General features: G+C 38.3%; 1 protein-coding gene across 1 annotated transcript; it reads right to left on the bottom strand.

Annotated features, from left to right (window-relative positions):
- Positions 1 to 40907: 40907 nt before the first annotated feature.
- Positions 40908 to 143416, bottom strand: COL12A1 (collagen type XII alpha 1 chain). The gene is made up of 66 exons (XM_057418796.1): positions 142989 to 143416; positions 140295 to 140402; positions 132059 to 132175; positions 131163 to 131306; positions 130231 to 130287; positions 129288 to 129551; positions 129010 to 129174; positions 128350 to 128523; positions 127569 to 127859; positions 126766 to 127368; positions 125135 to 125407; positions 122606 to 122878; positions 121390 to 121662; positions 109191 to 109460; positions 107125 to 107391; positions 104901 to 105093; positions 102125 to 102246; positions 99390 to 99539; positions 99184 to 99303; positions 98478 to 98642; positions 98213 to 98359; positions 97438 to 97577; positions 96144 to 96273; positions 94991 to 95136; positions 94584 to 94713; positions 93667 to 93806; positions 92775 to 92904; positions 91216 to 91355; positions 90797 to 90929; positions 90670 to 90696; positions 90237 to 90379; positions 88473 to 88602; positions 87517 to 87656; positions 85740 to 85869; positions 84899 to 85041; positions 83776 to 83905; positions 82690 to 82832; positions 81024 to 81153; positions 80711 to 80830; positions 79919 to 80065; positions 79019 to 79135; positions 78490 to 78636; positions 77934 to 78008; positions 77232 to 77371; positions 76022 to 76145; positions 75689 to 75832; positions 73318 to 73482; positions 72109 to 72147; positions 71877 to 72015; positions 69595 to 69737; positions 69101 to 69210; positions 63864 to 64013; positions 62567 to 62644; positions 61865 to 61951; positions 60966 to 61019; positions 60341 to 60436; positions 58328 to 58381; positions 56780 to 56833; positions 55456 to 55509; positions 54235 to 54306; positions 48664 to 48699; positions 48492 to 48558; positions 46733 to 46921; positions 45544 to 45612; positions 44360 to 44530; positions 40908 to 41995 (listed from the first exon to the last, which is right to left on the bottom strand). Exons 2-66 carry the CDS (start codon positions 140365 to 140367, stop codon positions 41814 to 41816), a joined length of 9369 nt encoding a protein of 3122 aa, XP_057274779.1. The 5' UTR covers positions 140368 to 140402; positions 142989 to 143416; the 3' UTR covers positions 40908 to 41813.
- Positions 143417 to 144179: the final 763 nt, after the last annotated feature.

Raw genomic sequence — 144179 nt, 5'->3', positions numbered from 1 at the left:
CTGGTACTGCTTATCCCATAAAGGGAAGGAAAGTTTCACCCTTGAGGCTTCACTAAGAAGGAGGCCATGCAGATCTTGGGCTAAAAATTGTAACCAGAGCCTCAGCCTATTTGTCACAGTTCCTTAATTGAGACAGAGATCAGACTCTAGTCTCTGCAACATTTGTCTTTATTAGATGTTCTGTAAAAGTCAGGTCATCAGACATTCCTGGATTGGTTTCTGCATACTTTGGTTGATGTAGACAGCCATTTACATCAATCCAGATAGCCATGCTACAAAAGGACCATGATGACCCAATATCTAGTCTGAGCTCTCTCCAAGCAGCTTCTTCTTAACACCTAGGTAAAGGACATTTTTTTCCAAGAGGATTATAAGAGCCTGTATTTTACATAATCATAATCCCTGAAACAGGATTATTTTTTGAACTAGATTTCCTTGAAAAACACCTTATGATTTTCCCAGGTCAAAGGTCTAACATGATGCAGAAGAAAGCAAGCCAAAACACTCCCGCCTTATGTGCATACTTAATTTCATAAGCAAAAATATTCCCACTGATTAAGGGCTCTTCACAAGCAGAATATGCAGGTCATATGTATCCATAAACTGGGGTTCACACACTATCACACATACCCAAACATTTGCTGTTACTATTGGGAAAATGTTGAAGACCTGGGGATTTCAGTATAAAAAGAGAAAGAAATAATTATAATTTACAGTGTGGGAGCCATTTCTAGGCTCCAGAAGAATCACGAAGTAATGGTTTTCTGGCTATCAGAAAACTTTTAATTGACACAGAGGTCTTATGCTTTGCCAGGTCACCTCTTCAACAAGATTGGCTAATGCAAAACATTTTGAAATTTCTGAATCCCTATATTACTCCAATCTAAACATATTAGTGATTAACTTTATACCTGCATTCCAAATGGCGTGGTACTCAAACTTTTTAGTTAAACTTTCTATTTGCAAAGGAACTCTTATTTGCTTCTATTGCAATATGACGTTACTTTTGATTTAGAACCAAATACCATTTCAGCATTTAAAAATTAACCTGGCTGGAAAAAAAAGGACTAAAAGTTTTGCAAACTCTCAGTCCTTTGTCTGACGCCAGTAAACAACATAGACCATCACACTTCAAAAAATTCCAACCATTTGCAGCTTGAAACAGCTGTCAGTTTCCCAGCAAAAACTTCATTAGAATATATTCATTTAATAAAAGTTGTGTAATGAGAACAATTAAAATTCTGCTACTATGTCAGGGTTCTGAGCAGGCAGCCATGCCTTATTTTTGCCTCTGGAGAAATAATACAGTTCATAACTCCAATGCCCATTTTTCATGGCAAAGAATTTAATGTTTAATGTTGTTGACCACACCAGGTTCCCCTCTGACCCTGCAGGTCATGCCACCTGTTCATTCAAAATAAGGAATACCAAGCATGAAGCTTGGTATTGAGCATGAAGCTACTTGTACTGAGCACCAGAACCACGGTTTAAGAGAAAAAATAAAATAAAAGAGAGTCCTTCTTCTCTTACATGCACATTTCTTGCAAACAAGCCCCTAAAGCCAGGAGAATGCATTCATATATAAATGTGACATATAAAAGAATACATCCTTGATCAAGTAATATTTGAGGTGAACGAGCATGTATCTACTGAATATAGGTTAACATAAGTGTATTAACAGCATAACTAAGCTAATATAAATTAAAATCTAGACTGTTTCCCTAATGATACTTCCATCTGCAGTATGAAGAATAAATTAATCAATTCAGCTACATTGCTTGAAACTTCTGTGTTTTCTCACAGTCAGTTGTTGCATTTTACTAAATTGCTAATGAGGTTCATTGGGAAATTGCTTTTAAAGCAAGGTGACCCTGCCTATGGCAAGCGGGTTGGAACTAGATGGTCTTAAGGTCCTTTCCAACCCTACTATTCTGTGATTCTATGACACTTTGGCATCCTTCAGAAGAGATGTCAAATCACCAGGAATCTCAGTCCTCACACTAGTTGCTACTACACCAATAGTGCTCACTATCAACTTCTTAATATTCACCAGCATTTCCAAGAAAATATACTCTCCTGACCGTCTTTCATTTTAGAACACTATCCTCTGTGAAACGTGGTGACAGAGAGTGAACAAATAGTAGCAACAGGGTCTTCAACATTCTTTGAGCAGAATGGTTACTAATCCTCGATCATTTTTATCTACTCTAAGGTAAGTGGTTTCATTTCTAACTAAAAAGAACTATAGAAATAAAACAGGAAGGTCAAAATCAATGTGTAAATCACTACCACCAAGTCCAAATTTTAAAAATAAGAATTCCATTCTTCTTGGCAGTTGTCAGTGGAAAGGGTTGCTCATTCCAGCTGTGCCTCCTTGAGTGTTGAAAAGAAACAATGATTTCTAGTGAGCAGCAGAGTTTATACATCTAAGGGCTTCCTGCCTAGCAGCATCGGATCACAGAAATGTATCTGAAAGGAATCTCTGCAGGTCTCAAAATCCCACTCAGAGAAGAACAATTGCCTGCATTAGATCAGGTCTGACACAGCTTTGACTAGCCAAGTCTTGAAAACCTCCAAGAATGGAGACATCATCAGCTCTCTGGGTGACCTATTCATGTTTTTCTCTGCCCTTCCAGTTCTAATGTCCAAATTCTCAAACTGTACTTAGTGATGTTATCTCATATCATCCACCACTACCTGTAAGGAGTTAAGCTCCTTCTGTAACTGCCATTCAAGTATTTGTAGACTGATGCCAGACTATCTCTTAGCTTCCTCTTTGCCATGCTGGATGAGCCAAGCTTCCCCAGCTCCCTCTGCAAAGGCCATCTGCTCAAAATCCCTGACCACAGAAGTTGGCCTCCATCAGACTCTCACCATTTTTCAACATCCACTTAGAAAGGGGACTTAGAACTGGTTGCAGCATTCCAGATGTGGTCTCACCAGAACCATCCCAAGGGTTACAAGAAATTCCTCCAATCTGCTGACCAGACCTTCCTAATGTATACAGTAGCCCATTATGCACTTTTCCTTGTTCATTTCCTTGTTTTGGCTCCTCTTCAAGCAGCTTTGCAGAAAAGCTCCCAGTGTCTTTGTGAAAAAGATGCAGTAGTGTGCACATGCAGCAAAGACAATCAGCTTTTGTGAGACCACACACTCTGCATCCAGTTTTGGGCTCACTCCAGTGCAAGAAGATAATGACTTCTGGCTCACTGCAGGATGAAAGTCACCAAGATAGTCAGGGACCTGAAGCACAGGATGTTCAAAGAGACTGAGGGAGCTGGCCTTGGTCAGTATGGAAAAAGAAGGTTGTGGGAGATATTATTGCTACCTACTAGAAGGGTGTAGAGAAGACAGAGCCACTCAGAGGTGCAGAAAGGACAATAGATAACAGAAACAAGACAAGTTACCCCACAATCTAAGGGAAAATACTCAACATGAAGGTAGATAAGATAAAGTCTCCATCGCTAGAGATATTCAAAATACAACTGGACAAGGCTCTGAGTAATATGATCTAATGGCAAAGGGCTCAACAAGACAACCTCCAGAGACCTTTCCTACCTATGTGAGCCTGTAACCATTTGTCCTCAGCTATTCCTAAGATCCCTGAGCAAGGCAGTTACTCACCCAGCCTGTTACCAATCTCCCAGCTGCAGGTATGTACTCTTAATGTCAAAACTCATGCTGGCCCAATCCTCAAGTTTCTCAAGATCAGTCTAGATAGAAACTTTTTCCTCTGTTGTATCAGCAGCTCCTCACCTGCAAATTTGCTGGACAGGGCTTTCTATTATACAGCTCACTGAGACAAATGCTGAAGAACATCAGCTCCGTTATCAAACCCGGAGTACTTTGCCTGTACTGCCAATTGGGCACAGAGCCATTAAGCAACTCATTCTGAGCCTGGCAGCCCAGCCAATTTTCTACTCACCCCATCGTCTCATCATCCAGGCCATATATTCTTGGCGTACCAGATGAGCATTCTGGGGTCAGAAACCTTGCTAAAAGCACATCCACCTTCTTCCCCTCTTTCTCATAACCAGTCATTTCACTACAGAAGGCAATCAGGATGACTGTTTCTGATTACCTTCTTGTCCTGTTTGAGTTTAGAAATGTGTTCCAAGAGAAGATCGTGCACCATGATCTTCATAGGGACTGAGGTGAGCCAGCAGCTGACAGTGTTCCAGATTCTCTTTTTTGCCATTCTGGAATGTGAATGTAATGCTCCCTTTTTCTATTCATCACAGTTTTTCACAGACAATACACAGGAACCTTGCAATCACAGCAGCCCCCAAAGCAACTACAGCAGCCAACATTTTCAGCACCTTTAGGTCAGTCCCAGGAACATGACATATGTCCAGATGAAGTAGTTTGTAACTTATTCTCCCAGTGCTGGCTCCTTCCCAAACTGTTCTGATACTTCCAAGGGTCAGGGAGAAGGTTCTGTCTGTGATTAGTAAGATGTAAAAAAGCCCTGAGTACCTCCCTGAGTCTTTTCCAGATAAATAATGCTGTATTATCTTATACATCAGCAGACCCACATCTTCCCTTTATGACTTGTCCATATTGCTCAATTTCATGACACTATTTTTAGATTTATCTGGGTTTTGACTTTCCTGATTTTGCCCCTAGAGTACCCTAGTGATCCTTTTATATTCTTCCTTTGTTGCCTGTTTTTTATTTTACTTCAGATATGTTCACTGGATTTTGGTCCAAGAATCACTCTTTCAGTCTATCTGGCCTTGTGCTGAAATTTCTAGTTTTCCCACACAAAAGGATGGTTTGTTCCTGATCCCTCAGTGAGTTCACTTTGAAAGAGTCATCCAGCTCGGTTGGGCACCCTGCCCCAGCATGGCTGCTTCCCAGAGGATTTTGCTTAGCAATTCCTTAAATAACCAAGTCTGTTCTCTGAAAACGTAGAGCCCTAGCTCTGCAATTTTATTTCCAGCCTTCCTCCAAATCCTGAACTCCATTGCCTTGTACTCCCCACAGTATAAGATGCCACCAGTGACTGCATTTTTCACCAGTCTTCCTCAGTCTGTGGGCAATAAGTTCTACAGTGCAACACACCTGGCCAGCCTAGCATTTGCCTTGGATTGTTTTGTATGAAGCCACATTGCCCCCATCACAGTTGTCTGGACAGTGGAGGACACCCATAATGGTAGGTCCCTACAAGTGTGTGTTTGGAGAAGTCTCTTCCTATGTTTCCTAGAAATCAGGAGGTCTGTAGCAGACTCCTGAATGTCCCCAGTATTATTTCCCCTCTGCAGTTGATACAGAAGCTCCCAGTAGGCATCTATCTAGTTTTTCCTATAGAGCTCTGTGAAGACAAGGAGATGTTTAATATAAAATATGGCCCACTAATCTTTCCTGAATGTTACTCCTCAGTGGCCTGTTTGCTCCATGGATTCTCTTCCCAGTATGTTCTCTGTCTTATAGGAACAGCCCCTAACGGAGACCAGCCACTTAGCAACTTTTGTCTGCACAACTGCTGATTTCCTGGTTCCTCAGAAGGGTCACTAGAGGCAGCAATTCATCAAGCGCAGTAAATCACGCCATCGTTCACTCGTTTGCTCGTTGGCAGCACTGCCCATTGTGTCACTCGGTTGTTCTGGTGAGACATAAAGAAATTGCTTGGATTTTTTTTTCTGAGTTTCTCAGCACTGTATCTCATTGCTTGCAATATCCTATCATGTTATCAGTATTCACTCTAGTTATACACCAGGTAATATGGACTAAGGAGAACACTAAAAATATCACTGGACAAATCAGCCCTTAAAAGATGGCCCATACAGGAACGAACTGGAAGAAGTGATTTTCACAAAATACACATATTTCAATGAAAGCATATGAAAGTAGTAATAGCTAATGCACAAATACCCCCAGGAGCAAATGGGATTTTTAAAGAGTACTAAACCACCTGATATTTGCACATGGTTGCATATAAATGAACCTTTGTATCTCATTCAGCTTGGAATCTTAAAGGTGAATTTGTACCCTTCACCCTTGAATCCATAAAATTATTTCATTGCCTGCATTCTTTATGCCACAGTTTTAAAATTCATGCAAGCAACAGCTGAAGTGCCAAGGCAAGATATTAAGTCTTTGTTCAATTAAATTCTACTAGTTTAGGCTAGAGTAAGTTTCATTTTACTTACATTTTTTCTTTGTTTAAGCTGCTGTGGCTCTTTCAAATGCCAGGTTCTTTACATTTGCATTAAATTTTATACTAATGCTAAGCATTTGTATGCACATCCATGTACTGAGTATCTTACAGACAGTAACTAGGTTTATTTGCCGAAATTAATGTAATGTTGCTTTCAGTTAAATGCAAAGTATTTATCTTCTCCTCCTGTAATTATATTATCTATTACATATGTTGAGAAAACAAGCTCTATAGTAAAAATTGTAAGTCTTATTAAAACCCACTGGCTTCCTAAATGTAATGTAAAATGTTTGGGCTTCATTTTCTTCCAGGCACATTAAGTTTTTATTACTTCATTTTTGAAAGATTGTCCTGTGCTCCATCATTCATGTTTGTTTCTGCTCTGGCACATTATCAGTTTACCAATAAATTTACTATAAGATGGAATTTGGAATCCTTGTATTTTGTGGGGTTTTGTTGGGGTTTTTTTAATTCTTTTCTGAGTTCATCTAGCAACTCAATGTCTCAGTCAAATATAAGCAATTGTCTGGAAGACAACCTAAAGATCAAGTGTTAGCAGAGTGCACTATTTAACACTTTTTTGGTGCTCAAGAGGAGTACAGTAACAGCAGAGCTGTATCAAGACATCCATTTTTCTTTTATTTCATTTCATTTTCAAAATATATTATGACTTCAAAAAAAAAGTAGTTTTCATCAGCCATTGTTTTTAGTAACATAAACTAGGTGCCATTCAAGCCCACACAAAATATTTTTAGATTTACATAAAGTCACTATTTTATGCACAAAAACTTTTGCAGAATACTAAACAATAGTTTCCATCATATGAAGAAAACACCTTTAAATTTCTCTATAAAATAGAAGGCATCCTGCTTTTTAAGAGTGCTTAAAGGCAACTTCTATTAGAAACATTGGAATTTACCGCCACAACACCACAGCTGTAACCCTCAGTATGCTTTGATACTGTTGACCATGTGGCTACAGTTAGCTTCCAGATTCTAGAGTTAAGGTTGCTGTCAGAACAAAGAGGGTCAGAAGGCTTTGTTCTTAAAGACCAAAAAACAGTCTTTGTGTGAGCTGATTCCTGCATCTGCCACCCGCTCTTACTGAGACTCTGAGCAAGTCATGTTCCTCATTTGTTTTTTCTGGATAATAATTCTCCTTTGTCTGCTTGTTTCCAGTGCATCCTCTTTATTGCAGAAACCATCTCTTCCATGGTATAAGAATTGCACCCACTGAATAAAACAGAGCTTGCTGATCTCCAGTCAGGCTTGAATTTGATAAATAAAACTTGCTCTCTCTTTCAGACCCGTGTCAAATACAAGGTCTAAATTGTAAAACATAAAAAAACTGTTATCAATGGGTAAATTTAAGCCATATCAGATTAGATATTTTCCAGCTTCTGACCCTGAACCTTTTCTTAAAACTTGAACTCTGCAAACCAAATTATTTTTAGCATCAAATCCCTTGTCTAATTTATTTGCATTTTGCTTCAGTTCTGTATGCCTTTGTGCTTCTGGTTTCTGGCAACATCTGTGAGTAAAAATGCCAAAGACCTCTATTCAAATTGTATGCTTTGCCAAATCTAAAGGGGAAAACACTCAAAATCATGCAAGGCAGTCTTTTCTCATGAGTCTTCTGTTCTCATGAACTTTGTAGGCCAATCTTGGAAATGCAAAAGTTCATAATTTAAGAGACATCAGATAAGGAACCACGCTTCTGGGATTCACCCATTTGTCACTAATTCCTCTTCCTTCTGGCAACAAAGAAAGACTGAAGAGGAGAGGAAAAAAAAAACAAAGAAGGGCGAAAAGTCCAGAGACTTTAAAAGATGGAATAAGAGGATCCTTGAACAGAATCAAAAAAATGTCCTGGAGAAAAAATATTAAAATACGACAATAGGATGTAGAGCTGCCTTTAGAAGGTGAATTATGTAGAGGTAAAAGGGAGTGAATGACCAAGATGAGCATCTAAACAGACAGGCTTCTGTGCTGTGCCTTAGATGCCTAAGCTACCTTAGACCAAACACCACGGTTCAGAGGGATAAAGCTGAGGTGTATGTTACCTAAAATATTTATTTTCCTATCACCTTCTTTATTTTATTTTTATATCAGTGACTGTTTTGTTCAGCAATATTGGTAGCATTTAGGGGTCCTAAAGTTTATACACAAGTATCTGATTAAATATTTATAAGATTCTGTAAGTGTGATATATGCCCATCAAAACTCTCTAAAAGCCACTATTACAACTCATTGATAAACAATTTCTGTTGAGTACTGTACTTCAACATGTGGGAACTTAATATAATTGCATAAAAATCCTGTGTAGGAAAAAGGTAAAAAAAAATATTCAGGTTAGTTTATTTCACTTGCATTCACACATCTGTACATCTATCTATCCATGCACTGCAGTGTTCTGTGAACTCCCACCATGCTCTCTGTACTTCTCTAAGTATTTAAAGTCTCTTGGTAGAGAGAGCTTTATAAATTTCCATTGTTTGGAACTTGGAATTACATACACTTCAATCACATGGTTCTCATGTCACCTGAACAAATGATCTTAATCTTCTGAATTTTCACATAATTGCACGTCTTTTAGCCGCATGACTTTCATCACATTTGGTGGCATCAGGAGGCTAAAACTTCCTACATTGCTTTGAAAATGTGCACCTTTAAAGTTCTATTGTTAATCATGTTCATGGGTGCCTTCTGGGATTCTTTGCAATGGTTTCTTAGGCTCACAGCTGGTTTTGATTTCTGTGAATGATGCAAAACTCTGTTCTTCTCACCCACCACACACTAACCTTACTTTCTTTGCTGAAGTCACAAGTCTGCAAAATCTGTATTTTTTTCACCAGAGAAAGAAACCCTTTTTATGACTAACCTGTTATTTTAATTAGTTTTTGGCAGAAATCCATTTAATTTTTATTCTTCAGTTCTAAAAGTAACAGAACAATACTGATTACTGGAAGAAACCAATAAATACACTAAATATGCACCTGTATGATATAGGTGTCTGTATAAAGACATACTTGTAAATGCTGTATATGGAAATAAGTAGGCAGAGGTATGAAATATGTATTACTAAAATCTGATGAAAATTAAGCCTAATGTTCTCTTAGATTTGACTCGAGGCAACCACACAAAATGTATCTGCCTGGTTTGCAGCACTGATTGTGATCTTTTACATTTACATCGATTAGTACATGAATGGCTGAGACAATCACAGATCAGAGTGTCCCACAATTACTGGGCAAAAAATAAACGGCACTGCCTGCCTTGTACATCACCCTGTCTAGAAGCAGTCACTTCCAGCTTGAAACTCTCTCTCCACTTCTTTCTTAAAAGACTGACCTCTCTTCGTGTTGCACAGTGGCCCCAAAGTAGCTTTTAATATTAGATAGCAATTTCTTCTTTCAGTGTTATTGTAGTTGCTGCTTAACAAAGAGTAACAGCAAACATTTTCCCAAGACTCATTTATGGTGTTCCATGATACCAATCCATCTTTTTTAACTTTAGGCAGGATATATATAGGAAATTCAGCCTCCCCTAACTGCAGAGAGGAGCCCAGTAGTCCTGCCGTCACATGTAGAGCTCCAGATGTTCACCTCCTTTCTCTTGTTTCTTAGCAATGATTTCCAAACGAACGAAGAGAACTTTGCAACCATCATTTAATACCCAAAATGATTCCACTCCATTGTAAACAGCCTTCTGTCTGCTGTAAAAGAGAACGTAGCTCTCTGCTAGAATTCACCAAAATGGCCCCTTATTAGAGATACCTAATTTATGTTGCAGAAACACAGGATGCTGGATGAAAATCAGTGTCCTGGTTCCAGTAATCCTAACACCTAACCCCTAGAGGTTTTATCTTGTTGCACCAATGCAATACAATTCACAATAATTAAAATCCTATCACCGACCTTCTTTTTCAGCCTGCTATAAACTTGTGCACTTTAGGGAAGGCATTTTAATTTCTGCCGTCTGGGAGACAGATTCACATGCTCAGATGCTAGGAATTTAACTAACGGCACAGAAGGTGATGGGCTGGTCAGAGGGAGTGACAAGCCTGCCCTGCTCTGGTCCTCCAGCCAACCTCTCATGATCCTGGTGAGGCTTTTCTAGAGAGAAGTTTCCACTAAACATACACTTTTTCAGTGAAATGCAGTTAGGAAAAGCTATTCCTTCCTTAAATCACTTCAGCTTTATGCCTAATGCTCAGTGGGACATATCCAGGCCCTGCTGACTCCAAAAGGCTCACAAGCCAGCCACTACTTTGAGGTGCATCTGTCTGCACTTACAGGGAGGGTGCCAAAAATAGCAAAGGTTTAGATCTCTACAGCCAAGATTTCTGAAAACACAGACCAAAAAAGCAGGAATTTTCAACATCAGAATGAGTCAACTCTAACAGATGTGACAGATTAAAACAAGAGGTTAGAAAACAAAACTGCCCTTTGGCATGCAGGTCCTTTTCACCAGTCTTGTCTCAGGCCAACAGCTTTGTCCTGGCACCCTGGGTTGCAACAAACACTAGGCAGCCTGCGTGAGGTCCACTGGGAAGGTCTTCTTCCCATCACCTCCAAGACATGTGCATTTGTTCCTTAAGCCACTCAGAAAATTCCCAGTGTCCAAATGCTGCAAGGTCCTTCCTGCTGGCTCCCTCATGCTCTCACACTGACTGCCCCATTTTCTCCAGATGTGCAAGCCTAGATAGTCCAGTGAAATCTCCTCCTCCCCGGAGCTCCCTCTGACCCAGAGAGCAGCATCCAGGTCAAGGCAAGGAGGGGTGTCCCACTTCCCATCTATCCTTTCTAGCAGAAAACAACATACAGTGCGTCTAGAGCAAGTAGTAAGCATATCACATGAATGTGTTACCTATCACTGCCACTATTGGTTTACGTCTATGAAAGGCCACAATTATTCTCACAGCAGAGGAATGTAAAAATTATAAGTCACCTATCTGCACAAAGACAATAAATTATGTATGAAAACGTTAATTCTCTTCCCTTTTTATTGTGTTTCCTCCCTCAGTTTCTCATATTTATCTTCAAAGATTACAACTCTGCTATCTCTCTCTCCAAACATCACTTTTAAGTAGGGAGTGTGTTCTGTTTACTTGCCTTTGTGATGCATGTTCACAGATACTCCTCTGACTTTTCTAAGCTCAGTCGAAAATCTTGGAGTCTTTTTTACCACAGCCATATATTTCTTCTACAATTAGTCACTTACATGAAATGGTTATTGTTTTATTGCCTCTTGACATCATGTATCCTGACATACATCTGTCATGGTTTAAACAAAGTCAGCCATAAATCACACAGTCGCTCTCTCACTCCCTCCCCCTCTTTTTGGCCTCTCCCTGCTCCTGGAGGGATGGGAAGGAGAATCAAAATAATGCAACTCCCGTGGATTGAGAGAAAAACAGTTTAGTAACTAAGGTATAACACAAATCACTACCGCTACCACCAATAACAGTAATAATAAAGGAAATAACAAGGGAAGAGAATACACCTTACCACCCGCCGACCGATAACTCACCCCCCCCCCCAGCCCGACCAAGCACCAACCGATACCTCCTCCAACCCTGCAGTCCCAGCCCTTCCAGGTAACTCTCAGTTACCTCCTGGACAAGACGTGCTGTGGTATGGAATACCTCTTTGGTCAGTTTAGGTCAGGTGTCCTGTCTCTGCTTCCTCCCCACTTCTCCTCCTCCCTGGCAGAGCATGAGGCTCACAAAGTCCTTGGCCAGACTAAAACATTTGAGCAGTAACTAAAAACATCGGTGTTATCAGCACCGTTCCCAGGCTAAAAGTCAGAAACACAGCACTGCACCACCTACTAAGAAGGAGAAAAAATGACTGCTACTGCTGAACCCAGGACAACATCTTAGTTTTTATCTTTGCTATTTCTGTTAACCAGCTGTTGATTTCCATACAATTATCTGTTTCAATTTACTCTAAATTTCTCATAGGCTGTCTCTGGTCAAAAATCTAAGCTCACTGTGTGCTTACAAGATTGACCTGTTCATATTTGGGGATTCATGAGATTATTTTATTTTAAATTTCAGGAACAATTATATTTAAAATAAATATGCATACAGAACTGGCCAACATCTCTTCAGCCCTATTTTCACAATCCCTCTCCATATTCGACAGCATACTTCAGTTATTAGCAGTCAGTATTGTCTTTCTCCATTCTATTCCATGGTTCTTAATCTCTGAAACTCACTTCTGTACTTGATTTTGGTTTTATGGTTATTAAGTGCAAATACAAAATTTCCATTCAGCTCACCTCTATCATGGAAATGTAAATATTATTCCTTTTACAAATTAAAATAATTATTTTTTATTTGTTCCATAATTTTAATAATATTACATAACTTTAAGATTCTGTATTACAATTCTGCTTTTTTTGTTACATGTTTAAAATTAAAAGAAGCAGACCTCACTGTCTTCTAGTGTCCCTTCCTGGCGAGCGTGAGGTCTTTTTCTGTCCCCTGGTTATAGAGGGAGCTCCAACAACAACTATAGACCCATCTAGATGTTGATTCAACTACGCACACATTGGTGTCAAGTGTCTTTTGAATGCCCAGGAGTACCCATAATGTAGATGTGTCACAAGGCCTATGGAGGACTGATACTCTCCTTAAGCAGTATCCAAAGGACAGGAAAGATTGCCTCCCAGATTGCCTAAACCTAGATGTTGTCATTGTAAAATGAATTCCACTTCTTGGTTTTGTTCAGTGGTACAGGTTTTAGTGCCCATGGATGATTCTGGCATTGTCTGGCCTCTGGCTGCCGCATCCAAAGAATGCCTTACCTAGCATATTTGCCAGCCTTATGTTGCAAAGAAATAGGTGCCCAATGTGATTTGCATCACTCCAAGATATTTAAAACTTCCACATAAGGCTGACACATGTAGCCCAACTTCCCTGAGATGCCTCATTACCAAAAATTCACCATCTTCATAGCTATTTCTCCCACACAGGATTTCTCAAAAATCTTTAAAAAGGAAAAAGGTTTTCCAGTGGAAGCACCAACAGATCAAAGGAGGCTAAAGTAAAAGCTAGTAAGCTTTCTTCTACTTCTCTACAAGGGACTACAGATTCATTTCCCCCAAAAAGGAGCAAGAATCCTTTCACAATTGAATTAATGAACTTTTTTCCTCATTTGTGATTATTCAGATTACTCATTCATCAACATAATACCTCTCTAGCCTCAGTGTTCCCTATTCCTCCTAAAAGTGACCCAATAATAAATTAAAACGAAGTAATAATTTAGTAACACAAGTAAGATATGTCATTACTGCAAGGCTACCACAGAGAGTTCCTCTTCTTAGACATAATCAACAGTTTTTTCCTCTGATTATCTAATCCTGGCCAAGAATTAGAAGGAATTATGTACAATAGCACTTGCACTTTGCAGTGAAATAACTCCTCATTAGGTATGGCACTGTGTATTTATTACTTGTTGCCATAAATAGTCGTAAGCATTAATGAGGGGGTCAGCAAGTGACAGTTTCACATACTCTTTCTCTCTCTTCCCTGGGGTGTCTGCCTATCTACTTTTTGTATCATGCTGTTCTCCTGGTCTGATTATTTTCTTCTTTGACACAGACATGAACCTTCCCCTGATCTGATTTGAGGACCCATGTCCTTTATTTCTTGTGCAAAGAACAGTGTTTCACTTCCCACTGTTGCGCTAGGCTCTTCACTTCTGCAAAAGTTTCCCTATGATCAACTCTGATTATGGGAAAATAGTTTAAATTCCCTGTAAGCATCATGTAGACATGTGACATTATTACTTGCTTAATCATAAGCCACTCACAGCTGAGAATGAACAGGGCAAAGCAGTGTAAATAATACTAGCAGTTGTGCAACAAGAGCAGTGTAGTGCATGACTCTTGTAGTTGAACTGAAAGTCTGTGCCTTCACCCATACTGGTGCTCTTTTGCTGCCTATTTGCTCATAACAGTTTAAAAGAGTTGTCTGGCATACTGCATACAATCAAATAAAACTCCAAAGTCCCTGGCATGTCTTTCTTAAAAACATCCCTCCTCTTTCTATGTCTTGGCTCTGTGAATGGGAGCTGTGTCAGCCATGGCACTATGCACCGACAGATTCAAGAGCTGTTCTGTAGTTCACTCTGAAAGCTGCACTGGAGCACAGTGTGACCGGACTTGACTGATTATACAATCTATTCTGAATCCTTTACTCCCCTGGAGTGATGATCATTTTTGCTATTGCAAACTGTATAACTAATATGTCAATGAAACTTAAGTAGGCTTCAGTTTAGACTGTAATAGTATCATTTATCTTCAGTGTCTCAGGGGCCATTAACCATTTGCAGAGAAGCTCATTTTTCATCTTGGTGAGATTTAATCTTTGGAAGGTCTCTCTGACCTACTGATCAGAAAGACATTGAGGGTGTCTAAACAAGAGCAGCAAAGCTGGTGAAGGGTCTAGAAAGCAAGTCTTATGAGGAATGGCTGAGGGAACTGGAGTTGTTTAGTCTGGAGAAAAGGAGGACCAGAGGGGATCTTACCACTCTCTAAAAATGCCTGAAAGGAGGATCAAGCAAAGGTGTCAGTCTCTTTTCCTGTGTAACAACTGGTAGGACAAGAGGAAAGGGCACAAAAACAACTGCATGAAAACAAGGGAAAAACGGTGCCTCAAAGGCTTTCAAAAGACATTGCCACAGAGCTTAAGTGAGAAGTTACAAAGCTGCCAGGTAAAGGCAGGCGAGAGCCTTGCAAATGGAAGACCCTAAGCATTGCAAAAGCTAAGGGACCGTGCAACACTTGCACACTGGAGGGCTTGTGGTGCTCTACTACTTTTTGAAATATGAAAACCGAATATAACTTTGAAAACTGATTTTGTAAAACTACTGTCTAACCAAGGGAATGATAGTGCATAATAGCAGAGCTGCTTCTCTACAAGACCTTACCTGTGTCCTTTGCTTTTCTGGTACAGGATTTGTCAGCTGAGGACATGTTTTATGTAAAAAGTATCTGTAATTAAAGGAACGGTCCACATTGACGAGTCTTTGGCAGCTCCTCAGTCTAAAGATGTTGAAAGCACATCTGATGTTCCTCTGCTTGCCCTGAATATCCTGTAAGTACCTGAGGCACATACTTGAGAAATGCTGGATTCAGCATCAGCTCTTCAGGAAACAGCTGGAAGTTTTGGTAGTTCCTAAACTGAAAGCATCAACTATGCTCTGTTGTTGAAGAAAACAAACCAATCCCATTCAGATGGAGAAACAGGAACCTTATCTGCAAAAGTAATAAAAAATAAAACCTTTTTGTATGCTTAGGATGACAAGAGTTTAGCTGGAATATTTTGTCCAGTTTAAGGTGTTGCACTTCGAGAAACCTGTGGATCACTAAAGGAGAGTCCAGATGAGAACACTGAGGAAGTCTAGGAAAGGATAACCTGCAGGGAAAAAAAAGATGTGCAGTGCACAAGAGACCAGATAGAAATAAAGCCCTTTCTTCATAATGATTTCTGTTCATCTGCTCTGTCCTACCTATAAAAATCCTAAAGTCGCCCAGGGCAGGCTGCCTATTTTAAAGTGTTTCCACAATGGACTGGGCTACTAAATACCTTAGAACAAATTATAGGATGTAAAAATTCAGCTACTTTCTTACTTTATGCTCTTCCTAGTAAAATCTAGTAATCCCTAGTTACATCTGACTTTTAAAATTACAATATCCTTCAGCTTCTACTCTAGATTAAAGGATGGTGACCTCAAGAATTAGTCTTCCACCGATGCTCTGTTTCTTTGTAGATAGAATAATCCGCCAACTCCTACATTCACACTTGTTGACAAGTGAAGAATATGTCACTGTTCAAATATGTTGTTGCTTATTGCTTGGCTTTGATGGCTTTAGCAATAGCCAGTTAGCATGTGAGTTTTTTCCAGTTTTGTTCTCATCAAAGCAGTAAGAAATAGCCGTAGTGCCAGGATGCTGAGCTTATGGAAGCCGTAATAATGTATTTATGTTTTTTACTCCTGGAATCTTATTTAGGGATGATTTTGGAGACTTTTCCAAGGTCAGTAGTCTGTGTAAATCCAGAGGGAAGAAAGAGGCATTTCTAAACATGTTGTTTTCCAAAAACTCCTCCAAGCTAGTAGGTGCTCCAAAATCTCCAGACTGTTGCAAATATCAAAACGTTTATTCTAGGCTTTAAGTACATTGTCAACCTGATCCTACATAATATATGGGCACTAATTACATAGATTTCAAATCAGGTGATTCATTTGATCATAGGCATTTCTAGGTGAGATTAGCATCTTGCACGACTGAGACTCCGTGTCGCAGATTGTTTTACATTGATCTCTTACTGGAGCAGGCACCCTGTAGAATGAATCCCACCTCACTGCATCTTTGAGAGGCTGTTATCCTGATTAATGAAGTGTTTAACTACATCACATATTCTCATCTCTAATACTATTCCCATGTATGCTATACAGTCTTTCTTCCATTTCCTACGTTTCAATTCTACCTGTATAAGAACATGAGCTACAGATTTAATTTGTGTGAATGGTTTCTATTAGGTCCAGAATAATTATAAAGAAAAATCCTTCCGAGTGGCTATTCAGAACATACAGCAAATCTGAATATAAACCTAAAGGTATGTGAAGTTCAATTTTTGACTGAAATGTCAATGACAATTTATGGGGTTGGGAAAAGGAGGGAAAAGCTAAATGCTACAAAGTATCACAAACTGATCATAATTAAAATGAAAAAAACCTCTAGGATATTTCACTTTGCTTGTGATGTAAGCTGATGATAGAGAAGTTTGTAAGGACAATATCTTTTAACAGTTCAGTTCCTAGGAAAAGTACAGTATCTTACCTGTCTGTAAGCCAAAAATTCAGAGTAGGTTTTACCCTAACCAAGGTATTAATGTAGTTCTGTCTTTGTAGTATTTTTATTTATCGGTGGGAAATAATACTGTAGCAGATAGTAGTAATTTTGGCAATGTAAGCAGCTATTTGGGAAATGGTAAAAATTATCCTGAAAGTTAACCACTGAAAAATTTTTCAATAGCCATTCTGGTCTGATTGCATTTTTTTAATCTCTGAAGTGTGTATTCAGCTTTTCTAGTCTCTGCTAATCACTCCACTAGTCTTCCTTGCTTTACACTCAGACAAACACACCCAAAAAAGTCTCCTGTTAAAAGGGGATCAAACAAATTCAAGGGTAGCAGATCCACAAACATGTATTTTTGGACTACAAATTGTTCTCAAGAGTAGGAAGTAGTTCTTTCTTTACTCTTATGTACGGTATTCAGCATTTTGTAGCTGATTAAAACACATTCAAATAAAATTTTCCTTTAATTGCACAGTTAAATAACTTGAAGACCTCCCTATAATTACATGAGTTCACTTCTATCTTACCTCAAGTCCCACTCTTTCAGAGACCAGGTCTTGACAAAGCTTAAGAAAGGAGAAGCATTGACTCAATATACAGATGGAAAGCCAAAGCCTGGAGATATTATGTGACTTGCTCAAAGTTACTCAGGAAGCAGCAGAGGAGCTAAATTAGTGCTAGATCTCTTGGGTCTGGAACCACAGCCACGGCTTGGCCTTCCCTCATCTCACAACTTCTATTTAAGCCAAAGCTTCCTATATTCATCTTCTACAATTACATTCCTGGGGAAACCCAGGGGAATCTATCTTTTTGAGGCCTTCCTTCTGTGTGTAGGCATGTGGGCAGACGGGTGGGCAGGCTGCAGATGCCGTACATCTGACTGGGTAAGACTGTGCGGTAGCCAGAGAGCAAGGCTGCCAAGCCACTCCCTACAGACAAGGGTCAGAGCCTGCACGTATCCAGTGGATGTCCAAATGAGGATGTTAGCAGACAAACTTCTGTAGCAAGAGGAATGTGTTTTGGCTCTTCCTTACGCCACCACGATGACTCGTCATGGTAAACCAAACTTGGAACAGGAGAGAAACACTGGACACAAGTAAAAATGCAGTTTTATCCAAAAGAGTGTTTTCCAGATTTCCTATGAGGTCAATGCAGTGTTTTCTTGCTTTGAACAATATTGCTCCTAACAATACAGGCATTATTTGAACAATGCAGATGCAGACTGAACAATTGCTCTTAACAATGCAAGCAATTAAGCTTGTCAGCTGGAGAGGTTAGCAGAGTGAATGAAAGTAGAAAACTGCCATCTCCGACTATTTGCTTTGAAGTGAAATGAGGTGCCAAAAGAAGTATTCCCAAAAAGCATAATTTTCAACCAGTAATCCCAAAACCCTTCTGTATAGGAAAGAAGGTGCTGAGTAACCTGAAATGCAATTAATAGGTCACTGGGGAAGAATATCTCCTATCTTTGTTTGTAGAGACAACTATTTGGGGAAAGCAGCTTCCCAACGATCTCAGAACTTCAGGCCTTTGTGAAGGAACTGTACAAACTTCAGAGGGACTCTGAGTCCACACAGAGAAGGGGTTAACTAACCACCCTTGCAGAAGATACAGGGAGCCATCTCTTTCTCTGACACAGGGACTTGAACTTTTTTTCCTTCTCACAGGGTGCTTTCAAGTCTACTATTTTTCCATGCCAGGGCACATCCTGGAAGATATATAAGCTATTATCTAACTGTATGTCATATATTCTTTGTGCCTAATCCTAGATGTTATAGCTAATTGGAAGTCCAGATAATGTGCCATTAGGTGCAAAACCAATACTCATAGTAAATGTAATAACTACAATATACCTTATGGGTTTGCCAAGAAACCTGGAAAATCTGAGCCAGGGCAGGGAGACCCATTTATCCCTTCTTCTCTCATGACTGCCTATCTATTGTGCTTATGGATCTTCATCAGGTAATTCCCAGAACCAGATTACATGTTTCCGAAGGGCACACAGTTTTCACTTAGATTTCAACTGTGACAGCTTACACAGCCTTAGTTACAGCATTTTAATAGTTACCACACAGTCAATAGCATCACCTGGGTTTTTTGGTTTTCATTTCCAACTGCTGAACCTTTTGTTTTCTTTTTTAAGCTGTTTTGGTGTTGGTTTTGGTTTGGTTTTGGTGGTTTGTTTTTTTTTTTAAGTAAATGAAAATTATCTGTCCATGGAGAAGTCTGGGGAAGTATTTCAACAAGTGATAAGATATGAACACATGTTAGTTTCTGGATGATACTGTGATCTGCTTCTAGGTTTCAACCTACATAATTATGTAAAACAGCAGTGCTGGGTAGTGATATCATGGCAGTTTATGTAGATTTATGTTGCTTTTGAGGTGAACATTAGTTCAGAAACTCAGGGAGAAAAGATTACTTTTTAAAAGTAGAATGTAAAGTACTGTGCAGATAGGCAGGTGGAGAACCATAGCTCAGGACAGACAAACCTTATCTTTCACTGCCTTTTGAAAACCACATCCTGTGATAATATTGAACAATAACAGTCAAAACACAAGCATTCCTTAGTGCATCAGCTCAAAGCTTTTGTTAATTATCTGTTGTTAGTCATGCGAGGTTATTTCAGTGTCTGTATATGCACATACAGATTTGTATAAAAAAATAGCGTGCATGTGAGTATATGTATGTTTCTGTGTAGAGACAGAACATGATAGCTTTCTTAAGACACAAGAATGTAAGTTTAATTTAAAAGATGTCTATCTAATTCTACAAACCCCCAAACATCTCAGGGAGCCTGTTTCATACTTGTTTTCATTAAACAGAAACACATCTCACCTGCTAGATTTACACATCAGTTTTATCTCATCTTTCCCAAAGAACTTTCACTCTGTCTGCCACATCCTGTTTAAATAGGTGTTAAATCCATGTTAAATTCATCTCCCTTTCCCACAGAAATGATCACTTTTCTGTCCTGCATGGGGCCCAGGATGACTTACACACCTCATGCCCCAGCACTGGAGAACTGTCTTGGGCTCACAGAATAGGCCCAATTGTCACTATTGATCTCTGCTGATTATTTGATTTGCAGTGATGCTTCTTGTGCGTCAGTCATGGTCCAGGACTGCACAATCACAAAATGGAAAATTGATCCAATTTGTATAGAAGAGACAATAGTTCTAGACAGAGGAACATTACTTAATCTGACTGATGGGCAACTCTCTCAACATATCACCAATTAGCGTTGAGTCTCTCGCATACTATCGAAAAGGCATATGCTAAAATGTATTTATTGCATTTATTTATATGTATGAGGAGGTTCCTCCCAATAGAAGAGCAACTTGGAAAAATGCATGAAGATGCTTCTCAGAAATTTGTAACAGGAGGACTTTGGTAACTTTTACTGTATTTTTTAGAACTGACTCTGGCTATAAATGGAATGGATGATAGAATGATTGTCGTGGTTTAAACACAGCCGGCAACCCAGAACCACGCAGTCTCTGTCTAACTCCCCCCCTTCCTCCCTCCACTCCTGGAGGGGTGCGGAGGAGAATCAGAAGAATGTAACTCCCATGGGTTGAGATAGGAACAGTCCAGCAACTAAGGTATAACACAAATCACTACTGCTACCATCAATAATAACAATGATAAGGGAAATAACAAAGGAGGAGAATACAAACCCTCACTACCCGCCGACCGATACCCAGCCTGACCTGAGCAGTGATCTAGCCCTTCCGGGTAACTGCCCTCAGTTTATATAGTGGGCATGACATGCTGTGGTATGGAATACCTCTTTGGCTAGTTTGGGTCAGGCGTCCTGTCTCTGCTTCCTCCTGGCTTCCCCTCCTCCCGGGCAGAGCATGAGACTCAGAAAGTTCTTGGTCAGACTAAACATTACTGAGCTACAACTTAAAACATCAGTGTTATCAGGCTGAAAGTCAAAACCACAGCACTGCACCCGCTACTAAGAAGGAAAAAAATGACTGCTATTGCTGAACCCAGAGCAACGATACAACTGCATCTTAGTGCAATTGGAGAGGAAAAGGTAAATAACACTTGAAGAAGCATTCCAAACCAAGACCCAGGGTATTTGGCATGCCATTTTTAGGTCAGGTGTTAAAATACTGTGGTGTGCTTATATGAAGGCAAGCTGAAATCATACAGGAAGAAATCTAACCCTTTATTCCATGAACTATCCTGAATAATGGCTCTGTATATCTTAAATTTCTGTTAAGAAAAATGCATAGTCAGTGGATCCCTTCTTCCAACTTTCATGGCTTCCCAGCTACACATTCTCCCCCTAAGGGCTGACGGGCTTTGCCTATGGGCAGTTTAGAGATGAGAGGTAGCAGAAGCTGAGAAGGAGCGACCGCTGCGTCTTTCTAGTCAGAAGGACACCAGGACATTGCTTAGTTGCACCTGGGGGAGCAATTCCTCTAAAATGTTTACCCCACCTGAAGAGTTGGAGGATGTATGTAGCTGACTGGACTGCCAAAAATACAGCAGGGAAAACAGGAGTGAATGGAGCCCAGGATGACAGCTGAACCCTGTCTCACCCCCTGCAGAGGGGCAGCCTTGTTGCAAGCAAAGGAGGACCTATGATGAGGTCTTACAAACCAGTGCAACAAACTTCAAAGTAGCCCCATGGAAGTCAGCAGAATTAACCAATCTTTAAAAAGTACTAATATGCTACCCAGAGCAGAATTTTGAATACACAAAAAAGTAAGCCCCAGGGTCCTTACTCGCTGCTCTCAATTGAGGCTTTTATTTAAAAAAGGGGAGTAAAAAACCCAGAACCCTTCACTATGCTTTGTCTTGACTCTTAAAATCTAAAAGTAGCCATAAGGTTGTGTTTGATATGACCCAGAATTGGCAAGAATAGCAGCCCTATCCCTTCATTTTTAAGTAGCAAAAAAAGAGGCACCACAGGAAACTATCAAATAATAAGCACCTGCTCTGCATGCGTTAGTGTTCTGGCATATACAATAAAATGATACCAAAATAGAGGTGTGCTAACCTTAGAATTGCTGGTTTTGGTACACACATCCTACAACTCATTATGGCTGTGTGGTCCTGACAGTGCTTCCAGTTACTGGCAGGAACAAAGGGCAGTGGAAATCCTTAAATTGCCTACATGACAGATTAAACAGTCTGGTTTTGCAGTAGCATTGAAAAATGTTCTTTGCTTGAGATCACAAGGCTGAGCAAGTAAGCAGGATTTTGCTTGCATCATATCATCATTAAATATGTACTGTGGTATTGACAAAAGCCAGACGTTCAAAGATTGCCTCCATTTCCTTCAGGCAATCCACTCCAGATGCTGTCAAGTGACTTCTAGCAGTGCCCTGCTTGGAAAGAAGGATTAGCTAGATGATCCCTGCAAGGGCCCCAACTCATTCCAACGTAAAAAATGTCACAAGGACAATATACAATAATTATCTCCTTTTTAAACATATTTTAAGGTACATGATTTCAGGAATTAAAAAACATAGCTGGGAAAGCCCTGGCAGTGATGACATGATTTAATCAGAATAATATGTTGTATAGCAGGAAGGAATTACTGAAAATGCTGCCATCCATAAAAACCTTTGCTTCTACTGACTAATTGCATCTTTCTTGTTGGTGTATCTCCAGAAAGCTTCCAAAAATATTCAGTTAGGTTTAAAAAATATACCCTTTGAATTATACTTCTGAATTAGTATGTCTAGAATAGCAAATTCAAAATCTGACTATTGTTTAATAATCCTGTTTAGGACAGATTTTTGCAAGGAATTTATAGTCCAGATTTACTTAAATGTAGATTTAGGAGCTAAATGCCCTTTATTTCAAAATGTCATTGTGATTTTAGGAAATTCCAATTGCAAAAAAAAATGAACAATTGCATGCCTGGTCATAGTAAAAGAAAAGCCTCCCCAAGGCTTGGGGGAGGTTTAAACTAATGCTCTAGACCTCCTTGTCTTCATTCTGTTCTGGTACCCCCACAATTAGTAGCTATGGGGCATGAATGTATTAAGGATTGGATTATGTTGCACATAATAAGAAAAATGGTTTTTTTCCCCAAATGGACAGCTATTTGTCTGTGTCTTCTGCCTATGAAGAAGTGGAGGGGCAGCTCATATGGCAAGAGGAGGTGCTGGAACCTATAGAGAAACCAAATGAAGTGAGATAACTACTGGCAGGAATAAGTCAGTGTGTACCTTTTCTCTGTCCCATACCTAATGCCTCATGCATCAGCTGCACTGTTCTCCTTTCTCCCCACACTCAACTCTGGCTAAAACAAACACTTCTTTCACAAAAGCTAGAAAACAGGAGTGCAGTGATCAGATAAATTAGGAACTTCCTTCAGTATTTAAAGCTGTGGAGAAATTCAGATTAGATCCACACAGAAAAGGAAAAGAAAAGGGGGGGAGGCAATAGCCCCAACAAGAAAATCTGTTGTGGGGAATGGAATCGAGCCAGGAGGTGTACAAGAAATGTAAAATAGGACAGCCTTATCATGAAGCAGTTTTTTTTCTGTAGAACCAGTGGCAGAGTACACAGAGCACAGGACCAGGAAAACCACAGGGGGGGATATCAGCAAGTCAGATATTTTCTCCCAGGAATACCAACACGTGCCAGGCCTAGGTCCACCATCTGCTTAACCAAAGTCACATATACAAGGCTGCATCCTTAGCATCCATGTCAGAAGGCTCCTCTGTCTCTACAGGTTTGATATCTGCCCTGGACAGTGGAAGCAAAGCCCACTTTAATCTGGTGATTCTGTACAAAGGGAGTCACCCTCCAGCAATAAACTCTTCTCAGTGAGAAGGTAAAGGAGCCCTGCTGAGGAACTTAGCATGAGTTTGAGGGAACACCATGATGGGCTGCAGAATGAGTTGGGTTAGAACCTAGCTTACCTCTGCATAGTGGTTTTGGCACATCCTGACTCCCAGGAAAAGCTCTAAGTTGCACATACTGCTCCAGTTAGTCAGTGTCCAATGGAGATCTTCTATCGCTTTGTATGACACGTGGGAAAAAAAATCCAGACCCCAGGGGATTGCTTTGACTAGAAGTCAAAGTCCAAGGCTGAGAACACAAGACTGGATTTGACTCCAAAATATTGAAAACTATGCCTGTTATGTAGGAAGACTCAAATTACTTCCATTTCTCCAAACATTGATTTGTACAGACTCCATCTACCTGGACTGTGCTGTTGTGCCATCTGGGCTGGAGTATACAGGCACAACCTGATCATGGGCAACAGCCTTTCTGATTAAGGGAGAAGAGTAGTTTTTCTACTTCTATTCTCACAGGACTTATGGCGTCCTAAAGTGACTCTGAAAAGGGCACAAACTCCTATTTCCTGCTCTTTCTGCACACTAAAAAGGTCTCCTACAGCTCAGCCCAGTGAAACTGGGCTTGTTTTGAACTATGGCTTTAGAGCCGATTTAAGATTTATGTGGTTAGTGTTTTATGTGGGAAAAAAGTTGTTTCTCACCCCCACATTCATTCTATGCTCACATATACTCCAAATCATCCATAAAAGGTCTGCAATATAATCACTACACTGGTCAAATATGAAAGGCAGTCTTGCAAAATTTTACTCACCCACACTGCCGATGTGAGTCACCTTTTATTTTAACCAGAAAGTAAAGCACTGTTTGTCTGTTGTTGTCACTACTGATGGAAGAAGGTTTAAATAGATTTTCTGTGACAAGGATCATATTCTCCTTCAGTGCTACTTTTCTGATGGCATTTTTGCAAGTCTGAAGTCAAAGTGTTTCATTCTGATCCTATTTCATTGGGTTTTGTCAAAATCAGGGTGCTTGCTAGACATGAAGAACACCCAGAGCAAAGTATGAAACCTCATAATTTATCTTCAAGTCTACTTTTCAGGATTTAATGAGATAGCTGGCTACCTTTCTGGAGAATTCTCCATTACTTCCCTAAATAATGAATAATTACCAAATGATATCAATGAATAATTATCAAAGAGTTTGTGGTGTGTCCAACTGCTGATACATGATGTCTAGCACGTTCCTCAGCAGCAATGGACACACTGGTTAACAATCTGAGTGTAAAACTCTTCTGTCATGACATGGAAAGTGCAGTAAAGCTGAAGATTGTTTCTGTATTCCTGAAGCTGAGATTGATAAACCAGGTCAGATTATAGGACTCCCATTGCAGAAAGTAATTGTTAATCATTTTCAGGGCATTTATAAGCAAGGCACAACAGGTTTTGCATCTTCTCACTCCTCTTCATTACAGACATTAAACCTCTTGGCAGTAAGTTACAGATGCTGAATGCAGTTTACACTGTGCCATTGATTATGCTCACCTGGAGTTGCAAAGGAACCCCAGGACTACTCATAGAGAACTATTTTCAAGTATAGCAAACAGATATCCTCTAGACCACCATTTCTCAAGAAAAGATCAACAAATTCTTAATTCTTTTGGTTGTTTTTCATTCAGTGATTTCTGCAGGCCTTTTCTATTTGTGCATGTAAAGTTTCCCTGCGGATATTTTACCAATAGTCTAGTTTGCTCCAGTGACTGGAATTCTTCAGTTTGTTTTTTTGTTTGCTTGGTTGGTTGGTTTGGTTTTAGGTTGGTTTGGTTCTGGATTTTTTCTTAAGGGGAAGATAGGGTAATTCAAGTTCAAAGCACTCATTATCTCTCAAATATTGTACATACAATCATCACAGAGTCATAGAATCATAGAATAGTTAGGGCTGGAAATGACCATCTAGTTTGATCCCATGCTAACCTTTTAGTGTAGTATGACATTATGTTGCATTCAAACTAATTGTTTCAATAGCTCACGCAGTGTACATAGAAATCTATCCTGTGTGCTTTTGCTCTTACCTCAGTACCTGCACACTTTGCAGTCTTCACTATATTTATCATAGTATATACATTTATTAAGCCTAATCCCTACAGTGGCAGACACTGCACCCTTCCTAAATCACTCTTTGGCTACCAGCTTTGCCAGGATCCGAATGCTCCCATAAGTTTCCCCTACCTACACTTACCTATCTTCATCTCAAAAGTCAATGCTTCTGTAGGTTTATTTAAATCAGAGGTCTGGTTCAGGAAGCCACTATATACTTAATTTGCAGCCCAACTATATTTATGATCATTTTCAGAATGACTCTTTCCCTTTGATGAGATTTACCAGTTCGTGCCTAATACACTTCTAACCAGAAAAGTTTTTGTTACTTTTTAATAGCTGAGGAGTTGGATCACAGGGAAACTCAGCACTCTGGAGGAATGAAGCAGGTTGGGTAATGGCATCTTTATTTTTGTCTGTGTGACTTGGATTTGGAAAAGCTGAAGCTTCGAACTATGGCCTGTTCTCTGCATTTCCTGGTAACTACAACAGACATGGACCATTTGTGAACAGCTCAGACCTTTGGACGCCACTTACATACACAAGACTCGATCCAAAATCCAGTGCACTAAATGGAAAGACTTCTGGTTGACTTCCATTCTCTGTGGACCACAATTACTTCATGGGTCTAGAACATACATGCTGTCTTTTACTGCTTTTTCTCCACGTAGTAGCACATACATACTGTCTCTGCAAATCTTTTCCAATTAATGGTCCAAAATAAAGACCCAAGTGCTTTAGCACAGTTTCCTTCTTCACAGCAAACTTCCAAAGAAGCATAGACAGCCACTGTGAGTCACCACACCCCAAACTACAAATGAGTAAGCAGCAAATGTTCAGTAAATATAACACAGTATCTATAATGGGCAGCAAAACAAACAGAAAAGCTTTGAAGCACGATTCCCATTATGAAGATAGTTGTATAAATGCTGAGCATTTTATGAAACTTTGCAGCAATCACAATACCCAGGGAAATAATCATGACAATTATGTGGGACTTAAACCCCCAGGTTTTTTGGTTTTATATATATATATATGGATATAATTACTTATGCCAATCTGCAGTGGGAGTCATTGATTGTTTTCACTGACAAAAATTCTTGTTAAATTGCCAAAATCGCAAAATAATCATGGGATGTTTCATTAAATGTAGTAATTGAATTGAGCTGCTATAAGAATGGGAAAACTTGGCAGACTGCAAACTTTTGGCTCTTTGCACAGCCTGTGAGCAAAAAGAGATTTTCCCTGAGAGTTGTTAGGAAAGGATCTCAATGTGTTTGAGAGCAAAGAGAGCACAGAAACTTCTGTCCCTGGAGGAGCTCAACTAGCCCCTTTTGGAGAGTGGCAGTCCTGGGGCCGCCTGGCCACACATGGGCTAATTTGCATTAGCACAGTGTTAGTGCTGTGAACACATAAGTGGCACAAGCTAAAATTAGGGGGTTTAATAGTAATAGAACAGCTTGTCCAGACACAGTGTCCACATAGTAGTCCAGGACACCAGGATCACAGGAGATGAGACCCCTTCCTTAAGTGCCTATCCATGTGGACATTCGGTAACCCTGGAAGCCAGGCGCTGGACAGGCAGCTGCTTGTACCATTTCACCCCATTATTGCTCCCCACTGAGAAAGACCTGGCTGTCACTGCAGGAATAAGGCATGAGACTCAAGCTATGCCAGCAGTTACTCAGAGCCAGGATGAGTCCCTCAGTTAGTCAGCCTAGGTAAAACACAAACTGATCAGATTCTACTGTGAAACAACCATCTTCTGTGTGTGCATGCTAGTTCTTTAGGTTTGTGATGTGCTGTTCCCACCAGCCTGGCATTGCTTTGGTTATGCTTGACTTGGTCAAGCTCCGGCTAACCTTACCATGCTTCACAAGCTGTTCGCATTCCACATTTATTTCCACAGTGTTAATGTGTATGTCTTTCAGCAACACAGGTCACAACACAGATGTGATTTACGACAGTGCCTTTGTGCAAATAAGGCCAAGGCATTCTTCAAGCAGGCTCAGAGACACAAATCCACCTCGCCTAACCAGATTAGGGAAAAGATACAGTGAGACGTAACAGCTGAGCTGCTAATCGATATCCACACATGTCAAAATTCTCCCTTTGTAGGAATAGTCTAAGTCCTCCTCCAGCCCAAGGTGGTGCCACGAAAAAAATCTATTCACTGTGTCCTTGCTCTTATGAGGCTGCTGCTCGGTCTGAAGGTAGGGCAACGTCTTTCAGTTCATGAATTTCCAAAACCTGTGATCTGAAGTAATACTGCAAAATAACATTTTTTAAACGATACAAATTTGTGATCAAAGTGTTCATCATAAATCTGAACACATCCAAAACAAAATTTTTGAGCTCTTCAAGGATGCAAAAATAAGAACAAGATAGGAAAATGTAAGAATCAACCTGGTTTCCAAGTTGCAGTTACAACATTGAGCAATCCAGGCCATTGACCAATCCAGAGCAATACTGGATTAGTGCCAAGAAGTATTATGATATCACAACAGAAAGGTTAAGATGACAAATAAAAGATCAAAACAGAAGATGTCTATAGATGTAAAAGATAATGATTGTTTTTCTTTCAGAAGTATTCCTTGGGAACCAAACATTGCAAGAACAGACTGTACTGGGGAAACAAAAGCAATGGGAAAACCCAGTAAGTTCACTTTCAATCACATCAACAAACTTGTCTCTAGGTGTGACATCACAGCCCATAAAAGCCTTCAGTGCTAGGCTTTCATTCTGCTTTAAGAGCATTATGAGCATTAATTTTAGACTTGGCGTGTTGAATAACCCCAGGGCGAAAAATGGAAACAAGTGATCAAGACTTTCCTCTATTCATCAAAGGTCTGAAGGCGGTGTTTCCCACCAGCTGACACAACATATTTCAGCCTTGTTCCTGAAGAGCAGCGTAGCTAGAAAGAGCTATGGGGCACGGATAGTCCTCCTGGCAGTGATGGGAACTGCTAGCTTTTCTTCTAAACGATCAGATGCTTTTTTTGTTGACAGTACATTGAATGCAGCAGAACCAAAGGGGTCCATCTAGATGAAGACATGTAATTCATCCCTCTCTGAAGCTTTGTGGCTGTGTTTCTGATAAATCCTGGCAATAAATCAGGCTCTGATTGAAAGGCCTGAATCTACTTCTCCAAAAAGAACAATTCAGAGATAATGTCAAAATAGTATGTTGCATCTGAACAATAACTGCTACAGTGACAAACCACTGAAAGATAGCTGTCCGTGATCTTCCCTGGATCATTGCCATTAGGAGGATACTACTCTAACAAACACCTCTTCTAATGCCTGAGAAGTTGCCCCCTTAGGTCAGTCACTGGTGTTCCAGTTAGCACTGGGGTCCATGACGAAGGCTTTCACTGGGTGGCAGCTAATGATTAATTTAAAGGCAGAGCATTTCAACCACAGAGGGGGTTGATCCTCCATTGCTTTTAGTCCCTTATAATGAGGGAGGAGAACACAATGGGACAGAAAGAACTGAATTCATTATTGCCTCACTTTTTTAATCTAAAAAAAAAGGAAGTCTTGCAGAAATCTTGCTCCCCATGCTGACTATAGTTTCTTATTTTGCAAGGTGCCATGAAAAGGTTAAGAGCAGGAACTGAATGAGCATAGTCAAAATCAGATGCTTTATGACCTCCCCATTCCATTGCCCTTCAGCTATTCTAGGATGGCTCTTTCCCTAAAAGCTTTTCAGTAGGATTAATTGCCTTAATTTTCAATTCTATACACGAACCAAATGTTCTGGTCCAAATTCAGGGCAGCTCAAAACCAGTTTTTCAAACCATGGCAGAAGCTGTCCCCTGAGACAAAGCACATAGTTCTGCTGTGTGTGGGATCAGAGCTAGGAAGTGCCATATGACCTGGGATGGGGAATTATGCTGGCCCTGGAACACCACAATGTCATAGAGGACCCAGCGGAGATGCTCAGAAGCCACCTCTGCACACATCAGGTTCCCTTTCTCTTCCAAAACTGCAGTCACTACTTAGTGTTTTGTCATTTGTTTACACTAAAATGTTGACCTCTCTAAGGGTTCACTTCTGAAAATAAGCCTCTGTTTTAAATGCTTTGACAGTGACTGCATGAATTTACATGACTCATGTCACAATACTTGGAAACTTGCTATGTTAATGATGGATACTCAACATTTCTTTGAGATAAGTTTGCAGTGGGAGCTGCGGGGGAAGGCTAGACTGGGAAGACCTCAAAATCTGAGGAGATCATAAAACACTGTTAAGAACATGTGCATGCTTTATCTCAACAAATATTTTTACAGCATGAGAAATTGTGCCAGAAATTCAAATTACATTTGTTTGATTATACTTGCCCAAGTGTTTTGCATGCAGGTATGATCCTCTTTGCATTGCAGGAATTAAGAGTCAATTAAGAGTCAACAGAATCACAGAGCTGTTGAGGCTGGAAGACGACATCTGGAGGTCATCTTGTTCAATCTTCCTGTTCAGTCAGGGCCACTTAGAGCTGGTTGGCCAAGCTTATATCCAGATAGTTTTTTAATGCATTTCCAAGGATGTGTCTCCAAGGATGGAGACTGCACAGCCTCTCAGGACAACCTGTACCAGCGCTCAGTCACTCTCACGGTGAAAAAGATTTTTCCTGATGCTCAGAAAAAGCCTCCTGTGTTTCAGTTTGTGCCCAGTGCCTCTGGTCCTGATACTGGTACTGGATACCACTGAGAAGAATCTGGCTCTGTGGTCTTTTCTCTCCCCATCAGGCATATATACACATTGATGAGATCTGCCCTGAGCCTTCTCTTCCCCAGGCTAACAGTCCCAAATCTCTCAGCCTCCTCTCACAGGAGAGATGCTCCTGTAATATCTTAGTCACTTAGTGGCCCTCCACTGGACTTTCCCCAGTCTGTGCATATCTGTCTTATAGTGGAGAGCCAAGAACTGGACACAGTATTCCAAGCGCAGCCTCACCATTACTAAATAGAGGATCACTTCCCTCAACCTACTGACAACACTCTTTCCAATGCAGCCCAGGATACCATTAGCCTTTGCTGCTGGCTCGTGTTCAACTGATGACCACCAGGATACCCAGCTCCGTTTCTGCAGAGCTTCTTTCTATTAGAGTGGCCCCAGCATGTCCTGGTGCATGAGGTTGTTCCTCCCCAGGACTTCGCACTTCTTCTTGAACTTTGTAAGTTTCCTGTCAGCCCATTTCTTCAGCCTCTTGCAGTCCCTGTGAACGGCAGCACAGCCCTCTGGTGTTATCAGCCACTTCTCTCAGTTTTGCATCAGCAGTAAACTTACAGGGAGTACACAGCCCCATCGTCCAGATCATTAATGAAGGTGTTGAATAGGATTGACCCACTATTGACCCTTGGGGTACACCACTGGTACCTCCAGCTAGACTTTGCATCACTCACTGATCAATTCTTTGGACTCAGATATTCAGCCAGTTTTCAGTCCACCTCACTGTCTCCTTATCTGTACATCATCAACTTCTCCATATCAAAAGCCTCCCTGAAGTCCAGATAGACAGCAGCTATCACTTTCCCTTAACCTTAGCCAATACACTTGTTCACAGTTTTTTCTCTGAGTTTTCTCTGACACTAACCTCTATATTCATGTTCATTGAAGCAAGACAATGAGTTCTTACATGCTAGGCATTCTTGAAAAGATAACCATTTCATTTAGATTAAGGCTACATAATCACTTCAAGGCACGCACACATAAACCATCCCTGCATTTGAGAATGGGTTTTTACAAGCCACCTCCAACTCAGAACCTAAGTAGATATGCTAGTTTGGTTTTGAACGTTGGGAAAAATTGCATCCTTTCAGCAGACCTAGCTAGCCATAACTGCAGGGCTAACCAGCCTACTTTAAAAAGCTGTTTAAAATCTGGACCCAGAGTATAACTAGACTCAGTGCCGAAACAGAAGCTGAGTATTCTGGGAAGAAAAACTAAACATAACTCAGGTTATGGAGACCTATTGGAAATCACAGAATGGTTAGGGTTGGAAAGAACCTTAAGATCATCTATTTCCAATTCCCCTGCCAGGGCCAGGGACTCCTCACACTAGAAAATGTTGTTACCCAAGGCTCTGTCCAACCTGGCCTTGAACACTGCCATAATTCATGGAATACCATACTGATTCATTTCCAAAGAGTTTATTAAAGGCAAAACCCAATTGGTTTGGAAGGAACTAGTTCTTCATCTAATGGAATTTCCACCAGACTGGGATGTGGCTTTTCCCACAGTACAATGCACAATTCTGCTAATGTTACAGGGTAACCATAGTCTAATGTGATGTGCCAAAACCTACATACTAAGAAAGTGAGAAAAGTTGGTTATAAGTTTTGACTGCCAAAGCTGAATTTAGACATATATGTAATTTTGCAGCATTTTGTGTAGCTGGTGATCCCGTGGAAAGAATAACAACAAAATCAGATGTGGCAGATAAAGCTGGGTGAACTTTAAACTGGAACAAAATGTCATACATTGCTGGTATTTCAGTAAGAACTTCCCAGCTGTGGTATCTGGAGCCATTCTTGAAGCTGCAAAAGACTAAGTGTATGAAATATGTATCACATCAAATGATGAGAGTGAATATACATCTTATGAATCACAAGACATTTTTTCATCATGTGTCTTGTATTCACTCTGTTTACATAGAATTCGAAAAGAAAGAAAGGGAAAAAGACACTCAACATGGGAAATACAAGCTGTTTTGATCTTTTTGGGGTTCTGAAAGCACAGGTGACCATATAGTATAGTATTTAAGTATCCCAAAAGCATTATTTCATATTGAAAAATATTTTCATGCAATTTTTGGTGTTGTAAGTTTTATGTTCTCACATACATTTGTGAGGCATTACAACACTTACAGGAAGACTGATAAAGACTGTTAGCAGCTAATAAAAATTAGGGAGATTTGAATTTCCTGAGCACCTATGGGTAAGATCTGTACCTTGATCTGAAATGAAACTGTTCCTGCACATGCCCATACAGATATTTTTTCCTCTCTGTTGTCTCTAACTTCAGATTGAAATTTACCACATTTTATGAGACTATTTTAGAAGTACTTCTAAGAAGGGATACATCATATGTTTTCCCTTGAGAGATCATGAATTCTTTATTTACTTTAATATGCAAAGTGGATTTATTTAAATGTACAATATTACCATGCAGAAAATAGAAAATGTTCTTTTGATACCTAGCCATGTATGGATGTAACTTTGCCCATTCAACTTTGAATAAGAGACAGAATGATTCATAATGTGAAAAGATAATTTTTAAGTTAAGGTAGGAATTTATAAGTTTAAGTACGGGTACTGCAGTTAGACTGAAGCTGAGACATGTTGCAAATGGACTGAGTCAGTCACACACCTGAATCAATTCTGTCATGAAGGATTGTTGAAGAAAACCTTTCTTTCAGGAAATCTATAATATTGATTCTGAAATAGCCAGAACTCGGCTGAAAAATTATTGTCTATGTCTTCTTTTAATGTCTTTCCATCTAGAGCTAAATTCTGAGGAGAGCTGCCTAAAATATCTATTTATAATAACTGGCTGTAGCTCTTATTCATTCTACATTTCTAGTTACTATTTCTATATCCTGGTGCATAAAGCAGGATACAGCAATCATTATTCACGTTTCTGAAAGTATGCATTTTTGAAGAAACACACCAGTCACCTCCTGTTTCAAATTACTGTATTTTTAGAATATGTAGAAATTTTATCTGTGCATCTTCTGCCAGAAAGGGATCATGAGTATATTTATTTAAAAGTGCAGGTCTCTTATTTTCTGGTTTTATATTCCTGTAGATCATCAGCTACGATATTCATCATTTTTCCCCCAGTTGACCTCAATGAATCACAGTAAATAGCATTGCCTTAAAGATGACCATGAAGGTTTGTGCACAAAACTGTGTTTTTTCTTAAATTTTACATCTTTTCCAGTGTCTGTAGTCCAGGTATTATATGCATAATATCTTAATGCATCATATCTTAATTTATTCCACTTCTCTGTTTTCAGCAGAGGCCTCATTGTCTTTATTTAGTGACAACACTCACTTTATTCCGTCCCTCCAGTAAGGCCATGCTGCATTGAGTCATCTTTCAGTGTCAACAGCCATTGCTCCTCACAGCACACCTCCAGCCTTAAGAGGAACAGCCCAGATATTCCTAGTAAGGGACACTTTTGTACAATTTTACCATCCAGCCTGGTGAAGGAGGTAGCCCTGATGATAACCATTAAAACATTCTTTTCGTCAAGAGCAGTGGTGATCCTCATGAAAATGAGCAAATTACCTTGATTTCTGGAATTGCTACAAGTAAGTGGAGTCTGAATGAGGACACTTACCATGCAAGAGCTCCTTACAACATTCTCTACCAAAGGTAGAACAGCAAGTTGTACTTCTCCATTCTCTTTCCCTCTTCAATAAAGAGTAAGCTTTCTTCCATCCTTGAAAACTAGCTTTTCCTCCCAGCCTATTCTAGGAGAAAATGCAGCCAGCCACCAAACTACACCAGTTGGTGACTGCAATTGAGTGTTCCCCTGTGCACTCTCCCCTTTGTTCCATCACGTTTGATCTTCACATTAGTTCCTTATTCTGAACCTTTTGGGTTCGCAAATGTGCCAATATAGCACAGCAAGAGAATAGTTAGGAAATTGTTGGACCCGCTGTTGAGAATCACAGCTTGATATCCTCTCCATGATATCATTTATCTGAGCAAAATGTTAGGAACTTTCTCCTACCTCAGCTGGAGGAAGAGGTTGTGTTTTGAAGGAATTAAAGAAAATGCCCAGGCAAGATGGATATGGCCTTTACAGAATCCCTTTTTTTCTCGCCTTATCATTGTGGCTCGCTGATAAAGCTCCCTCTGTTCAGCAGTAGCAGTCATGTTTCTCCTTCTTGGTAGCTGGTGCAGTGCAGTGCTTTGACTTTCGGCCTGGGAACAGAGCTGATAACAATGATGTTTTGGTTTAGCCAAGGACTTTGTGAGCCTCATGCTCTGCCAGGGAGGAGAGGAAGCCAGGAGGAAGCAGAGACAGGACACCTGACCCAAACTGACCAAAGAGGTATTCCATACCACAGCATGTCATGGCCAGGAGGTAACTGGGAGTGAGCCGGAAGGGGTGGGAGACTGCAGGGTTGGAGGAGGTATGGGCTGGTGCTTGGTCGGGCTGGGGGGGGGTGAGTTATCGGTTGGCTGGTGGTGAGGTGATGTATTCTCTTCCCTTGTTACTTCCTTTATCATTATTATTATTGGTGGTAGCAGTAGTGATCTGTGTTATACCTTAGTTACTAAACTGTTCTTATCTCAACCCGTGGGAGTTGCATTCTTTTCAACTCTCCTCTCCATCCCTCCGGGAGTAGGGGGAGGGAAAGAAGGGGGGGAGCGAGTGAACAAGTTACCTGACTGAGTTTAAACCACGACATCTGGTCATAGCTCAGTGTTTGGGCCCATGCTAATTAATCTATTACATTGAAGAAACTGTTAGGAATCTCAATGATGCTGTTTTCCCCTTCCTGATTTTCTAATCACCTCTAATATCCCAGATTCAGGAAGAAATGGGAACAACCTGTGACCCTGTGGTAGTACATATTTCTTGTGCAAGATGGTGTCTCTACCCAGTTTTCTTGACCTATGGATGGGAACTTACTTTAGGCCATCACTGTTCTGTATCATGAAACACTTCAGTTTCACACTGTTGTCTAAAGTAAAGCTTTTCATCTCTACTCTATATTCAAAACTTTTTCTCTTCAAATTTCTAAAAGCTTCACCAATCTCACCAGCAAATTTCTTGTGTCATTTTTGGGGAAGCGAGTGCTGTAGAGGGAAAACATGTTTTTGAGACATGCCTTTGAGAAACGGGACAGACAGCTTAAATGTTTGGCTCTGTTTTGACTTTTGTTGCTACTGAAAAGATTTCTGCTAGCGAGACTGAGAAATGCAACCTCAGGATACCACCTTGGAGGATGCACTCACTGAGATTTTACAGCCTACAGGAGTTTTCTGTCAGATGTACTGTACGCAAGGACATTGCTAAATAACAGCAGAGAGTGTTCATGGTATTCTGAAGAACTGCCAAAAAACCCAAGTCTGCAGATTACCCTTTATCTGATATTATGCCGACTTTTACCACATCAACAGAGTTTTTAGAATTAAAAACTTAAAACGTGTACAAAAAAGCACTTGTTTTGTTTCTTGCAATTAGATAGAAGACAGATTTGAGTTAAAAACATGTCTTGAACCATCTCCCTTGATAATTGATACAGTAGCTACATATAAGAATCATAGGATGGTTTGTGTTGGAAGGGACCTTAAAATCATCTAATTCCAATCCCCTTGCCATGGCCAGGGATACCTTCCAGAAGACCAGGTTGCTCAAAACCCTGCCCAACCTGGCCTTGATCACTTCCAGGATGAAGAAGAAAATAACAAAATCTACACAAAAGACTTCCTTCTTGTTAATCTATTACAACAGTAAGATAAAAGCAGGAAGAGAGGTAACAGTTAAGAAAGATACAGGGAGACTTGAAAAGACCGATACTTCTACAAGTGTAAATAATAGGAACCCTAAAATTCTGTTGCTATACCACTGCATCCAAAACTACAGTTTCAGATGCAAGACAGGCAGTAGCAAAATGCAAGTCACATGGATTGCATGATCTAGGAATCCTGGGAACTTTATTAACCTTTAATTTGTATTTTGCCATCAATATAAAAAAGAAAACAAGCTTTTGGAATAGCAGGAGGGCAAAGGAGGTTGAAGACAGCAGAGAGACCCCTCCTTGTCAGACTTTTCTTTGCCAGGCTAAAGAACCCCAACTCTTGCAGTTGCCAGGCGATCCAGCCCCCGGACCACCTTGGTGTTCTTCAGTTGGACTTGCTTAAACGTATCTTAGTTCTTATCTCCTGGGAGCCCAGAGCTGCACAGGCAGGAGGGCTGAATAGAGGGGAAGAGCGCATAAGCTTCAGGCAGGAAAGGAGGTATAGAAGAAGGGAAAGAAGATTGTGCAGGGCATGACACAATGGCGTAACATAAAGAGAAAACTGCTACTGTACAGTGTACAGTGATTTTAATTATTTTTTTCTGTTCATTATCATGAACAGAGCCTGAAGCTGTAAACATTAAATAATGTGTTGCAATTTTCCAGTGGTGGTTGCTATGAAACATAAACACCATGCCATTATAACTGATAAACATCTCACATCTGCTTCAGTTTGGCAGCTGTAAAACCAGTATTGCTCAAGGTATTTATCAGTCTTATATATTTCTGCTTATCCCAGAAAGGAATACCTTTTCCATGATCAATACTGGAGTTCTGGCAACTTTATTTTGCTCAGAGACCTATAATTCTGGTGAAGTTTATGACAGAAATCTCTGGATAGGTGCCCTGTAATGGAAAAAGACACAGCTTTTGTTTTCTCCTTTCTGGTATTTCCTGAGTATCTGAAGCTTTTCTACTTTAATTATAGTTAGAGGCAGAAAATCCATCTCCTTCAATATTTTTAACTGAAGAACTTTGCAGGGATAACATGCTATGAAAGTGAGAGACAGAAATTATCTTATTTCTTTTATTTTTATTGTTTTGTTCAATATTTAATATTGTACAAATAACCTTGATAGTGACTTGAACGATAACTCAAGGATGGCTACAGTGGTTGCCATTAGAGGCATACTGTGTTCTGAGACTAAGAGGTCAATGGGTGTCTCAAAGTGAGCACCCAGAAACGTCATGATCCCAAAACTTGTAGCAGCTCTTGAAAATCCAGTGATTAGCTAGCATCACTCCAGTGAGGGATAAATATGGGTTGCACAAAGAAAAGGTACAGTAGTCATGAACTAAACATTCAAGACATTCTGGACTGTTTATACAGGAATAAAAGACAGCGGAGTCAGACTGGGCTTTAAACCATTCTGAAAGAACAGTTCAGAAACAAACAGTGGTTTTCAAGGATGAAGAAATTCAGAAAAATTCTGGCCCAGAAATGAAACTTAGAGCAGCATCCAGGTGACAGCTTCAAATGGTCTTGCTGCATTTCCTCATCCAAAACCAAATATCTTGTTGTTAAGGGCTTTCTGCATCTTTAAGCTTACAGAACAGATTTGCCGAATGAAATCAACACTATAAATTGAGCCTTGCTAAATTCAGTGGCAAAACAGCTGATCCTATAGAGGCAGGATTTTGGTTTGTATTTTAGAATCACTCTCTGAGGTGCAATTTGTCACAATTAGCTCAATGATCTCATGCATGACAAAAGAACACAATTAGATGGAAACATTAAACAAACAGCACAGAAAAATAACTCAGTGAAAATATAACTGAGCAGTTCTTTTCAGAGGCTAATAGTGTATCAGCACTAAAATCACTGTTGGAGTCTATTCTTTTTAGCTGAATGTCATCTAAGAAATGTTCAGATGTGGAGAAGCCTTTGAGAATATTTCCTTTCATTCACACCTCTTTTTCCAGAGCATGACAGTGATGGCTGTGCATCTTTTAACTAGCTGGTCAAGGCAAAAGTTTGAGGTCTTCTGCAAAATACTGAAAGAAGTAAAGCCTTTGTTAGAAGCTGTGTTTTCTTGATGGCTCTAAGGTGGTCTGATCTTTTTGGCTTTGAAGAGCAGAGATACTACCTTCATGTCAGTATGTTCAATGGGGCAGCTAAAGTAAAATCATACAGAAGGTATTCATTCTTATATTTAAAAGCTGACATGGAAATAATTAGTGTTTTCACAATGCAGTATCTTCCAAAAATGTTTTCCCATTTGTAACTTTAGCCTGAGTTGCAGTTAAAAATATTGACACGTTATTTCACTTCTTAAGGGCAGTGGACAACCTCAAGGTCTATGTGACTCCTTTAATGTGTTTTGCAGGGTGGAATTTATTTTGGAAACTTGCTATTATGAATTATTGCCTTCAAGATATATAGATTGATCAAGTTACCACTAATACAACTTTTTTATTTTTCTTTTTATACAGAAAGGGACCTTCATGGGAATAAAGATCAACTGCTTGTGCTGTTGGTTGAAACTCTTCATGTCTGGCAAAATCAGTCACTGTGCCTTTGTCTTCTTTTACAAGTATCTCTGTGCAGTCAGTGCTATGGCATTGAAAAGACTGTTGCAAAACCATGCCAGAAATAAAACTGAGACATTCTTACATGCTTTCCTCCACTCTATTTCTGCCTATTATTGCACAAAGATCTCAGCTATGGTGCACTACCACAATATTTAGCCTCCATAAACAGTAACGTTGTCTGGGTGTTTGTGCAGTTTTCCTATCCATACTAACAGGAATGCAAAGAACTTGCTCTCTGAGCAAATATTTGTGGGACGCACAAAGACTGTCTCCATTAAGCTCCTCTCTACAATGCTCCATCCTAATTTTAAACAAGCAGCAGCCGTTTCCCACCTGCTTGTTCATATGCAGAGTTTTTGCCAAAAGGACAGAAAGCGTATACAATTAAAACCGAGCTTTTAAACATTTTCCTTTTTAAAACTGCCAGACTATGTAAACTGATCAGTTGTGCATGAGATATTCAGGAACCCAAACTTGTTTGAATTTGCATTTCTCCAGGATTTGCTCAGCTCAGCTTTGCAATAGCTTTCCCAGAAGTGTCATCAGCACCCACACCTCCTCAAGAGTCATTCCTCTGAGAATTCCTGGAAATGAGTTGCTCTTCCTTGTTGGTCTCCATCAGGAAATACTTGTTTATACGCTGTCCAAACATTTTAAGTATCTATCTACTCAATATTTTGGATGAGCCAGTGAAACTTTTTTTGACTTCTAAATGCACCACCAGAAGAATGTGCAAACATTGCGGCACAGGTGAAGGGAGTGTTAACCAGGCTTCGGGATTATGGGAATACTTTTATGAAACACATTTATCTCATGTTCAGAGATGGTCACGACTCATACAGCAGCATCTCTGTTAAGATTGGTACTAATAAAGAACATACAGAAGGTGAGGCATGGTTGGCAGGCATTGGGTGTATTTGGAGAAGAAGTAGAAAAATAATTTGAAATACACGTTTTAAACAAAATAAAAAGGGAAGCTTTTTTAAGAATATATGGGAATCTGATTAAGCTTGCCTTGGGGACACAATGTCAGAAAAAAACAGGTGGGAGATCAATGCAAAACATCACTTTTATACACAATTCAGAAAAAAACCTTTTTAATCACTTCTCCAAATTTTTAGCAGCATCTTTATTTCTGCCAGACACACACTTTTCTTTCTTGCACATGAAGCTGCAGGACATGTTTTTGATACTTAAGTCTCTGCAATTAGAAGAACACGTAAAGAATAAATGGCTTTGATTCTCTCTTAAATGTTCCTCAGTTTAGAAATTATTCTCTTACAGTCTAAAAGGCATATGGCTATAATCAGAATCACTCTTTGAAATGCCATTTGTTTGGATTTCATTTCACTGATAATCAGTCAGGCAGCATATGGAGTTGTTGTATAATTTCCATTTTTGCACATTAAAATGTGTCATATAGCTTCCAGTACAGGGTAAAATTCAGTGATCAGGAAGCCAGCTTCCCTTCTGTGACAGATGTCTTGCATGATATTAAGAAACGGCATTCCAGCTTTCACAATGAAGTCAAAAGGCTTTGCTCCAGCTTTTGTGGTGAAAGCCATTTCTACTTCTCTGACAGACCTTGGTTAAGATACTATAGTTCCTCAGGTGGAAAGTCTATTTTTCTGCAACAGCCATCTATCCATCAGAAACAAAAAACAAGAAAGCAACTGCAGCTCAGAGCCCCTCTTTCATTTCCTTCACCAAATGACTTACAGACTGAGTTTGCTGTCTTATTCATCCCTCAGACAGAGGAAGCCTTTAGTGCTTTCATCCACCCACCTCTAGACACCAAGCTTAAGTACCTATTTTAAGACTATTCCCATTCTAGTGGCTTTTGCCACCTGACATTTCCAAGTGATTAAGTAATACTGACAGAATACACACACATCGGTCTCATGTGCCTTTCAAAAAAATGAACAGACATATAAATTTTCAGTAGTTTTATTGAAAAATGCCTCTTTCATTTCAGAAATAAATAATATAAGGCAGTGAAATTCACAATTTGCAGTTAAAATATAAAAGCAGCAATTCTATATCCATAGTCTTGCAAACAATTTCCAACTGCTTTTGATAACTAAGAAACATTGTATTCTGAAAAAAAAAAAAAATCCATACTAAATATACAACATAAACATGCAATTCCATCTCTGCAGGATTGACTGCAATTTGGCATAAATGTTACTGTGTCTACAACAAGGAGATTTCAGGCATTATTAAACTGTATCCAGTTGATACAATGATTTCAGCTACTTAATGTTTGTGGTGTTTAAAGGAGATGTATAAGAGCAGTACATGCCCTGAAAAGTATAACTAAGCATAGAAGAAAATGACAATGATATTGGAAGGAGAGAGAATTTTTTGTGTCTTTCTTTTAACTAGATAATGCGGACCTGTGACCTGACTTAACTGCAAACGTGCATTTGAAAAAGAAAAAGAACGTAGAGCTAAAGCAGACAGTCCTTAGAAAATTTGCAGCAGCTCTGTGGTTATTTTTGTTTTGGTTTTTCTGTTTTCTTTTTTTTATTTATTTGTTTTTACATTATTTTAATGAAAAGGCAGCACTGGGATAACTGAATGCATACATTAACCTGTAGGCAGCCACTATAAGCAGAAGTATTTTACAAGCATTTCCAGAGCGATATGAAGTCTCTAGGTACACACGTTGCTATCCCCACATAAGCAAGATACAAAACAGGGGTGCGTCTGATATGAAAGACCAGAAAGCTATATTGCAAGAGAAATTATGCACTCTCCCTGTGTGTATCTGCAAATGCAAGAATAGCAAAACCAAAAACCACCAACCAAAAAAACCAAAACAAGACACATATCTTTTATGGGTTTGTTTGTGCTTTTCTTGACAGTGATCTTTTCCAGCGCATGTGTTCAGGGTATTCTGGTGAGTGCATTTCAACTCCATAGTCCTCATACTCGTCCTCTCTCCTGTCTGACTCCATAGGTACTACAAAGGGTTCACCTTCAGGTTGATAGGGTCCACTTTCAGGCACGTATGGTTCTGGTTGAAAATAGTTGTCCGATTGAACATAATAGTTATCACATGTCTTTGAATCCACAAATACAATGAAGGTTAGTTTGCCTACATAATGTTAGTCCAATCTTATTTCCATATAATAAATATATAAATTAATAGTTCACTGGGGTATTTTTCACTTTTGTTCATTAATAGTTTTTGGCAGTAAAAGGATAAAATTTTAAAAGGTTTTATATTTATAATACACAAAACATTGCAGAAAGAGTCTTAAATTATGCAAGGGACCAATTATTGTAGAACTATGAAAAAAACAAACCACAAAGCAAATCAAATTAAAATATTATTTTACAGCTACTTCAGTAAATACAAGCACTGGACTTTATTTTAAACTGTGTAATTAGTAGAAGACATGAAGCAGGTAAAATGAATAGGTGGGTTTGGCATATACTAATTTTCTCTGAGAATGGGAAAGTGTAGACATAACTATCACCAGCGGCAATATACAGTACATGTCATTTTCTCGTGCTGTTCCTCGTAACAAACCGAGTTACAGCTGGTGCTTCAGGAACACCAAAAACTACAGCAAAACAGAAGAAAAATAATTATAAAACGTTGGTATTTATAACTGCAGTTACAGAATCCAACAAGATTACATACGAAAAAAAGGCACATGCCCCGATTCTGACATGTTGGTAACAAGCAACAGACAGGTAGATTTCATAAGTTGTCAAAGATGTTATTCCAGCATATAGCAAGCAGCAGCAGGCTTTTATGCAAAAGCATCATGTAGAGTTGTTAACAGATTTTAGTGGATACAGTCCCATACAAATCATTTACAAGCCACAATTAGTTTACTATTTACATAAGTCATTTCTCATTTCCTAGGTTAAGTCTATCTCTCTTTTAATGGCATTACCTTTGCTGGTTAGTAGTTTTATAAGCCTCCTTCACCACTGAGGCTTTTGATGGTCAGGGTCTTTTTTTAAAAAAGAAAGACTATTTTACTATTGAAATGCAACAGGCTTAATGAATTGACATCACTGTCCTTTATCTCATTCACAAGTTGTGTTAGTAAAAAGTATCTCCCCATTTTATGAGGCCAACATGGTTCAAAAACCATATCCGTGGTGAAATATCCATACGGACTCTTTCTAATAAGCACGTGCGCAAACATCTCAGAAACAGGATTTTCATGTATTCAAACTGTAAGCAGCACTGGCGACTTAGAAAATGTGTTAGCCGAAACCTGAAACAGGTCAAAGATGATGTTAGTCTTTGAAAAAGTCCATCTGATGTGCAAAAACATATTTTCATCCAACTAAATACATAACAGTTAAGTCATAGGCATATATTTATATATGTATACATAGCTGTTTACTAGAAAACACTGATGAATCACAGGTAGGATTTTCTTTCTTTTTTTTATTTAAATAAGAATTTTGTGCGAGATCTGCGCAACCACCTGGCTCTTTAACCAGGAGCACTGAGTCTGCAAGTGTGTACATATATAGATATATTTTTTTTTTACTTTTTTTTCTTTTCATGGGTACATGCACAATATGCTACACCAAAACATATCCAATAGTAGTATTACATACGCAAATTTTGAGATGTTGCAATGCATACGTATTAATTTGTTAACAATACTGTGGTCCTGTAGGATCCGCATGTTAAAATATAGTAGCATCTTACCAGCCAGAAATTGACAGCCACTGTGACCCTTTATTTTGATTCTAGAAGCAGCCTACTGTTTTCAGCTACATCACAAAGGGGAAGGCTGATATTAGTCAGGGCTAATCAGAGACTCCATGGTGCTTAACTTGGTAGAAATTGTAGGACAGTGGTGGTTTTCAGTTGTCTACACTGTATAAATGAATGCATTTTATTTGTGGAAAATTTTTATTTCAGGTATTAATTTTGTATAAATAATCCTGACATTGCTCAGAAAGAGACACATGGAAATTGCCAACCACAGCATTCTTTTTATTTTTCAAGAGAACATGGAGAATTCAACCTTGTTCTGAAGACGATTGGAAGGGGTGGGGATGAAGGGGAAAAAAAGAAGAAGAAAATGGTCACTTAAATCCTACGAGCAACCTTATCAACTACTAACCATCTATGTAAAAAAAAAAAAAAAGACAAAACAACTAAAATATCTAGTTACCACTTCCTAATTAAAGCAAACCACATATAAAATCAAGTAAATCAAAGTCCAAATGACTGCTTATATACCTGCACATTACAATGAGGCAGGCCTGCTCACTGCAACCATTTCCTCCTGATTCAGTTATGTCCACGCTAGCAGGACTGCTCCATGTAAAGCAGCTTAATATGAACAGCCACATCTATGAAGGCTATTTAAGGCAAGCGAAGTTCCTCATAACTTACCTGGGAATCCTTGGCCATTGTAAGGGATGCTAGCACATTGGGATGAATCACAATATCCTGGTGGTCCTGGGGGACCTCGAATACCCGCATTTCCAGGACGACCTGGTGGCCCCGGTGGTCCTCGTGATCCTGTGGAGCCTGGTGGACCAGTTCTAGATTCTCCTTGTGGACCTAATTTTAGAATTGAAAGGTTGGGAGGTTGCTCTCTTTAAGAGCCAGCTTGACAAAACAGCTAACATTACTGCCGTCTAGACTACACAGACTAGGTTGTCTTTGGTGAGAAAACACTTGCACTTTGCTGCTATATGGGGGTCAACAGAAAGAAAAACAAAAGAAAACTAGAAATATGACTCATCATTAGTTGCTTCCCTGTGTGTGGCTTATTTAAGGATTTATTCACAGAAACTGATTTAGTAAGGTTTGAGCCAAGTAAGAAACATCAATGAATGCTCTGGTTTATTTCCGGTCTGTGTAAGATACAGAGATCTCAAGGGAAACTACTAGATTAGACGAGCACACTGGATTTCAATTAAAATATAGGAGTACATTAATCCTGCTGCCCTGTGGCCCCAGGATAGATGAGGTAATGTTTTTTTTGGAACCAATCTTATTATGGTTAGCAGAAAAAGTAAAGTAACTGGAGCTACAATTGGCTGCAAGCGTCTTATGGGTACTGTAATGAAAAACCATTTTAGCCTAGTAAACTGCAAGCAGAAACAAATGATGGAGCCGATTTCTGCCAAGGAATCAGTGAACAATATCGCATGATACAAAGACCAAAAACAGTGTTCAAATCAGCTGAATCTGCCATCTTGTAACTCTGCATGTGGGAATATTTTGTAGTCAGGGGCAATTTGTAGTTCTGTAATCACATATTAACCTATGAAAAATTGAACTAGAGACTTCAAAAGTATCATCTGATAACATTTATGAAAACATCCATCAAATATTTGGACAATGTACTTTCAGGAAATATATTTTCACACAAGGAAGCACGCCAGATGAATAAATTACATGATAAACACCTATTAGCCACATCCAAAAATCCTTCTTTTTTTTTTTCCCAGTAAACTCTAATACATGTCAAAAGCATGTATGTTCACCACGTGTAGTCTGGTTCCCTATGAAGAAATTTTGTCTTTTTCTCCTACTTTTCTGTAATCTGACAAAACAAGAATATTTACCAGGTGGCCCCGGCAAACCTCGCGGTCCTTGAGATCCAGTCCCTCTTTCACCTTTCTCTCCAGGAATTCCTATAGAATAAAAAAAAAAAAACAAAGACAAACAATTAAGAAAAGCACTTAAAAAAAAACCCAAAACAAACCAAAGGAAGGAAGCCACATCAGCAACTACTTCTTCTTGCTCTCTCACTGGTATTAATATTTAGTTCCCATTACTTAATGCAACAAGGCTGGTCAAACCTTATTTTGTACAGATGTCCAAATGTGCATTTGGGAAAATAATTTGGATTTAAATACATTAACTTAAAAATAAAGTAGGATGCAGATGTAATTTAGTGTGAACAAAGTTTCTCAGACCTAGAAAAGTCTTTGAGATACTTAAAAAAACACAGAACATTATTATTTTAAGCTACAAATAGGAAGGTGTTTTCAAGCTTGCATACTTTTGCTACAAAGGATGCTTTATACTTTCTTAGAAACAATTATGATGAAATAAGTTTAAGAAAGCAGAATTCAAAAATTCATTCTTCCTTGATTTTTTTTTCTAGTCTGTTTTAAAGACAATATTAAAATACATGCTAGATAACACAGCACCGATTTCATGCTACAGTAGAGTAGCTGGAATAAGCAAAGGCCACAACATAGCACAGTCCAGACACTGCATGTCATTGCAGTGATCCAAGGTAGCCACAAAATAGGTATACCCATATGCCAAAATTCAGTTCAGAGTTGCTTCCCTCCTTCAGAGTGCTGTAAAGAGCCAAGGATGTAGACCTAATTCTTTCAACTCCTACTTTTTCTTCTTTGTAATGACTCATTTTCTCTCTTTGTAATGAGTTCTGTTCTGAAAAGAGTTGTGTTACTCCAAACAGCCTTTCAAGATGCAGCTGGTTAGTGCCAGAAGAGTTCTTGAGAACATTCACTTTCCTAGGATATCCTGCTGAAGCAGCCAAAATGCTATAGCACCTTGTGTTTTATGAAACACGAGCAAGGGAGAGACAGAGGAAAGTACTGATGTAATTAACCTTGTCCTCCAGAACATCAGTGTCCCTCATGCAATCCAACTGACCTAACAGGCTACTGCTAAGTGTGGGCTTCCACATCTGACATGGTAAATGGATGAGACTGCTCCTCTGGCAGCCTCTGCACTATGTCCACTGTGAAACATACAGCTGCCTTGGAATCTACCCACCTCTTTCACCGGGTGGTCCTTGGACCCCAGGAGGTCCTGGGAATCCTGGTCTTCCTCCAGGTCCAGGCTCTCCTCTAGTCCCAGCAGCTCCTGGGGGACCAGGTGGTCCTGGTGGCCCTGGCTGATTACGGTTTGAATAATAATCGTTCGGGATTTGATTCAGCATTTGATTGAACCTGCTCATTTGACCTTCAAAAGGAAAGCAAAATGGTTCAATAAGCTCTGTGAAATGAGTGAAAGTTTTTTATCATAATGGGAAGAAGTAACAATTTATCTCTCTTCATCAAACTTTATCCTTGTCCCCATTCATTAAATTAGTGGTGAACTAGTAGAGATGAATGAAGTAGACATAATGTGAATGTCTGATAAGAAGTTACAACACAAATGGAGGACAGAGGGAAGAAAGGAAAGGGACGTCTGGAAGCCAGTAACATTAATAAAAAACACTTTTAAAGCAATTAAAGTCACAAAATAAGCATTTGTTTACAATACTCTTGCTCTTAGAGCTCTAATTAAAGGTTCTTTTTACTCTGAAGAACAGAAAGGACTTGTTACACTTGTAAAAGTTAAGTATCACATTTCTATGTACTTTCAGAGCTCTGAAGCTACCACAAACACAGTATAAATTATTCAGGTAAGATACAGCCGCATACAGTCTATAAGGTTGCTTTCTTAAGCATGTAGGATGTATAGGTTTGTACCTATATACCTTATGCATATAGACAAATTTTATTTCCAAAGAAAGGTGTCTGAATAAAAGCAACAGCATTGTGAAATAATGAAGAAAGAAGCCCTTAATGGGTGGCCTTATCTACCCCATTAGTGTAATATGCCATTACACATTAGTATATCCCTGAAAAGATGAGCTGAATATGAAAAAAATAAGGCTGAGATGTTCAAAAAGGAGATGGTAAAAGATCTCAGATACGTCCTTATTCATAAGTCTAAAACATTCATGAATGTATTTTTCTCCCTCTGTGCTGACGTTTTAAATAGCAGCCATAACAGACATATAAAAAGAACATACTGTCCTCCTCCCTGTGCACAAGCACTCTTAATGATCAAAAAAGTATATCTGTTTACCTGAGTCAGAACTTACCCTTATTATAGAAATAATATTAAGAACAATTTATGGCCACATTTGTCTCTGTCCTTTTTGGAAGATGTACTGATAGCAAAAGCACTACCTCAGGGACAGAGAAAGACTGTAAAGAATACTTCCATGGGCTGCAGAGCTGCACTGTGTGGCAGCAGAGGACTGGAAATCAATCTGGAGTGCTTATCCAAATAAATATCATTTTTACTTGCTTAGCACATCTGATACTGTGCACAGTATTTACCCAACACTCATGTGTCTTTTCCTGTTAGGAGTGAGTATCCCTTTTCTCTCCGATTCGTTCCTTCTGAAGATAAGACATGTTTAATGAGAAAATGTATGCTGATTTTATACAAAGATGAAGTAATTTTGGACCAGACTGACAAAAGGAAGGTCACCTTCCTTGTACAGAACATTAGACTTTCATGTATATTTCCAAAGATCACAGATTAGTTCAGGATCACACTAGACATCTCGATCTGGCAAAGATTTAGTGCTACATTTTTTTCCACCAAATCATTGGCATCGGAGAGCTATCAGATCACTCAGGTTCTTGCTATGCTCTGTGCCCAGTATCCCTCACCTTACATTTAAAAAATTGGTTTCTGTTTTACAAAGTAGTAAATTACTAGATCAAGAAACAAAGCAAACAACACTGTTTACCATTTATCAGTTGTTCACAAACTTGTCTTGCAACTGCTCGCATCATGTTCTGAGAAGCGATGTCACCCTAAATAAGCAAAACCAAAGCGTTTTATTAATAAGCATCTATGCTTCTAAAGATACAGTTTTTAAGTAAATAATCTGAAAAAATCGGACTTTAAAGAAGACTTACTCTGTCACCTTTTTCTCCCTTCATTCCAGGTGCACCCTAAAATAAATACAGTAAAAATAAAGCAACTGAAGGATTATATTATTCCACCCCACCTATAAATTTGAGACATGCAACTCTAGAACACATTTTGGCTTCTTCAGGAAAACAGACCTGGTCCTCCTTGAACTTCACATTTCAAAGATGCCAAAGCAGGTGCCAGAAAAGACTGGACAAGCAGTGATCTTTTGTGTATGAACAAATACACTGACAGATGCGGAAGAAAAATATCTGAAGGAAATATTCAAACTGGGGCCAAAGGAACTGATGTATTCTGATACTGGAACCACACTAGCAATTTAAAAGTTGAATTTTTTAGCATTACATTTCTGTAAATGGTGAATGGTCTTGTATGAGTTATATATGACTGTTTAATTTTAAGTCTTAAGCCAACTTATCATTAAAGAAGGTAAGTTAGGAAGAATAACACATGTCTAGGAAGGGTAGCTGTCTCCTTGAGCCCACAGGAAACAGACCCTGTGTTAAGAGATGGCACATAAGATGGAGACGCCATTAAGTACTTATTCTATTTATAACAACAACTTCTCTGCTAGTTTTCAACCATTTCTAGTCTTATAAAAGTCTCATGGAAGTCTTAGCTTAAGCTGCTTTATAATTATTGACAACTGCCCAGCGCTAACTTTTGTCTTACAGCAATTCACATTTGCCCTTGAATGCTCTAGTGGTTGTGAGTTTTGCAGTTTTCAAGAATACTATCTAAGAAATGAAGCAGAAGGACTGATTCTAATTTTTATATATTTATGCATTTATGGATGGAAAAACATCAGGTATAGTGAAAAGATGTTTTTAAATGCTGGAGATAGCTCACACAATCTACTCTGCATAAACAAAACAACCAAACAAAACCAAAATATTATATTTATTGCAAAACTTGCTTAGGAAACCATCACAAATAGCATTTCCAATGCTCTTGAACACTCACTGAGACAAATGCCATGTGTGCTAAATTCCAGGACAGTACAAACAAAACTTTGGCCATAACTATGGCTCCTGAAGTGGCCAGTGTGAGTTTTACAGGTGACCAGTGAACACAGAGTTAGGACACAGCTGAGTCCTAAAAATCTGTTGTAAATTCACCTGCCAGAAATGTGTCTAAAGAGCTTTGCTATTTAACAAAAAGGGGCTAGCATGAGTTCAAAGGGATTTTCACATGTAGCCTAAATTACTATTTGAACTCTAAGGCATATTTCAGAGGTGAAAGACCAGTAGGGTCATCTGCTGTTCTGCATTGCTTTCCACATACTAACACATACATCATAAGTATTACTGCTTTTTTACATGGTGGTATTTCTTTAAGGAGGATTCCTCTTTATCACCATTAACAAAGCAAAGGCTAAGTGTGGGCTGCAGCTGTTTTTCATAACATTCCTACAGTACCCACAATTTATTTCAACAACACAAGACAACAAATCATTCCACTGAGGTCATAAAAGACATAATTTGAATGCAGTTTCATAGACTCCTATCGAGGTCTGGAGCAAACAAATTCCTATGGAGTACGTTAGGGTGTGAACCTATGTTTTTTGAGCTTCTTTCCAGCACTGTTGCATACCCCATGACATGCTACAGAAAATATGAGGCAGCTCATCCATCACTAAGTAGTTGGCATTCAGTACATTTGCCTCACATGTAACAGATCTTTCATGCAAAATTAATTGTACAGAATCAAATGAAAGATTTAGAATGATGATGCTGTAAGTGTGCCACTGGAATAAATTATGCCACCAAACAATTACTAATATATACACAATATATCCATCAAAATTACAAATATTCTTTCCTTTCTGAGTACATATCTATAATACCTGCTCATTGTATTTTCATTTTTTCTAAGGCTTTCATAGTACAACCTCATGTTGTTTTGACAGGAAGCAAATCATACAGTATGTCTTCTTGTTTACACTAGGTAAGTGCTAGTATTAGAAATCAGATTTCTGGTCTACTATCCTGTCAATATTCTAATAATTACTTAAAATGCCATGTTCCAATGAATTCACTTGCTAGCACATCCACACAGCAGAACTACAGAGAAAAGAGAAAAAATAAGCAAACTTAAAATGTTCAAATCCTATACAGTGTTTCTAGAAATGATTTTGCTGACTAGCCAAGTTCTTCAGACTGTCTTCAGCCACAAGTGATGTTGGTAAGACAAGAAGGTGCTCTGGTAACAAAAGTACAACATTGCTCAAAAGTATTGCCAACAAAGGTCCCCAAACTACAAAAATGCTAAGGCCATTTGTTAATTATAATATGAAAATAATAATAATAATAATAATATATGATGTACAATTTTACAATTAATTGAAATCAAATGAGCCTCATTCTTCAATCTATGACCTTGCAAATATGTATTTAGATTTATGACTCGAAATCTACAGGTTATTCCAATCTAATTTTAAAATTTGAAGATTAGAGGCTGATTATTTTAACAACAAAGTTAATTTTCCACCACCTGAGTATTTTAGAAATATGACTTACAAAAAAAAAATTATTACTGCAACTACTGAATTACTATTTGCATCTTCTTCCCACTTGGTTATAATTCTTCTTAAGTTTCAATTGATTTTCTTTTAATAGACAAAAAAGTGTAACTTAGCCAACTGCTTGCCAGCACTTTGAGAAGCAGCAGCTGCTGCTGACATTCTGTTTTGTTGATATCCTGCAATGAGGGAGTCACTTAAGGTCAGTGTGAGGAAAAGCTAGTTTAAGCTGCATGTGGGATTTTTCTGAGCTGTGGGATGAGGGCTGGGGCTGCAGCAAAGTTCTATGGCTGAAGGAGGACAAAACGAAGGAAGTTTTGCTATTTTTACTTTAAAAGATAATGCACTCAATTGTTTTCCCCAAAAGAATGTATGCTCCCCACAAGAACCACCAGTTTGCTGCTCCCAAAGCAGCGTCTTTTTGAAACTTCATCTAGGATATCTGGATGGATGGATGCAAGGTCAGTAAATACATGGTAGCAGAGAATGGAAAATGCTCAAAACCTGAGTTAACTACCAACAAATATCTCCCTTATGTGCTCAGGATTACCCTTTAAAGGTTTTTATGTTGAATTTGGTCCTGGAGACATCAGTCTAATAGCACCTTATACCAAAAACATAAATGCCTTGCACTATGTCCTGGGGATTTTCTCAGTCAACAAAGTCAGACCCTGTTATCACAGAATCTGTTCTAGAAACAAGACAGCTGTACCTTAAGATGACTTAGTCTGTCTACTCATCCATTGCCATTTTCACTCTCACACCTATAAAATAGCAGTACTGGAACTTTTCATCTCCAATAGGTTTGTATTTCCCATTACATTCATTCACAGAAAACATACCCATTTCTTCTTGAGCCAATATCCTCTTCTAGCTTAATGACTTTTTCTTACCCTTGCTGGTTGTTACCCTATGAAATGGGTAAGGACTACTACCAAATTCTCACTCTCTGAACAGACAGAGAGAACAGATATTTTAGCCTCCTCTAGAATAGCCAGTGCTCAATTCTCAATAGATTACTGACTCATTTGTATTCTTACTGTTCCTTTTCCAGTCATTTTGTTATTACACTGAAAAAAAATGACCTAAGTTTCTCTTGGAAGTACTTATAAGCAGATTAAAAAAGTCAAATTTCCTATTTCCATGAAAATTCAGCTAGCAATTCAAGTATCAACTTGTTCTAGTCTAAGTACGCATTGAGGTAGAGGAATGTTTGCAGCCACATTTGTGGTGTGGTTTGCCTCAGTTTAGCACATTAGTGGTATTCAACACATCAGGAAAGAGCTCCAGTTGACTGCAGTCAGTGGGAATGTTTTCACAACACCAAGGCTTGTCATAATTTGCATAACTGTTCATCTTTTGCCTGGGGTGTAACATTCCTTGCTTTGCAGGGGTCCTTTACCTGAAATGTTCTGCAATGTACCAGCAATACAGACTGTTCAGGTAGAGGAAAAAATGATAGGATCTGCTCAAAAATTATTTACTCCTTGTATTTATCAGAGGCAAGCAAAAGCTTATTATCTTTCTCCGGGACAGGAAGTTACAGATTTGGGCAGGCCTGAACCATGACACTGCAAGTTGCATTTGGCTATCAGGCTGCACCTTTGGCAATTCTAATGCTGGACACAAAGGAAAGTGTTGAAATTCCGTCCACTGGGAATCTGATAAAACATCTGTGCAAGGTGCAAGCCAGAATTCCTGCTGGGATCTGTTCTAGAAACATAAGAAATGGTAAGCATGATGCACAGTGTCCCATTACAAGAAAGTGCAACACCGGGGGGGGTGGGTAGGGTGGGGAGAATGTATTTCTAACTGAAAGGAACTCTTAAGATTAGAGCATAGGAGAACTTACAACTTACACATGGTGCTTGGGCAGGAGTTGACTGCTTTTGCTTTGCAAAAGCACTGAAACTGGGCTTGTAGCCAAATTTCCTTCTATGCACATTATTTACCTACAGAAGATCTTCACTGCTGAACTGGGTCAGCTATCCACTGTCCCAAGTGGAGGAAAACTTGGATATACCTGGTAGTTGGAAGTTCACTTGTGAACAAATTGCAGAACCTTGTGCACCGGCTGTCTATCAAGCATCTGACCTGGCACGAATATCACATTAGCAATGTATGTCTAAAGCCAGGAAAGCTTCAGTGCTTTCTTAAGACTCTGTGTCCTCTACTGCAAAGAGAAATGGGATTTATAGGCTGGCAAATGCAGACTGAATTCAATGTGTGTATGAGAAAATGACCCAGCTTCCAGGTGCTCCTGGGAACTTCCACTTTGTAACCATCAAGCTGCACAGCCTACTACATATTCTTCCAAATTATCCAGCTGTTGTATACACAATGACATTGAAACAGGATGGAAAATTCTGACTGATTGCCAGACATTAAGTAGAAGTAATGAATGACTTCTCATTTCAATTGGTGTCTCCACTCCTGAGTCAAACATAATTTCTCAGAGATCCTATAAATGAATCAGTTAAAATTTCTCAAGAAACTGTTGGTGGGAGGCAACACCTCCTGTTCTTTCTCCCTATTCAGGATGTACTTTAAAAGTTTGAATTGATCTCACAGAAACCACCCCCAAATAATTTTGCAATATCATTGTAAAAGGCACAAAAAATTTGCAAACCAGAAATTATTATGTAATATTATCAAAGGTTGTCCGCCTTCAGCAATGTATCCCTCTGTTACTACACATACACATGCACAAGTATAAAGACTTTCCAGTCATTTTGCTGACCTAGTTCTTTGTGCTCATGCAGTGTAGGAATACATGTCTTGGCACATAATAGTCTACGATTTTTTAGTGGAAACCAGAGACCACAATTTCCAGCCCCAACTATTAAACTCAGCAAAATGGCACACTGTGAAAATAAAATTGTTTGAACAAAACATGCTTGCGGTCTTAGGTCAGCTCCACTGTATTAACCACTGTCATAAGTGCAAGACAAGTATTTAAAGCAAGAAGAAGTCTCATATTCATCAAAAAAATGTAATTTTAAATTTGATACTGTTAAGTGCATCATTATCTTACTGGTGTCCCACGATCTCCTGGTTTTCCTGGTTTTCCACTTGGGCCACCAACTCCTGGAACTCCTGGGGCACCCTACAGTGGACAACATGTAAAATGAATTGTGTAAATCCACAACTGCCTAAGTGCTAATAAGAAATATGTTACTGTATTGAGTGTAAAGCAATACTGAAAATGGGTCCTATCAGTCTTGGGTTTTTTTTCTGCTATGTACAAATCAGGCTCAAAAACTTTCCTTCATAAAAAAATGTTTTTTTTAATGGAAATGTGTCCTTTTACATAACACCATAGATTAACAGGTATTTCTGAATCTAAAAATTCAGAGTTTCTACATGTTTTGGGGATCACTATTACTGACAGATTCCTAATGGAGTGCAAAACAGTTTGGCCTTCTAACTTCATCTAGCAGATCTGTGATCCTTGTAAAAGTCCACAACAAGAAGTGTATAAAATTCATTCTAGTGATACTAGATAAATATGAACAAATGAAAGACTAGTGTTAGGTTATGTGATGAAAGCTTATCTGAACACCCACAAAGGAGCACAAGAAAGACAGTTGTGGGAGAGCAGGGGGCACAAATATAATATCCTGTCCGAGAGACTCCTGTCTATTATTTATATACACACTAGGTATACTTAATACCTGGTATAAATGTGTGCTCTGTTCATGTGCTTACAAGGAACACATCTTCCACCTTGCTACTGGCTGGACCTGACAACATGGAGCTGCAGCAACTTGCCTATCTCAGGCTATCTCATCCAGCATGAGTTTTTCTCATAACAACCAGCATGTTTTCTAACATGGTCCCACAAAACACAATGAAGTAGCTTTTTAAGCAAAAACTAATCCTCAAATATTCTTGTCAAGAAAAACTTGCATGGATAGGGCTTGGTTTTGTTTTTCTTATGAGAATACAAGTAATAAGCTGATTAGTTTTAGCAAATCTAGCTATGCATTTAAAAATCATGGCTGAAGTACCAGGTTAACTGGTCCTTCCCTTATTTACAGTGGAAGAAATCAATTTCAAAACCACTCTTACAAATGTTTGTGAATACATACTTTATGCAGCTGTTTGCTCACCTTTTACTAAGAGTTTCCCAGATCTATTTAGGATATTGAAAAAAGGATCCATTTCATATTTGACAGAAACTGAATGTTAATGTGGTTCTCTCTCTGATCAGTTCTCTTATTACATAGTATATCAAAGTCAAAATTATATTTACCGCTGGTCCTGGTGGGCCTCTGGGACCTGTAGGACCATCTTTTCCTGTGAAACCCTGTTCAAAAACAAAACCATGGTTAGCAATTTATTTAAGACTGTAGCTCAATTAAAATGGCCTTTAAGATTATGTAACTGCAACACTCCTGGTTACTACTAGCACATCTTTTCAAACCTATCCAGAATGTAATTTATAAAAATAACAATCACAACTAAGGCTGTAGAAGGCTATGGAAGAGAGCTTCAGCCAACTCACAAGATGTTCAGCATCTGTTGACTAACTGAATATAGAATGAGTCTCTCTCAACATTTTTAAGAAACGGAATCATTGCTCTATCCAGAGAAGATCTCTCATTTTGCTGTTCTCAGATTAGCTGGAAAACCTGAGGTTTCCACTTAAAGGAAGAACAACCTCCCTCTCACATACTTCCCCTGCAAGAAGAGATACTGAGAAATCCAATTTCAATAACCTAACATAGTATACATATATTAACATTGGTGGTCCATGGTCCACTAATGACCCACCAATCCAATGGTATGCTTTTTGGCAAGCAGCTACTACAGGTGGTCTGTTTTCATTCCCAGCTACCAACTGTTACGAGAAGATAACTATAAATGTATATAATCTCGGCTACTAATTTTGACTGTAAAGGTAAGTCATTGCTTCGGTCATCTCAAAGGTGATATGCCATTGTGAAGACAAAAGAGATTTGCATAGCTGACCTGAAATTAGAAGAAAGGGACTGCAACACCTCCACAGTTAAATACCTGTGTGCCTGCCCTTCATTATGAAGGCATTTCAGAATTCCCCATTCAAAAGAAAGTACTTAGCTCCAGACAGCCAAAAGTTAAGAAGCGAAATTCAAATTCACAGTAAGAATGCCACAGCCAGATTCTTCATAGATATGATATCTCTGAGAAAAGCAGAATTTCAAAGGGATCCTGTGCAGCAGCAACAGTATGTGGAAGACAGCAAGGCTAAGTACCTCAGCAGAGCTCTGCTCAGTGGACATAGTGCTCTGTGGGAGCAGGCATCTAAGAACCCACTCAGGAGAGTAAGCATTGCAATTCTTATAGTACATATCTGGCTAGCCTACGGCTATCTGGGAAGGTTTTCACTCCTAGATTTTTCCAGTCCTTCCGCTTTTACCTCTCAAACTAGATATTGATAAAAGGACTCCTTTTGAAAAAGCATCTGAAAATAGATATTGCAAAGAAAGAGGGGTAGGGAAGGGCAATGGACCAAAACAAAGGAAAAAAAAAATACCCAACAAAAAACACCAAAACCATTACTTGGTCTTTTCAGAGTTAAAATGAGGAAATTTTACCCTTTCTCCTGGAGGTCCCATTGGTCCAGGTGGACCAGGTAAACCTGGGGTTCCCTAGAGGGGAAAAGAATGATAAACTGCATCCATGACAGAACAATCACTGTTATGCTAATCATTCCATTATATATGCACATATTTAAATAGTAATTGCCTTTAGTTAAATGCTTTTTTGCATTTACAAGAACAAAACGAACCTTTAGGAGAAACCATTTATTTCATATACATGATACAAGAGTCTTCACCCTCACTATACTTTTTACTTCCATTTCTTTATTAGCCCATAATTCAACTTCAAAAACAATTTTCAGCACTGTTCACATAAAACAGGCATATCTGCTTTACTGCCTTTACAAGCATGACTTACAGATGCCATCTAATACTTTTACACTTGGTGCTAAAGCATAGCTTCAGTCACCTATCAGAATGAATCCAAAGAAACAAAAATTAGACTTTTCCTTTATTATTCTTCCCTCTCCCCCCCTCCCATTGTCCTATTTTTTAACATTCTGCTGCTTTACTGTGCATATTCTAAATTCTATGTTTCTTTTCCTTCTAGCTTCTGGGTAAAGAATAACCCCTAAAATTAAATAGGTAGGGTACACTAGAGAACACCTAGGGATAATTTCATTCAGCACTGTGTAGGATCAGTACCATTACTGTAGGAACTGGATATTGAACAGTCTTGTATCATGTTGTCATATTCTTCCCCCTTTTCTGCTAATTTCACCATACACTAAAATGTAGCACTGCTTTCTACAGGACATTACTACTCAGGATTATAAGGACTAATAAACCAGGTAAAGAATATAAGGCCCTTGGTCCACAACTGACCTTATCTAATATATAAAACTAAATCCACAAGACCATGTAAGTATCTCCCATGCAGTATTTCTATCCCCAGTAAAATCAAGGATAAAAAAGTAACCAAGGAATATTAGTTACATCACCACATGTGCAGATCAATGACCTTAGAGTATCCACATCTGACTGATTATAAAAAAAAAAAAATCCTTTTTTTTCTCCTTAAAACATAATCCTAGTTTACAACATAGAAACCTGCAAGTAAGTGATATTTAATATTGCTTTCTTCTTTCAGAAAGCATATGATTAATATCCCAAGATAATTTGACTTCCTAAAGTGGAAAGCAATTAGACAACATTGCTGAAGAGGGGTTCAGGAAAGGTTCTGCAACCTTTATGTTAGGAAGACATTCAAATGCAGGTGATCAGAATTTGAGGGACCTTCCTGGGGAGTTATCAGTGTACTTTTCCTAATCCAAAGGCTTGTCCCTGTACATTCACTACTGCCCAGGTGGATGTTTGACTTGATTCAGTACAGCTGTTCTTTCACTCTTGCTGTTTTGAACGGTTTACTATTTCTTACATTTCACATTCCTAAGTGTAAGATAATTGTGTTTCCAAAACTATTGCTTAGGAAGGTATGAGAAGAGTCCACAATTTCTAATGATGTCAAAGACAGCTGTCCAGCAGCCAACCTGCATCAGGAATATTGTGAAACAACATTATCTTGTCTAAGCATCTACTTACCGATCGCCCTGGTAGTCCAGGCTGGCCAGCATCACCTTTCATTCCTTGACGACCCTATAATTTTCATAAATTATTGTTAGAGATTCTACAGTAGATCAGCAGAATAATTAATTTGTGTAATGGACACAAAATATTTCTGCAAGATACTTAAATTAAGGAATCCATAAACCAACTCTGTGTTATGGAATAAGTCAAGATACATATACCTCTTAAAAGAAGCAATACTGATCTTCCCGCAAATATTTGCAAATGCATTTGATAAGGAAGTGACATGTCTTCTCAGAAAGAGAAACTGATATCAATGTCTTCACAGGCAGGAAAGCAGGGAAGGGTTACATGTTTTCTCTCAAACTCCTTTACCTTTCTCAGCTGATGAATAGAGCTGTTTACACTCACCGAAGTTAAAGGCTTGGTATTTTTAAAGTATTGCTATTTTCCTCTAGCTCATGGTCTAAAAAGGCATTACACACTTCCAGGAGAGAAGATGAAAGAGCATATAATGAAGCAATGCACTACCTTTCTCAACTAGCTTGTGTTCCACATACCCTAAAGCCCTGTAGTATAAATGTATGGTCTGAAATCACATGAGCTAAATTTCACAATACGATCTTTATTTTTCACAGTGGCTTGCATGTTGGTCCAGAATTAATAATTGTTGACAACACAACAATAATCAAATAATTTGTAAACACAGCCTGCCAATTACAATTGATATGAAAAATGAAATTACATGACTCAAAAGCGGTGCTCTAACTTATTGTAAACTAATGAGAAGTTCCACCAATGTTGCTATTTTCATTCTGTAGAGGTATCAAACTGAATATGACAAACACATGTATTTACTATTGTGTTCTGGCATATATTCTCAGTGCTGTTGTCAGGCTAAAGTCAAAACCACAGCACTCCAGCTACTAAGAAGGAGAAAAATGACTGCTACAGCTGAATCCAGTACAGTTGTGTTCTACATGCAAAAGGAATTTGATTGGCCTTTTTTGCTGTTTGGCACCTCTAGGTCATCTTGAAGTTTCTCCTCACAGTATAAAACAAAAAAATAAAAAGCATCTGCACTGGTTAACAAAATCTGTCTACTTAGTCCTTACAAAACAGAAGGTGTACCTCATCTCTACCTTGAAGCACATTTTGTTTTCCATTTCCCAAATTACTTTACATACTGAGAAGGTAGCCTGGTTTCAAATGCAAAATGAGACAGCATGCAATCAGACACTAATTCTATTTTTTTTCATAAACTTTATATTTTAGCAAAAACTTCATTGAAAAAGTTCCTGATTATATTAAATTCCAAGCTAAACTGGAAACATCAAAATATATTCCTGCTTTTGGGATGATTACTTATCAAAATATGGCAAAAGCAGTCAATACATTCAGAATGTATACAAAGGGTTACCTATGCTATCTGCTATAAAAAGCAGAATCTGGGGAAACTTCATCAGTGTTAATAAAGTTGCTCTGGCTTTGAAGGAACATACATGAAATCGGAAGTAGCCTCTCACTAAAACATGCATGCTGTTGCCAAGAAAGCCCCCCAGGAACGAAGGCCTGTTTTGTATGTCTAGATCTAGGCACTCATTGCCTCTCTGAACTTTCAGCTACTGATTGGAGCATCGAATATAAAAGTTAGACATGTAAACCTCTGAGAAAATCTTCAGAGTAATACTGTGTGCTTAATTTTCCTGCACTACAGTTCTATAGTTTTGAATCCTAGAATTTGAAGGACTAGCAACTCTACAGAAAAGCTGTAAGACTGAAAATGGAGTAGCACAATGTACATTAGAATGCTTAGAGTCTGTCCCTTCACGGGCATACCATAAGCACATGTAACAATCAGGATAGAAAACACAATTGTATTGAAAGAGACCTGCTTCATAATACTACTGCATTGTAGGGAAAAATAAATGTTAGGGCAAAGCTGCCACTGTCTTCCAAGACTGCCATTCCCCATGGACAGCTCTGACTCCACGCACATTTCCAGCCACATTTAGAATGGCCACTCACCGGTTCACCTGGGATAGATAGCCCATTGGGGCCCTGTGGACCTGGGGGACCTTGAGGGCCAGGAGGACCCGTCTCACCACGAGGACCAGGAGGCCCCTGCAAGCAGAAAATTAAAGCAAGATTTTAAATGACAACCCCTGCTTAGATCTGTAAGTGCAAAATCCTTTGGGTTAGACACTTAAGGTAAATCAGAAGCCTGGAGATACATTTAAAACTTCAGAACAACTGTGGAAACACTTATTCAAGTGGCATATCCTTTCATAAGCTATTCCCTGATTCATGTTGGCAGTCTCATGTCAAAACACACCTTCTGGCAGCATTTAATTAGAAGTATAGCTGGCCCCTCTGTACAGAAGAAAGGACAACAATCCTGCAGGGTGTTTATTAACAGCATGATGCATGCACTGTAGTTTCCTGATGTGCAGTCAGTGCTTTCAAGGCTGCATATATGCATAGACTGTGTATATATAGTCTCAACAGGTAGGCTGCACATAAAAAACATATAGACATATTTCCTAATAAATTTTTAATTTCCATTCTTAGCCCAGCATAGAGTTAAACACACAAAGTTTTATGCAGGTAAGCATGTCGCAACATTATAGATGTATTCCAGAAAGATACTTACAGATGATCCAGTCAAACCCCTTTCACCTCTGGGACCTTTAGCACCTGGGCCACCCTAAATTGAATATTTGGAAAGAAAAATTATTCTGTTCAGGGAAAGCAAGGGTACATCATACCAGGGTGCATTTTGAATCTTCTTTATCAAACACTTATATGAAAGCCTAAAGTTTTGAAGTACATAGATCACACTACTAAAAGAGTACTAGGACAGAAAATGCATCAGAAACTCAGTTAAACCACACCGGCTTCAACCTTGCCAATTTAGCCCATGAAAAATTATTGTCATTTTTGTATCTGCAGACATAAACTTCTCCAATTTATATTCATCAAAATATCTGGACACCTCTCTAGCAGACTGGCAGACAACTTAACTGGACTTCAGATTCCCCATGCAGCATTTTTGACAGCTTCAAAGTAGAAGTATTACTGGGCTGGGTATAATTCCTTTATATTCATACTGGTAGGAGGATATCCAACCCACAGATTGCTATCTCTCCACATAAAAAAAAAAAAGAGTAACTGATTTATTTCCCTGACTGAGTAAAGAATCTTTCCTTGGAGTGAAATCCTGATTCTATATTTTAGAAATATTTGCACAGTCCATTATAAATATCTTGTACATGAACTGAAGGACAGCTGACATTGGGCCAGATTCTTTCAACCTATCAAACAATGAGTAGCTATTCACAGGGATTACATTGGAAATATGGGAAAAGGATTATTATACAAATAAGTAGAGGTGGTAGGAGATGTCCAACTGTGGTTTAAACTAAGATGAAAGGTGAACAGATTACCATGATGTTATGGATGCACTGATCTTTCTGACTGACCTTTGTTTCACAAAACAACTTTGATAAATCTAAAAATGAGAAAATCTGTCCATTGCAAATAGTTACTTACAGCTGGTCCAGGGGGTCCTGGAGGTCCCACACTGTCTTGAGTACAGGTACAAGCATTTGGAAGAGCTGGGCATTTTGCTTCATCTCTCTGAAAATATAATCACAACAGTTACTGTCATTTTAAAGAGAAGTACTAGATGGCAGCATACTTTTCTAAAACAGTAAGATTTTCTATTGTGTTTTCAAGTAAAATACACAGCTAAACAGTGGTTTCCAGAAGTTTTTACAGGACCTTCATATTTTTAGCCAATTTTCTTTGTGAGCTATACATGGCACTAACAACATTGACACAGGTAAAATCTAATACATATGCAGATTCCATAGTTCTAATATTTATATCCATTAGACAATCATCTTGCAATGACAAAGAATAAACTAGTTACTTTTGAATGTTACTCTAAGAACAGATTAAACAAAAAAATAATACAACTATTCCATTCATAATACCTAGGATTTTAAATATCATTGGAATACAAAATATAACTGACATTTTTTCATCATTCCTAAGTGATTCAGTTCAAGCACATTATAACATTTCCCTCAGACACAAAACTTTGAAATCTGGTGTTGTTCACTGGCTGCTCCAACAACTGTTGTTTAGATCTGCTGTCTATAGTATGAGATATAATACCAGGGTAATATTAATATTAAATTTGCTATTACTAATGATTTTCTGAATAGCTGCTGGTTCATTTATACTTACCATAGAAGGAAGATCACAACATCTGTCTCTGCTAGTCCAAACCGGACTACATACAATGTCAAAATTCTGGATTTCTAACTGTAAAATAAAGTAGGACTCTTGAAAGATATTAAAGACGTTATTTATGAAATCTAGTGGCATTATCATTAAAAATTACTCCAAAACTAGTTTATTTTTATGCAGTTTACATTATTCAGACATTCACTTCTTTTTTTGACACTGCCAAAAAAAAAAAAAGGTTTAAAATGAAATAATTTTATAAATACATAAAAATTTATAAAATAAACTAAATAAAAAAAATAATAATAACCAAGCTTACATAAGGTTCCAGGAACTTCAAGCACTGATGATTGTTCTTGTTCTGGGCTAAATATGTGACTGAAGAAATATTTTGCAATACTGAATGAATATTACCGATGAACTTACGCATCATCTGAGTTCCCCTGCACTTCAAAATGAAATCTGGCTGAAAAACTTTTGGACTAGCTCTAAGAACTGAAGTGCTTGGGTCATGTATTAATTCAGATTCATTTACGGAACTTTCCATTGAGATTACCAAAGAAAAGTTCCGAAAAAGGCTGAATTTGGGACCTAGGCAGACTGTACAGTAAAAATGTTTGCCTTTCTTTTTTTACCCCAAGAGCTACAACACTGTAGTCTGATACATGCAACCAAACATTTGATGGTGAACACCAAGAGTCTTCTTCTGGTGCTCGGGTTTGCACATATGGGTCAGATTGCAGATTTAAATCTTCGAATATGAAGCTCAGGTGATAGCATTGATAGTATAGTTAATCCATTAAGATAATTGATGTTCCCTTCATAGAAGCAGCCACTTTTTCATTATAGGCTTATAGATCATAAAGCCAGTGTGGATTACTCTGATCACTTAGAGTAAGACACACCACAGGTCTTGACAGAAATGAAACCTGTTCATTGAAGAATATCTTTCAGGAAAACAAAACAATATTCATTTAAAGATTTCAAATGATAGAGATTCCACAGTAAATGGTTCCAATGACTAAATGCTCTCCATACCAGAAGAAAAACATTTCTGCTCTTGTTTGAATTTACCTGACTGCAACTTTCAGCTATCAGATTTTTATTCTTGCAATTCTGCTAGAATGAGAAGGTATCAAACCCACACTCCTCAGCTGAGTAGATTGGGTCTTGAAGTACAGACACTTAAAAGCTGTAAGTACAATACCAGTTTCTTAGCAATCCTAAATCTTTAATAACTTTCCTCAGAAAATTTCAAGGGCTTGCATTAATGAATGGATTAATATTTATTGCTCACTGTTGCTGATCTCCGGTCGCCTTTTAGAAGTTTCCCAAGTATTTCATAACCATCATTTGTGATGTTCCCAGCCTCCTTAATTGGTTTTTCCAGTATTTCACTGCAGTCAATATAAATCTTAACATTTGATGAAGTTACAACAATATGGACCTGAAAAGAATTTTAATGTAATATTTAGAAAAGGCACATTGGCATATTTAATACTTTAATATAATTTCACTCTTTAGGTAATAGTTTTAAATTTTCTTCCTAGCAATCCTGCTATACTTTCAAATGGTGGAAAAAATTGGACACAAGGAAAGGCTATGACATTTGTAACCTCTTTAAAATTTGTTGAAGGTCAATAAGATGTATACAGAAGTACAGCTAAGAAATACTATTTAATCTAATAGTTGAACTACAGTGATCTATTTCCTTGCTTCAAGATGGCATAAAAGTGAAAAATAGAAAGAATTCTTGAGAGGATATGAATATAAGCTCTTCTTGTCCTTTTCTGATGGCTAAGACCACAAAAGAGGTTTATGAGTCTGTGAGTGCCAGTGGGCTAATAGACTGTCTGTAGTTCAGAGGGTAGATTTAGATCCAAGGATCCAGCGTTCAGTTTCCACAGATGACTCAAGCAGAGGCATTAGCTGCATTGAGATACAGAAAGTGAACAGAAAAATCTGCTGAGAAAAAGACAAACTCATGAAAGAAGCAAGAGAGAAATTTCCATGAGAAAATTGGCTACAAAAACTATGACAAAATAAGGAGAAACAGGGAAGAAGAGGAAGAGATTAATTATTGGAAAAAAGGGAAACTTAGAAGGGAGAAAAGAATGACTGTAGTAAAGTGAGAGTATGTTTACCAAGAGAATTAAGTGCTTGGGGAAAACACAGTAAACCTTAAACAGAAGAACAAACAAAACTGAAGAAAAGTTTACTATTCCAAAAATTTATAGCACCGATGGCAAATGTTATGCAAGAATTTCCTACATTTCTATGAAAACAAAACACATTCAGGATTCTCCAAGAAAGAAACAAGGATTGGACATTTTAAAAAGTCTAATATGCAGTTGATGGAATAATATCTTAATATTTTAGTGGCTTTATATACTTTACATACTGCATATACTTTAGGTACAATATGATAATATTGTACATAATAAGATAATATAACATCTATTTAATTGTTAAAATATCAACACAGTAAGATAAGCAGTAAAGAATCCTTGAAGTATGTATTCATGTTTTAAAGCTTCCGTTATCATACTACATAACCCTTCAGAAACATACTATTTGATGACTGCTTAAAAAACTTGGCATGAAATTAGAGATTCCCTTAAATGTCCTGAGTCAACAAGTGCCTCAACAATCTCCTGAGAATCTGTTCTTTTTTCCGTATTAAATATTTTCCCATGCAGAATTGTCTCCAAGGCATCAGCATAGTTTATCTAACACTCTTTAAACATCATGTGCTTTAGGTAATTGGAATTAAGACTTTTGAAAGTGTCCTCACTTTTGTCATCCAAAATCCAGTTGGCATCACAGTTTAATTCTCAGTGCTGTGTATACAAGTGGGTTTTTAATTAGCATTCCCAACAGTGTTTCTAGACCAAATTAAAAAAAAAATGAAAATATAACTGTGTCCAAAGTATAGTTTGGTATTACCTACCAAACTTTCCACAAAATAAAATAAGTACCATGCCAGAACTTTAAATTCATTATCATTTATACATAATATACTCAGTCATTTGATTATATGATTAAATTTTATGGATTAACTAATGCATCAAGCTGTTTAAACTCATCACATACGTAATTTACTAATTCTGCAAGGTATCTAACATGCAAGTCCTTCTACTGGACTGAACTTAAATAAAGTAAATGACATCTGCATAGCAAAGGTATTTTCATTTGCAGACATAGGAGACATGAATTTACATCCAGTGCTGAATTAGAACACAATTTGAAAATGTTCAAACAGCAGTGACTGTTGAGCATTACATATCCATCCAAAGAAGAAGCAATCCCAGCAACCAAAAATAAGCAGAGCTTCCCTAAGTCACTGACTCCGCCAGCTAACTGCTGATTTAGCAGCAGCTCTGAATTCCAGCTTGAATCTCATAGTCCAGGTACAAATCCAATAGAAGTAGGCATTTAGTTTTTACTGTAGATAAAACATCTCTGTATTCAATTCTGCTACATTTTTGTTGAAAACAAAATCTTAACAGAAACATTCTCTTCAATTCTGAACACACCAATATAAAGTATCAATTCTGACCATTTTCAGTGCCAGAAGGCACTGAAAGGAGATTTTAAGAAAGAAAACATACTTTAATCTTTCTTGCTGGACCCCTTCTAAGATAAAGTTTTATGGTGTTCTGGTCTACTGCAAAATTAACTACATCAATAAGCTAAGCAAACTATTATCCCATATGTACATCAGCAGACATACACTCATTATCAAATTTCCTGTAACTACTATAAAACTGCAATCTAAAAGGAAGTCTAGCACGGTAAGAATAAGAATGTATAAGTCGCCTGTCTCTCCAAAACATTCAGTTATAAATTTAATGACTGTCTCAGGCAGTCAGGATTTTTCCTAGGGGACTTGCCAGATTCAACAGCTTTCACCATAGCTATGCTACACAAAGTGTTCAAGTATGCCAAAGTAAATTTCCCTGCACAGTTAGGTGTAGTTAACTGTGCTTCACTGAACGAGCCAGTAAGTCATCAAATGAAAACCACAAAAATGCATGATATTTTGGAAAACATATTCACACATTCTAAAGATTTGTCATTTCTTTGAAACTGGATGGTAGGAGAAATTGCAAAAGTACCTCTTGAAATGTGTTAATCTTACTTTCCTTCCTTCACCCAGCTGAACCTACTGCTATCCTTTATTTTAGGAGCTAATCAACATGGCTGATACATAGGGCTTTCCCAGTTGTGAGTTGTGGAATCCCGTGGTGGTATCATTAACAACCTGACTCATATAGCACTCAGTAATCATCCCAGAGAGAATCCAGAGTCAGCTCAGTTGCATGGTGAAAAATCCCAAATACAGCTCTTTAAATCAAGGCTACTCCTGTTACTTCAGGTGCTATCAACACCTGAACTTTTGATTCCTTCCTGGGAAGAAAAATTAAAAAATAAAGAAGGGGAATGACACACTGCACTAAATACAACATATTTTTGCTTAGGAAATAGTCTCACAAGCAAAAATTCATAGTTCCACAGCTTTAAGATAATTTGCAATTGCTGCTACTGCTGTATATCATTTGCCATTTTAGGACTGCTTTCTGTTCATACGTATTTAACTACTAAAATAATACAAAATTCTGGATTCTATTTCCCAGCTGTTTTCCACCAGCAAGTGTAATTAAACAGTTATACATAACTGGTAGTATCGCTGGGGTTGCAGGTTGTTCCCCATTTGTTTTGATAAATGAGTAGTTGTTCACTGTAAGCACTGTCAGACAATTGTGCTCAGCTCTATCACATTTAGAGGAACTACAAGAAAAAATATAACTTAATGTCTATGAAATTAGCAGCAGATACTTAAACCAGACTGCTGGCAGTACAGCATATAGAAAGCTTCACACCGGTGACTTGAACAAGGGAAGTCTCAACTCACACTGAAATCTAAAATGAGGCATGCTATATGCTGTTCAGTGTCTTCCTTCTTGGTGATGACTCAGCTTTTATACCAAAACAATATCTATGCTAGAGTTTACTGACAGTTTTTCTCATGCAAATAGATTAATACATTTCCTTAAAATTCAGTTTTTCTACTCAGATATAAAAAAAAATAAAGGGGGGGAGGGGCAAAAAGCCAAATGCCATGGACAAAATAGAAGCTGCTTAAAGCAGGTACAATCCAAACCTACTCATAAGTATCAGTTACAAAGTCAATGACATAAACATTTCTTCATATATGCAAAAACAATTAGCCATTAAATAAATTATAAACAAGAATAATTCCATATAACAAAGTAATTTGGGAAATTATCCTCTGTCAAATTCTGAGGAAACCAATAGCTTTTATAGGAGTGTGTGATTTTTGTAGTCATCTGTGTTCTTAACAGATGAAGTCACAATAGCTGGCACCAGCTATCTTTCTCTGCTTTCAGCCTAGCAGAATCAGGTTGACAATGAGGCCTCTAGTTCCAGGAAGTTGACAGCGACAACCTCTTATCAGTATCCTCAAAGGAATGCTCGTAGTGACCAGTCATGAAGGAGAGAGTATCATAAAGAAAACAAATGTTATACTCTAGACATATTTAGTCATCAGAAGAAAAGTGAACTAAATAAAAGGGAGATAAATGAAAAGAATGTGCATAAATGAAAATGAGCATTTCAGCTGACCAAAAATGTTGCAACTGCAACTCACTTTATCTTAAATATACATACTTAACACAGCAAGAAAATCTTTTTAAATTGTGCTTTAGATATATATGTAGCCTGAGTCTAACACTTCCTGATAACTAGAGGTAAGGAAGCCTAGCAGGATCAAATTTCTATAATTAGGTGCACAAAATGAGAAAAGCAAACACAAAACTATCACAATTGAAGGCAGATGCAGTAACGTGAGGATTTTACTAGCCATTTTGACAATTCAAAAAACATGAGTTTCATTCTAAATCACAAAGAGATTATACAATATTTTATGGGCTCTTTCCCATGATGGTTGTTTCCCCAGTTAATGTTACTTTGTAATATTTTAGGCCCAGTGAATTTAAGCCAGAAATATACCAATACACATTCATACATACAAAACATCCATATACATGTGATCTGTTTCTTAACCATATGAATCTTTTTCAATGTGTTATTCATCTCCAAAAATTGGTTCCCTGCCTTCATAAGTCAACAGCTATGTACTTTCTGTGGCTGTATTTTCCTCTTCTCTTAATGATTTCAAACTATTACACTACCCTCCAGCCTTTTCTCACCACAGCTTCCTTTCCTATTCTTTCTAGTTTATCTTTTATCCTTCCTCTTTCATGTCTCAGGATTCAGGCTATGATGTCTTGTTCTGGTATATCCCCCCACTTTCACAATCGTGACAAACCTCTTAATTGTTTCAAAGAAGAGCTGTAACTTCAGAGATCTTGTTTTGCATGATCTGTAAGTCTCTATGTCAATTTACAGTAGTGTATAAAGACCGATCACTGACAGTGCCTTCTGCTTGCTTGTCTTTTAGTTCAAAGAACAGCACTTTAGAAAGCAAAATTCATAATTTCAATCCTTTACCTTATGGAAACTTCCATAAAAGATTTTCTTTACTTCATCATTATCAAAAGTTACAGTTTGAACCTCTCCACTTGTATCCTTGTTAAAGAATGACAGGACTTTGCTGGCAGCTGCAATGAATGAAAATTAAATAAATTTCATTTCATATGTACTATTGAAACCATCATCCTAAGATACACTTATAGATAAAATGTAGCATACCATCCAATTGGGTAAACAAGGGTTACAGATGGTCTTAATGACCCACAAGAACATAGACGTATTTTCTTAGGTTTTAGAGGTAATATCAAAGTTGAAAGGTAGCTTAAGTGAATTATTCTTAGTCAAAAATAAAAAACGTAATTGATGTAGAAAGTAAAAACAAAAATCTCTTAAAAAAAAAAAAAATACTTTTACCATGTAAGAATGCTTTGGGTTTGGAAATATTTTTGAAGAATGAATGCAAAGTAATGTAAAGTATTAATTCTATATGCAATAAACATAATCATCCTTACGATCAAGCACAACTCCAACTTGTGGTTTGTAATCTCTATCTGTAATCTGCCAAATTGCAAAAGGCTCATTAGGGGATTCAGGCAGAAGACGGAATAACAGAATGATAGTGTACGCCGGTGGCAATCCCTCCGGGTGAATCTCCCTGTTAAGACAATATGAAGATATTTTGTCACATGGAAACATAAGGAAAAGAAGATCTTCATAATTTTCTCTTTTTCAAAGAAAAGACATGAGAGTAACAGGGAAACCACAGGGTTTAATGGAACTGAGCATTTTAACTATTCTCTCAAAAGAGAGAGTACTTTGTGATAAAAACCACCACATTATTTCTTAAAATGAACTCACAGGCTGTCTTTAGCTGGTCCAGGCACCATAGTTATGAAGTCAGAATATGACCAAGAACTCTTGGAGATGTATTCTTGTGGCAAGATTCTGTATAAACTACACATATTTAAAATTCCTTGATGATAAGTAAAGAAAAACCTACTGCTGCATTGCTCTGGCCTGTTTTCGACAGGCAACAGAAAACAGCACGTAACTACTGCTGCCCTTGAGGCACAGGCACAGACACTGTGAAGGAGTTATTTACTGTATTCTCTGCAACTGGTGATGTATTTGGATTCTGCATCAGTGGCATACCTTTAGATTTGTGATGTTCAGACTGTTAGACATTAAAAAAGCAGAAAGCCAAAAGTAAATAGAAACATGCATTAAATGGCCTCCAGCATTTTCTGAAGGGGAAGGGAGGGAATGAAGGAAGAGACGGTAAGAAAGGAGGTAGCTTATACTTCTCCTTAACTATTATAATGGAACTAAGAAGGTGATTTGGCCTCATGAACATAAACACAGAAACCTCAAAATGGAGAAAGGAACTTCTCTGTATTTTAGGCAAAGCTTATGTACCCATACAATTATGGACACTGCAGTAATAACCACATTACTAAGTCAACAACACCACACAGCACAGTGCAAGAATGAAAATATTGAAGTAGATATAACAACACTATTTATAAGTTGAATACCAAGTTATTTCAGATATGGAAACAACTATGCCATCAGGATCAGGATGCTTTTATTACTTTGCTGACTCAGTCTAAAGTGAGTTTTACTTTCCAGCATCTGATGAAACATAAGTGCCCAGAATACTCTGGTAAGCCTACTCCACATCTTACAGCAGACAAAAGACTATGTATCACAACATTCTAAAAAAAAAAAAAATAAGATATAAATAGGAAGTCTGACTTTATTGTCATTTTATCATCTTTCTTACCCTGCTAAACACAAGGTTTAGCTTAATGTAAGAGTTGCAAAAATGGGATTATCTTTACTTCTCTAGGTCATAAAAATCCAGGGCATCAGAGGCCTATCACTCTCACAGCTATAATGGCATGTCAGTGAACTCAGAAAGTCCGCAGGTCCTCCACCTTTACAGTTGTGAGCTGAGAAGTCTGGCAAAAAGAATTTATTTCTTCATATACTTCAGCTCCCTTGTCTGTGATCTGATCTTTACCCAGTCTTGCAGAATTGCAGACTTCAAAAGGTTGTATGAAAAGAAGATTAAATTTTCTCAAATTTTATAGGAATAATGAGCTATCTTTAGGCATCTCCTCTGACTCAGATTGACTTTTTTTTAAACTTACTCAAATAGATGGGAAAGGAACATATGTAAAAAGAAAAGGAGAGAATTACTGCTCCCCTCTTAATAAAACTGTGCTTTTTGGGGTTTTGTGAAAAAAAACGTTGGCAAGAATGACCATATATTTATTACCTCTCCATAATCAAGTTCTAAGACCGCGGGCTCTTGAAAACTCCAATTCCTTAGCCAAATATGGCAACTTGAGGACAAACTACCCAAATGACATCAGTGTGCTACCTACTGCAGCATGGTAGTGCTTCTGCAAAAAGTGGTGCTTATGCCTCCATACTGAAACCATTTCCCTCCAGAAGCACTAAGCTCTTTCTTTGTATGATGGAGGCTGGTGTTCAACTGCCTAAGGACAAACCATGGATTATACACGACTCAAATGGTTGAGAAGCATAATATCAAAAGAGAACAACAGACAACTGAATTAATAGTGAACAGATCACAATGGAAGAAATAGGTTTGCATTTAATGAGAACAATGATAGATGTTCTTTGGAGTATTTTTCTTGGAGCTCAGAAAAAAAGAACATCAAATAAATGCAACTTCCATAACATTGTACTAATGATGTCTTCTATAAACTCTGTTAATCCTTCCTCAACTGCTTGCCTTAAATTTGAGTCTTTCAAGTTTACCTACCGTATTGGCTGGCTGATAAAGGCATTTTTGTGAAGTCTATATGCTACATAGCTTGGGAAAGAGCCCGATTCCAGTGATACGCCTTGTACAGAAGCAAAATGCTTCTCTGTTAGATTATATGATTCCAGCATCTTGAAACCTTTAAATCCAGAGAGAAAATGAAAAATATAAACACTGTAGAGCCGGAAAAGACACAAATGAACCTACATCAAAATATTAGACAGTTACTTACCAGGTGAAGTGTATCCCTCCAAGTAAATGAGAGGACAAGCTAAAAGACGTGGAAAAATATATAATTAAAGACTATAAAACCTAACAGGATATGAACGTATATATACTTCATAAAGTTTTATTACCGAAAAGTCTGTGCTATTATGCATTATCAGCCAACTTTTTTTTATATTTCTCATACTGTGTTCTGCTCTATGTACTCTTAAAATCCTTACTCGTTACTTTTAATATGATATTTCTACTGTAACAAATTCTATGGAATAAATATTTTAAGATCTAATTCATAAGAAGAAAGGAGCACAATGACACAGTCTTTCCATGAATATTTAAAGCATGAGTCAGGCTGTATAATAGATGTCAGATTCACAAGGAAAAATTTCAGATTTATATGGCTCTTCAGGAACCAGCACTTGAGGCAGTACACAGTTGCACATGACAGGCCTGAGAATTTCTCATTTTTGCCATAGAAGGATTTGACTTGAGTAAACAACTGAGCTTTATTTAGATCATTTTAAAACAGCATCACAAACTATAGCTGCACCTCTTTAGCACCCATAGACTGTGTGTGGGACCCACACTGGTGCCTTCTGTTCCAGAAGGACTGCATCCTGTGGAAGGGACCCACGCTGTAGCTGCTCATGAAGAACTGCAGCCAGCAAGAAGAACTCACATTGGAGAAGTTCATGGAGAACTGTCTCACATGTGAGGGACCTCACACTGGAGCAGAGGAAGGGTGTGAGGAGTTTTCTCCTGAAGAGGGAGAAGGGACAGAAACAACATGTGATGAACTGACTACAACCCCAGTTCCCCATCCCCATGTGCTGCTCATGGGAGGAGGAAGGGAAATTGGGAGCAAAGATAAGCCCAGGAAAAAAAAGAGAGGTGGAGGAAGTTGTTTTTAAGGTTTGATTTTATTTCTCATTACCCTACTCTGATATGATTAGTAATAAATGAAAAACTAAATTCCCCAAGTCAAGTCTCATTTGTCCATAACAGTAATTGGTGAAAAATCTCTCCCTGTCATTATCCCTACACATGAGCCTTTCGTTATATTTTTCTCCCCTGTCTAATTGAAGGGGTTAGTAACAGGGCGGCTTTGGTGGGCATCTGGCACCCAGCCAGGGTAAGCCCACTGCACAACTGTAGCAGTATATAAGGCTAATAGCAATGTATTAATTTGGGAAAAGGGAAAATAGTGTCTTCTACTCACTTGAGGTAGCTGTCTCACACACAAAGGTGACAAGGTTATCTTGAATCTTTTCAAAGGCATCAAAGTCATCAACAATAAATACATGACGCTCACTGGGCTTGCTGGCAATCTTGGCCAGCTCGTTGTAATCTACATCGGCCACACCAACCACAAAGATACTGAAGCCTGTAAAAATAACACTTGTTACTTGAAATGTAGTAAATATACATTTTCATTTTTCAGATCAGTATTTCACAGCCCATCTGTATCACTGATTACTCTACCTGCTCTTTTATCTGGCCTTCATTATGAGCATACATTCTGAAGATCCTTTCACCCTATCTAAGACCAAGAGAGATTAAACTCATTTTTTAATCTTTCTTTCAAAATTTTCTCCTCCTTCTTTCATTGATTTTTATTAGGCATTATCCGATCTCACACAGCCTTGGCTACATAGTCCCCTCACTCTTTCATACAAAATGTACAGTCTTTCAATTCTACAGTTTCTTAAATCTGTCCTGTGTGCAAAATCTCTGTGCAGACTATTAGTTATCCAGTTGTCGGTCTGTTGCCATCTCCTGGATGCTTCTCAGTTTCTTTTTTACTTTTTTAGGGTGGTATTTATCTCACAATTTTTTACTTTCCAAGTTAACAACAAGTCTAAGCTGGTTGTCTAGTTTTCCTCTACAATCAACAGACAGAAACGGGCAAATTCAGAATGCAATTCATCTCACCTCCCTAAGACAGTAACTTCAGGATAGAAGAAGCCATGGTCTGCATATGCCTATCTGTTGCTCTCTTCACTAGACACAAAAAGACTCTACATTATGACCTTAGATTAGACAGTTATTAGATGGCTTAAGTCAAATGATAAGAACCCAGGCCCTAGAATTTAGTCATATCACTAGGTGTACGAGCATAATCTCCTTTGTCAGGGTGATTTTCCTTAAATTAGCATCTTCTTGCCTTCTGCATCAAGTTTTTGTTTCCTGCTAGTTTGTAGCTTTCACAGAATTCTGTCGCTGACTCATTTCTTCCTTTCCCTTCTCCCACCTAAGTCTCCATGTAATAATTTGACCTTGCTGCCATACCAGAAAGCAAGGAAGAAAAAAAAAAAGAAAACCCTCACTGAACAATTCAGCACTATATAGAACAAAGTCTCCTACAAAATTTCACTGACATTGCACAAACATTGGAAATGCTACTTGGAGGCTGAAAGCAGAATTCACATTTATTGCAAATTAGAAAGCTATCTTTATTTCAATTTTTAATCTTTCAGAAGTATCATAATTATTCCTCTGTATCCAATTCTGGTAAAGCTTTGGCTGAAATACTCTGCCCAGCTTTTGCATTTAAGATGCAAAGAAACCAAAGCGAGTAGAAAGGAGAGCAAAAATGATAAGAGGTTGAGAAAACATGATCAACAGCAGGTTGAAGTAAATGGATTTGTTTAGTCTAGAAAAGAGAAGACAGAAAGAGGAAATTACAACAGGCTTCAAATATAGTGGAAAGCAATCGGTTGTTTTCCTGGTTAACCAGGTAAATTAAAAGAAGACAATAGCTTCATTAGCCTGAAGAAACACTCAAGTAAAATGAGGCAAAGCTTTCCAACTATTAGGCTAGTGAAGTACTGAAGCAGATTATTCAGGGAGACTAGAGATTTTATGGATAGGGTAGCCAAACATCTTTAGAAAACCTCTAGACAGAGCTGATTCTTTCAGATCATAGAGGCAAAGATGATGACCACTAATAGTTTACATGCCTGTAATTTCTGTAAGGAAGTACATAATTTCCTTACTCAGGGAACAGAACTGGATCAGGCACTGTTATGCAGAACTGATGGGTGTAGGGACAGGAATAGATTATTAGACTCGCATAAGCCACATTCAGCAAAACTGAAGAGGAAGTGCAACGTTTCTCAGTTCAAAAGTCAATGAAGGAGTCAGTTCAGACCCAGCTCCACCAAAAACACATACTTTGAATGGAGATGCACTGGTTTATATCAGGTAAAACATAAAGCTCAAAAAGCCAGGCCCATTACATGAAAAGCAGTAAAATGGAGCACAGTTCACAATGATCCTGGGGGTCCACACAGCAAGGAGAGAACAAAATAACCAAAATTCACATACATGAAACAATATGCATGAGGAATTACTTGAACGTTTTGGGAAGCCACACTCTTCCCAGAAAGAAGGCTAGAGAAAGAAAAAGTAAGCCTGGCCCAGAGATTTTAAATCCTTTAAGTAGTTTTGCATTTTTCCCGAATACTCAGAATATGTTTCTGAGTCCATAAATTATGAGTAAAGGATTCCCAGATAACTGAAGCACCACTTATAATTTCATTCCTAAACACATAAGGAACTGAAACAGCCAGGTAGTGTGAATTGCTTACCAGAGTGCTGTATGACCGTTGCTGCTTTCCTCACCTCATCCTGAGACCGACCATCTGTGACAACAACAAGTACCTTGGGAACACCTCTCCTCATGCCACTCTCCCAAGTCAAAACCTTTTCTTTGATAAATGTTAGGGCTTTGCCTGCAAAGCACACAATGAACAAGGAGTCATCCATATTATCCACAAGAAAGAATTATTATGAAAAGGCAAGAGCCACACGACAAAAACAGAACATAAAAACCTGATTGTTCAGCCATGCAATATTAGGATAACGAGGCAGTTTCTGAAAATATTTTATGTTAAAGAAATATGATTACCACTCAGAATTACCTGTCCTTGTGTTTCCTCCTCTGTACTGAATATTTTGAAGAGCTCCCAGGGCCTGGGCCTTGTCATCAAATGTATTCAGTTTAAATTCAGATTTTGCCTCATCACTGTACTGCACAAATGAAACCTGAAATGGAACATATCACAGTGCTGTCACATACCTCCATGTTCAGACCAACAGCCTCAATTTAAATATTTATTGTGGTAGATTAGTAAGCATTAAATAATTGATATTTTTTTTCATATATGTATGATTATGCATACACAGACATATCTACATACACTGATATCATCCCAGCAATATGCACACAACACTTCTTTCTTTCTCTTTCAGAGTATGAAATGTGATGTAATCTTAAATACATACAATTGAATTATTCCTATTATTGTGATGCAGTATATTATTATGATGCCTATTCTCTGCTTCTTAGCAGACATACAATATCTACAAACCCTCTTCCAGGTTTGTTTAGGAGATAAAAAAATAATTCAGCAATAGAATGTCAGTAAAGTTGGATATATACTAAATTGTGTATTCTCTTGCCTTAAATACTGAAATACAATCACTGAATATTTATTCTGAAATTATGTGTTTAGTGGACCCATGTTATCTATCTTTAGGATGGGATGAAGAGACTTCTGCAAATGCCTCTCCTGAACGGCTTCTGCCTACTTAGTGGGGTTCTAGGCAGCTCCGTAAGACAAGGCTTATGGCATGCCAGCTGGACTCTATATATACAAGACTTCTTTCTTGCACTGAGAAATTAAAATGTAACCCTCAACTCAATAGTCAGACTGACCCCAAAAGAGATTTCTATTATGAAACAGAGAAAACCTAGCGTATAACAACTAGACAGTTTTCTAGTTGTTGATGCCCTATAAAAAAAAAAAATACATATATGTATAAAATTAACCATACGTGGGCCATACATCAACCCATTTTCTCTGCTTGGAGGATTCACACACACTACAACTTTTGTCTTTCAGAATAGTAACCTCTCAGGATAGACTGGATTCCCTTTGCATTTACAAAATGACCAATACATTTCAGAAATAATTATACATGCATACACATACATGTGTCATACAACAATCTAATACAAAGAAAAAATGACAGCATTCTGAAAGAAAGGAAAATCACATGCAACTTTAGTAATTCAACTCCATCTTCAGTCTCTCTCAAAAATGTACCCAATGAAAATAACAAACCTACCTGGATTCCAGCAGGATTAATCAAGTCAAAGGCTCCTACTGTATTAAAAACAAATTTCACTACTTTGTTGAAGTTATCGTCACCAATACTCCAGGAAGCATCAGTCAAGAATACTATGTCTGCTTTGGCACCTCTGCATACTGAAAGACCAAGAAAAAGAACATTTAAAACACATCAATCATATCACTGTGAAATACAGCACATTGCTTCAAAATTTGAAAATTCAAGAATGCTAAATATTCAGCAAACTTCTCTTACCATGCAGCCAACATGGCAGATGGTTAATGCTCAATACAAAAACAGTTATTAAAATTTTTCAAAGAAAAATCCAAGAAGTGAGAAAGAGATCAAGAATCAAACTTCAATGTTTTAAATTACTTTTTTATTTTTTTCCTGAGCAGCTAACATAAAACACAAATTGTCTTCTGAGGGCAGACAGACTCACAGACTTGCTGCAGAGCTATAGGTTATTATGTATTTTTTCCCTAAATGTATACACTTTGGTGTTCTAAACCAGAAAATGTTGAAGTCTAGTAAAGCTCAAGAGCAAACAGATGGCATTAGGAAACTGCTGTCAGACTTCATTTTCCTAAAATGCTGTGCTAGTGTTAAATCTATTTGAATTTATGAAAAATAGAATTAAACTCTTAAGCAGTGGAGCAGCTACATAAAAATAATGAGTAATTCTGCAAACAAACATACCATCCCGAGCTGGAGGAATTGTAGGAGGTGGAGGAGGTGTAGGTGGTGGAGTTGGTGCCTCTGTAGGTTTGAGGACTGAAACAAAACAATTTTTTTATTTCACCTAAATTATTTCTTTCAAGGAAAAGCTCTAAATTATGTAAGATATTGCAATACAGAAAGATTCTAATCTTTTCTCACTAATCTAGCCAATGTATCATTTGCAAAGAAAAGGTTTTTCTATTACAAGAATAATGAGTATTGCTATTGTTAAAACAAAGGTACATGATTTCATTGTAACAGGAACACTTTTACATAAGCTGAGTAACACTGTACTATGATAATGCACCTCCATTTTTCATCCAAGTGCTAGGAAACACTTGGTCTGAAGAAGAGGATAGAATTTTTCTTTTCCCCATAAAGTTCAGTTGACATTACATTGACAGAAACAAGAAAGATAACTTAAAAAAAAAGGTATTGAAAGCCATTTAGGAGCTAGACAAGTTCTACAGACGAAACAAATTCTACAGTCAAAACAAGTTCTACAGTCAAAACTGAAGGTTCACAGCATATCTACCTGTATGCTCTCTCATAGAGACTGGAGGCCCCTCGAGGTTAGGGGTCTGAACAAAGATGGTAGCATTGTATTCTGTGTCTGGCAAGAGGCCAGTAAAACAATAGCTCGTTTCTGATCCACGTACTGTGATTTCCTGTCCTCTAGAACCTGTCAAAAAAAGCCCAATGGAAAGAAAGTTAGAAACCACTATTTCCCTTTTAATATGTGCACAAATAAGTGCAAAAATTAGAGACCTCATTAGAGGAGGTGAGAGTGGATGAGACAAGTCTTATTCTTGTCCTGTAATAGCCTTTCTAGACCAACATTGCAGTGTACTTGTGAAACCCAGGTAACCAGCAGATGCCTTGTAATGAAAGATAACTTGACAATATGCAGCACTCCCTCTTTGCAGAGCTTTCACCACTCTAGAAAAACAGGTTAGGTTTAGAGATTTAAACCTCAAGCAGATGAATCATGACTTCTGGTGGGTGCTTGTCACCATCTCAAAAATTTATGTTTCCGTAAAATGCAAAAAATTAAATGCACTTACCATCAGCTGGGTTTAACTTCAGTCTGTAGGAAGTTGCTGAGCGATGTGGTGACCATCGGATACAGAAAGTATCCCAACCCACTTTGTAACTTGTTAGGTCACTGACATTCAAATATACTGTGAACAGAGAAACAGATAAATTGTTTTCTGGAAAACAGTGTGTAATGGATGAAGTACATAGAATGAAATGAAAACTATATTAGCAGTCCTGGTCCAGAACTTGATTTTTTTAAAATACTCACAGAAGGAAAGAGCAGTTCTAGCCAAATCTCTTAATTTTCTGTTATGCCCCAGAGGTCACAGCCTCAAGTCTGATACCTTTCCCATATTGGGTAACAACCCATTTTATGAGTTTTCATATGGAGTAAGTTGAGTTCTTTATAAAATAAGAAACTTCTAAAAATGAGAATCTGACACATATATATGGCAGTATGAAAAGAATGTATCGAGTCAACAAAACTCAGGATGCTTAATTCATCTTAACTGGAGAATTTTTTAGACGTTTCTTAGCTGAGGCCATCAACAAAATCATCTCCTTCTAAAAAGCTGAAGTTTCAGTCACTGGACATTCCTGTGAGATAAAAGCAGAGTGGCAGAAAGCCTAGACCTGCTTAGCATGGTTAGATTTTGCAGTTCCCTGGAGACAGTTAAAGACTGAGTCCAGCTATTGCTGAATAAAATTTTAGAAAGCAGACTAGAAAATTTTATATCATTGAGTCATTACTTAAGATTTTATTTCCGCTGCTATTCCCATGTCTACATCATAGACAAATGACGTATTCTCCACAAGATGATATTCAGGCTTTCTAACAACCAACCTTAAAAATCCTCTCTTAATCAACATTATCTAAGAGCAATATATGTATCTAGCATGACGACAACAAAATTATTTTTACTTACATGTAGTGCCTTGATCTGTCAAAGGTATACTCATTCCAGAATCATACTGGGCATAAACATTCACATCATAAGTAGTACTGGGAGACAGATTATGCAAGGTGTAGGAAGTCACTTCTCCCACAAAAACCTCCATGGGCTCATTTGAACCTTGAATTGAAAGGATGCATTAAGGAAGTACAGAGATAGAGAAAGATTCATGATTAGGTGAACTACAGAACTATCTGCTGTCTTTTACATGTCATTAACTCCTAATTTCATTTTTTTTCTGGAACAAAACATACTCATTTCTTAAATTGTAGCACATTAGACTGTTGCAAACAGAACATACACATAGCTTTACAGGCTATTGTGCAATGTTTGTGTTTGATTTAACTTACAAGAAGGTATGCATATTGTACTGTCACATAAAAAAGATTCTGAAGGACTTCAGTACCTAAATTTGTAAATGTCCAATGCTCATCTCACATACACCAGTTCATACACTCAGAAGGACAGGAGATATTAAAAAGGTAAAAACCAAGTCTGGTCAGGAACTTTATCTAGTCACTGCATTATATGTTAAACATACAATTTAATCTCTGCAACTGAATGTATGAAACACTGTTTGATAGCTTGTGCTTCATATAGAATACTGATAATAAGACTTAAGCTTCCATCAAAATCAGTAAACAGAGAAAAGAAAGAAGTTCTTTAACACAAACATTTCATGATACGTATGATTTCTATTCAGATCACCCATTAGCTACTCACTATTCTGAAAGTGATATGTTTGGAATGAACAGGCTTTCTTACCCACAGGTTTGTATACAATTTTATAGCCAAGAACAGGAGATGGTGAAGGATCCCAGGAAACTCTGAATCGTGTATACCATTCATCAGTTATATACATATTTTGAGGAGGAAGCAGGCCAACTAAAAAGAAAGAAAACCGTTCTACTTAGACTTGTGACTGCTTTTCAACCTCTACAAGCTTACATTGTAACTCTATCAGGTAATAATCACATCAAAGACATAGTTAACATAATGAAACCTTAACAATGTTGAAGTGCTAAAGGAATATGCGTCTCAAATTAGAAAAAAAATGTACAATATTAAAACTAATTACCAGTTCTGCCACTTCCAGTCAGTTGTCCCCCATCTCCATCTTCATACACAGCCACAACAGTAATTTTATATGGTGTATCTGATTGTAGTGGTTGTAGTATCACATTATTTCTTATCCCAGGAACTGTTGTCTAGAACACAAAAGAAACAGAGGCAAACAAACTCACAGTCCTGTAACTGATCAGTAATGACAGCAACTAGAACCAAAAATTTGTTTTGACCCTTGGTTCACTTTTTTTTATGTCTACTGTAGATAATGACATTCAGGATATTTTAAGGGTTATAGCCTATAAACAATTATGTGTATTACTTTAAATTATAAAACATTGTGATTAGCAAAAAAGATAAATCAAATTGACTCTTAAGTCCCGACTGAGATGTTGCAGTCCGCCACCAAGATTTCCGTATGTTCCCTCATAGAAAAGAAAAAGTCATGATGATGTGCTTGGAGACAGAAAAGACAGAAAAAAATCCTAAAATGAGGATGGCAGTCAAAAGTCTCGCATCCTGCTATTCATGAGCTTCATTTCTACCTTTTCATTACCCTCATCTCAGGATATAATTTTCTTGGCAGACGCAAGTCAGTCTGAAAAGGAACCTGTAAATATTTTGATATGTAAAAACACACCTATTTACACTTCCTTCAATCACCCCAGCTTCTTGGTGCAGCCATGCACTAGCGCTCTCTTCTAATAAAAACACAGGCATAAAAGAAAAAGAGATACTGCTCCATAAAGTGGCCATAAACACTGAAACTATGGAAAGTAACTCAAGATATCTATCTGAAAGCATGTCCCAGTCAACATTTTCCGTTATTACTTGATAAAAATTATTGAGACTTGCTGTTTTTATGAAGTGCTGAACATTTTCTGAAAAAAGATGTATGTGTTGAAAAATATGTGCGTCCTGATAAACAGATCCAGCAGGGAGTTTTCAAATGATGATTTTTTAGCATGCCTTATGCAATAATATATAAGCAGTAATAGCATTTTTATAGCACTCCATACTTGTTATATTTTGGCTGGTGGCAGTCAGCAGGAATTCCTCTATTGACCTCTATAGGTTCTGAGTTTGGCTTTGCTATAAACACTCAGAGAATTTTATAAGCTTCAGATTTATTTATGCTATCATTAAGCTGCAGGAAATTAAATACACAATTCATACTGAACCTGACAAAAACAAGTTAGATACTGAATCAACATTGCCAGTGCTTTCTTATCAAGTTCCACCCACTTTCTTCAGTTTATAAAAAGCAGGCTTGTGTTTATTCTATATCTTACCACACTGACTTCATAATTAATAGAGTACGAATAGATGGCTATTCACTGTAGCACAATATTTGAACTAAATGTCAGAAAGTAAGTTCTGCTCAGAATCTACTGATTAATGTGTGACTTTCATTTCACCTTATTTTACACACAAGTTCATACATATTCTGCAACTTTGTGGAAAAACAAATGAACACCCCCCACCCCACCCCCCCCCAAATTGATGAATAAACCAACCAGTGTTTCATACAAAAAGCTTCTCAGCATTGACAACAGTGACCAAATAACCTACAGAGCACACAAAGTGTACCACATGTAGAACGGGTAACATTGTTTTTCTGTAGCCTAAAGAATCAACAGAGAACCTCTCGGTGCTCACTAAAGAATTACAGAACTTACATATTCATCGATAGGGTCTCCCACAGTGGGTGAATAAATGATTCTGTACTGCTGGACTGGCCCATCAGCATGGTCCCATTGAACAGAAAGGCTGTTTGTGGTCTCATCGAACACTCTCACATTCCTTGGACCACTGCGAGGCACTAAAGAAATAAAACATGGAAGGCTGTATGAAGTATGATTCTTCCAGTTCAGTGTCACCCTCAGTGATTCAAATGCTGCCTTGAAACCAAAGCTAAGAGCTCTCCCTGAAACCCCAAATAAACACATACAGGTAAATTTAGTCAATGATAATATAGAAGTGCCTGAGGTTTTGAACAGAAATATGACCTTAACTGGAAGAACTGGAGCAGTATGGAAGGGAGACAATATCCGAGGGATGCACAAACTAAGCATCTACATCATCTACATACATTCTGCTTCTCAGACTCATGCAAACACATATAACTATAGCCTGTCACAAGTTTTAGGTGAATGTGGGGATTTAACAGAAAAAGCACAAAAGTAGCAAAAGAGGGGTGACCTATTATTGCCACAGGCAGCTCATTTACATGTTAGTTCTAGAATGAATTTTAAAGATGCTAAGAGTAAGACAACTAAGATCCAACAAGTTAAATTTTAACAAGGAAGTGCTGGTGTTTAGGCATCTCCAGCAAAAAAACAACATCTGGGGAGGCTGATATATACAATTATCATGTAAGACACAGAAAATGAAGTATATTCTTTTCTGTTGACAGCAAATTCGACCCATCCTAACATGCTTTTTTTTTTTCTTTTTTAGACAAACTGCTATTTGCCTATAATCACATTTCATGTAACAGATTTTACACTCTTAAACATTCAAATTAAGCTTATTTCACAAGTTAAAATTACATTGACAATTATGCAGGTACAATAGCTGCCAGACAACATAGCAGAAGATCACTTCCATGGAGGCTTACAATAGCTTTAGCCATAACTCAAATGCATTGATCTCAGAGTTGCACTGAACAGCTCACACTGTTTGTGATTTTAAGCAATTTTATAAATTCTTCACACGCACATTTCAACATATACTTCACAAAGCAACTACTGACTGCCTCTTACATGTTCTTCCCTGTGCTTGGCTTGGATTTCCTTCTCCATCTGCATATAGAGCTATAACATTTATTGAGTAAGCAGTGTCAGGAGTCAAGCGCTCCAGCATCACATCGCGAGTGTTGCCTGGTACCACAATCTAAAACAGAAACAAAAAGCATCTATATAAAATAGGATTCAGTTTATACAATGTCTTGTTAGAATTAGCAGTTAGAATGAAATATAGAAAAATTGGGAACATGACCATGCTGCACATTTTCCAAGAAAAATAATACAGGCTTAAAATAACAATATTGATAAAAATTCAAGAGCAGGTGCAAAAAACCCCAATAAACAAAAAAAACACGAATCCATAAGGAACTCTCATTCTGCAAATGGAGTTTTTATTTTTTACATTTTACATTAAAATGGTTCAGAAAAAAAAAACATTCAGGAACAGAAAACAAAAAAGTAAATTCTGTCATGATTTACTGACATAAAAATGACATTTTCTAACAGGTACTAATGGATAGGTTCCCACTTATGCGTGAAGTAATATGCAGTTTCACTTTACAGATGCAAATGATACATTAAAAATTCTTAGACATCCTTACATAAAAGCATATATACCCATCTGTACATGTACAATATGGGTGTACATTTGGTGTGACTACATTCAAAAACTTAGCTCCAAAACTGCACCTATTTCTACACAAATCCAAGACCTCTTACTTCACATCTGGAAGCCAAATTTTTACCCATATCCACTGCTCACCAAGATCTACTTAAACACTAATGATTTGGGCTAAATAGATGGTTTAGTTGTAAAATCACATAAAATTGGTCTCTGGAGTCATAATAAACATTTTCTAATAAATATTTGTTGCTTTCTTCTCTCTTCTTAAGGTAAAAAAAGGAAAAAAAAAAGTTTTATTTTAACTCATCTTTACCTGGTAGTCTTATTTCTTATTTCTTTTATTTCACCAAATTAAACATTTACAATGGACTAACTTCCTGTAGACAAAGCGTTTTCAGCAGGGACAGTCCTGGGAACACAGTTGGCCTGAGATTATTACTATTATTCTACAGTCATTGAAGGAAGCAATATCCTCTGCACACTTTTCAGGATTAACATAAAAAACAAATTACTCACAGATTCTGATGGCCTTGGGCCAGACAGTGGAGTGTAATTAATTCTGTACTGCTGTACTGGACCTGGAGCAGGTTCCCATCGGACATTCATGCTGTTTGGTGTGGGATTGTAAACTTGAATGTTTCTTGGTGTTCCTCTCTCCACTAGATCAAGGATAATTTAAATTAAGTTTTAGAGATTTGCTTTCTTTAGTTCGAGTTCCACTTGAATTTACAACAGTGCTCAAAGGAGCAAAAAAAGGGCATCAGCCCAAGATAAACATATTACTTTTGTTACCCCAAAACCTACAGATCTTAGAGTCTTGGTGGTTAGTCTTTACAAACACTCCTGCCAGCCAGTAAAGTACGTATGTTTACAATGCAAATTGAAGGTATGATCATAACGCTTTGTAACCCTATTGCTGATCAGGCAGCTATGAAAAGTAGCCATAGACTACACATTTTATGTCATGCTGACTTTAGGAGCAGAAGCTCCCCGAAAAATTTTAAGCACATGGTATGGACATTACTATGGATTAGCATCAGTGTTTTCCATTTGACCACCAGTATTGCTACTGGCACTACAATTAAAATTTTACTATTTCACTAAAACTGTTAAGTTTGCTGCACAAGGTAAGAGCTGAGCTTGCCCAAGATAAATGGACTGAAAGCCTCCACCCAAATAAAAGCATAGAAAGTGGAGTAAGTTACAGAGCTGCAACCATACCCAAGCAGGTAAACAGTTTCTTGAATTTATGTTTTAGCTTTGAGAAAAGAGAATTGATTCAAAATCAATTTCTAATTCTCTGAGCTCCTCACACAAAAAATCCTTACATTTTCTTGAAAACTATGATTTTACTTACAAGTTCTTCCAGTGTCAGAAACACGTCCACCATCCCCCTCTGGGAAAACTGGAACCACAGTTACAGTGTAAGGTGTGTTGGGTTCAAGAGTCCTCAGAATTACATAGTTTGTGTTTCCTGGTACTGTGGTCTACAGATTTAGAAAGAAAGGTAGAGTCATGATATTACATAAATATGCAAAAAGTTTAGGCTTTTTTGTATCTCACTCTTCCACCACATCTCATTTCTAGACTGAATGTGCTAAAAAATTCACAAACCCTGAAATGTAAAGTGATACGGTTCATGGTATCTTCTGGAATTACCTTTCAAGAAAGTTCTGTCTTGGACTTATGTCCTGGGTTCAGCAGCAGCAGTCATTTTTCTCCTTCTTGGTAGATGGTGCAGTGCAGTGTTTTGACTTTCAGCTCGGGAAAAGAGCTGATAGCAATGTTTTGGTTTGGCCAAGGACTTTGTGAGGCTCATGCTCTGCCAGGGAGGAGGGGAAGCCAGGAGGAAGCAGAGACAGGACACCTGACCCAAGCTAGCCAAAGAGGTATTCCATACCACAGCACGTCATGCCCAGGATGTAACTGGGAGTTAGCCGGAAGGGCTGGGAGACTGCAGGGTTGGAGGAGGTATCGGTCGGAGCTTGGTTGGGCTTGGGGGGCAAGTTATCGGTCAGCGGGTGGTGAGGTGTTGTATTCTGTTCCCTTGTTATTTCCTTTATCATTATTATCATTGGTGGTAGCAGTAGTGATTTGTGTTATACCTTAGTTACTAAACTGTTCTTATCTCAACCCGTGGGAGTTGCATTCTTTTGATTCTCCTCTCCGTCCCTCCGAGAGCAGGGGGAGGGCAAGAAAGGGGGGGAAGTGAGTGAACGAATTACCTGACTGGGTTTAAACCACGACAACTTAACAAAAATGATTGCTAAATTGTATGCTCTCCCATACAATCCCTGAAGAGCTATCTTCACTTTTGGGTCTTGATCCTGTTCTACTAATAACAGAATCTGCAGCGATCTCTTTAGTGACTACTATTCAGCAGCTTAGAAGCATTAAAAGGTCACTTTCTAAATAAAAAAATAAGCATTACATAAACACTAAAACTAATGATGAGAAGTAATGAGCAGCTCATGTTACAAAGTAAAACTCCACAGCATTTAAGAATATCATTGGTAGCTCTCTAGATGTTACCGAAAGACTGGTAATTCATGTACTCCTCATTTCACAGGCACATGCAATTGGGCAGACATGGAAAAAAACCACAAGTAGGAAGGAATAATATTTTTACAGTCTGAAGCATAGTTTCACATGTTCAAGATTGTTTTAGCTCCCTAGCAATTAGATAATTTTAGGAGATTAGAATAAAATACCTATGTGGATTTTTCTGCTGTCACATATATCATCCAGGCTGACTGCCTACAGTCACATGTCATCTGAGCAGTGAAAATAGGTATAAATGAGGTCTGCTAACTTTAAAGCCTTTTGTACACCCTGAAGTCAGCTTTACATTCACATGCATTGCCCTAAGAATAAACAAACAAAGAATTTTGTGTGGTATTAAATCCCTGTGCTAAGAACTAATCACTGAAGGTCTACTATAAAATCAAACATCTGTAATACATATGGGAGTAACTGACTTTCATGAAGGTGCTCTCCCTTTTCTCTGAGGTAGCTATGAATAGAAAAAAAGCCAGTGCCTAATCAACAAGACCCACTTCACCCAGCAGCATTTCTCCACTGACACCATGAGCTGCAAATTATCTGAGACACTGAAATCTACACAAAGTCTTTACCATTTCTTCTGCGCCTCCAGCTGTAGGTCCATAAAACACCTTATACTGGCGAGGACTTCCTTCTGCATGATCCCATCGAATGTTCAGAGTACTAGTGGTTGGGTCATAAATTAGCAAGTTCTTCACAGTAGTGAGAGGTTCTGAAATAGATTAATGAGCTGTCAGAAATGTTGACCCACATGCTTAATAGTTCATGTTAAATATTATTTGTCTTCATTAATCAGAACAAACCACGACACCCGTTCAACAGCATAAGGAATGCTAAATATAATAAGAAAAATTCTTTTTGAACACTATTTCAGAATTACACAATAAGTTCATTAGGAATGTTTGGTTCCTTCCTCACCAAACACATTGCTATGTCTGACTTTGTTTTGCAGGCTCAAAAGTAAACTAAGTACAAATGAACTAATAAATTTATAGTTAATTAATTAATTAATTAAAAATAGTGAATTGGGTTTATGCCTGAAGAGCCTCTGGTAGCAAATCACTCAGTGCTTTCTATAGCATGATCAAAACAACACTATCAATGTAAAATGGTGGAATCTCAAAGTGCATACTGTAAAGCTTCTGAACTGGAGGTGCTGAAAGGAAAATAGTAAACTTATACTTAGCAACACACATATGAGAATTACCTGCCTTCAGATGCTTTAAAGATGCTTCCTAAATTATGGCATAAAACAAACAGATTAAGATGAGAAATAAGTTCCATAGTAGCAGTAGGGTTTCTCTCAGCCCTAAAAGCTCGGTGCCCAGTCTAAGGTGGTTGCCCAGGGTTTCTCTACAGCCAGCAGACTTACAGGTCTTCTTACTTTAGACACTTGAAACCCACCAAAGGACAAATGACAGCTACATATGGGATGAATTTCACCACAATATTTTTTGTCAGCCAATTTGAAAAGTAATAAATCAGTATATTTTCACACCTAATAAGAAAATTCAAAGAAGTTACTTACTGGTTCTGCCCCTTCCTGTCATTCGTCCCCCTTCCCCATCTGCATACATTGATGACACAGTAATAGCATATGGTGTGTCAGGCTGCAGCTTCTGTATCACCACACTGTTCTGCCGCCCTCCAACCACAGTCTGGAGTAAAACAAAATAAAAGAATTATAATCCCTTTTATTCTGCCCCTGTTATGCTTAATATTATAGTGAAGAATGTAAACGATGTGGAGTGGAAAACCCTATAATATATCATATGCTGCATCCTCTTGTGACTGACACTGACAGTAGACATTGAACAATAACAATATTTAGTACTTATTCCTCTTAGCAAGTTTAGACAGTCCAGTGACACAAAGCCAGTATTCTTTAAGACCTCCGACCTTGCATATAACCACAATTATGTATCAACTGCTAGATCTGTGCCAATAAAAGACGTTTCTAAATTCTACCTTAAATACTTCAGTGGGGACATTGCTACTGCCTTCCTAGCAACTGCAGTTTAATCATATATCACAGTAACAAAAAAGGCAGACATGGAATTATTCTCATATGACCAATAATTATTTGCAGACTGACATTAAAATGTCATGAACAAAGCACGAGTGTTCTGTGTGCTCTCCTTAAAAAGAGGTGTCTTCTCAACTTCCACTTCTGGACTCTATCCCATTGTGAATAAAGTCTATTAATTCTATTCTTTGCACAAAGTTCAACAGAATTATCATAATTCTTTTTTTACTCCAGTACCAGTAATTCATTACAGATACTAGTTAACCTTACTACAGCTCCTCATTCTTCTAGTGATTTCTCACTAAACTTACATTTAACTATTCAATTCATTCAACAGTTCAACAACCTCAACTGAAATGCATGTTGCTCAGAAGAGAGTAAAAAGGGATGTGAAACTGATTCTAAGTAAACATTCCTAGATACACTTCTGAACACGTGTGATCTCCAATTACTGGAACAAGCTAAATGAGTGTGGTTCTCATCTGAGACTGCATCTCTGAGTCATTTGGCAGTAACCATAACAGCCTCCCACTGCAGAACGGGGCATTTTTAAGTAGCACACGTTTCTGATAAACAGGCTGACTGAATTACTGTTCCCAGGCTGTGTTGTGTAGGCCGCCAATAGTCAACACAGCTCTTGCTGACGACACAAGAAAGCTGGCTGATCATAAAGTACTGGCTCTCCCTATCATCACAGCTGCTCAATCAAAAGACACTAAAAATACCTCAAACACTTCCCTAACTTATGTTTTGCATGGATTCATTTTTGCAACTGCTGTTCTGGGTGGTTATTCTGTCCCTAGTGTGGTCCACAGTATGTTCCACAGCATGTTCCACAGCAAAATCCCTCTGATAGCACATGAACCACGCTATGAAAACAGAAAATTCTGGATTATGGAAGTAGTCATGGTAGTTCATATTTTTGTGATAACTATATATCTCTGACTTCCAGCCTCACATGCTGTTTGACTTGTTCCTCAACACATTTTAACTTTATTCTAGTCATGTCTATAGATCCTATGATTTTCAGGAAAAAAAGCTGTATCCAAAGTTATTATTCCTCCATAAAAAGCATTCTATATTGGATTTGAAAGTGGAGAAAGAAAAAGATGGGAATATATATCTATTCACTATAAATTTTAATCTTCATCTAAAAGGTGATTAATATGTACACCATTGTACTTTGAAAATAAGTTAATTCTAATGGGTTACTTTGCAGAACTATCTTTCCAGGTTGAGTAACTGAAGCTCTCCAAAATTAGTTACCGACTGTTCAGGGCCATCCCCACTGATAGGCTGGTAAAGGATTCTGTATCTCTGCACTCGACCACTAGCAGGATCCCACTTCACAGTCAAACTGTGTGAAGTTGCATTATACACCTGAAGGTTTCTTGGGCCACTCTTTGGGGCTGAGAAACACAATAAAGAAAAGAACAAATACGTAATTCAACCAAAAAGCAGGGACAAGCCATTCATACTTTTAAGACTGCATGAATGTCTCAGCAAGAGCAAAATGTATAAAGTACAAGACAACATCAACTGTAATGTTTATAAAGTAATAAACATGTTGTAACCTAGTGTTTAGTATTTGTCCAAAACCACAATAACATTTATTAAATGATCTCAGCTTTTCAATGTCAACATCCATCACAGTTTAGAGAAAGGTAGTAAAACCGTACCTGGAAATTCAGATTCTTACCTTGTGTGGTGGTAGGCACCAAAGGTACTAGAAAAAAATAGAAAGTGTTTTCAGAATTCTTGTATGTGTACGCCTTCTGATTTAATAACTATGAATAACAATATGCAGAAACACTTCATTTACTTACATGTTCGTTCACTGCCAATGAGGTCATCACTTTCTGATTCATCAGGATAAATGGCGGTAACTGAGATATCATATAATGTATCAGGATTCAGATTTTCAAAGACCAAACTGTTGTCATCTCCATTTAAAATAGTCTTGTGGAGAAATTAAAATAAATAAATAAATAGATAAATAAATAAATAAAACCAGAACAAACCAAGACAAAAACAGAGAGTGGGATATAACTGGGTAATTTTTTTACACAGTAACATCACTACACATGTCTGTAACTATGTGTTCTGCACTTCCTCACTCAATTTCCATTGAGTTCAACAGGAGGGCTTGCAAGTTATAGGCTATTTATTAAATACATTTCCAATTTTAAAAATACACCTTTTGAGAGACTGTCCACAAAATCTTACAATGACTGACTATTCTTACCTCATGTTTTTCCGATCTTCCATAGGGTCCCCAGGTTATTCTATATAGAGAGACATCTGGAGCTCCATGATCCCAAGTTCCTCTGAAACTATTTGTGGTTATATCTGTGATTCTGAGATTGACAGGTGCTGGCACAGGCTCTATTATGAGAAAAGTATTTCAGAAAATGTAACTACAAAATAAACATAGCTGAACCACAGAAATACTCAGACAAAGAATTTAGAAGATTATGCAGAAGATTTATCTCTCAGTTACCATACTTCTAATGACTACAACAAAATCCTGTAGTATAACTCACCCCATCTACAATAAGCAAATTGTCCTTCATAAATTCATATCACTAGGTCATCACCTGATAAAACATGTAACTCTAGTAACCTCAGTAGAGGATAAATGTTTCATGCCTAGTCACAACAATTGCAGTCCTAGCTCTTACATTTTGGAGTCAGAAGGAGTGATTATAAGCTCACACACACAGAGGTCAAGCTCCTACTTGAGGTTTTTCCAGATCTTAAAATTCTTTATATAAGCCAACTGAGTCACGATTGAATTACATCCCTTATTTAGAAAGAATTCATAGGGGTTAACTGCAGGTTATGGAAGCTAAATTTTATAGTCAACAGGAAGAAATGAGTAAATAGGTTTAACCAGAGAATTAAACAAAAAATTAATTTCTTTTTCCTTACACACACATTCACACAAACCCACAGCTATAAAAGAAAGGCTAGCATAAAGGCAAGCAAATAAACCCTCACAAACATTTTTTAACACACTAGGCTACAAAATTAAAAACTGGGTAAAAACAAAAAAAAAAGAAAGAGAAAGAGGGAGAGCATCTGCATGATTTTTCTCTTTTTTTTCCATACCAGAGTGAGAGGCATTGATAAGGTAACATTGCTCATTTCTGCTCTAGCTCTTCTAGTTAGCTGTCTTCCTAAATCATACTCCTAGATCAGGGTGAGGACTTTCCTGATAACAGCTTTCTCCCTTCAGTCTGTCGCTTCCCTTGTAGGGAGATTGGCTCTTACCATTTATCCAACACCATTTTCTTGCCTGTATTTGTTGAGATTACTCAAATGCTGTCTTTATCATTCCATAAAAGTACAGACTGGTTTAGCATTCCATGGCACAAAAAAATCCTTTCAATCACAAGATCATTTTTCTGTCTAATCCTCCAGCATATGCTCCATCTTCCTACTCACTTTCCTAGATTCCTGCATAGACTTGCTAAACCTTTCCTCTGCCTTCATATTTTCTTACTAATTCTACCCCTACACTCCTCCTTCAGCCTCTAAACAGAAGTAATTTTGCTTCAGTTGCTGGTCTGTCACCTCTTTGCAGACTGCAAGCTCAGTGTTTACTGCAGTAAGATAATGAACTCATTTAAGATTCCCCAGAACTGATATATTGCAAATAATGCTACAGATGCAAGTAAACTATTTGTCAGACAGATTAAATTATAGTTCCACCTAAACTCAGTAATATATTACAAACACACACAACTTAAATAGAATGTAAGGCAAAAAATAACCACAAGAAAAATTAATAGGAAAACTTACGAGTGACAGCTTCTGCGTTTATCGGTAGGGATTCCCCTTCATCATACACAGCAACAACTTTTATATTATACAGTGTTTGGGAGGAAAGGTCAGAGAGAGTAGTGCTGGTTTTCAGTCTGTCAATTTCCACCTAAGAATAAAAACAGCAATTTAAGAATTGTAAATTGCTCTATTTCTTACTCTGCATTTGTCAGAAATTCCTGTACTGAAAACCAGAAAAGTATTCTGCACCAATTTTTGGCATTAACCCCTAAATTTACACCTGAATAATGAGTGCTACCAACCTACTCCCTTGCAAAGCATATTGTCTCAAACACTAGTACAACTTGCTGATCTTTCACGGCTTCATTCTTTTGGAAATGAGGATGCAGACTGCATCTCTAGAAAATTCCCATTCCCTTACAAAAGCACATTTAGTCTTCCAAGAGCTAGCAGTGCAATTATGGAAAGCTTGCAGATACTCAAATACATCTCTAACAATGCTCACACATATTCAGACAGTGGGTGAAAGGGGCTAATATACTTTTATTCCCTAATCCTGTCTTCACACTTGTAAACTGTTCTTGGAGCTCGGCAAGATAACAACTAAGGGTTAAGCAAGTGTTAAGCTCTTGCCAAAGAGTAGTGATGCCCATTTATCAAAGCACAGAAAAATTCTCCAGTTTGAGGACTTTTCCTCTCTGGAGGAAGGAAAAGAGGGGAGTACAAAACAAAATCTCTCTTGTACTTATTCAGTTACCAATTTACCCTTTACCTGACTGCAATCATCATGAACTGATATTCTTTATTTTCGATGGTAGCTTCTAATACTAATTTTGCTATTATCTTAGTAACCTAGTTCCTCAAAATAAAATCATCTTCTAGTACTTTCAAAAATATTCTTGCCATTTACCTCCTTCACATCAGCTTCATCAGCTATTTTGTATCTTAGGATGTACTTTCGAACTTTCCCTGGGGCAGGATCCCAAAGGATATTCATACTGCTGTGAGTAACATCCTGAATTGTTAAGCTTCTGGGTCCAGGTAGAGGTACTGTAAAAATAATTAGCAAGTGAAACTGCTATTCAAGGCAGAGGTATAGGTCTTTCACAGAAGGAAATATATTCTTTTCATGCATTTCACTGAAATGGAGGCAATAACTTTCTGGGAAGTTCAATGCTCTGGTCACTATATGAGCCCACTGTCCCAGCAATAAGCATAATAGCTATAAACTACGGTAGCTTCACCTTTGTAAATTTTAAGCACAATACTTTGAGACGTATCAGTGATTAAGATCATAACTTTTGGTGACAACAGCCACTTTTTATGTATGGGATTCAGGGTTTAACATTTTTTAGAACATACGAATAAACAGACTGCATGCATCTAGCCCAGAACTATGCCTCTTACAGTAGAAAATGTGTAAGGAAAAGTATAAAAATAAACCTTGTTTAAATCAATTTTTCTTGATATGACATGTTTTCTTATAAATTTGTATACTTAAGAGAATGTCTGAATTTGGGAATAAAGCTTTTAAGGTAATGCAAGCAAAATTGAGACCTTTAAAAACACTATAACCTCAAGATTTGAAAGCCAATTCCTTCAATATGAAAGGAGAAAACTCTTTTGTTCCTCTTTTAATAGTTGGTCTCTTTTCATTGAAATTGACATTAAGAACTTTTGGAAATGCATGAGTATTAGAAAAATGCATGAAACACGGAAAAGATGATCTTCTAAACAAAACAGAATATATAAAAACTGTTGTATGAAATAAAATCAAAAGTAAATGTTGCTGAAGCATTAACAAAGCAAAAATCAAGACGCGCATACATGTCACTTCCTGGGTGGTGAGTGGGTCACTGGTCATATCACCAAACAATACATAAGCTGTTAAAGTGTACTCAGTATTGGGGATGAGATCTACCAGCTGCACCTCATTGACTGATGGTCCAACACGCATCTGCACATGAAAAATAACACACCATGTTTAAAAACTGAAGAAAGCAATGTCAGAAATGCAAGCAATGATTTAACTGCATGGAAATTTTGTTTGTGAGATTCACAGTATATTTACAGTTTCCTGACTGATGTCACTGTATACAATGTCCCAGTAAGTTCACAGTGCTTCAAGAAGTACATGCCAGTCTCTCTTGACTACAATGGTAGATCAAGAAAACCTTCAGTTTTTCTTAGTTTATTTTTGGTAGAGTACAGGAAATAATGACAAATTCTCTCACCTCTTTTTCTGTGGTTGGGACTGTGGCATTCGCAGGTTCATATGTTAACAAATAACCAGTAGCCCCATTGAGAGGTTCCCATCTCACTCGCATGGAAGTTGATCCAATATCATAAACATTCAAGTTTCTAACTGAAGAGATTGGCACTGTCAAATAAAACACATATATTAATTTATTTCCTTCAGCTTTTTCACTTTTCATATTTCACATCAAAGATAGCACCACTGAGAATGTTGCACATGGGTATTAGGGTACTTTGTGGGTAATAGAAAGTGATCTGCAAGTAGTGGTATTTTAAGTGGCACTTAGTTTAAGAATGAGGTAACAGTCATCATATTTTGAATGTGACACAGGTTTGCTATATACACAGTTAAAACTATCTCACAAGACTACACTGGAACACTTGAATATTCTAAAAAGCACTATTAACTCATATGAATGCTTTAATACGAAACAACATGGCTGTTTTGGGATCTGTACTTCTAAAAGGGTTTTTGTACTTTTTTCTTGTTTTCTGTATTTCTCAAATTATTACACATAAAAATGCCACAGAATTCATAAAAATCATGTACATACTTTAAGGGTTTATGACAAGCCTAGTACAAAACAATCAAAGAAGTGAAATGAACACCTAACATTCAATATTCTTAGAGGCAGAACAGTCACCCTATGTTGCATTCAGCATAAATATACCTAAATTCAATCATGAAGACAGCTAACAGAAATATGACAAAGGTCTGTCTTGTAGAAAAGATAAAATTCTGTTTAACTGTCTTTTTGTTAATTTTATAAAATTAGAACGATTTTTTTATAGCATTTTGGCTCCTAGTAGCAGGAATTAATTATCTAGCATAAAAATTAAAGAGTACACCTTTGTATATGGTCAGATTTCATGTCTGCTGCTCTAATCATGTACAGTAGTGCTTTATGAGTCTGGAAAGAAGCTGGGACAAATGTGTTTTATTACACTGCAGTTTCACTTTGCTAAAGTTTTCCAGCCAAGATCTGAACAACCAGTGTAACACAACACAATTTGGTCATTCAAATTAGAAATTTTGTTTCCTCTATGAAGAAAGCTCACAGTTCTACTGGACAGTTCCCCAGATGCCAAACTGGCTGTTAACATGTTATACAAGTTCTATTTTTAACTTACAAGTTATTTCACTGCCGATTAGAGGTTCACTGCTTTCATCTTCTACCACAGAAAACACGTTAACCACATATTCTGTTTCAGGTTTCAGATCTTTCAGAACTGTCGTGGTTTCCATCCTACTTACATAAAACTACATCAAAGAGAAGCAATGTTAACTACTGTACAACAAATGAACTTGTAATCTTATCTCTAAGATAAAAAAAAAAAATATTTGTGAAACTCTTCAGAAATCATTGGTATGGAACTAAAAATAAGTATGGTCTTAATCTTCTATGTATTTTGGCAGACAAACACTTGTCTGAACAGAGCTGGATATAGCTAACAGCACTCACTGTGCATCCTGCTTTTACACATGGTTCACACTTTTATATTACCCAGCAACATAAATGAAGTGCCAGGGGTACATGTTACATCTTTGGAAAGAAGTTTTAAACCTCCAGGATAATCTAGATGGTTACAGCACATGGCATTAGCAACACTTTGCAGAACATAAAAGCCAGCAAACAAGCTGTGAAGTCATTGTGCAGTGGAATGGCTGTTCTAGCCTTAATCAAACCCCAAATCCTGAGATCATAATTTACTAAGACTAAATTCTCCCTCCGTCAAATCTGAGTTAAGATTTAAAAGCCACATTCAGAGACTGGAAATTCAGAGTTAGGTACACAGAGGCACCTAACTTCAGTCTTCTAAACACTGTTCTGTCTGGTTAAAGTGAGTAATGAGCAGTTCAGATTGCCTGAACCAGGGCTGCTGATTACTGGCTTTCTGCATGGAGAAGTAATGACCACAGGATGAGTTTGACCCTGTGCATTACGCAGTTTGGAGGATATGCTTAGGCACAGATTCCAAGTGCCATCATATAATATTAATCAAAGCACTAGCTTATTGTATCATTCACTGTTTTGGTTTTTTTTTTTACTAACAGAAAATGTACTAAAAGGATGGTAAGCCTACACATGAGTATGCTCAGAAAATTTCTGCTACAGGCTTATTTAAACCATTATATGACAGTTGAATATGAACAGAAAGGAATTGCTAGAAATACCAGTCAACTATTTTTTAAGAAATACAACTTTCTCCTGCATTCACGATTTTAAAACAATCAAAGTAATTTATATGCTCCTACTTTTTGTAATTTTGAGTATCATTTATGAGTCTCGATATTCTTGATCTTGGGAGCCTTCTTTCATTTACTGTTACACTATACACAGCACAAACTTCAGAATGACATTACTGTATTGCGAAGGTCTGAGGTTCTCATGGGCAATGTCAGAGATGAACATATAGTACTAACCTGCTGAGGGCTACCTCCAGAGGTAGGGTAATATTCAACTCTGTATCTATCAACACTCTCAGGAGGTGGAGTCCATCTCAGTCTGAAAGAACGAGGTGTCACTTCTGAAATAACTAGGTTAGAGGGAGGTGGCAAATCACCTACAAGTGGAAGTAAATTTCAAAATTATTAATTTATCTTAAATCATCAGGAATAAAAACACTAGACAAAAAATGCTTAGGGAAAAACTTCTTTAGGTATTTGCTTATGTTTCTGTTTCCTCAGGAATTCTTAAAACAACTGTGTGAAGATAGCTCACATCACACTCAAGACCAAATAAGCTCCCTGTCATTCCTACTCCATCTTCAACACCAGTGTTTCACTGGACAACCATCAGCTAGCATTACCGTTTTTCTATGCTCAGATTTGATTTTGGGCTGTCAGACATTAATACTGGAAAAGAGCAGGGCTGCTGAAATTTTCCTTACTGGAGAAGTATCAAAGAATCTGCAACAATGAGTAAAAAAGTGACACACTGAGCAACATACTTCCTGACTTTGGGAGAAAAGAAGGCACATCAATCCATGTCATGCTGTGTTAGGTATAATACAGTCATTGTTGAAAAGAAAGAAAGAACCCCTGCAGGGTAGTCCAGGTGGTCTGCCTAACTTCCTCACACCAGCAGCTGAAAAAACAGCCCAAGGCTACACAGTGTTCCCAGTAAGTAATAAAAAGGAATTTGCAGCGCAAGCACATAAATGGAAAAAGGATGAATTAGACTGAAAAAGTGATGTACCTGGACCTTTCACACTATTACACAGATTCGTGGTTACATCATCAACAATGTTAGCCAGGAAGGAGAAATCTGCAACATTGTAAGCATGGATGTCATCTGGATCCGTTGCAATCTGCTTCAGTTCATTTTCATCTGCATTTTTAATACCTTACAGAGAAGACATGAAAACAAAACTTGTTATAAATTGTGGCCATGAAGCATAACGCTACGAATGTATTTAGCAGATGGGCAGGAGGGAGCTGGTGCACACTACCTCTTCACTTACCAATTGCATAAAGTTCCACCCCTTCATCTCTGAGTCTTCTTGAAGGGGTAACTACATCATCTTGTGATTTGCCATCAGTGATGAGAACACCAATTTTGCGAGCTCTGGGCCTTAAACCTGCATCTTGTTTGAAGTTGTTTTTTAAGATGAAATCCAAGGCCATTCCTAGCATGATACAAAGAAGGTAACCATCACTATAAATTATTTCCATATGCTACCCATGGTAAAGGAGAGTATTTCATCCTGGTGATTTCACTCCAACATCATCATTCCACAATTTACTTCCTTCTAGAAGCACTTGGAATCTAATTGCAGCCTATCATCTAGACTTACCAGCAACTGATACTATTTCAGCCATATCAGAGTCTCTAATCTCTGACTTTTTATGTATCACCCTCCTATCTGATCTCCTGTAGCCTCCCTTCTAGGACCTCACCTTGTCTTCATTCCAACCCTGACATGGAACTTAGTTTTCTTGTTCTCATATGCAGAGAGATAACTGGACATCACCCAAGCTGCCCTCCATCACATTTCTCCAGACTTTCACTGAGTTTATATGTCTATGCTATGCCAGTTCTTTTCCAAACATACTGAACTGTAAGGCCATTTCATCATGGACAAATTTGAACTCACTGAACAAAACTGGGGTCATCTATTAGAATTATTTTTATTGGAGCTTAAAGAAAATCCTGGCAGTATGACATACCTGTTAGAGTATTGCCTCCTTTGTACGGTAAGTTGGCTACAGCCTCTAACAAAGCCTGTTTGGTTCGGTAAGCATTGAGATTCCATTCTGTTCTGGGATCTCCGCTATACTGTGCAAGACCTGGTAAAAAAAGCCATCATCGCTCAGTTATTATGCGGCTGTGCAGCAGTTACACCTCATTCTCCCTCCAACATATGAGGACTTACCAATCTGTACTTTGTCAGGACCAATATCAAAAACTTCAACAATACGAGCAATGAAGTTCCTGATAGTTTTAAAATTTGGCCGCCCGATACTCCATGAGCCATCCACCAGCAGCACAATATCAGCTTCTGCTCTGGTTCTACATTCTAAACCTGCCAGGTCAACCAGAAAAATATATGATAAGCTTTCAACCAGAAAAATATATCCTTAGCAAGATAACTTTCTTTTTTCATCCTTTTATATGACGTATGTCATGAGTTAGCTTCCAAAGTAGCTCTAGTTTATTCACTGGCACTCTGTCAAGTATGACCTATTTGTGAACATTATTCACACTAGTCACTGGTTCCATGGCAAAAGCTGTATAAATTTCTTCATGTATGTTTCCTTTTATAAATAAGCCTTTGCAAATGCTAAGACCAGTCTTCTCTTTTGTCCTGTCATTATCTGTTTTGGTCTTTAAAGATGGTTGATAACTTGATTTAAGAAGTTTTGTAAAAGATTACTAAAGTGACTACTGCTATGGCAGTGGCCATTATCAAATTATCAAATTTACAGTACTTCAGTCTGTCATGAATAGCTAAACTTTTAACTATGTAATACAGGATTTAATAGCATATATTACAACCACTTTCGAATAAATAACATTTCTGAATTTTCAGGGGAAAAAGACATGGTCATACAAGTGGTATAGAAGTTTGCACATACCGGAAAGAAAGATACACAAATATAAACACAGGTCAAGAGATAAAGAGGGGAAAAGAACAAACATTTATATAAAGCTGCAATGTTCTGAAAAGGTAGGAAGTTGTTCCAGATACCTTCAGTTTACAACTTACAGAATAAAATACACATCATATTGTTTTCATCACAAGGAAAATCACAAAAAAAAATTATACAAAACAGAAAGACAGAGTAATTTTATCCACAGCCATTTGCAAAAATAAAAAATAAATCCTTGCTCTCTCTCTTTTCCTGTAGATTGTGTTACCAGCTGCAAATTTTCTGGTTTCCTGCCATCAGAGCTTCTGGTCTTTATATGGAAGAAATCCCATTGAGAAAAATCAGCCACACTCATCACAGTTGAAAGATATTGTGATTTCATATATGTTCCACATAATTGATCCAACACTGTAGACTCATGAATATAACTATTCCATGTACCTGGGGGTTAAAAATATGATCCTCTTCTGCATAGAAAATATAGATCTAGTCTTTAGTCAGGACAATAAAATCAGTTGGGAGTACGGTTTAAGTCAAATCATGTTAGTACAAAAACTTGCATGCATAACTTTAATATCACAGTTACACTTAGCTTCATGTACAATATAAAAGTTAAACTATTTTGACTTTTATTTTTCTTCCAACTACCATAGTTCCCCACACGGAAAATTCTAGCAAAGGCACCAGACCTAGGGTGATTTTTTTCCTCTATCAATAAATAATGTGCTATTACATTTACAGACCCAGATATAAAATTCATTTTTCACATTAAACATGACTCAAATCCATGCATTAGTAAACTTAATTAGCTTAAAGACTATATCAGTGAAGACAGATATAACAGTTGTCATAATAAAAACTAACAAACCACTCCAGATATAATTATTTTTCTGCCAGACTTGTTACAACTTTACTCTAATGTCACTGATGGCCTGTTATGTAGTTTTTCTCAATTTTACCCTCTTGTTTTAGACAGAAAGAGACAGTAATTAAATAAAAAGTTTCTAAAAATTTTGCAGATAACATTACATGAGGTATTTTTTACACAGTGGAAAAAAGGCATCAGAGAGGTTAAGCGAAAAGAATAGAGGAAACTATCAGAAACTTTTTTATTTAACTCTGAAAGGCCTTTATAGTTAGGTTATGTCTCCACACCAAATTCTCTCTGATTGTTATGCAAACCTTGAAAGGGCAGAAAAGTCTTTATTTCTGCATGTATACTTGGCTATTAAAAAGCAAAGATCTGATTCTTTATGCTTTTCATGAAGGACAACTGAACCCTGAAATTCTCCTTATCCAGTATCAACTAAGAGTATGGTGAACACAACTATTAGCATGCAGAGGTCCATTAACCACTCCAAGAGAGCTCCTATCAGAGCTATAACTGGAAGGTTTAGCTATGCAGGGAGAAGCTCCCAAACAGATAGAGGAGAACACTCAGCAATTGCATTTCTGACCTAAACCTCCTCCTGCTATAGTAAGAAAAATAAAAAAAACAACCAAAATCACAAACAAATTACTCACTGACAGTTATGTTGAATATAAACTTAAACAATACACAGTAATACCAGGACATTCCCAACTATCACAGATCTTTGTTCATGACACCTTAGTCTTAAAAGGAAGAGTCACCATATAAGGACAAGCAAACACTAAAGATCTTAAAATTCCTTCTTCTACTCCTCTGAAAACCCTGTAGGTGAGCCATGCTCTCTGTTCAAGAATTTGACCTTATGTGATTTAGCACAGTTGTGTATGGCTTGAAAATGCAATGCAGATGGCTTTGAGTAATCAGCAAAGCATTGGTTGTCTGAGTTATCATCCAAAGGGTGCAAAGGACTAGAATCATGAACTGAGACATACTTAATGGTCATTTTAGACCAGGGGTTATGTCATCAGGGTAGCGAGTACACTGAATCCTGTAAATAAATGTTTATGTACATTAGAAATATGATAAGAAAATGCTGGTCTTTTTTTATTCAAAAGCCAAGACTGTGCTTTCTTCAATCATGTTTACCTCTAGATAAAAATGGCTCCGAAGTAGTATCTGAAAGGGTGGTCATCTCTTGTCCAACCAGGGGGCTGCTCTCTCCTCCTTCAAACATTCCAAATACATTTACCTTATAGGTAGTTCCTGCCCTGCAACAGTTAAACAAATGTACTGTAACTAAAATGACTTGGCTAGCTAAACACTGACACTTCATTTCTGAAATTCTCACAGAAAAAAATCCCCCATGGAAAAGAAGGTGCTAAAATGTGAAGCCCAAAGACTAACTTTTCCACAAAACAATGAAGTTTTGACAATATACAAGCTGATTCTAGACTCTACACTTAAATTTATAGCCTTCTTCTTTCAAGTAATTGAGCAATGCATCCCGACATAGGAAAAACCACCTGGAGCATGGATAAACAAGGAACTCCTGAACAAACTCAAATACAAAAAGGATGCCTACAGAGGGTGAAAAGGGTAGCCTGGGAGGAATACAGAGAAATTTTCTGAGTAGCCAAAGATCAGGTTAGGAAAGCTGAAGTTTGGCCAGAGACATCAAAGGCAACAACACAAGCTTCTACAGAAGACAAAAAAGCTAGGGAAAATGTGGGTGCTCTCTGGAAGGAAATGGGAGATCTAGTTACCCAGGATACGGAGAAGGCTGAGGTACTCAACAAAATTTTTGTATCAGTCTTCACCAGAAAGTGCTCCAGCAACACTGCCCAAGTAACAGAAGGCAAAGGCAAGGACTGGGAGAATAAAGAACCATCTGCTGTAGGAGAAAATCAGGTTTGAGACCATCTAAGGAACTTAAAGGTGGACAAGTCCATGGGACCTGATAAGATGTATCTGCAAATCCTGAGGGAATAAGCAGATGAAGTGGCCAAGCCACTATTTATCACACTTAAGAAGTCATGGCAGGCCAGTAAAATTTCCAGTGATTGATAAAGGGGAAAAATAACCCCCATTTTAAAAAAAGTAAGACACAGAGAACTACCGGCCAGTCAGTCTTATCTCAGTGCCCAGCAAGATCACAGAGCAGATCCTCCTGGAAACAATGCTCAGGCACATGGAAAATAAGGGGGTGAATGGTGACAACCAGCATGGTTTCACTAAGGGCAAATCATGCCTGACAAATATGGTGGCCTTCTATTACCGGGTTGCAGCATTGACGGATAAGGGAAAAGCAACTGCCATCATCTACCTGGACTTGTGCAAAGCCTCTGACACTGTCCATACAACACACTTGTCTCTAAACTGGAGAGGAACGGATTTGATGGATAGACCACTCAGTGGATAAGAAATTAGCTGGAAGGTTTCATGCAGAGAGTTGAAGTAAATTGCTCAATATCCAAGTGTAAACCAGTGATGAGTGGTACTCCTCAAAGGTCAGTATGTGGACTGCCACTGTTTAACATCTTTGTCAGCAAAATGAACAGTGGGAGTGAGTGTACCCTCAGTAAGTTTTCTGACAACACCAAGCTGCATGATGCAATTGATACACTGGAGGAAAAGGATGACATCCTGGGGGACCTCGACAGGCTTGAGAGGTGTGCCTGTGTAAGCCTCATAAAGTTCAACCAGGCCAAGTGCAAGGTCCTGCGTCTGGGTCATGGCAATCCCAAGCACACATACAGGCTGGGCAGAGAGGACTGCTAGCAGCCCTGAAGAGAAAGACTTGGTAATGTTGGTTGATCGGTTCAACATGAGCCGGCAGTGTGTGCTCACAGCCCAGAAAGCTGACTATTCTGGGCTGCATCAAAAGAAACATGACCATCAGGTCAAAGGTGATTCTCCCCCTCTACTGTGTTCTCACGAGACCCCATTTGGAGTACTGCGTTCAGCTGTGGGGCTTCTAGCACAAGGAGGACATGGACTTGTAGCAAGTCCATAGGAGGGACACAAAGATAATCAAAGGGCTGGAGCACCTCTCTTTTGAAGACAGGCTTAAAGAGTTGGTGTTGCTCAGCCTGAAGAAGTCTCCAAGGAGACCTTATAGCAGCCTTCCAGTACCTAAATGGGGGTTATAAGAAAGCTGGAGAAGGAGTTTTTACAAGGGCATGTAGTGACAGGACAAGGGGGAATTGCTTTAAACTGAAAGAGGGTAGATTTTGATAAGGAAGAAATTATTCCCTGTGAGGGTGGTGAGGCACTAGCATAGGTTGCCCAGAAAAGCTTTGGCTGCTCCATCCCTGGCAGTGCTCAAGGCCAGGCTGGATGGTGCTTTGAGCAGTCTGGTCTAGTGGAAGGTATCCCTGCCTATGTCAGGTAGCTTGGAACTACGATGACCTTTAAGGTCCCTTCCAACCCAAACCATCCTATAATACTAAGACTTTTAATGAACCAATTTCTAATTTATTTAGTATATTTGCATAACGGATTTGGGCATGGTCTGAAGCCTACCTTATAAATCCAGGCCTGATTTATCTGAGAAAATGGATCAAGAACTAAACTAAGGTGTTTTTTTTAACAAACATGAGGTAAGGAACTTTTGGGAGGAAACTTTAGAAATCCCAACTTTTTCCAGTATCTCATTAGCTTTCTCATATGCAAAATGCAGAATACAGGTTCTGCCCCTTCAGTTCCTGTCAGAACACCACAAGTGATGTGAACGAATAATCTCAGAAAGAGCCCTGCCAGGTGCTTTTCAGACACCTCGTAACAAGATCCTCATAGCTTACTGACAAAATTACTTTCCTTCTTACTTTTGCCAGGTGTTTCAATACCAGATCATGATTAATCAAAACTAAGATAAAGTTATGAACGAAAAAAGAAAAAAAAAGACATTGATTATTATCCATACCTAAGCTCCTCCAATACGACTGTACTGTCATATGGCCCCACTATTAATTCTCCAAGACTCCCATTGTCTTCTGTAGGGTGGAAAGTTACTTTGTACCCCTTCACTCGTCCGGGAGCTGGCTCCCATGTTACTCGGAAGCTTGACATAGTTGAATCAGAAGTTCTCAGATTTCGAGGTGGCTTAAAGGGTGAGGCTGCAAGGATGGGGAATAAAGGTTTAAATCAGGTCTGCTTACAGAAAAAAAAAACAATAAAAAAATCAACAAGTATGCTTTTATGTAAAAATCCATATGAAAATCCAGTATTAATGGCAGTCCTAAACTCTTTGTACCTTTCCTTTGACATAAAGTCAAGCATCAAGATGTAAAAGGTAAGATTTACTTCATTTAATTTTATCTATCTAACCAATAGGTATGCAAGCTAGGTTTGTTATTAAGGCTCCCTCCACAGTCAGCAGACTGAGGGATAGATAGCAATTCATCTCACCTACCTTAAACATCCATCTGATCTTCAGTAAGTGTTGAGAACAGGTGGACTAACCACTGTCAGTCTTTCTCTCTTAATTATGGAGCAACTAGATGAGCAGCTTAACTTAGCCCTCTCTCTTTTATATGGTAGCAAATAGATGAGGCATATAGACCAAAAGAGAGAAATGGAAACAGCTTCCCCTCAAACTAACACTGGAAAAATGAGAATTCACTGCAGGCAAAAATCACACCCAGACAGTACTCAGTTGCCAATATCATTTTTCAAGCTGCTTCTTCTTCAGAGCTCTGGGTCCCAGAGGTCAGAGTATGGAGAGAGTGGAGGCAAGGACTCCTTCATAGAAAAGGTCTTGCCAACAGTCCTCTCCCTTTACAGGCTCAGAGCCTAGCACCTCAAGCAACTTCACCAACCACAGGTATGGCAGTATGTCAAAAAATAATTCTTCAGAGGAGTGCAGCCAAACCACTTGAGTTTTTTAGGTCAAGAGCAGCTTCCTCTGAAGACTAACAGCTATCCAGTGCAGGTCAGTCCTCATAGACAAAGTGGTTAATAAGCCTGCTGCGAGCTTCTGCGTCACTTTTGCTTTGTATAAATCTAAAGTGCAGTTGTAGAAAATGCTGCAGCAGTATAATCTTTATAAGTTGCAAAAATGGGAATTAGAGTAAACAGAAAGTCACCACTACCACTTTGGAGTGAAAAGGTGGAGGGAAAAACAAAAAAAAAACAGGTTTTTGTACCTTTTTGCCAATGTAATTGTCTAGCTATGGCTGAAAGATCATAAATGTCCACAGACTGTGAATTCCCCTGAGAAACCATGGATACACTCCCACTCACAAGGAAAAGTACAGCCTCTCTGTCTCACCTCCCATGATACTCCTCCCTGAATTATCTTGACAGCTTGAACTAACAAGATCACTCAGGCTCCACTTTCTTCCAAAGTGTGATTACCACAACTATTTACACTGAAAGCACAGAGGCATATCCCATATCAAGATGAACAAAAAATCAAAAGCAGCTGGATGATCTGAGATTTATCTGGTTGATTTGATCTGGATACCAAGAGAACATTTCCTTACAAAAATAAAGACCAGCATTAGACACATACTAAAGGCAGAGCAGAAAATTAGTTTTGCTTTTACCGCAAAAAATCCCTCAACAGGACTTAATAAATATTTTAGAGCTTCAGCTTCTGGGAGAAAAGAGCTTGTCCAGTAGACCACAGTCTCTGAGGTCAAGCTTCTAATTACGACTCTTCAAAATCACCTATTCCCCCTTTTTATTAATTCAGCTTTTCCACAAAAAATAAGGTGACCAAAGAAGACAAATCTAAGTAATAAGATGCTGGGTAGCTATTTAATCAATGCCCACAACCAAAAGGCAAATTGTGAAGCAACTAATACTTCATTTAGTCTATATAAGGTCTTCCTCTCAAAACACCTTGCTTTGACTTCTGATGACAGTTTTTCAAAACAAGTCCAGTATTTTCAATGAGATTTTACACCATATTTACATTTTTACCATATTTACCCAGTATCAACATCAAGACCCTGTGCTCAGGCTGTGACATAGTGGAGTTCTGAACAAATCAAACTGTCTTCTTAACATCTAACATTTTTTTTTAATTTGTCCATTCATTCATGATCTTGGCAGACTCCACCATACATTTCTAAGTATCATGATAGTCAATTTTAGGCACAAAACTTTACTTATAAAATCCTGTACACACTTGTGATACATACCTGTTGTTCCTTCTGCTTTTCTTGATTTTCCTTGTCCAAAATCATAAATTGGGACAACACTGAGGTCATACGTAGTCCGTGGCTTAAGTCGCTTTAACACTATGCTTGTAGCAGGAGCATTTACTCTTCCAAACATTTGTCTTCCTCCACTGCGTGGTCGGTAGTACACACGATATGACAAGACTTTCCCAGGTGAAGGCTGCCATCTAACTCTCATTGTGTTTTCTGTTTCGTTGTCTACTGTCACAGTCCTGGCATTTTGTGACACTTTTCAGTGTAAAAATATGGATAAATGTTTACTTTGTCACATAAAGATGTATTTAAATGCATGCCTACAACATTCATTCTGCTGTATTAAAAAAAAAAATAAAATTGCCCTTTTCAAAATTACAGTATTTGACTGTGGGGAATCTCACAGGCCACTGTCAAATTATTTTTTTCAATTGTAATAGACTAAACAAACACAAGTGTACTTTCCACTATGACACAGCATAATTGGAAGTTTTATTTAGTCACACTCTTCAATAATCTATTAAATAATGGATTCAGCACTCTTAAATGAAAGTGATAAACTATAAGCCACTGTTTTTTTATGAATACACTGTCCTGTAGAGTCAAGATTGTCTAACTTTCGCATTTACAGATCTTATAAGGCACTGGTAAATACCTAAACTGCTGGGTGTTGGGCTCCATAAAAATTATCCTCCAAACAGTGGTGAGTGACTTTCCAAACACTTGGAAAATCACTCACCACTATGCACATGGACTAATAAAGCATTTTCTCTACAAATTGCAGCATTCAATTTCTAAGAGATATTTTCCAGACTGTAAAAATGCTACAAATGCTCTGAAATGAAATGACAGGTATGTAATGCTGGCTGCCAGCCGGAATAAGCCACCTAGGTTTTGGCAAAACAGAACCTTCTTGGCATGAAAGAATCAGTCAATATTTTGTCACATGGTAAGGAAGACTTTGCAGGCTACAGTATTGTCTCCCAGTCTTAGGAAGTGACAGTTTCTGTGTTTATACCAGAAAGATGCGCTGTTAGTCTCAGGTATGGGTCTATTGACATGCCTCACAGCAGGTTCCCTGGACACTGAGAGAAGTAACAAATGATCTGGCTAAGCTGCCTACTTAACCAGAAGAAGGCAGGACAGCTAATGCTGCTGTTCATGAAGAAAGAAGGAAGTTCTGCTGGGACAGCAGTCTGCTTTGACTCTGGGGAGTCAGCTCTTACCAGTGGCAGCAAACTCTACTCTTGTGAGAACTTAAGAACAACTGGGCCAGGGACAAAGGTTAAAGTAGTTCAGTAGTCTGTCTCCAACAGTAGTCAAAACAGATGCTTAAGAAAGAGTACAAGAACATGTAAACACACAATGCTTCCCAAGAGCATTTCCTCAGGCTTTATATTCATATGGCCCCTTTAGAAGACTGCTTCAGGGCATCCCTTCAACTGGCTCTTCTGCTTGCCAGTTCTTGCTATAAAGCAACAAGCTATGCCTGGCCTCTCAGTGTTTTTTACTTTGCCTACACTGCAGGAGAGGCTTGAGCCTGCTTTGACTAACACTACATGATGTTTAGCAAATAAGAAAAATTATCTCGGGACAGGTAAATAACAAACATTAAAATCACCCAGTAAGTGATCACTCAGTTTAAGGACTGTGAAGGTTGGAAAGGGCAATAATTTGGAACAGAAATTCACTGATTCTGTGGGATTTACCCATCTTTTCTTTCTCGATCCGTAACATTTCTTCCACCTGACTCCCAGCAGTTATACAAAATCTGTGAAAGTCTGGCTTTAGCGCAATTTGCAGACAAAATCACATCTTAAGGTGGAAGTAACTCTTGTTGAATCCAAATCTACATGACATAGGACAGATTTTTCCTTTTATTTAATGGTCAAACAAAAAAGCCAGAATTGACTGATCTGATGTGGCATTTTGGTTTGTGGGGAAATTTCAGGAAAAACGAAAGGTGAAGAAAAATAAGTTCCATTTGCTTTAAAATATCATAATTTCATCAAAAACAGAATGTTACAATAGTGGCAATGGTGCACTACACTCACCATCAGTAAAAGCCTCTCCTTCTACTGGGTCTCCTTCTCCACTGCTGTAGGTTGCATATACTGAAATCCTGTATTTAGTCTCTGGTTCCAAGCCTTCTAGCACGGCATCCACAGTATTTCCAGGCACTTTTTTCTCTCCCATTGTATCATCATAAAGTGATTTCCACACTATCCTATAATCGTTAACTGCTCCTGGAGCTGGTGTCCATGATAACCCAACTGTAGTGTCAGTTATGTCTGTGGTAACCAAATTACGTGGTGAACCACGCTCTACAAGAAAGAAAACAGCAAATTGTCTCTAAAATACAAACAGCAAAAGTTAGCAAAGTACAAATGGAAAAGTAAAAATCATCATAACAGTAAAAGCAAACATTTTCCATCAATATTAGTTTCAACCATGTTTGTAGTTCCAAGAGAAAATTGGTAGCTTTTCCAGCAAAATGCTTAAAGCTAACTTTAAACTATGAACAATCCTGTCTCTTACCATGCAAGACACTTGGCAGTTATGCTTTAGCATATGCAAAATAAAAATGGCATTAGCCAAATACTTGAAATTAAGCAAGTGCTTAGATGTGCTTATTTAGGTAGGTTTTGACTCTTAAGTAAAGAAAATCATTTCATACATCCCTCTTCATCTTCATGTGCATAACTTTTTTTCGGGGTGGGAAGGTGGTAAATAAAGGAGACTTTTACCTGAGTCAGTCTTTTCTCTGATGACTTTATTTTCTTATTTAATAGTACTAGTCTTATCTTCCAGACTACCACCAGATCTATCAGCTATTTCATTTTATGTTTATAACTTATTTCTAGTGTGTTTACTTCATGCTGCACTTACAGTACTGTCCTGGGATCAGCAATAGCAGTCATTTTTCTCCTTCTTAGTAGCTGGTGCAGTGCTGTGGTTTTGACTTTCAGCCAGGGAACAACACTGACAACACCAATGTTTTAAGTTGTTGCTCAGTAATGTTTACCAAGGACTTTCTGAGTCTCATGCTCTGCCAGGGAGGAGGGGAAGCCAGGAGGAAGCAGAGACAGGATACCTGACCCAAACTAGCCAAAGAGGTATTCCATACCACAGCACATCATGCCCACTATATAAACTGGGGGCAGTTACCCGGAAGGGCTAGATCACTGCTCGGGTCAGGCTGGGTATCGGTCGGCGGGTAGTGAGGGGTTGTATTCTCCTCCCTTGTTCTTTCCCTTATCATTATTATCATTGGCGGTAGCAGCAGTGATTTGTGTTATACCTTAGCTACTGGGCTGTTCTTATCTCAGCCCATGGGAGTTACATTCTTTCCATTCTCCTCCCCATCCCCCCGGGAGCAGGGAGGAGGAAGGGGGTAGTGAGCGAGTGGTTGCGTGGTTCTGGGTTGCCAGCTGGGCTTAAACCCCACAACAAGTACAAAACACTCTCCATCTTTCCACTCATAAGACTTGTACCTCTTTCCTCCCTGTAGTTTGTTCCAGACAGCTTGGAACAAAGGAGACAACTCATTAGTCTGTGAAATCCAGCTGACAGCTGTATGCATGAGTCTCACCTAACACATCAGAGTGATTCCACTGCTTAAAAATGGATCTCATTGGTCTGAAGAGGCACAGTGAAAGGAGTGCTTCTGTTTAATGTTTAACATACATTTATAACATATGTTCAATTTTCCTATTGCAGTGGCTGGCTTTGATGGCAGGAAAGGAGCGCTGACTGGTGGGTTTATTGCAATGGCCTCACTGCAGCAAAATCTGCAAAAGGGATCTATGAAACCACATCCACATATACACAGAAGTACTTGGTTCCTTGGTGTTTATTCTCAGTGGTCTTTCTCCCCGTACAGACATTCTTGAGAGGCTGCATAGCAAGAGGTCTTAAACACGTGAGGTGGCCTCATGGCATCACAATTAAGCTTCAGTGCACTGATAAAAATGTCCTATAACCCTATATTATACCACAGAAGCCATGGGACCAGATTCAAAATCTCTGAACACAGAGAAATTCACTACCTATCCAATTTCCACTGCTTAGACTTACTGCAAGAACAGACCTCACTGTTTTGAGAAGCCTGAAGCAGTTTCAGTCCAAGACTGAACAACAGGTTGCTCTTAGTCATATACTGTGTTGTTACTTTTCATACTCATTTGTCTTTCACTTCCACTGCAAATATGCAACATTTCCAAACATAATCCCACTGGAGCAAACAGGACTACCTGTAGAAAGCTTGATTTTGCAATTATTTCATTGCCAGCACAACTTCATTAAAACTGAGCCAATGAATGCCACTTGGTTTAATGGCAAATGGAAACTAATATCAACCTATCCGAAAACAGTGCTTACCATATAATAAAAATTCAATACCTATAGAGATTACAGAATCAGAAGGTACCTCTCCAATCACAAAGCTGATTCTTAAATATAGCTAATAGGGCATGTAATATAATTCATAGAATCATAGAATCATAGAATGGTTAGGGTTAGAAAGGACCTTAAGGTCATCTAGTTCCAACCCCCCTGCCATGGGCAGGGACACCTCACGCTAAATCGTATCACACAAGGCCTCGTCCAACCTGGTCTTGAACACTGCCACCTGGTCTTGAACACTGCCATTAATTCCTTTGAGCATGTAATATAATTCCTTTGTGTTGTGGGTTTTTTCCAATTTTAATTCACAGTCTTGGGACATCCCATCATGTTTTTCTGCAGACAATTTTTTTTTTCATCCTAACTCAGCATCAGTTCTTACAATTTTACTCTTCAAACCAGTTTTTAGCTTCACAATATAAATCACCACAAATTATGTCATCCTCTCTTCAAAAAAAGTTTAAGATACAGAGGTTTTGGTAAAGTTTACTTAGTTTTCATTTCACAATAGTCATTGCATATAGTGAAAAAGTTATAGTAAAAAAGCTTGATTCAACTCATGCTTCATGAAGTCTCACTGAATTCAGTGACTGCACTAAATGAAAGTCAAGGCAGAATCTAAACTCCAAAGACTGATTTTCCTGGATGCCTGAAAAAAAGATTTGCCTTCAGAAGTAAATTACACCAATTTTTCTGTCTGCTCTTAAGCTTCTACTCCAAAACCTTGGCTTTTTCATACAATTAAAAAAAAAAAAAAAAGAATAAGGCAATCCAAATGGAAAAAATATGGAAAACCTAACTTGATAGAATGCACAGATGTCTCACAATAAAAACCTTTCTTTCCATATTTTAATGTAATATAAATACACAAGTCACTTTATTTTGGCTACTTTAAAACATGGCTCTGCCACAGCATGATTTCAGCATTAAAGTATCTGCTACCACAGCACAATTTTTGCAAGTCTACTTTTGGATGTTACAGCTAATGATATATGTTGGAAACACTGCAAAAATAATTGCACATTTAAAACCATTATTGATTAAGTCATTATTGAGGTCATTAAATAACAGAGGAAAATAATTTGTTTGAAATGGACTATAATGAATATCATTTACTGTTGGTTCTGAAAGAAATAATCCTTGGAACTAAATGTCTTTTTTATAAGGCAAGGTAAGAGAGGGAAAAGGGACTGGGATTCCTACCAAACCACTAGAACTAAACAGAAAATTTTTACTTCAAATAGTTGGAAACTGCTGACAAGACAACTTACCTAGTAAGGGAAATCAGACTTTTTATATGGTACACTGCAACTAAGAACATTTCTTTAACATAACACACTAACTTGATTTGCACCTCGTGTGTGAAGTGGAAGTTCACTGACAGCTTTTTTCTGCTTCACTGAATCTCCCACAACTGCTTTGGTATTAGGAGAACACCTGTGTTTAAGATGCAGTCCAACTGTAAGTCTTAATTTCTTAGGATTCCCTTAAAAATTATCTAAGCTGCTACACTCAAAGTCAAGGAACATACTTGTGCTCTCTAGCAAACATACAATTAGACCTATGAGATATTTTTCCTTGGACTAAAAACAAAATACCTACTTACCTTGCTTACATTTCACAAAAAAAAAAAAAAAAAGAAGAAAAGAAAAGAGAAAAGAAAAAAGAAAAGAAAGAAAAGAAAAGAAAAGAAAAGAAAAGAAAAGAAAAGAAAAGAAAAGAAAAGAAAAGAAAAGAAAAGAAAAGAAAAGAAAAGAAAAGAAAAGAAAAGAAAAGAAAAGAAAAGAAAAGAAAAGAAAAGAAAAGAAAAGAAAAGAAAAGAAAAGAAAAGAAAAGAAAAAAAATCCACAACTGTGACCCCTAAGCAGTCATTCTGTTCTTTGGTCCATGTGTTCAGAAATGCTTGTTGTACATCTGCTTTTTTCCTACTTGTTTAAACAGAATGGATAAGGAGCATAGAAGGACAATGAACACTGTAAGAAAGAAAAGTGCTGACTGGCTGGCTCACAAGTGGTTATCAAAAGACTCCTGTATTTGCTGACTTGAAATGGAAGCTAAAGTACGCTCATTATTTCATACTGCCCCTAAGCCATCAGCAAGTGAGGAAGCAGTTGTTTTTCGAAAATTATCCCCTAACAGGCATTAGGTCCTATGGTGTTCTGGAGCACCAAACCAGCTGGTGTAAACACAGCTGTAAGCCATGGTGAGTACATACACAGTAAAACAAAGTGTACGGGTCAAACCCTTGCCTAGACAAGCATGCCAGCCACCAGTTTCAGGCTATCAGATCTCTAAGCTGTCTTTATCTCACTGCTGGTCTGCCCACAGTCCCCTGAACCTCTACTATCACTCAGTGCAGATGCATTCTCAAAAATTAACTTGGTAATTTTTAGTCAGGTGATTTTACACCCAGCTCTGGACTTCTGCAATGCCCAATTTCCATGTTAGGTTTTATCACTATAGTATGCCAGAGACACAATATAATATTAGAGTAGTTTCCTTGTGTCCACTTGGCTTACTTCCCATAGCTCTCCAGCAATCATTGTTGTTACTGAACACAAGACTGTGAATCAGCTAAAATTAAAATGTTAACATGCATAAAAATGAAATGGCGTTATTCAAATGGCCTTTCCCCTCAGAAACATTTACACAACTCCAGATGATTTCAGTGGGAGTTGTACATGCCATTTGGACCCAAAGGTTAAACAGTTTCCTATATGTGTTCCTAAAACCAGCTTTCAAAAATAACCTGAAGCAGTAAATTTCACACAGAGCCATGTTGCATTTCAGTTAAACATTGGATTGATATAAGCCAGCATCTGAAAAGGTCAGAATCAACTATATAAGTGAGCCTTCTCTTGCAGAGGCATATACTTGATTCCTGCCTTGTTTACATCAGGAATATCCCATTAAGTAGGCAGGCTAGGTCGCTGCAGCCAATGATTCAAGTGTGCCCACCAGATGAGATGGTTGCAGGATTGCTTTACAGTTTTACTCTAATGATCAAACTCTCCTCAGCATTCAGAAGGCAGTCGCTTTGGTCAGCTGATACCCTTCCCTCTGAAGCACAAAGTAGAGGGTTATTCCTGGAGTACCAGCCCTCAGGCACATTGAGAGGGGACGGTGCAGGGAAGAGCAAGGTCTTGCTACACAAAGGGAACGCTCACTTGACTAGTTTAGAAAAAGCTTCTTGCTCTTCTGCTACTAGGAATGCAGAAAGGTGAGAAGACACACACCAGGAAAAGTTCTGACCCAAAACAAAGGTACTTTGGACAGAGCACTTCTGAGTCCCTGCTCTAGGATAAAGCCAACAGGAATTCATACTCAGTCCTTTTAATATTTTATGTCTTTTCCAACTGTTAATTAGGTAACACTAATCTCAGATGTCTAGAAATATCTTTTTATTATTCATTCAAACTTCTCCTGTGGTTTGTTTATTGGGTTGGTTGTTTGGGTTTTTTTTCCTGATATATATTTCATTTCCTGTATAAAAGTAAGAAAATTTTCCACATATTAACAGAAGACAATTTCAAATGTCAGACTCAAAAATCTTGGAATGTATAATATTAGAAATGCACGAAACAGCATTAAATCTCCTGAGGGCACACTGAGTCCTTGTTTCTGTCAGGACGGACGCAGGACTATGTAGTCTGAACATTATGAAAAGTCCCTGTGATATGCTAAAAACATCATTGTAACAAAATGTCACTTGAATTTGTACTATGCTGTCTGTAGGAGGTTATTCATTTCTAAAGCATTCTTATGGTACCATAGAAACAGCAAAACGAAATAATTTCCAAATAACTGCTATTTTGTGACAAAAAGGAGGGGCTCCCTCAAATATAAGCTCTAAGAAATGTATGCAATAGGAAATAACTTGAAACTGAAAAGTGACCTAGTGATGACAAGTTTTTGTACTATATTGATTTAGTACAGCCCAGTTCTCACAGCACAAACAGCTACCTATCAAACAGGATGGCAGGACTAGGCCCTATATCACTGGAAGATAAAAGATTCTCTTTCTAAAGGGAAAGCTACAGTGATGAAACTAGGTCTCAAACTTATCTCCTGAACTTAATACACCACATCTCTTGTTGCTTATTCTAAAGCTTACAAAGATAAGAATAAAATGGGTTGATACGTCTGATAATCTAGACTAGCAGTCTCATTTATTTCAAAAGAACTACATCCATTTACACCTACAGCATTTCTAGCTTAGGAACTTCACTGATGTAAGTGGAAATGCTTTGAAATTTCTCAGTGAAAGCAAGCCATGAATCTGAACACAATTCTTTCCAGAAAAAAAGACTTTTTTTCTAAATTCCTATGAAACTTGTATTACAAATGTAACGACTCCCCTGCTTAGAGTCAGCAACTGAAATATTAAGTCTGTTCTGAGAAATATATAACTGCCAGCAAAAAGACACTCATAAAATAGATCTGCAGCTTTTAAACTTTTCAAACATTCATTAGGATTAAATGTTTGTGTAGATTGCTTAATCTAGCAATGATTTTTTTTTTTTTGTAAAACAACTGCAGATTATGAAAGTTAATCTATTTAGCAGCTAATGTACAGTATGTTATTTTCATCTGACAGCATGCCTTTGGGCAGAAAACCAAATTCTTGCCAGATTTAAAACCACCTCTCTTATTAAAAAATAGATTAGAAAAACTGTAGCTCTCGCAAGCCACTTGTCTGTTGCATTTACGTTCACTGCCCTTACCATGTTTGTCATTGTTAGCTCTAGTGTACAATGACTTGGGTAAAATCATATGATCCCCCCCCCCCCCCCAAATAAAAGCAAAATTGGGGGGTTGGGATATTTGGGAATAAGAGGAAGACTTTTTCCTAAGGCATTCCTGTGGACATTTCTTGCTTATTCTTCAATTTGTATTATTATGTATCATCAAATAAAACTCAGTGCTAATTTGTTTAGTTCCCCCAGTTGTCACAAGCCTTTCTCCAACACACGGCAAATGGCAGTCTGCACCGACTTATTTTAGTTTAGCAGTTTCAGTGACACTGAGTGAGCTGACACAGCCAACAAAATATGCCTGAGGAAAATTTTTCCATGGCACTTCATAGAAGGGCTCCAACCAAAGCTGCCTGGTGATGGATCACCATGCACTTTTGAAAGTGAGAGGATAAAGTGGAGAGTTTTCTACAGCACATATTTTGTATGTGCAGTTGTATTTAATGCACTATGAAATATAAAGCTCCAAAACTTTCACCTTCAGATGGTACTTCATAACTGCAGATAAAATCAGCCAGTGACTGAAAAAGGCTGCATAAAAGATCAGAGCACTATAAATTTCCTAAAATATGGATTACTGAAAAAGGAAAGCATACTCCTGCATCAAAGGGGCAAAAGCATTGTTTCCCTTTTTCTGCTTCAAAAACACAGAAAAGAAATAACCCACTCTCAGAATAACAATTACCAGTATGGTATGGAAAAATCCTGATTACTCATTTGCTAAACTCTCTATACTGAGTTGTCTGTGAACAGTTCCTAAAATTCTGATCCTATGGCATGTGTTTTATCTTTGAGCTGGGCCAGATACCTATGCAAACAATTTATAGAAGAGATTATGCAGTTACTTGGGGGAATGTTTGCTCTCTCTATTTTATGCAGTGAATCAATAAGGGCATGCATATACTTAGCAAAAAGAAAAACAAACGAAGAAGCAGAGATTAGCCAGCTGGTAAATGATACCAGGTACACAGAATGATTGCTGGTTGGGTTTGTGTGGATTAATCTTCCCAAGTATCCTGAAACAAACAAGCCACTTCAAAACCCTGAAAAAAACGCCTTGCAGAGCAAAGCAGAGGAAGAGAAGGAACTTCCAAGAGAAATTTGTAACTACCAAAAACTGAAGGACCTTCAATCCATGCCTGGGCAGACATCTTCTTGCAAGTCATGTTTGAGCAGGCTAAAAAATTATCAGTTTTTCTCTCTCTGCTGAAGGCTACCCTTGCAACTGAAAACAGTATCAGCCCATATGAGTTCTACTACATATACAGCAAAATCATTATGGAAGGCAGTAAGAATGTTTGTCTACACCCTTAGTCTCAGGGGACCATTTAGTGATTCAGTAAAATTCCATTAACATCTGAGATCTTGGATTTTTCATTTCCTGCCACTTGACTATACAATAGCTGGAGAAGCTACTGTATCCAGTTCCTCTTTTCTCACTTTCCTACTGGTGCTGAAATGTTCACTGCACCCAAACTGACTTTCCTTAGATGATGTTATCAATACCATAAACCAACAACTGTCACAGTTTGAAAGGCAATCTCAAGCCTAGCTCTTGATAATGATGATGAACTGAAGTGGCCAGCAACTATGGCATCACTGACTGAGTAGGTTTGATGAGAAATCATATGGTGAAGACATCAAGTAAGCCCCACTGGGATTCCTAATAGAGGAAAATACTTAAGTAGTCAGTACTTCAGTGTTGTTGGCAATGAAAAACACACACTGCACTATTTTGTTTCTCAGACACCATGGCTCATGGAAAAACTAACTGAAATACTTAACACTTCTTTATGCTTCCTTTTACAGCTTTTTTGTCATTACTGTTGATAAGTTTATTTCTCCAGGAGTTAAGATCTGTCCCATTCCCAGCCTCAGTCAGACAAGCTATGTCAGTCAAGCATTCACTTCACTGACCTGTGTAAATTTTCAGGCAAGACCAACTGTATTTATTTTAGCTTCACAGGCAGCATGACTTCTCTTTTCAAGTAAACTCTATACTAAGCTTTGAAGTTTGAATGTTGTCTTTCAGTTCCAAAATTGCAACACTTTTACTCTTAATTGTCTGGTTTTCCTCAAAGGTTTCGTCTTTTTATCCTTCAATGAGGTAAGAGAGTACCATACAGCGAAATGTCTTATACATACTTTAACAGATATTCTGAGAACCCTTCATACCATTAGTCAGAGAGTCTTTTAAAATATGCATGGACTATGTTCAAAGAGTTTCAGTCTAATTTAAGTATTTTTATTATGCCATGAAACAGTTATATGCTGATTACTAAAATACACAGTGGATGTTCCATGAGAAAACATCGTGATTTATGTCCCTGCTGTCATGCAAACAGAACTTTGTATTCTAGTCTTTACCTTTGAACACCCAGTAATGACTGACATCTGTATATACTCTTACTAACATTTTATCTAACCAAGAAAAATTTAATAGACAGCTTCAATACAAAGAGTAATGTTTTCTGGAGTGTACCCTGACAGGATTTTCAAATCCAGCTGAATCTTCAAAGTGTATGCATTTGAGTCAAAAAGCTGTACCTGCCAAAATGTTAAAAGTAATTTTTAATTTGATTTTCTCCTGTATAGGAAAAAACTGTATAAAAAGTAATTCGGTTAAGTGACAGGATGTTTATTTATTCATATTGATCCCAAGACAAAATCTGTCACAGAATTTTTTACATAAGGTTTTAATTCAGTTGCTTAGAGTAAAACCTCCTACAGGAAAGCTTCTGTGTCCTTTTAAGTGCAACATCCATTTTAAACTCCATCTGGTTGCATATAAACCAATTCCTGAGCTATAGTCAACTATCCTTTTAAATTCTTTGACTCTTAAACCAATTTTCCACTGCAGAAAGACCAAATCAGAATCAGAGCCCTCTTAGGGAGGGGGAGGGGGAGTATGGAAAGGACAAGACAGTCTCTATCTGAGACTGAATTCTGGTTTTCTGATGACTCTGTATTCTCGATTCCACTGTATTTCATTCACTGCTCTCTCCATTTAGAATGTGTATTAACTGAAGCTCTAGGCAACACCTTAGAAGACTAAGTTTTATGATAGGCTAAAAAGCTAAGCTTATTTTATGAATTTGCAACACACTTGATTACTCCAGAGCTCCATATCAGTAAAGGTTCTCTCAGGTTTACTACAAAGATACTCAGTGAAAACCTTTCCACCAAATGCAAACAGTTAACTTAGTCAACCCTTCAGTAAAATTTGAGGCATCTCCCTAAGGAAGTGGACAACTCAGTCTGTTGAACAGAGAGACAGACGCCTTTCAAGATTTGCAAAGGAAGACCAAGGCATTCGTCTCTCCGCTGACAGAGAAAAAAAGAGGGGTGTCAGTCTCCTCTGCCTCCTTGGCATCTATTCTGTTCTTGTCTGAGAGTGAAATTTGTATTTCTGGATGTACAGATTTAACAGAAAGAGTAAAGGAGACTCTTACCCAGCATACACTATCGCTTTGTGAATCAACTGCAGTGTGGAGATGTGAATTCAAACTCTCCCAGACAATAAGGTCTACAGCTCCACCCCCCTTCTTCCCTTCAAAAAAGTATTAGACTCAATTAGAATACCGCACAAAAGGAAGTGGCAGCACTCCCACCAACAGAGAAGTTCATTAAGTCATGATTACCTCTGGCCTTTCTAGAGGATATGGGGAGAATTCAGCTATTTGTTCTCCTTTACCTGGATTTCAGTAGTGTTATGGGCAGGTGACAGGTTCTTTTATAAAAGAGGCACTTTGGATCTTGCATGGGTAGTGAAAGTGAGGGAGTTAGGGACCTTTCAACATAAATCACAAGATGCCTGATTCTTTGATGGCTACACTTTGTCTCAGTGCAAGTCGGTAAATTGGATAGTCATCTGAAACTTGGGTAGTGGGCCAGGCAGGAGGTTGGTGCCTAGGTCTCAGGTGGTCCTTCTATAGTCAGTGAACAGAGAAATGTTCCTTTGAAGGAAAAATGAGACCTCAGGTGGAGTACCTGCCTTCCAGAAGTATCTGTCTTCCTTCATCAATCACTGAAGAACCCTAGAGAGTCCATGCTGCAAACTGCAGTGTTCAAATAAGTGCCTAAATTTTAGTGGGATGAATTCAGCGCATTGGTGAATCATCGGAACTAATTGTTTGTTTGATTGTTTTTCCAGGTTCCTATTTAAAATAGATTTGCTGGTTTGTTTTCTAACCTATGTAATAAACAAAAAGTTAAACTGATGGAGAAACTGAGGGCTAAGTATACCCCTACTTTAACTCCATTAGTGTCAATGAACGAGATTTAATTCCATGCAATTAATCTGAAAGATGTTTTCAAGTGCCTTGCCCACACAGCTGCAGTGCCAGACTTTAGCAGTACATACCTGGCCAGCACAGACCACAGCCACACTTCCTTTCAAGGCCTAGAAGGCAGCTTTCCCTATCCTCTGACATTTAACAGAGGACACTGAGAAGGCTCACAGAGAAGTCTGGGAAATTCTCTGCTTGAAGGCAAAGGGAGAGCAGCCTCCCCTCTTTATAAGAGAGTCTTTGGCTCCAACTTACACTTTTGCTAGCATTCTGTTAACGCTCACCTCCAGGTTATTACTCCTATTAATTAAAAGCAGGATATGATTCATTATTCCTATGACTAGACTACATGTTGCTTCTCTAACGAAAATATGGTCCCTGAACACCGTCCAGTTTCAGTTCAGTACAAACCCTGCAAATTTTCAAATGGATGAGATACTTTAACCCCACTAATTAATCCTGTTACATTAAGAACAATCTGCCACTAAAATTGAGCAAGGTTGAGAGGTATAAGACAAAGATATTTCACTAAGGCTGGTATGGAAGTACAGTCAGTTTTTCGGTACTTCTGACAATACCTTTTTCAAGACACCCAGAGTCCCTTCCACAACCAGTGATTTGACCCCACTGTTTTCTCTAATGGACAGTAAGTTTGGAAAATCCCTGTAAAGCAGAAGAACGTCTGTATGCCTATTTTTCATTCACATATTTACTTCTACAGAAAACTCAGGAAGACAGTACCCTTTAAGAAACCTTAAATATTAGTCAAACACATGAATGACTGTACAGAAATAATAAATGATTACCTTCAAGTGTTTCTCCCTCTCCAGAAAGGGCCTCTCCTGCTCCAGATGCATACAAGGCAGACACAGTCAATGCATACCTAGTGGCTTCATCTAAGCCTTTCAGCACTTTAGAGGTAGTGTCACCTTTCACAGTCACTTCCTTAGTTTCACCTCCTGAGACTGGAGTGTATGTTATAAAGTACTGCTGCACTTTGCCAGGAGCGGCACCCCAAGACAGCTTCATTGTTGATGTTGTAGCATCAGAAACTCTCAAATTTCTTGGATTTCCTCGGACTGCACATGTCAAAAGATGTTGAAAACAAGTTGAAGTAAGCTTCACCTAGTGGTTTATTTTTTAGGTTAACATAGGACTTAGTGCTGAAAAAAATTGTTCCTGAATAGCCTGCACTAACACTGCTACTCTAATCAGGATTTTATAATTCTATAATTCTATCCCCACAATCCTCAGGCAAAAATGCCCAGTAAAGTCTTTTTTTCTCCTATTTTTTCTGTTAAGACAGGCTCAGTTCTGGAACACTTATACATACTAGCACCTGAATTTATATTCAACTTCAGCACACCAAGATCCATGCTGAAGTCACTGTCTGCCAAATGAAGCCACAGATCAGCAGTGAAATGTGAAATTAACACATTCAAGTTTCCGACAGAGTTCTTTTTGATGATAATTTTTCTGTTTTCTAATATTCAAAATCTTATTGAAGTTTCACCAGTGATCAGGACATTTCTACTGTTTCTGTACTTTTCGTATTTTGTTTAATAAAGCATAATACCTGTTAAAGGATCATACATTTTCATACAAGTTAAGGACACAGTGATAACTTTATTACATTAAATGTTTCATTTATTCCTTGTTAGCCATTAAGAACAAGTGCAAACAAGGTCTTTTGCTGAAAAGAAGTGTAATTTATATAATTGATATGAAGAATCACAAGGACAATTAATTAAACATACAGGTAGATTCTTCACCCATTACCTTCCTGCCCTGTTAGGTGCTGCAGGTTCAATAGACTATATTTTAAAATTAAATATTGCAATTTTGGTAAATTATATTGTCTTAAATTACATCTCAACTAGGCTTGAGTAATTTATAATTCCCTGTTATTATCCCTGGGATAATACATATGGCCAATGTGGGTTATTCTCTTCTCAGTATGAATATGTCAACATGGAGGGAGTTCTTCTCAAGCTTACTACATTCACAGCATTGATTATGTACCTTCATCAGTTTTTGCATATCCATTCAGAGAATTCCCAGGCCCAGACTGATATTCAGGAATAACAGATACTTCATATCTTGTATCCTGGATCAAGTTCTGCAGAATAGTTGATCGTTCATTTGCTGAGACAGTCACTTGTCTCCTTTCTCCTCCCGTAAGCGGTCTATACACAAGCCTGTACCGTAGGACATTTCCTGGCGCTGGAGTCCAGCCAACTACAAAGCTATCAGTAGTTTCATCTGTTATCCTTAAGTTTCGAGGAGCACCTTTAACTACAAAAAATATAAACATATAATTTGTAAATATTTGCTTTTAATCAAGTAGTATCTGAAATTAAATCATTCCAATCATTCTGTTAGCTTATCCACTTTATCAAAACAACAGTTTATACTGCTATCCCATTGTTTTAGTCATTTCTGAAAATCTATGGGCCAGAGTTACAACGAGCAGTGTAACAAAGCTGTCCCCAAAAGTACATTAATGTCAGTTTATACAGGCACTTCTGAAACTTAAGATAGTCTGGCTGTGTTTAGTGGTAACAGTCAAACTGAACTGTGTGGGACACTTGGAAATAACTAGTAGGGAAATATATTAACACAACAAAATATACAGGTTTCTCTGCTGTGGCCATTTGCTTCTGCATGACCTTTGTTTGCAGATAGCTGACTACACACAGACAGCTCTCTGATTTTAAAGAAATGACCAAGGGAAATGCAACAGAGAAAAAAAAAAATCCAAACACAAAAGCAATTCTATTGCTTTAAATTAAATTTTCACAATAAAAAATATATTCATTGCAATATAAATTGCATCTAGTGTTTAAAAAAGGCTTCTGATATTAATTACAAAGACAAAAAATAGCTTGTTATCTGAGAAATTAAGGAAAAAGGGTAGTGAATCATTTAATCTAGTCTGCTCCTTGACAAAAGATACAGCAGCTCAGGTCATTTCATATGAACTCAGTGGACACACCAAAGAATAACTTGACCCTTCCAACATCCATTAAGACCTAATGCACTGCAAGTTGCCTATCAGTATGTTGCATTGTCATTTAGGTTTTGGGGTTTTCTTGTTTACTATCTAAATTATAATTCAACTAGGACATTATATGCCAAAAGAATTGTTCTATGTAGAATTACATGCCTGTTAAGAAAGGAGTAATTAATAATCATAGTTTTAAATAATCAAACTTGTTTTCTACTCAGGAGAAACACAATACCTAATTTCAAATTCTTTAAAAGCGTGAAACCAAAATTAGTTACAAAGAAAACTGTCTGGCCCAAATTGTTAGCTAGATCTGCACAGACCGCTGCTAATGTTTATATGACTGCAAAAGAACTCTTCTCAGGCATATTGGAACATCATCAGATCAAGATGCTGACAATTATTTAAGGCATAATCAGTTATAACATGGGAACACTGATTATTTTTATTAAAGCTATTCCTTCTCCTGTCCTTTAGACTCAAAAGCTACATTTTCTATCAGCCAAGATTTTGTTTTCCTAAGGGAAAGTTATGTGTGGCCAAAACATTCTGACTTGCACAGTCATGGAAACGTGCACACCAACAGTGAAACCTTTATCTTCTAAATTTAACATCCAAACTAAGCTATTTTATAAGTATGTATTTCTATCAGTCCTAAAATTAAAGAGCAATTAACAAATTTCCCTGCTCCCTTGGAACTATTTACGTCACCAAAGGTCACAAATGACAGCATGGAATAATGAAAAAGAGTGGATCAATATTTTAAAAAGCACAATTTAGCCTAGACTGAGTATATAACTACTGGAATAGAAAATCAAATTTATTGTCATTGTTCTTCTTTCTTTCTTTGTTCATCATGGCAACTCTACCAAGAAGAGGTACTGCTACCATTAAATTTACAGCCTACCACTTATATTTACAGCCATTAATCACATAAACTCTCAGTGACTTCCCAATGGAAGTCTTGAATCAGTAAGAGTTATTGGATCAGACCCATGAAGTTCTGATGAAAAACAGCTGACCAAAAACTCAGCCCCCTTTAATCCTATGGTATGTAAAACAGAATTTCTATTAATATAAGTTGAATGGAGACACGGCAAATTTCATAGGTACATGCTTGACTTTAAATGTATTAAAGTCAGAGTACATTCCTGCATCAGAATCATAATTATTAAATGAAACAGAATAAAGTTGGAAAGGACCTACATTTAGTCCAATTTAAGTGTATATTAAGATTGATACATGTCCATGAATATATTCTTGACAACACACCATTTGAAAATAGGCCACTACAGAGAAACACAGGATCCATCCAACTTTCAGGGAAAATAAAATCTAATCTTAAGAAATTAAAGTGGGCCTATTATTGGAATTTAATATCTTTACTAAATGCATTGAGAGACAATTATGTTTATTCTCATCCCACATACCAGTACAGCTCCTCAGGCTTAGCTGGCTGTTCCACATACACCCGTTCTCTCAAATAAGCAAATTCTCATTTGAACATATGACTCTTCCATGTCTGAGAATAACGGGAAGCCTACCTTCTAAGGTGGTTTCCTCTCCATCCAAGGGAGGGCCGTCACCATCTTCATATTCAGAAATCACACTGACTGCATAAGTAGTTTCAGGTAGCAAGTTTGTGAGAACTGAGCTAGTACTTGAAGCCGGTACTGAAACAATAAATTCTTCTCCACCAACTGCTACTTTATATTTAATGAGATAGGACAAAACCTCAGATCCAGCTGGAGACCAACTCACTTTGAAACTGTCAGATGTTACATCAGAAAAGACCATATTCTTTGCAGGTACATAAGCTGTATGGAAATAAAAATGCACAGATGAGGCATACTTGCTAGAATATTTTTAACACAAAATCTTTAAAATAAATTTAAAATTTCCCTCAATAATATGATTTATCCTAATTGAACAGATAATCTGTTGCACATGCAACTGTATTTGTTTTCTATACTTGCTTATATCCATCAAATATTATTAGGATCCTTTTTAGGTTGTCTCGCATCATACAACAATGACTAAAGGCACCAACTCAGTGATTTCTTGATAAAATTAGAAGAGTTCATCTAAAAAAAGGTACTTATGAAAACTTAAGTTAGAATCTGATTATCAAGTTGGGTTCCCCTGTGTCCCATGAACAGAAGTAACATTATACCCTCAACAGGGACTAAGAATCCTTGGGGTTTTTTTTCAGATCTAGATTAGAAATAGGACAAAATAAATCCCGGTATTTTCTTCAGGAACAGAGTCAAAGGGGAAACAAGGAACTTGACATGAGGCACAAACACAAACCTGACGTCCTGGGCTTGTTTTGCTTGGCCTAGTCAGACTAACAGTGGGGATGTTAAGACTGCTTGAGCCCTCTAAAACAAAGACTGCTTTGCTGGTTTGTTCCTCAAAGCTATCCTGAAATAAAAGGCTTACTTTTAAAGACAGTGGGGTTTATCAATAGTGGGGACTATTCAGTGTTAGTGTTCTACTAAACATAAGTAGGGACACCGAGGGTGCAAGTAATCACAAGTAACTTTAGCTGACCAAAAGCTGGTCATTTACAAATCTCGTAAATATTAAACACTACACAAACTTGTCAAATTTGGATGTATGTGATGACCTTCATTTCAGTGTTTACAGTTAGATTGAGATTAACGTCACCTAGCATCTGCTGTCTCAAATTGTCTTGTCTATACCCATTTCAGAGGACATTTATCAAATCACCTCTGGCGGTGTTGGCATTGCTCCACTGCCTTTGAAATTCTAAAAGACAAGCTTATACTAGCTACCTCATTTTGGACAGCTTATGAAGAGTGGCCTTAGTGAGTAACTGTTTTACTCAAGACCCTGAATGTAAAAGCATAGCACATCCACTAAGGTCATTCCAGATAGATGCACACTTTAATAGTTTTCTAAGTACCCAGGAAGAGAGGTGGAAAAAAGGTATTTCTCCAATACTTTTTTCGTCTCTCCTTTTCAATTAATTTCCTCCATTGCTTTTAACATATTGAAAATGAGAACCAAATCCCCAGTAATTAAAATTATCATTTGTATATGGAGAATTTAATCAATGGCAATACTTTAGGTAACTATAAGCACAAAACATTGGTTCAGATCTTTTTTCACTGCATTTTCTACATTTCTCTAAGTAATAGTAGTTACTTACATTTTTTCCTTATAGCAGCCAGCTCCTGCTCAATCCGTAGGCAAACAGACTGCGTAAGTTCAAACGATATTCTTTGAAAAGCATCAAAATCTTCCACTGTGTAAACATGGGTTTCAGCAGGAGGCGATGCAATTGCTTCTAACTCTGTACGTACTGCATCCTTCACACCAACTGCAAATATTTCTACATCTGCATCCCTCAGCTTTATTGCAGGTTCTTTAAAAGCATCTGACGATTTTCCATCAGTAATAAGAATCATGACTCTTGGCACATTTGGTCTTGATCCTTTGCTGGTAACAAATACTTTCTCCCTCACATATGTCATCGCTTTGCCTGTGTTCGTAGATCCACCTCTGTAGGGGAAGTTGTTAATAGCCTGAATTATGTCTTCCACTCTGTTGTATCTGTTCAAAGAAAACTCCATATGGGGATCTCTGCTGTACTGGACAAGACTTATCTGTACTTTTCGAGGTGATATCTCAAAGCTTTTAACTAACACTTCCAAAAAGGCTCTTACTTTAACAAAATTGGCGATACCAATGCTGTAGGAACCATCCACTAAAAACACAACATCAGCTTTTACATCCACACCACGTGAGCATTCTGCAAAGAAAAAGAATCACCACTATAAACACATATTCAATAGCCACAGCATTACATACCTGGCTGCTTATAAGGAAAATAAACCATGCTAAGTAAAGCTGGTTTTCATAAATAATAAAGGTATGACATTAAAACAAGCATCAGAGGTACAACAACCAAAAGGTTACTGTGTGAAAATAACTTAGTAGCTCCTTACTTACCCACTTGAACTTTTACTTGCTGTGTTTTTTCCATTATCGTTATTGGCTCACTGGGGGTCAGTCCTTTCATTGCATAAACATTAATTTGATATTCTGTGTCTGGAGAGAGATCTTTAACATTCAGAGCAGTAGTCTGAGGACCCACACTCAGTACATGTTGTTTTCCACCAGATATCATTGGAATGAACTGCAGCCGATAGCCAGTTATCTGGCTTGTCGATGGATCCCAAGTGATCCTAACAGATTTTGAGGAGATCTGAGTGGCCACTAAATTTGAAGGAGGCTCCACCACTGAAAGCAATCAAAATCAAACCCAAAATATTAATTACAATTATAAAAATATTTTCTTCCACATTTTTAGTTCTGGAATAAATGTAGTTATTTTTGCTTAATCTTTACTAAAAATCCCTTTCTTTTCTATTTTAAATCATAACTAAACACAAGTGAATTGCAGGGAAGTCCAAATAAAAGATTTTTCCCCTTTAGTACATTTTTCCATAGAAGTGATGCCTGTGTTCAAATGGGCTGCATGAGACTTCTGATAACAGCACATCACTGCGTTGCCCTTGAAACTATGGAATATCGGAGTTATTCCAAATCTACTACATCATATTCTTCTCTCCTGTATTTAAATGCACAAAGCTGAGACCTGTTTTCCGCACTTTCTAAATGAGGCAACAGATCAAATTCTAGAAATAAAGCAAAGGAAGCAGAGATAGGCCTTTGAATGTGCATTAGAATAAACTGAGATTAATAAATACACTTGTATAAAATATCTCACCTTCTTCTCCACTAACCAGTTCACCTAGTTGCTCATCAACACCAGAGCACACTTGCAAGATAATTTCATTCTGTATATCCACAATTCCATCAAAATTAGCCACATTGAACACATGCTTCAGCGAAGGCTGAGATGCAATTAGCTTGAGTTCCTTTGCATCTGCTGCTTTGATTCCTAGAAGTTGCAATAGACAGGACCATGTTAAGTGGCCATAAAATACAGACACCTGTGAATGTATTCATAAAGTAACAGAACCAGATGGGGTAAAGCTGAGTTCAGTTCAGTTATCTTCTGTCATTAATAATCAAACTACAAAATAATGATTAATGCAATGAGGTGACATAATCTGCTTTTAACCTGAGAAAATAAAGTGGCATCTTCAATAAGGCTAAGGTTGAAAGTATGCTTGTCAGTCATCTTATCTCCATATAGGAGCTACAGAATTACTATAAAATTAACACAACTATTATTGTGCGTGTCTTGAGGGCACGAACGAACCGTTTCAAGGCATACATGTGGAAAGAGTGGCAGAGTGAACTTCTTGAAACAAAGAATCTGTAAAACATATAACTTATTCTTCAGAAATGTTAATCTCTCAATCAGATCTCAATCAGATCTCAATCAGGAATGCTAATTTCTCAATAGGAAAACTCAACATACCCAAAGAAAAAATTTCAACTCCTATGTTGCGAAGCTCTCTTGCAGGAATTTCAACTTCATCTTGAGCTTTTCCATCCGTAATGACAATTGCTACTTTGGGAAAGCCTTTTCTTGCTCCAGCAGACTCAGTGAAGGTGTTTTGAACCAGGTAATCAATAGCCTCACCTAAAAACACCACCATAGGTTGTGTTTTACTAGGCTTGAATGAAGCAGGATTTAAAGCAAATTTGGATTATAAAACGAAATGCTGAATAAATGCGTATGTGGGAAATCTGTACCTGTCATTGTGTTGCCGCCTTTGTAAGGTATCCTTTTAATTGCATCAATAAGATCACTTCTTCTGAAATACTGATTTAAATTGAACTCTGTTCTTGTATCTGAACTGTACTGAACAACTCCAACTCTCGTCTTTTCTTCCCCAATGTCAAAAGCTGATACAAGGGCAACCATGAAGTCCAGAATATATCTGAAGTTATTTCTCCCTACACTCCATGAACCATCTACCAGGAAAACTAAATCTGTCATTGCACTTATGGAGCATTCTGGAACACACAAAAAAAAAAATCTCTTAGCAAATTAGCAATTGCATTCTTACAAATCAGTGAGAAATGTATGACAGGAACTTAGTAGGTAAAAGACAAACCAAACAGATTAACAGACTGACATTCTTATCTGGAGTATTTTACTTGGGGAAGCATTAGTAACATAAGTGAACACCCATACAAACCTTCTACCTGCCATCACCAAAAGGGAACTGTCACCTAGATATTCAGTTTTGAGACACTTCTCAGGCTATTTCACAAGATCTGTTATTCCATGCCAGATGAAAACTCACATACAAAAATTTTTGCAACACTTCGATGTTACAGGAACATTTCCTTTTGTACCACTTCTGTTTTGTATCTTTTTCTCCCCATAAAAGCTGCACAGGTTCCTCTGCAATGTCTTTTATCCACAACACAATGTCTTTTGTTAGTAGGACTAAGACATTCATAGACTTCCTCAGGTTAGTTGCATAAAATTCCTAGTTTCATTATCAACTGCACCTTAGGCAGCTATAAATCCCTTCCGCCCCAGTCCCTTCCCAAGTTTTCTTAGTTCTGGACAATTTACATGTTAATTTCATTGCTAGGTAACAGAGGAACACAGTTTAACTTTATAGTGCCCTAGAGCTAGACCTTATCTCTGAAGTTAGATAAGTTGAAAGACAAAACACCTTACTTTGTAACTGAGCCTCAACCTTCTTTTCCTCTGGTAGCCCTGGACCACCTGTTTGAACTGCACAAAGCACAACATAAAGAGAATCAATGGAGGAAGTCAGGTTAAACTTGTAAACATCAAAGAAAAGCATGTAGGGAAATAGAGACACAAATCTGACAAGCCTCAGAACATGAAAATATACATGCAAGTCATGTATACATCACCTGTACTTACAGGTTTGACAACATAGCATTCAGGTCAACGAAAAGTACAGAAAATGCAAAAAGAATCCTCTGAATTTGTACATCTCGTAATTTCCTGAAAACTAACTGCAACATCCCTGGGTGAAATACCACTATTACCTCTCTCTAACACATAGAGGAACTCATCATAAGTAGTTCTCCCATGGTTGTTTGGGAAGCCTGGCGTATGTGACAAATGTGTCACAGATGATAGTCCGATGTGCTTAATGTTTTTTATTTAATTGGTTTTATTTTATTCTTTATTTATTAAATATAAATTATAAAAAATTGAGTTCCATATTTTACCACCATATAAATCTACTGAGTCACATTTTATTGTTTGATGAAAGTTTTTTTTTCCTCACACACAGGAAGCCAGTCAGATACATTTGTTACTGAGGTCAATAACAGCCTTCCCCTTGACTTCAGCACATGCAGTTTATAGGAAGTAGGTTTACCTCAAAAGAGCCAGTGGCCTCCTGCAAAGAACTCTGTCAGGTGGTCAGACATGATATACCCATGTTAGTCTCCTCTTATCACTTGCAAATTACCTCTGCTTCTACTGGGAATTATTCTTAAATGAAAAAGGCTGTTCAGACAGCTACATCTGATCAGAGTTTAGGTATGTGGCAATTTTGTTGAGGAACTGAAACAAAGCCATATTTTGTCCATGACCACTCCTTTATATTCCTTGGTATTACATGTACTTACTTGTCAGTTGGCCAAAAACAGGTAGACTCTCCTCTCTTTCATCATATGAAGCTATTGATACAACATATTCTATATCAGGTATAAGATCTGATAAGACAGTTTGGGTAGTGCTAGGTGAAAGAGTAAATTCTTTAGTAGGCCCATCTGCAATAAATATAAAAAACAGTTAATGCAGCCTTTAAATCTATTAATATCAATGACAGTTAATCATTAGGAAAAAAAAATATGCAACAGAGAATAATCTCTCTAAAATCCAATGATAATTTCAGAATGATATACTTTCTTTTGTCCTGAATAATGAATTTTGAAACATGAAACTTCAAACTAATTTATTCTCAATAGTGATCAAAATTACTGAAGTGTTTAATGAATTGCAGGAAATTTTAAACTTAAAAAGCACATACAAAATGTACTATATCTAATAAGTCATGGTCCAGTTCTGATTCAATATCACATTTACACTGATTATTTCTCAAAGAGAAATAGAATAATGGATGTCTTACACAGAATTATCAGGAAGTTATATGACATCACTGGATCGTTACCTGACACATGCAATACCTCTCAGGAGAAGGATTTGAATGAAGTACAATGCAATTCCCTAGCTAAGGTAAAAGCATAGAAGAGTAGCAGAATGATAACTCTACCTTCTTTTTTGCTCCTCACAAAGGAAAGGTATCCAAAACTTACTACCTGCAGTCTCAAAGGGTAAATGCTATGATAAGAAAAAATCTAACTTGGAATAATCACTGCTTCTTCCTGTATGCCCTTTGTTGTTACCCAGACTTGATCAGAAACTTCACAAAGACATTAATAGCAACTAAGTTAGATATAAGTGAAAATAAGCCCAAGTTTTCAAAAAATGTAATGACATAATGAAATTTTACAGAACTCACCATTTGTTGGAACCACAGTTATCCTGTAACCCACTATTGCATCTGGTGGCCTTTTCCATGACATTTGAACATTATGTTCATCTATAATTGTAAAATTCAAGTCTGATGGTGGATTAACTGCAAAAGATTTACACCAGGTGGATGTTTAACAGTTTGAACAAGCTTTGGAAAATGAATAAATAAAATAATTTTAGCAAAGCTTACTAAAATTGTCTTTGCATAAATTTGTTTCCAACAAATATAAAGATATGTTGTTGGAAAAAGAGTAAAATTAAAAGCTCACAAGATATGACAAAACATCGAAGAGTATACGCATTACAGAGGACAGCACAGAACTTATGTTTCTTGAGTTGCCAAGACATTCAAGAATGGCCAGCAAAATCAAGCACAATAGAAAACACATTTGGATACATGTACAATGAGTTCACAGATAATCACCACATATGCAAACATTTCACATAACAATTAAAGGAAATTTTTTTACATGCTGGGTGCAATCCGTACAAGCATGCCAAATCATAACCTGCTTACAATATCATGAGATCATTTAGGACATTGAGAACACAGTACTCTTCTTAATGAGACATCAAAGAATTGATCAGCTTTTTAATATACTCTCTGCATTGTTGTATTTCTTTTCAATTTCATTGAATCTAGGAACTTGGCAGAGAAAAAAGTATTTTTAAGAATACAGGAAAATATTATGCATTTAATATTCAGTAAAACAATTTCTCTTAGGGTCTAGATCAAATAAACATCTAAAATGTATATCAGTAATAATGATATACTGATGTGTCATTTTATTCCAAATATGGAGAGCTCCACCCCTGTGTTCCTACAAGCCATGATACTTTGCATATGGCTGCGAAGGATTCAGGAACTAAGGGGATAATGAATGGGACTTGTATTGTTTGCAATTTGCTGAAATATTTGAGCTGATGTAAAAATAAGATTCTACCTGTTTACACCAGATTGATGTACAATTTCAAAGGTGTAAACTGTTGTTTTCATGTTCCCTTTGAAGCAGGTGTACCCATACTAGTAGTGGCATTTTAACACAAAATGCCAGTATGGTTCCAAACAACATAATGGTTAATTTTGAAAAGACAACATCAAAGTATATTTATGGACATTTATTTTACAGAATTTATAGAAAACAGCAAAGAGGGCACCAATGATCTGAACAAATGACTGTGAATAAAACTTGAAGGAGCTGATGACAGAAGTAACTGAACAGTAACAGAAAGAAATAGTTTTCATACGCTATATTGCAGCACCATGCATATGTAAATGAAATGTTGATTATTATTTTTTTTAGCTTCCCACAATGGACAAAAGCCTCCATGTACAAGGTTCATTACACAAAGACGTTTCATAAATATTTTATAATGATATTCTCTTTGTAAATTTGGCATGCTTATTCATGCAGTATTTTACTGACTCACTGTCAGTGCATGGCAGGTGTACTACATATTATTGTTTAAATAGGTCTACAAAGTAAGATTAGATTCAGCCATACTTTCCTTAACTACTTGTAAGACAATTTTGCAGGCGTTTTTAATAGACAGATCTTCTCTGTTTCATGGAAGACCTCCATCATGTGCCAGATTTTGTTTCAGTTTTTAATATAAAGAGCAGATAAAGAAATAAATGCTAGAACGTATACTTAGGAAAAGACACTGTCCAATTGCAAAAAACCTGGCAACCAATTGTGTAGGCATCTTTTTTTCCTTTTAATTTCCTGTCATTTCCAACCATAGGATAATATGGCTTTGTAATACTGATACTATAGATAAGCTAGTACTGAAGTAAATGTTATTTTTCCTATTGTCCATACACAGGCAGTGAGATTAGACCATTAACCTGCATGCATAGTTTATTCATCATTCTGTTTGAGTATCACAATGCTAGAGACAGCACGATAGTTACTTAGTATGAAAATCATGCAACACATGTTAATAGTAAAACACACTTAGGTGATAAGAATATCATTATAAAATATTGTTTCAGTAGCAATGGCTCAGGACAAATTTAATGCAAAGGCAGAGACAACTGACCTGAGCATGCTTTTAAAAAAAAAATTCAGTACATGGAAAAAATAGCACCACCAACCTTGCAAGTAAATTGGCATGTTGCAGCAGAGACTTTAGGCTTTAACTGCTGAAGGACAGCAGCAGCCCAACTTGTTGATATCCAAATGACCGGATTCCAGATAAACTGAAAAAATTGACTGTGAGGAAAAGTCTTTAATATCTGATAGGAATTTAATCCATTTTATGAAAATTCAGATGTGGATCTTGGAAGGTAACCGGAGTTGTACACTGATACAGAAGCGATGTATCCATTCATCCAGGCGTTCACAGCCTTTTAGAACAATGGCATTGCAGGGGACCTCAGAAAGTCCCCTCATCCATCCCACAGCCAAGATATGATCAGCCACCTCATGTCACCACTGACATGTTTGCTCAGATCATTCTTAAAGAAATTACTCCACAGAAATTACTCCAATGCCTCACTGTCTTTCTCATCATAAAGTTATTCCCAAAACCTAACCCCGGTCTTCTTTGCTGCAGTTTAAATGTATTCATTCTCAACCTGTGGCTGACTTATGAAACTCAGTCACTGAACACTTCTCCCTTTGAAATCCAGAAAGGAACTTTGCCTAGGTTAAAAAATAAATAAAAAACAGTTTGGATCCAATGTTGTCAAAATATCTTCCAGATGGCCTGTAAGGGTTTGATACTCAAACAACCTCCAGAACATCACATAGGTCAGATTTCACCCATATGAAACCAGCTGCGGGGTGAACACCAAACCAGGGTCATATGATTTAAAGCAGTAAGTTGATCTGAAGTACAACAAAACATTTAGATGATAAGAAAACTTATTGCAACAATCAAACAGAGCAACTGTTACTTCACTGTGTTAAAATTCTTCTTCCAGAATGGAATTCAACAGTGGAAAAATAATAAATCTGTAATACAGAATCAGACCAGACTTCTAGGAAGAAAATGCCCCTGGCTGTGGTGGGAGTTTGTCCCATTACAGGGACAAATCTTAAAACTGCACCCTAAAAAGGCTTATGTGTGAGCACAGCTTTACTCAAGCAAGCAGTCTTGATGTCACGCTGTTTGCATAAGTGAAGTTGCACCTGTGTTTACAGTGTATTGACACCACTGATCAACCTGATCCTGTGTCCATCAAAATCCATGCCAGACCTCTCACTGACTTGTCAAGGTAGAGGACCATGATCGTAACATGTAATGGTGTTATAGTATTGCCTTCATACAGTGATTCCACTGCTCATGCAGAGAAATGTAGGGCTCCCCTACAGGTTTTTAGCATATTAAAAAAGTATCTTGCTGTATGACAGTAATGTTTACAGTGTCAATTTCCAACACTCTTAGAACTATGATAACTTCCTCAATTGGGTATCCTATCTTATACACCACAACAGTAAAGAAAATAAACAAACAAAAAAATATCAAACATAACATACTTAATTCATTGCCGCTCCTGGTATTATATACATGTATAATAACAGTATCTTTTCTCAAACTGAAAATATAGAGCAAGGCATCTTCCTCATGCTATGTATGTCTTATACTAGCTTGTATACAATACAAACCTAATCTACAGATTTTTACAGTTAGTATAATGCGACTGCCAGAGGATCCTAATTAATATCTTCGTAAGAGAAAGTAAAACATAATCAGAAGATCAAGCAATTTAAATATACACGTCTATAAACAGACTTCAAAGTGTTGTAACTGGGAGGAGCTACCATCAACAATCCCTATGTGAAAAAAAGTCTGTAATTCCATCACTGGAAAAGACTCCTTACAATTAGCATGTGAAATAATATGTTAGCCCATGTTAACATAACATACAGGCCACGGAAGCTACACAACAATCTCAGCCTTGCTCTCACTAAGATAAGCCCTGCTGAGGCTGGAAGAAGCCAAAGTCCTTATATATTATTTAATAAATATTATTTAATAAATAGCACGGATTTGACACAAGTAACGAGATCAACCCCTCAGCAAGCTCCTTTAAAGCCAGTGCTGCCAATCTGAATAGGAAAAAGAATGAGCTATTGCCTAGGTACTTAGTCAAGAAAAGACTCTCAGCCTTGTTAGATATTCATTTCAATCACAACACAGCAGCATTGTCACCTCTATGTTTGCATTTTTTAATTTTATACATGTATATGAAATTTTGTCATATAGCTCATAAGTGTATTTTGAAAAAAATCATTTAAATATATGTATTTCTAACTATATTTACATAACTAAACATAACTGCATTCATACACACAAACCGCATGCAAAAATATATACCAACTTTTATGCACACTGTGCATATATAGGTATGTGCGTGTGTGTGCATGTGTGTGTCTAAACATACACACATGTAAACTTTTCTTCTAACTAGCAGTGGGAAAAACAAGGACCTATAGTCACCCTTATGTATATACAGATTTCAATTTCACACATCAATCTATCTGATTCTCTCCTTGGGAACTTGGAAATCAACAACTACTTTCTCAAAAGATAGAAATCAGACATCAAAAGGTAACAAAATAATGGTGCCATCAACCAGTCCCAAAGCAAATAGGTAGTTAACTTCAAAAGTTTCAGCTATCCTGGATCATCTCTAAACCATTCAGTCAATGAAAATTAATGTACTCAACACAAGCTTTGTTACATGACAAACTTTTTCTCATTTAACAATGAGAACCTTTGTTACATTGAAAAGTCAGCACCTTCACAGCCTCAGTGGGGTCACACAGAACCAACGATTTCCTCATTCCTTGCCTTTTAAAATCCCATTAATGGGAAATGCAAGGTACTACACAAGCCACGACATCATCACAGCATTACCTTGAGATTATAACGAACAGGATATTCACATACTAATCTACCTGGCTTAACTATGACTAAAATAATGAAAAGAAATCTTATCTAGTGAAAGGACATAGATTTTCCCCTGGCTTTTGTGAACACAGATGGAAAAAATAATGCGACAGAAAGAAAATTTGACATGAGGACACACAGGGAATGCACTGGAGTATTATGGTGTAGGACTAAAAAGGCAAAAAACACTTTAAACACAGCATAAAATATAGCATCATACACAAGAAGTTTAAGCTCAGAGATGTCAGAAGGATTGCAAAATAAAACAAGAAGAATTTCACTGTAAAAGAGCAAAAATGCTGAGCATGAAAACAGATTTGCTTCCCTGTGGGCAGGGTAAACAAACAGCTTCCCCAGTGAAATGCCATGAATGCATTTAGGCTGTATGTTGTTTTTACATCCTATACTGCTACAGTGATTGTCCAGCTAGAAACCCCTGTGCTGCTGTGTAAAAAGCTCTGACACCATTACTGTAGCTCATTGCCTTGCCAACAGCAACAGAGCACAGCTCTCATGAAGTACTCACAGAGCAGCTGTGATGCTGATGAAGAAACAGTTTCATCCTGGAAGATTTAGGAATCTATGAATAGCAGTATCAGATAAACACCAGATCTACCCCCAGGATAGACCAAAAAATGAAAGCTGAAGGAAGACAGAAAAATAGAACTAACATTTTCCTTCCCTCTGCTTTCACTCCTTCTTCCCACCCTATATCAACAATCTTTACCACATCAAAAGGCCCTCTGCCTTATCTCCTCTCACTTTTTCATCCTACCAAATGTCTGCCCACACCCTAGGGAAAGAAAATTCAAACTGCATCTCTTGTGAACACCATAGGGAAAGTCAAAGGAACAAAATGAGAGAGAAGTGGAGGGGACAGCAAGACGGAGAGGGGGAGAGAGGGAGAGAAAACTGACTGGTGGGATAGAGATTTGCTATAATGTAATCTGAACATTGGAAACATAGACTAAAGGACAAATGTCCGCAGAAGAATGTCAGTTCAGCAGACAGCATTTAAGCTGTAATGATACCAGAATTAAACTAAATAATATACAACATGCAGTTTACAAGTTGATGTAAAATTGAAGTACAAAATTAAAACTGTGCAGGAGAACGACCAGTATGATGCAAACAAAAAGCACACTGCAAAAAAATCTTTACAAAAGCAATTTCCACCAGAGTAAATCCTAAGCTACTCCTAGCTTTGAATTTCCATTTTCAGCACCACTATTTCTCACTGCACTTCCTGATCAAGACATTTTTCTGTTCTTACTTCAAGATTCTGAAGCTGGAAGAAGTTTCTCATAAAAAAATGATCACTGTGAACTAGATATTTTACTTAATAGACAGTTCTGAATGCAGAGTAATGCAGGCCCTATCCAGGAGCGCTCTACAACTCACAAGATTAGTTGTATTTACTAATGGCACATCCTTCAACCTCAGAGCTAAAGCTTGGCCATCTTGTCTGGCAATGCATCTATTTTTGCCATTATTAAATAACAGTGTGCTTCTCCAAATACATTTTTGTAGCTTCATTAACAGTACTCAAGCTATGACTGGTTTAGTCAACACTATAGCTAAATAAAACACCTTCACTTACATTTTGAAATAACCTACCCCACACATGTAATCCCTGGTGCAGAACAACAGCAAAATTACTCCAGTTCAGAGTGAGCTCCCTCCTAACATGGGGAAATACATACAAATACATCCACTCCCTTCCTCCATCAAAACTGTCCATTGCTTTCTCTGGCATGGCAGTCCTGCAAATGCAACTCTGAGATGAATTCAAATGACCTTTTTTGGTTCCTCAGCCAACAATAATGCAGCTCAAGAGGAAGGCAGCAAGCTGATTCTCTCCTAGGGTGACCAGATGCTACACTGCTGGCAGAAATGTCATCTTTTTCCAGAAAGCCACTGTACTTTACATCTGCATGCCCCAAGCAAGTACCAGTGTTGGGGGAGCAAATGCCCCAGAGACATCTCTGACACACCATGCTTTTAGAAGCCATCAGCCAAAGTGACCAAATCCAGACACAGAAGCTTAACACAGGCCATAATCAGAGAATTTGTTCTGGTTCAATACAGAAAGAGAAGGAAGGGGGAAAAATTATCAGCTGGCTGGATTCTGGTTTTTTTCCCAGTAAATCCCAGGGAGTTCACAGCCAGTGATTCTGTTCACCCTATGATGGTCACATCCCGAAGGTCAAGCAAGTCATTTCAGCACAGGATGTTCAGCATCTCTATTTCTCCTGGCAGCCACTGCTGGCAGAAACACTGTTACTATGACCAAATACAGGCAGCTCACACAAATGGTGACTGGGGAGGTTGTCAGCACACATGCTGTTAATCCACTGGGAAGGCAAACGCACCAGGGCCAGGCCATTTTGAGCCACGCTGTAGTGAGTGTAGTGTCCCTGATGGGTCTCCCCAGACCCATGGTGGGTCTCTGCAGCCAGAGGCAGGACTCTGCCATGGGCTGACAAAGACCTCAACCTCCAGAGACTGAAAAGAGGAGAAGGAGGAGGAGAAGGAGAAAGAGAAGAAGAAAGGCCTCGTTGTGGGTGATGGCACCACATACATGCCAAAGCCTTGAGGCCCTGACTGCTACAGCAAGGCCTGGCCCAGGCACAGGCACCCTGCAGTGGTGCCCAGGCCATATGCCATGGTGGTGGCAGTCCCCCTAGTCAAAACCAACATGGAGGCCAAACCACCCCAAGGGAGGATCCAACCACCCCAAGGGAGGGTCCAGCTACCCCAGGGCTCAGCAGGGGGTCGCCCTGCCAAGCTGGGGAGGCTGGTGAGCCAGCAGGCCAGCAGGGCAGGGGTTCCAACCAGGACAAAACACACAGGCGCAGAGAGCCAGACTCTGTTGGAGTATTTTATTTCAAAGCTGTGGGTTGTTGGGTGGTGAGTTTTCCGTTTCCTCTCTCAACATAACTAAATGAGACTACAGCACAGAGCCTGGCCATTCTCTATCCGTCATAGGGGCAGCACCGGAGGCCCCGGCAGTGCCAAGCTGTCCACTGGCAGTGGGCTCCTCGGGCAATGCACCGAGGTGGCCCATATCCTGTCTGTGAGGTGGTGTGGACAGCACACCAGAGAGACAGAGAGGGAGCTACCATCCGGCTGACTAGCCGGGAGAAACAGAGCACAGAAGGAGCTGGGCAAGGAAGAAGAGGCATTTCTCTGAAGGAGAGAAAGAGAATGCAAGGTAGTTACACTCAAAAACAGAGAGAGAGCCCGCAGCTCAAAGGCTGGGTGGGAGGTTTGCTGGTCAGCAGGGCACTGGGGGCAAGGGGGCAGGGGGGGGAGGTTACCTTCAGCCTCGATGGAGGAGAGGAGGGCGGCTGCACACAGAGCAGCGACTGCTGAGCAGAGCGCTGTCTTCATTTCTGCCCTTTCAGATCACAACAACATGAATGAATCTGCAGCGATAGGGGGGAGAAAGGAGAAGGAAATGATACGCGTGGATTAGAGGATTGTGTGGGTGTATTCATGAGACATAAAAAAGACAAACCACGGATTTTACTTTGTTCCCTTATCCCCAGCCCCACCCACAGGACCAGGTTGAAACCTCTAGACTTGAAAGCTCTCCAAGACGATGACAGATCTGCATGACTAACTGGAGAGTCTCGTCTCGCAATAATGTGCCTTTTGTTGCTGAACCCTTTCCAGTCTCAGTGAGCACACACGGCTTTAACCTAGTTGGGGTTAACTTGATCAGGGAAGCGCAATGAAGATCCATGCCTCTGCACAGGCAGGAGCCAGGAGGGAGCTCCATGACTTCATCTCTGAGTGAGATGATAGCTAATTCAGAGGTCATTCCTGCCTTGGATCAACTAAATGCCTCTTTCAGCTGGAGATTTTATTCGGCTCCTTTTTCATAACTGTTGAAGCACTTACTTAGCTGTGTTTTAGTGCCCTCAAGGCAGTTTGGAAACTAATAAAACTTTTTTTGAGGGGTTCTGCTCACAAATATGCTATTCATTTCTTGGTCTGAAATAGATTATACAGAAGTGTGTGCAATACACAACTGAAACCTGACACAACTGTCTAGCCACGATGTTTCAACATCTGATAATTCATTTACATGTCCTGAGAGAAAATAGATTTAAAATACACTATAAAAAGCAGACAGGTGAAAGAGTCTTGCCATCACTATGGGTTATCTAGCAAAAATGGTGGGATTAGGCCAAATTAGTGGTTCCCAATTGTAAGCATCTCTACCTGCATAACTGTACGCTCTAGGTCACCTCAAATTACTCCCATATTACCCCAGTAAAACTTCCAGATTATTTCCTTGTCTAAGTAAAGGTTAATAAAAACAGTCCTCATCACATATGCATATAAGTGTTTATGAAGTTTGGGTTTTTCTGTTGTGGAAAGTAGGGGAGGGGTAATTTATTTGAATAAGGTCCATAAATGCATCACATATCATAATTAGGCTGGAGGAAAGAGAATTCCAAAAGCAATTAGGCAACAGATTTTATCAGGAAGGTGCCAAGAGCGAAACAAGAGAAACATACATAAATCATTAGTCTGCAGAAACAGCTGAAGGGGGAAATAATATCCTTATGCCATCTAGAGAACTAACCAGCAAGGCACATTTAGTGAGGAGATGCTATGGAGATCTAAGAATTTCTCAGTTACTGACACTGAACTTTCTGCCAGGCAGCTGCATGTACTTGCCTGAGCCAAATGCCTGTGCTGCAGATAAAAATACCAAGAGCCTGAAGAAAAACTAAGCAATGTTTTCAGTCCAATGATACTTCCAGTGGCTAAACAGAATAGTAATATTAATGTTAACAATTCCCTGACACTAACACAAGAAATACCACGGTTAGCATTAAATTATACCGAAAGCTCCAAAATCATATCACTGTCCTGTGTGGGAAAAAAGGCGTCCCTGAGCACACCTACTGTGCTCTACAGCGAGTTTAAGGATTGCCTAAACTCAACGTAAACTGACTTTTGTCATGGAAATGTCGTGTGGGCTTGGAGTGCCATCTTTTGATCCTTTTGAAGAGCAACAGAAATTAATCAGCTCATAAAGGCATCTAAAAGTTGACTGTTGCTGCAGGTCTGCCATTTCCGATACGTATTTTTCTGTCAAAATATAAAACATCTCAGCCAAAGCATTAATTTGCCCACCTAGAAACACTCTGTTTTCATCTCACAAACTTAGGAGTGCAGAAGCCTGGATGCGGCGGAGGGAAGGTCCTCTCTCTGGCTCATCAGGGACACAAGCAGACTGTGTCAGGACTAAAGGTTTTCTCAATGATCTTTAGAAACCACTTCTAATCAAAAAATAATCATAACAACAACAACAACAACAAAAAAAATGGTCTTTCACCAATGCCAGACCAACCTCACACTAATTCGACCTACAAAAGCGTAGCCAAAGCATTTCCAAACCGCACAGCGCACAACGCTTACCTCTTTCAAGAAGAAAAAGTAACGTAAACGAAAATGACACAGGAAAAACAAAAACAAAAACAATACAATAACTAAAAAACACTACCTATCAAAGGCATTAAAAAAACACCTTGGAAAGAGGAGAAAGCATCACCGGCAGCTGTAAACACAAGGGACGGAAGAGAGAGCTCCTGCCAAAGCCGCAGTAGTAGCGTGCCTGCAGGTTCGCCGGGCGCTGTCACCAGGCTCTGCCTGGAGCTTCCTACCGGAGGGAGCCACCGTGGCCGGGACACCGCCACCGCAGGGCTCCCCCGTGCCCTGCCGGGGCCTTGATAGCCAGCAGCCCCTCGGGGCGCTCCTCTCCGCGCTTTGCCTCCACCTCGTCGGCCACACGCCCGCAAGCCGGCGCTGGCATGCCCAGCCCGCACACGCAGAGACAGGGACGCTCTTTCCACCTTTCTGTGCCAGCCTTCAGCCCGCACTGCCAACCTCAGCCATAAAGCTTATAAGGAGCTGTGTGCGTGGTGGGTACGTGCAGGCAGAGGGGGGTGGCCGAGGGGAGGGCAGGGGGTCCCCGCTCCTGCGCGGGCACAGACCTTCTAGGGCGGCTGCAGGGGGCCGGAGCCGGTGGCAGGGCAGCTCCTCTGGCGGTGCCTGCAGCAGCAGCAGCCGTCGGGCCTGGATAAAGCGAGAAGACAGGATGAAGCGCCGGAGGCACCTTGTGGAGGGAGCAGCACGTAGCAGCGACGGCGAAGGAGGAGGAGAAGCAGCGGCAATAGCTGAGCACAGAGGAGGCGCCTGGATTGCTGTAGCTCCCGTTGCGAGGGGTCTGTCTGGGAAGACTTGCCTTCTCCAAGTGGGAAGAACCTCTTCTCAATCTGCTACTTAATAGAGGGCTGTTCCCAACTCTCAATTTACCCTCGTAAGCGGTTACGAAACTGCAGGGAAGGTGGACTGCTGCCACCGGGTGATATATGCGCTGCTCTGCTCCAGCAAGGAAGGGGATCCACTTCTGGAAACTGGCGCATACCTCCGCGCATTCCTGCGGCATGAGGCGGGCGGCCGCAGCGGCAACGCGCCCGGAGGCAGGGGCCCGGCCCGCCGCCCCCTCCCTTCTTCTCTCCCGCCTCGGCTTCCCAAAGGCGGGGGACACGGGAGGGCAGTGGAAAAACTGAGTCTCTGGGTATGGCTTCGAGGGACGGCGGCGCAGAAGGTGTCCCCGAGCGGGGGTTTCCACGTAGTCCCCGTGTTTCCCCCCTCGCTGACTCCCTCCCCGGGGCCGTTCCCCGGGACAGCCGTGCAGCTAAGCGCGGGTAGCGCCGGTGCTGCTGCAGGCAGCCTTGGGGCAAAAAGAACGTAGTCATTTTGACACAGTTCAGGTGCGTCTGGCCTTTATCCTGTGCCTCCTACCTAAGTTAAGCCACCCCCCTCAGCATATAGGTGTGTCGCTTTAGCACCGCCGGTAGCGGAGCAGTTGCGGCTCCCCGGGCCAGAGGAGACAGGGTGTAAGGCCCCACAGCCTTCTCCTTTGCACCCTGCGGACAAACCCACGCCCGTGCCCCCTGCCTGAAACTGTATGCTTCCAAAAGAAACTGCACCCTCCAAATCCGGGCAGCCTCTTTGGCGAGAGGCTCCCCGAGGGTTTCCCCTCGCTTGTTCCCGGGAGCCTGCCCGCGGCGTCCGGCGCGGTCCGGCATCTGCAGCGCGCCGTGCCCGACGATGACACGGCAGGACACACGGTCCCCTGACGGTCGCTCCGCCGGAGCCAGACAGGGCTTCCAGGGAGC

This window comes from Pezoporus wallicus, unplaced genomic scaffold (genome assembly GCF_028554395.1).
Source record: "Pezoporus wallicus isolate ANWC-B61680 ecotype Strahan unplaced genomic scaffold, APGP_CSIRO_Pwel_v1 contig_4901, whole genome shotgun sequence".
NCBI classification, from domain to species: Eukaryota; Metazoa; Chordata; class Aves; order Psittaciformes; family Psittacidae; genus Pezoporus; species Pezoporus wallicus.
This window is presented reverse-complemented; position numbering and strand designations above follow the sequence as displayed.

What these genes read in the sequence shown, in the direction of transcription:
- COL12A1 (XM_057418796.1), bottom strand. Translation starts at nt 140,367, where the DNA reads ATGAAGACAGCGCTCTGCTCAGCAGTCGCTGCTCTGTGTGCAGCCGCC. An exon ending in GACAGATCAAGGCACTACAT is followed by an intron (nt 79,136 to 79,918) that starts GTAAGTAAAAAT and finishes CTCTGTTCACAG; the next exon opens with TATATTTGAATGTCAGTGAC. An exon ending in TATCTATCCCAGGTGAACCG is followed by an intron (nt 58,382 to 60,340) that starts GTGAGTGGCCAT and finishes TGAAAATTATAG; the next exon opens with GGTCGTCAAGGAATGAAAGG.